The sequence below is a fragment of the Amborella trichopoda genome, chromosome 7 (genome assembly GCF_054954075.1).
Source record: "Amborella trichopoda isolate Santa Cruz 75 chromosome 7, AtrichopodaSantaCruz75HAP2 v2.0, whole genome shotgun sequence".
In the NCBI taxonomy this organism is placed as follows: Eukaryota; Viridiplantae; Streptophyta; class Magnoliopsida; order Amborellales; family Amborellaceae; genus Amborella; species Amborella trichopoda.
In genome coordinates, this window is record NC_142342.1 from 4,125,492 (window position 1) to 4,243,689 (window position 118,198).

General features: G+C 34.3%; 7 protein-coding genes, 1 long non-coding RNA gene and 1 pseudogene across 23 annotated transcripts in view; 7 read left to right on the plus strand and 2 right to left on the minus strand.

Annotated features, from left to right (window-relative positions):
• The window catches only part of LOC18447232 (F-box protein PP2-B11), an 11,971-nt gene extending 7,165 nt beyond the window's left edge, over nt 1–4,806 (plus strand). Inside the window, exon 3 of the mRNA XM_011629840.3 lies at nt 4,155–4,806. Within this exon, the coding sequence (XP_011628142.1) occupies nt 4,155–4,659 (505 nt within the window). The 3' untranslated portion in view covers nt 4,660–4,806. The remainder of the gene's footprint in view (nt 1–4,154) is intronic.
• Nucleotides 4,807–4,926: 120 nt separating this feature from the next.
• Nucleotides 4,927–11,172, plus strand: LOC148781194 (F-box protein At2g02240-like; annotated as a pseudogene).
• A 4,782-nt stretch (nt 11,173–15,954) lies between these two features.
• LOC110008380 (uncharacterized) lies at nt 15,955–18,673 on the plus strand. 2 transcript variants are annotated; one of them, XM_088872381.1, is made up of 2 exons: nt 15,955–17,411; nt 17,547–18,673. In XM_088872381.1, exons 1-2 carry the CDS (start codon nt 17,171–17,173, stop codon nt 18,401–18,403), a joined length of 1,098 nt encoding a protein of 365 aa, XP_088728507.1. In that variant the 5' UTR covers nt 15,955–17,170; the 3' UTR covers nt 18,404–18,673. The 2 variants fall into 2 exon arrangements, with proteins under 2 accessions (XP_088728507.1, XP_020530969.1); XM_020675310.2 differs by having other exon boundaries at nt 16,940–17,411; nt 17,584–18,673.
• A 16,270-nt stretch (nt 18,674–34,943) lies between these two features.
• On the minus strand, nt 34,944–37,758 carry LOC18447234 (uncharacterized). The gene is made up of 3 exons (XM_006857335.4): nt 37,359–37,758; nt 36,360–36,514; nt 34,944–35,249 (listed from the first exon to the last, which is right to left on the minus strand). The coding sequence occupies exons 1-3, from the start codon at nt 37,549–37,551 to the stop codon at nt 35,055–35,057; spliced, it is 543 nt and encodes a 180-aa protein (XP_006857397.1). The 5' UTR covers nt 37,552–37,758; the 3' UTR covers nt 34,944–35,054.
• Nucleotides 37,759–44,883: 7,125 nt separating this feature from the next.
• On the plus strand, nt 44,884–54,686 carry LOC18447235 (pre-mRNA-splicing factor SLU7). Its single transcript, XM_006857336.4, has 11 exons — nt 44,884–45,011; nt 47,715–47,766; nt 48,782–48,945; nt 49,222–49,334; nt 50,473–50,883; nt 51,273–51,408; nt 51,512–51,811; nt 52,115–52,331; nt 52,504–52,607; nt 53,398–53,466; nt 54,345–54,686. The coding sequence occupies exons 2-11, from the start codon at nt 47,751–47,753 to the stop codon at nt 54,420–54,422; spliced, it is 1,608 nt and encodes a 535-aa protein (XP_006857398.1). The 5' UTR covers nt 44,884–45,011; nt 47,715–47,750; the 3' UTR covers nt 54,423–54,686.
• A 3,582-nt stretch (nt 54,687–58,268) lies between these two features.
• On the plus strand, nt 58,269–59,936 carry LOC18447236 (cell number regulator 2). The gene is made up of 4 exons (XM_006857337.4): nt 58,269–58,404; nt 58,692–58,763; nt 58,912–59,121; nt 59,602–59,936. Exons 1-4 carry the CDS (start codon nt 58,332–58,334, stop codon nt 59,664–59,666), a joined length of 420 nt encoding a protein of 139 aa, XP_006857399.1. The 5' UTR covers nt 58,269–58,331; the 3' UTR covers nt 59,667–59,936.
• Nucleotides 59,937–62,747: 2,811 nt separating this feature from the next.
• On the plus strand, nt 62,748–73,872 carry AT-HF (HIS HF). 10 transcript variants are annotated; one of them, XM_006857338.4, is made up of 19 exons: nt 62,748–63,106; nt 63,238–63,320; nt 64,396–64,490; nt 65,922–66,025; nt 68,087–68,256; nt 68,378–68,492; nt 69,082–69,140; nt 69,239–69,277; nt 69,498–69,596; nt 69,788–69,850; nt 69,946–70,008; nt 70,201–70,283; nt 70,482–70,590; nt 70,676–70,729; nt 71,055–71,142; nt 71,658–71,695; nt 72,518–72,623; nt 73,132–73,298; nt 73,606–73,872. In XM_006857338.4, exons 1-19 carry the CDS (start codon nt 62,938–62,940, stop codon nt 73,663–73,665), a joined length of 1,764 nt encoding a protein of 587 aa, XP_006857400.2. In that variant the 5' UTR covers nt 62,748–62,937; the 3' UTR covers nt 73,666–73,872. The 10 variants fall into 10 exon arrangements, 7 of the variants coding, with proteins under 7 accessions (XP_006857400.2, XP_020531052.1, XP_011628143.1 ...); XR_016059527.1 differs by having other exon boundaries at nt 62,760–63,106; nt 69,968–70,008; XM_088872382.1 differs by having other exon boundaries at nt 62,768–62,898.
• Nucleotides 73,873–78,019: 4,147 nt separating this feature from the next.
• LOC148781195 (uncharacterized) lies at nt 78,020–92,394 on the minus strand. Of its 2 annotated transcripts, XR_016059529.1 has the most exons (3): nt 92,312–92,394; nt 81,656–81,707; nt 78,020–78,593 (listed from the first exon to the last, which is right to left on the minus strand). It is a non-coding gene; the product is annotated as an uncharacterized LOC148781195 (long non-coding RNA). The 2 variants fall into 2 exon arrangements; XR_016059528.1 differs by lacking the exon at nt 78,020–78,593 and having other exon boundaries at nt 81,369–81,707.
• Nucleotides 92,395–95,305: 2,911 nt separating this feature from the next.
• On the plus strand, nt 95,306–107,319 carry LOC18447240 (Beta-glucosidase, GBA2 type family protein). Of its 5 annotated transcripts, none has more exons than XM_006857341.4 (18): nt 95,306–95,875; nt 96,996–97,106; nt 97,248–97,304; nt 97,386–97,462; nt 97,685–97,784; nt 98,026–98,099; nt 98,223–98,323; nt 98,457–98,560; nt 99,853–99,906; nt 100,014–100,066; nt 100,169–100,207; nt 100,554–100,695; nt 101,006–101,190; nt 101,438–101,505; nt 101,637–101,709; nt 101,826–101,887; nt 103,912–105,226; nt 106,479–107,319. In XM_006857341.4, the coding sequence occupies exons 1-18, from the start codon at nt 95,795–95,797 to the stop codon at nt 106,735–106,737; spliced, it is 2,955 nt and encodes a 984-aa protein (XP_006857403.1). In that variant the 5' UTR covers nt 95,306–95,794; the 3' UTR covers nt 106,738–107,319. The 5 variants fall into 5 exon arrangements, with proteins under 5 accessions (XP_006857403.1, XP_088728512.1, XP_088728513.1 ...); XM_088872386.1 differs by having other exon boundaries at nt 95,307–95,875; nt 100,169–100,242; nt 100,603–100,695; XM_088872387.1 differs by having other exon boundaries at nt 95,307–95,875; nt 100,169–100,242; nt 100,603–100,695; nt 103,933–105,226.
• Nucleotides 107,320–118,198: the final 10,879 nt, after the last annotated feature.

A 118,198-nucleotide genomic window follows, 5' to 3' on the forward strand; every position in this document is an offset into this window, starting at 1 on the left:
CTGCTTTTTTTTCTTTTTATCTCACACCTCAAACTTTTCTTGGTAGTAAGCCAAAAAAAACAACACATGCTAAAATATTTTTTAGAGAGAGAAAGAGAGATTGGGTTTCTAGAAAAAGAGAGAATGGGTTTCTAGAGAGAGAATGAGATATTGGGTTTTAGAGAGAGAATGAGATATTGGGTTTGTAGAGAGAGCATGAGTTTTTAGAGAGAGAGATTGGGTTTCTAGAGAGAGAGAGATATTGGGTTTTTACAGAGATAAAGAGAGACTACATTTTTAGAGAGAGTGAGACAATGGGTTCTTAGAGACAGCAAGAGAGATTGGGTTTCTATAGAGAGAGAGAAAATGTGTTTCTAGAGAGAGTAAGTTTTTAGAGAGAGAACGAGATTGGGTTTCTAGTGAGATATGGGTTTTTAGAGATAGAAAGAGGATTGGGTTTTTAGAGAGAGAAAGAGAGAGTATGAGTTTTTAGATAGAGAGATTGTGTTTTTAGAAAGAGAATAGGTTTTTAAATAGAGAAAGAGATTGGGTTTCTAGAGAGAGAGACAAATTGGGTTTTTAGAGAGAGAATGGATTTTAAATGTTCTAAAATATATTTTAACATCTATTTATTTATTTATTTATTTATTTTGGCTTACTACAAAAAACGTTTGAAGAGTGAAGATTTATAAAATAAATAAATAAATAAGTGGGCCGGGCCAGGCTTTTACTTTGACTGGGACACAATATGCTTTGGGCTTGTTGGGCCAGCCCAGACCGTTGGGGACATTTTTGGGCTTTTCCATTGGCCCGGCCAGTCAAAGAGTGCTTTGGTTAGTGACCCGGCCCTGTCTGGACCATTAACAGCTGTAATTGTAATGCATTTCAGTCTTGTACTGACAGTTTGTAGGCATGTTAGTGGACAAGGTCTTAGTGCTGCATGCACTTGTTAAAAATATAAAGGAATGAACCCTTTAGAACATAGCATGTTTAGGCCTGAGCCAATGCCCATCAAGTTTTTGAGTCCCCAGGAAAAGGAAAAAGAGTTTTATAAGATATGTATTAACTTTAATGTAAAATCAATGTGAATCCTATGCCGTCCCTCCTATGAATCTAATTTACGGCAAAATCATGTCCTTGAATATGGAATTTGGTTTAGTCCTCATTTGTAGGATTATCAACTATTAAGTTACTTCAGAACATTTGTTCTTTGGGAAACCTCTACATGTGGCTCCACCTGCATGTAGAACATATGTGACTGCTAGTCCTAGCCGTCAGATCTAAATGGATGGCTTGAATAGCTTTAGTTGTAATGTCACACCTAACACAATTTTATTTTTATTTAACTTCATACAAATCATCTTGACATGGAATTTGGAGCATGGCAACTCCTAACAGGGGCATGCCTAACAAATAAAGATAAATATCTTTGGTGCAATAAAATGACCAAACTACCCCTGCAATAAGGGTGAAAGCCGCTCTTACTTCCCATCTTTAGGGATGTAATAAATGTAGATTTTCTTTTCTGAACTTGAGTTGTACAATGTAACTCCGCCATTAGCAGTCCCATGACTGGATGTGAAAGGAGGAGGATTATGGTACTTTGGCAGCCAATGAAGAACTTTTGTCAAATCCCTATCATGAATAAATGATCCCAAAATGTTGGGATAAGATAATGACTATGATGCTGTTCAAATAGAAGGATGTGATTTAAAACCATTATCTGAATATAACATGATACATGTATGAGATCACCCACATCATATGAATGAACATGCTATTTCATTGTGCTTTGTTCAACTTTCAAGACAAGATAAAAACTGTGAAGGTTCCTTAACTTGCCTTTGGTGTATGCATTGGTGGATCCTTGTTAATCAATCTATTATTAGTCTTAATTGGTATTTCTGACCAACTTAATCAGGATTAAGGAGTTTCTGAGCCAACTACAAACATCTTTGATTTTGTGTCTGATTGATGCTATTGCTCAATTGAAGTCCACTCTTGTGTGTGTTTACTTCAGGCCTGTTTTCAAATTGCTTCTATTTAAATTTCAGCCCAAACTCAACCTATAGCAGCTAATAAGGCAAACCTTTTTCTATGGCTTTTGACTGTGGTTAGCAAGTCTGGCTTGTGTTCTGGCCATCATTAAGCTCAACAACTCCCACCTACTTTCATAATGCTCTTTCTCCAAATTTGACATGTGGCTGTCCTTGAACCACTCCTGCTTGCCTGACTGTTTTAATAGTCTGAACCGTAAGTTTTGAGTCTATAAAAACCATATTTTCGGATTGGAAAATAATCAATTTGAAACTCAAAAATAGAGCACACTCTCTCTGTTGTGTTTTTGAGTAGTTATTGTAATTCTGAAATTTCTCTCTATTCTTGCAAATGTTTTCACCAAACTTGTTACACCATGTTTGAGATTGTGAGCTTGTCCTAACACAGTCAAAAGGGAAATTCTGTTTCGACTCTGCGTTTCACAGAAGTTTCTTAGATGTGCAATTCTATTTCACTTGGCTTTGTTGTATAATGGAGGTATGCTTATCTGGACTCGGTAGCTTGTTAGAATTTCTAACTCAAGTGCAATTAATACATTGAAAACAATGAGAACATCTCTTGCCTCGGGATCCACGGAAGAACACCGGTTCCTTTTCGAAATGTTTGAATTCAAAATCCCTGTTCACTGTTTTGGTTTTCCATACCTACTTGAGTTCAGAGATCCAGTGAAGACTGTATTGGAGTAGCCTTTATGAGTGATGTTGATGCTTGGTGATTTTTACTCAGTTGCAAAGCCATTTCTTAATGTGGTCAAGACAAAACTCAATTCTTCAAGCCATAAGGCAGATCTCCAGAAGAGCAAGGAACACGATTCCTGAGGATTTGCAATGGACACAAATTAAAATTTGAGATAAAAATCCATCTGTTCTCTTTGGCCATGGTTTACTGAAATCACTCAGTTTTTTGCCACAGTTAGCCATCTTGTGTTTGGCTGCACTTTAACTGGGATATCAGTCTCTGTCACCAGCAAAATGAGTTCCATTGCTTTCACCTCGAATTCCAAGTATTTCGAACTTTGGCTTCACTTAAGCAGCAGCGCCCTTTTTCTGGGCACAGTTAGCCTGTAACAGCCATTTTTGGCCTCACATGAGTTTGTTTCAGGCAGATTGATACCCAAACGTATATAATTAAAGCTTTAGAGGACATTAAAACCAACATCTATATGCATACCTATTCAATGTACATACTTATTTAATATATATGTATCAGTTCAGGCCAGCAACTTGTCCTTTGCCCTCTTTAGCTATTTAGGTAATTCCTTATGCAGAAACAAGTGAACTAGAAGCTTACCTGATCTTTACGAGGTGATCATAAGAACTTAATTATAGGATTCCTTTTAGTTTTGCATTGGTCTTATAGGTCATGAAGGCTTGTAAGCTACCTTCTATGTATCTATCTAAACTTTCCCTCCATTATGCTTGAATTGCTTAATCCATGGTACTATTTTACAATGTATCTAGGCTCATGAGCTCATCTAAACTGTTTTCCAACCGTTCGCAAGTTTCCTCACTTACTAGTCAGTGGTACCTTTTTTTGGCTTTTGTTATGGGATTTTCAATAATTGTCTTGTTGCTTCTATAATGGAAAAAAAAAGATAACAATGCACTATTTTACAATGTATATAGGCTCATGAGTTCTTCTCAAGTGTTTTCCTACTTGTTGCAAGTTTCCTCGCTTAGTGGTTAATGGTACTCATTTTTTTTTATTCTTTGGTAATGGCATTTTCAATACTTAGTCTTGTTATTTCTATAAAGAAACAAGGAGTGACCATGTGATCGCTTTTCTTTATTTGGTATCTGTGTTATTTCTTTTTGTCATTTTTTGTAACAAGCTTGATTGTTTAGATCACAACTGATCAGCATGAACACCACCTTAGTTATTGTGATAGTTTTGGATGTGACCATTTGATTCGTATTCTAGATTAGTATCATTGTTCTTGTCATTGTTGATGTGGCATTCGGTACACGATACCTGCTTTTGCTTTCTCATCCCAGAAGTGATCATCAAGGCCATCTTTCACACCAAGACTGCACCAAAATGTTCCAGGAGTCACTTGATGATTTGGATTTTATCATATGGCCATGAGTCATAAGCCAACGCCCCTTTTCTCTATGCAGGTTCTCTGAAGTGGCGACACTCAGCTCAGTTTGTTGGCTTGAGATCAATGCTGAACTCAACGCCTCTATGCTATCTCCCAAGACCCAATATGTTGCTGTCTTTGTCATGAAATACACTGAGCACCCATATGGTCTAGGATACCCATTAGCCAAACTCTCACTATGCATGGCCAACCAAGCAAGCCCTTCTACAAAGATGGCATCCCTACTACCCTTAGATAGGAGGGTAAGGCGTTTTTGGAGGAGCCCTCTTCGAGCTTGGAACCTAGGGCCTGTGTTACCTCCAGAACAGCTGGAGACCATACAACTTCCTCGATCCCAAGAACCTGGGGTTGTGCCAAATCCTCGGCCTGAGGGCAATGGGTGGATGGAATTGGAGGTTGGAGAGTTCTTTGTAGATGAAGATAGTGGAAATGTGCAATTCAGTTTGTTGGAGATTGAGGGGGGACATTGGAAGAGTGGGATCATCATCGAAGGGCTCGAAATTCGCCCCAAGGGTTGTTAAGTCGAGTTTGGGGGCTCATTGGCAAGGGGTGTTTTCGAAAATGGACATGATGTAAATATCTTCAATGAGTAGTATTTTGGAAGTTGTGGTGTATAAAGGAACTGTGTTTTCTTCTCAATTTTTAAGATACAGATCATTCATGTTCAAGAGTTGGCTTTTCTCGACTTTTATGGTGCACATTGAGACCTCTTGCATGTTGAATGCTTTAGCTTTACCGCAGGCTGCTATTGTATCCATTCATGTTCACCACTTTTGAACCCTCGGACAATGGAGGTGAAGCCCAATGCTGCAAGTATGCACTTCGGGCTTGGTTATGGACCTGTTCAGTTGCGCCACCATTAAGCGCTTCTTCAAAAGCAACTTCCAAGATATTCTTCCTTGAAAATGAGTCATCTCCAATGATTTCTAATGTTTAACATCCAAATTGAAGGGGGTTCTTCAAAAGCAACTTCCAAGATATTCTTCCTTGAAAATGAGGCCTATCCAATGATTTCTAATGTTTAACATCCGAATTGAAGGGAAAATTTCCTGCGTTTCTGTCTTTACCTTATTTTAGGTGAAAATATAGGCTGAAAATGAATATTTTTTTCCTTTAATGATCTCTACCCTGCAAAGGGCGTGTCCTCTCTCTTTGGTGAAACCTCAATCATCTATCTCTCTTTGCAATTTTCAAGAATTGTTTTTAGAGAGCCAAACATCAGTGATTTCATAATACACCCATTTGTTAGTCCCCCTACAGAGCACTTCGATGGTTTGGGCTTCGGCTTTGGCTTTGGTTTGTTCATCTGCCCTTAAGCCGTTAGACTTAGGCCTTGAATTTCTATTGCTATTAAGCCCGCATAGGCATCTACAACACTATCTAGTAAATAATTAGAAACCTTTTGGTCCTAACCGGGTCAAACACAAGATATTACAGCTACATTTGAGTTTTGAAGCCATTTTCCAAAACTTCGATTTTTATTTAAATTTAGGGAAGTTAACATAAAAATGTTAGCTTTATTTTTTAAATGTAAAAATAGTTAAATATATATCACATTTTATAAGTATATTTAAAAGTATTAGAAAAAAAATTGAAAATAAATAAACTTTTGAATTATCCTTTTAAGATATTTTATATGCGTGTAATGTTGAGAAATATGAACATATCAAATTTAAGCTTAGTCTAAGTTATAGAAAAAAGAGATATTTAAAAAACAATTTGTTGAGAAGTATGAACATATCAAATTTAAGCTTAATCTAAATTATAGAAAAAAGTGATATTTAAAATACAATTTATTGTCTTAGTGGGACTTGAATGCAAAAATATAAGCAATGGACTGTTTTTAAAGTTTGAAAATAAAATAGGATTTTATGTAAATTTTCTTAAATATGTTATAAATAGGAGTTCTTTAAAAGATCTAAATAGAGTTTTGCTATGATTCGTCCTAAGTGTTTTAGAATCCGAACAAGGTGGCTAGATCGACAACTAATTGGATTGATCTAGATTCCCAATTTGGGTCAAATTAGATAGATTTTCCATTCTGGGAATCTCTGGGAATCTGTCCAATATATTAAATAACAGTTTTGAATTCAAAATTTTGAAAAGTTAAAAATAATAAAAAATAAAATGGGTGATAACATAACAATTTACCTAATACGATCGTCCATTTATCTGATAAATTTGTCCAATCCTCTAACAGACAATCGCCTCTAGATCAATCAAATTCCCGATTCCCAATTACTAATCCAAATTTGATCAGTGTTGTTTTAGTAACCCACTGAACCAACTACACTAACCGTCCTTAGCTAGAGCTACCTCTGTGATGACCACTATCGTGAAGGACATGCCACCTTGTATAATAGAACCAACGATTTTGATGCCTCATATTTTCAGACATCTGTTGGATCATCTATTGGAGTCAGTACGGAAGAGTAAACCATGGCAAAAAAAGTGTAATTTTATTTATTTTAGAAAATTTATAAAATACTTATAAAAGACGAGCTATTTACCACACCCTTTAACATTTTACCCATTGTGCAAGTATTCCAACTCATTCTCATGAACCTTTTTTATGGGTATTTTGCAATAAAATCAGAAGATGTATCTTTTTTTATGGGTATTTTGCAATAAAATCAAAAGATATGGATAGAATAGTAAATAGTTCATCTCATATGAGTATTTGGATAAATTTCCCCTTATTTTTATAGGGAAAGGACCTGAGAAACATGGTTTAAGACTCTGGTGTGATTACCGTCAAAGAGCATGAGAACAATAGGTTTAATGCAAATTTTTCTCTTTTATATATATATATATATATATATATATATATATATATATATATATATATATATATATATAAATGGTGAGATTAGCCCACTAACTCATATGAACATATGAGTTCATATGAGCTCAATTGCTTAGATTGAATCTGAATCGATCTGATCGTCACGACCTTATTTTATATTTGAATTTTAATCATTTTTATACAAATCCAAATCACTTGAAATTTTAGGCGTATATTCTTCAAAAATAGGATAATCTAATAAAAATATCAAAAAAATAATTTACTAGAAATAAATTGACCAAAATACCCCTGAAAAGCTTCGGGAGGTATTTTGATCAATTTATTTATTACAAATTATTTTTTAAATATTTTTATTAGATGCGCCTTGATGAGAAAAATAGATGCTTAAAATTACAAATTATTTGAATTTATATAAAATAAATTAAAATTCAAACACGAAATGAGGTCGTAACCGCCAGATTAACCCAGATTCAATCTGGGCTGTTGGGTTTATATATATATATATATATATATATATAGAGAGAGAGAGAGAAATCTTAAGTTAGGCAGGTGTCAATACATGCATAACCCATATAATAGAACTTTAATTTAAAGGTGGCTAAGGCCATGCTTGGATGCATGTGCAAGCGCCACATAATGCATTCTCCTATGTGCACAAGATATAAAACCTTTTTTTAACTAACAGGGTTTGGCTATGCAAATACTTATCTGAAGGTCATACTCTCATTTCAACTATAAGCTCTTATATTTTTTCTCACTACTTCTAGCTATATTTTTTTGGACATACTCCTCTTATCGTTTTTTAGCTTTCCACTTAAAGTAACTCACATGCTCACAGCTACTAACAAATATTGTATTAGATTTAGTCACACATGACTAGCCCACCTAAGTCTATTCTCTCTCATACGATTTTGAAGTTAATATTATATCTATCCTCATTACTCAGTATACTCTCTTAACAAATGTTATATTAGGTCTTTGTCACACATGACCAGCCCACCTAAGTCTATTCTCTCTCATACTATTTGGAATTTAAAATTAGACCCGTCCTCATTACTCAGTACACTCTAGAAATGGGGAGAGCATTGGATGTTCCTACAAGAGAAAAATGTACACACTTGTGTGACCAAAAGATTGAGAACCAACAATTAATAGCAAACGATCCATTCGATGGATGATGAGATCTAAATTTTTTAATGATTTTAAATTGGTTTTTAGATTGTTCATTTAATTAAGGGTGTGGTTTGTATAGAGCCGATGTTCTAAACAATCAAATTAGAGCCCACCTTCAAATAGTGTTGAGAAATATGGTTTCAATACTAGAAATCTTTGACTCACCTTAAAATATATCTTCACCTTTAATTATAAAATTTAAAGCTTCAAAAATAGTGTAGATCGAACAGATCCATGAAAACTTGAATAACTTAAAAATTGATGGTCCAAAAATACGTTACCAGATGCACCATTTTCAAAACTTGAAATTCATTTTTTTCTTAAGTCCATGTATCTTGATATCGAGATGATCAATTTGAAGATATTTGATAATCAACACAACTAGTAAAAATTTTGAGGTAGGCTCTAATTTGATTGTTTAGAGCCTAGGCTCTATATAAACGTTTCCCTTTAATGAATCATATTGTTGAGATGTATACAAAAATAGTCTCCTAAGTAGGTGTTTTGCCTAAAAGATCAAGTGCATATTTTGATCCCACCGGAGCATGCTGTTTGGGCCCTAGGGCAAAGCAAGGGCATTCTCTTGAAAATTTCAGTAGTTTAAGACTATCATGCATAAAAGAAGGAAAAAGTTTATATAAGGGTGACACCCTAAATAATCAAATTAAGACAGCTCAAAAATTCACTAGAAGAGGTTGTTTCGATGTCAAAAATCTTCAAATTGCTCAACCTCAAAATGCATGGACATGAAAAGAATAAGAGATTTCAAGTCTTGAAAATAGTGCATTTTGTAATGTATTTTCGGACAATTAATATTCAAGATTTTCAAGTGTTCATAGATCTGCTTGATCTACAGTATTTTTGAAGTTTTAAATCTCATAATTACATATAAAAATAAATTTTCAGGTCATCACAAAGATTTACAATATTGAAACAACATCTTTCAACACTATTTGAAGGTGCACCTTACTTTGATTGTTTAGGGCCTCGGCCTTATACAAACCAAACCCATAAAGGAAAATTTTTTTGTTTTGAATATTTTGTAAGAAAATCTTATATCCAACCAAATGACAAGAGCCCCTTCTAGTCATCAAATACACACTAGACGCAAAAAAATGTGAATTCAAACTTCAAGTATGCTTAGCATCCTTTTAAATTTTTTTGGGTGTTGTTTCTATAAGGTTGCAATCTTAAACAATCCAATTACGGCATACCTGCAAAATTTATCATAACATATAATTTTGGTGTAAATTTTTTTTAGGATTATCTGAAAATTTATTTTTATATTTAATTATAAAATTTTAAACTCCAAAAATAATTAAAATCAAGTACATCTATAAATATATGAAACTCTTGAAAATGGACGATCTAGATAATATGTTGCAAGATGCACTATTTTTGGGACTCAAAATCTTTTTTTTTTTTTTTCATATTCATACATCTTGATGTCAAGATGATCAATTAGAAGGTTTTTTAACATTAAAACAACCTTTTGTTCTGGAATTTTTAGGTTCATTTGTAATTCTACATATTAAGGTTGCAACCTTATATAAACTTTTTCCTTTTTTTTTTCTCAATCTTCTTGATTTTGAAGAGTCAATTCAATTGAAAAATGGGCCTCAATTGTTCAATTACTGATCCAGTCAAACATGACTGTAATCAAATAAACTTGTGTGTCACGTGAAATGTTAGAAAGTGTGAATGTAATCTTCACGTATCACATCCTTGTTTTGTGTTTTGCTTTCCTTGGTGATGAAGGGTTTGGGATCGTGATGAAGGATCTAGGTCATGGTGGTAGTATTATTTGAGCCCCAACTAAAGTCTAGACTTTTATTATCACTTAATGCATTCAAAGGCCACTAACGGTTTCAAAAAATGAATAAGGGCTCGTCATCCCTACTAAACTACCCAAAAAAAAAAAAAAAGTTTAGTAGATACACTTACCCAAAAGAAAAAACAATTTAGTAGATTAAACTTGAGAGTTCAATAATTGACCTAGTTAAACATAGTTTTGGTCTATGCTCATAAATAATACGCACACCAACCAACACAAACCTACCGCTCTCTCTATCTCTCTCATGTGCACCTCAATATATAGGCCAATTTAGGACCAACAATGTTTGCACTTGTTTATGTAAAGGATTGTTTAGAACCTCGTCATTTATATAAACTTTTTCTTAATTTAAATAAGATTAGTTTTAAAGACTTGACTGAATAAAGGGAATTTATATTTATTATTCTATGACAAAGAATATAATATAACTTTCACCATATTAACTTTCTCATAAAATTCTAATAAATACCCGATAAAAAAGACTGCTGATAATATTTCAATAAAATTTGTCGACGTTAATGTCACGATAATGATAATTGTCACCAAGCTCAAAGAAAACTGTAAATTAGTGCCACCAAACTATACTAATCCATTTTTGCTAGGCTAAGTCTAGTGCACTGTGTGTGGTTACACCACAGGCGCATCTAGGAGGTCAAGGGCGCACATCCTTTTATAGTATCAAGTATCATTTAAAGAAGAAAAAGCACTGGAAGAAAGTTCAGTCCTGAGAGCAATAGTGGATGAGAATGGTTCAGTCCCGAAGTGGCTAAACTCTAGGAAGTCTGTTGGCTCGAGATCTGCGGTCAATTCAATGCCTCTATTCTTTCTCATGAGACCCGATATATCGTTGTCTTGGTCCTGAAGTGCACTAAAAACCATTATGGGCTTGGCAACACGCTAGCCAGGCTCTCACTAAGCACCACCAACCAACCAAGCCCCTCTGTAAAGATGGGGTCCTTGCTACCAATGGAGCATATTCATCGGGCAGAGGCTTAGGAGCAAAAGGTGCCTCCCGATGTTGTTCCTAGTCCATGGATTAGGGACAATTGGTAGATGGAGTTAGAGGTGGGTGAATTCTTTGTTGGGGGTGAAGGTACAGAGGATGTGAGTTTCAGCTTGTTGGATTCAACTAGCAATTGGAAGAGTGGGATCATCATCCATGGTGTCGAGGTACGCCCAAGGTCTTGACACTCACCAGTGAAACATGTATATCTTAGATAAAAGGTACCTCCGTTTTCAATAATCGGTTGCAGGTACAATTGTTGAGGGATAGATTTGGGTTGGTTGGCTTGTTTTCAGTTCTTATGGTGCCTATTGAGAACACTCTTAGTAGTGTATGTTTCATATATTCTGTGTAACTAGAATTTGTGGAGAAGTTGCATATGGTTATGTTAAAATATTGCAAGTTTTCATTGCATGTTATGGCCTTCCTTCCGAAACTCGACATGTGAATGATGTCTGATATTGTAATTCGAACAAACATGAGGTGGGTTTGGAGATTATAATCCATGAAGAAAGTGGTAGAATTTTTGTCCTTTTTTTTTCCTTGCATAAACCCAATTAGCATATACACTGTCCTATATTTTTTTAATGGATATTTTAGACTTTTTTCTAATCATCTAATTTTGTTTGATCATCTATTTCTGCTGATCATATCACCATATTTGATTCCTTGACATATTGATAATATGTTTTATGTTATATGAGATGGACTATGAATGGCGGAATATTAATCATCTAGCATGCGATCCTAAAACATTTCAAGAACTTGTGTAAAATTTTTAGGTGTACTTTAAGACTGATGTTTATTAGGTAACAAAATCAGTCTAGCATTTCTTGAAAACTGTTCAAGAATATTTAGTATTGTCCATGTTTAAAAATTGTGAATTAGTATGTTCATTGTAGCCTTATTTGTAAATCTGTTAAACTAAATGAAACTTTTATTACTAAATGTTACTATCAATAATATGGGTAGATATTCTAGAGGGATGGAGACCGAGAAGATTCTTTTTTCCAAATTTATATATTAAACGCTAGTCTAGCCGATCGATAAAACCATAAACTTCTTGGAGTAACAGATGAAGTAAGGAAATTTGCTAAATCTTGATAGAAATGCCCATTTCGTGCATGCGTGAACATTTGTCACTAAAATAGTATTTGTTTTTGGTTTTATGAACCGTCATTGGTTTATAAAAACTGTGCAATGCAGGTGCTCTTATAAGATTGGTTATATTTTCTTATTACTTCATCTCCACAAATGCTTAAATTTTATTTTACTTGATTTCGAGTAATTACGAAGAATTTCATAGTTGATCTTGAGTACATAGTGGATCTATGATTCATCGGTTGGTAATTAGAGATTCAAGAATCAATTACCATTTCAACAGAGATTCTTGAGGACATTTGAGTGTATTGATGACAGATTCTATCCATTGTCTTTGAATATGATTGTTTTGCTACCATTTCACAAGAAGGAACGGGAAAATACACCAAATATATTAAGGTTTAAAAAGGAAAGGGAGCCCATAATGCAACAGTGGATTGGTCTCATTTCCCTTCATGTAAATATCCACTTAGATGCACAGAGGGTATTTGATGAAAAGGAGAATCGATTTAAGGTAGTGAAAGCATATTTAAATCTGCAAGTTGGAACCTGGCACAACCAAGAACTATCTGTAAAAGAATGTTTCCATTGCAGAAAGTTAAACCGCTCCGACTACATTTGGGCATCACTTTTGATCAGTGATTTATTCATCACTCACGCCATTCCTGAGTCCAGTATAGATAAAAACCAGGAAAACCCGGTGATTCTAGGGTACCTCAAACTGGAATCCACTCATCTGTTATCCAGATTACCCTTATGAATCACTGCTTTATCAACGTTCTCTGTTTTCTTTTTTTTTTAATCTAACTAGATTGCATGAATTAGAACGATAATGAATCTAGCATAGAAAACTCAAGGAATCGACCCCACCTTAGCCAAACTATCAATTATCCCATTTGCCTCCCTATAAATATAATTTATATATAATTATATTTATTTAAATATTACTAAACATTATTAAAATGTTATATATTAAATATTATTTTAATTGTAACATTATTCGGGTCGAGTCTGGGTCCAGGTCGGGTCCACCCAGACTTGAGAAGTGCTCGAGTCCAATATTCGGACTCGGACCCAACCCGCTAGGTCCAATTTTTAGACCCAGAACCAAACCCATGTTGGGTCTTGTGGTCGGGTCTACGTCCATTGCCACCCCTACTTTGTGGAGACACCTAACTTGAACAAAAATAAAAACGTCATCCCACTAATATAAATGAAGATGTTTTAACTCCCTTAATAATTTTGTAAAATTTTATGCACCTCTAGTGATTTTCTCAATATTTTAGGTTCATATAAGGATGATTTTTCATATTAAAAACAACTTAGGAGCATTCAACTTGTAATTAATTTTTTGGGAAAATTATATACATATCCATTATAGTTTCCGTTTCCATCGAATAGTTTTCGTTATTACCATCATGTTCGTTTTTTTCATGTCAAAACTTAGGAGCATTCAACTTGTAATTAATTCTTTGGGAAAATTATATACATTCTATCGAATAGTTTCCGTTATTACCATCGGGTCTATTTTTTTCATGTCAAAATGGAAATTTAAAAGAAAGACAACTTTACCCTTTTTAACAACCGAATTCAAAGTAATTTTAAATTTTTGGTTGTTGAAGAACCGAAAAATGTTTTCTTTGTATTATGGCGTATATTCTCTCCCTCTCTAAAATATAGTTATCCGATAAAATCAACGGGGAACAACTAGTTTGAGTCCCTAAATATAGAAGAAATCTTAAGGCTTATGAGATTAGAAGACTAGGAGAAATCTTGTGGCGTATTCTCTCTCTACCTCTCGCAAGGCTTCTAAGATTTGAAGATTAAGAGAAATCTTGTGGCGTATTCTCTCTCTACCTCTTTGAAGTTATGGTTATCCAATAAAATCAAGGGAACAACAAGTTTGAGCACCTAAATTTAGGATAAATCTCACGGATTTTGAACTTACCCAAAAACAGACGCTCGCTGAAGGTGAGAGAGAATTTTAAAAAAAAAACCATTTTTACCCATGTAATATAGAGAGAGAGGATAAAAAAATTTAGGTTCTTGAAGAACCGAAAATGAGTTATTTAAAAACTGAAATTGGCTCCACAACAATCGAAAATACTTTAAATTCGGTTGTTCAACTACTGAAAAAGGATAAAGTCATTTTTTTAAAAAAAAATTCTTATAAAAAACGAACACGATGGTAATAATCGAAACTATTCGGTAGAGCCGTAATAACAAAAACTATAACAGATATGTATGTAATTTTCCCTAATTCTTTTATTTGGTTCTCCTTATTTTAGCAAGTGGGATTAGAGAGAGATGAAGAAAAGACAAGGAAAAAAGGAAGGGTTGTTAAAGAAAATGGATACCTGAGATTAAGTAGGTAAGCACATGTATTTTCTTGTCTACTTTATGAAAGAGGTGGCTAGTTGGTGCTTATGCCCTTGCCTTCACTACTCCTAAGGCAGGTTTTGTAGAATGCGACCTTGTCTCTTAGCACCATTTCATCTCTCTATATTTTCTCTCTCTACCTTCTTTCTAAATAAAGAAAAAGCCATAATTGGTATCATAGCGATTTTTCAAAAATTAGAAAGATTTATTATGTATAAAAAGAAATCAATAAAAGAAAGAGGCAACATAAGGGAAGGTCATGAGGCCTCCATGGATATACTTTTGCATCTCCACTTAGCAGCATATTTATCACTCTTTAGCCATAAAGTCGTTGTTGCTATCATCATCATCAAGGTTTTTTTTGAACTATTTGAAGTCGGTTACACAAATTCTAATCCATCGTTCTCTTCTATCAAAAGTATCACCCCGTAAAACGTTTGTAGCAATTGTAACATTGCTAAACAACATCCAGTTAGATTGTCCTAAACAGCAGCTAGCCACGCACTCATCAGTGATTGTTTAGAGGCTACTGCATACGACACCATTCAAGGAATTTGGTGACACTGTCAAACAAAGTGCAACTTTCGTCATCCCAAAATTAGGTTAAATCTGATATTAGCGCTTCGTTTGTGTAGGAGTGAACTATCAAAAATTAAAAAAAACTGAATGGAATAATTCAATAGCGGGGGAGAGGAAAATGAATTCGATCGTAATTCAAGGAAGAATATATTAAGTTTTGAACCCTTCTGGACTGCAATTAGGCTTAAATCTCAATGCTAGAAGGAATTTTGGAAAGCAGGTAGAAGATGACAAATTAGCAAAAACAATATTACTTACGTTCATAGAGATAATTTAATTTGGGTATTTGAAGATTGTAAAGCCTCTAAGTTAACAATTGAGGTATTATTAGGAAAGTCTATCAAAAAAACCTTTACAAATGTGGAATTGTATAATACGAGACAATTTATTTTTAGTATAAAGATACCACAATTATTTTTATCCATTGGGTATAAAATACAATAGATAAAAATATGTCACAATATTTAAAAATTTTTACTTCGATCGATGTACCTAATCAATAACACATTCTTTGATTTTAAATCTAACAATAAAAAATAATTATGACCACCTTATATAAAAATAGATAATCTCAATGTGTATAATTCCAAAGTATAATATACGTAAAATGTGAGAAATGAGTTTCTACAAGAGCATGTATCAACTTTACTTGATTAATCCCCCGGCATCCTTTAGACTTTTGCTCATATTAACTCCCATCAATCAAATGTTGCATCCATGCATTCCAAAAGTCCGTAAACTTTTCATACAAAAAGACAAAATCGATGTACGAAGTGATATCTTTTATGATACGCCAAATATAGACGCTTGTATAAATTTCTACCCTACTTGCTGGGTCAAAGACTTATCGTCCGTGACCATCTTAACCTAATGTGCAAATTAGGGAAACAACATGTTGGTTGCATAAACATACTCCAACTTTAGATGATCAAGTTTATCTTCTTTTTTCTTTTGTTTTTTTTTTTTTTTTGGAAATGATCATCTACCCGTAGTAAGTAGAAATGGTACTCAAGAAGTTACATTGTGGCTCCCCACCACCCTGACCACCGAGCACAGTCCTAAATATTCCAATGATCATATTTATTCATTTAAAAACTCTATATCTACCTTTTTTTTCTAAAGAATTATTATGAATTCTACAATGAAAGAATTCCCCAAAAAAAAAAGTTTATATTAGGTGTCAACCTTAAGATACATCTCGAAAACCCATCATGAAAACTTGTTTCTTCACTAGAAAATCCTACAAGTAATTATCTCGACCTCGATATTGTATGGATATATAAGAAAAAATGAATCTTAAGTACTAAAAGTAATTCTTGTAATATATTATCCAAATTGTCCGTTGTCAAAATTTTAAAGTATTTATAGATCTACAATATTTTTGGAGCTTTCAATTTCACAATAGGGTGAAAAATAAATCTTTAGGCCATTACAAGAGTTTGGACAACGTAGATGCATCTTTTAACGAGATTTTCATGTGCACGTTACCATGATTGTTTAGGTTGACCCCTTATGCAAACCTAAATGATCTGTTCTACAAAAAAATAAATGCACAATATGATCCAGCAGGGTCATGGTGTACACAAGGAATTTAAAGCTGAGGAAATGCTGAAACAAGTGAATCGAAACCAGTAGGTTAATCAGAACGAGCAACTGACACTGGCCGCTTAGGGTGCTTAACCGGATTAACCCCTTTTAACTTAAAAAAAAAAATTCTAAAAATCTAAAAAAATAAAAAATTTATTTGTGATAAGTTTCTAAATATTTTATATGGTTTTAGAAAATATTAAGAAGTATTTTACCATAAATAATCATTATTACATTTTTTTTATATTTTTTTGGATTATTTTTAAAATAGTCTTAGGCATAAATTAAATTTTTAACAACCTATTTTTACTACCTTTTTAATCTCTTTTAGATAATTTTGTTGAATTATACTTTCAATACATTTTTTCGTATTTTTTAAAACTTTTGGATATCTTTTTGGATATTTTTAGCCTCGTCTGTACCTATGCAGATCGAGCCGGTCGCGGACCCGTGTTGCGGTACTTTGGATCCGGTTCCGACTCCGGTTCGTCCAAAGGAGCACTGCATACAGAAAAGCCTAGAGAGCGAGAGAGATGAAAAGAGACGCCTGTTTCGTGTTCCAGTTTCCAGATGCTTTTACTGAAGAAAACCCCCTCTCCCCCCTCCCATCCCTTTTTCAGAAAATTCCATCTCTCTCCCTCTTTCACCAAGTCCTCAATTTTTCCTCGAGAGAGAGAAATGGGTTCTCTTTTTGCTCCTCTTCCCGACGAGTTGACGACCACGATCCTTGCACTATTGCCCGTGGATCACTTATTCAGGCTCAAGAGAGTGAATAAATTATGGGAAGAACTGCTCTCCTCTTTCTATTTCGGTAAGATCCTCTCTCTTTCCCTCTCCTTGCCTTCCCATCCTTCTGTTCTCTTTTTGCGACGCCGTGATCGTTGCAGCTCGATGTTCTACGCCACTGCTTTTGATCTTTCCTCCCCTTTCGTATTAAAAAAAACAGAGTTTCAGCTTAATAATATGTCAAGATTTCGCTGCAGTAATGGCCTTGTTTGCTGCCTGGTCAAAAGCCCTCGTGGAAAATTGAGCTTGAATTTGGGAAATCCTTTATCCCCGAGAAGAATGGCCACTCCCCCAAAGCTTAACCAGAGAGTGGCCACTCCCCCATATCTTAAACAGAGAAAAATGGTCACTCTCCCAAAGCATTATTTGGAACTAGTGAGTTTTGGGTTTCATTTCAACCCCATTAGAAAGAATTTCATGATTTTAGCAAATTTTGAATATCCACGTGATGAAACTGCTTTTTGGGTATTCGATTCGGTGTTTGGAAGCTGGAGGTTGCTTGAAAATCAGCCTGAAATTCAATATAAAAACTGGAAGATATCGGATTGTGTTGAGAACAAGTTCTATGTATTTTGTCCAATTATGTGCTATCTAGAAATCTTTGATGTGGAAAGGGAAGAATGGGTTGGTAAGTATCTTCCAAATCTCGATAAGCTAACCCCAATAATGCAAGAGTGGAATGGTAAGCTTTCTCTAGCACATGTAACTGGAGATTTGCAGGCCCATATTTGGGTTTTAGATGAAGCCAAAGATTGGGTGGAGGTGTTCAGACAAGATTTGGGGGAAATGGGGCTTAAAGATCAAGCTATATATGCAAGATTCTTGCTTGGGGGAACATTCTTTCTAAGTGGGAATGATAAGTATGTGACAATTGATGTAGAGACTGGATGCTCAAAAGTGATTCCAGATCATCGTGCCGGGCTTGATTTCAACTTTGTAAGGTACCAACCCACTCTTTGCACTTTCAAGAAGCCGAGCCGGAGAAGAAAGTTGAAGAACAAAGAGAAAACACACTAGTGGTGGATTTTCATTTGTGCTATCTTCTTGTACATAGTTTTTCCCTTGTGCTCTCTGTTTTGTTCTGGTTCATGGTATTTTCTTTTTTTTTTTCTTTGCTTTATTTCTATGATATTGGCCTTTGGGTAAGGCCATAAAAGGAAAGGACCAGCAAGCCTGGGCAATGCTGAGTTTACTAAAGATTGAAAGAAAAATGTATGTTGGATATCAGTTCAGAATTATTAATGTAGACATAACAACATAAATAAAATTTCATCAACTGTTACAGTACTCTGTAATATGTCAAATGGTGTCACAGTGAAGATTATGGCAATCTTTATGGGACAAGATTAGCATTCAATATTATAAATCGATTGAAAATAGACTTGTGCATGAGTTTTCTCTCATTAGATCTAACCTGATGATATAAGTATGGATAGAAATGAGTTTCTCATGTGAATCTATTTGAATCATGCCTTGTTCTTGGATGGTTTTTATTGTATTTAGTTTCATTTTCAAAGAGAAGCATTGAAGTGCTATGTAGTTCGAAACTCTTTTTTGTTTACAAGTCCAAACTTTTTCCTTCCCATTCATTCCTTTCACTCTCTCATTCAAATCTCCAATGGTTAAAATGTAGCTATGTTCTATGTGTTTTATGTTAATCCACCAATCCCACAGCTCTCAGAAAAACAGAGTTCCAGCCAGAGTACATGACAATCTTTCTAGACAGTAATGGCATTGTGTGGTGCAATTACCGCATGAAACATTATATTCCAATTTAGGTGCGGATGATCAACCCGCCAAAAGTTAGTACTGGAATTCTTATATTCGGGTTTCTATGTCATCTTATTCACAATTTTGAAATCTTGCCAAATTCTCATACCCTCCAAAACAGCATTTTCGACCTCTGATTGATCAATTTAGAGTTGAAGGTTACTAAAATATCAGCCAAATATTATATAGAAGTATTGTGTAAATTTACATGTTTCAATAGCATGTTTTCTTCAAAGGGCCCAACCACCTTGGCGGGCATTGTGTGGGGAGAAAGAAAAGGGGAGGGGTAGGAGTTTCAAATTCCCAACCTATTTATTCATCTAGTAACATATGGAATTTCAGGATGTGAAGTTTGTAGAACCTATTTACAAAATCAAAAGTTGGATTTAGTAAGCCAAAGCTAAGGGGTAGATATGTATGGCAAGATTGATGAGGGATCCTATCTTTAGAGGAATTGTAAGGTAGATATGTTGACTATTGGGTATTGTGGTAATTAATGATTGTTGGGTAGTCAAACCGTCAGAACCACCCAGTTAAGGGTTACATCTCTCTACATATTAGTTACTTCCTCACTCTTCAAGGTGGCATTTGATAACTTTCTTTGCAGTTTTTCTGAAAAATCCTTTGGTGCTGACTTTTTTGGATTATGGGAGGAAGATGAAAATTGGTAGCCCGAAAGCTGAGAACCCTGTTTGATAAATTGTGATGCTGGTATTTCGACTTGTTTGGTATGAGGAAAGTTAGAAACTTGCCATCTTACCTGTTCATTATGTATTTAAGTGATTGGGTTTGCAAAATGCATATTTTGAATAAAATTTTATTGCTACAACCCATCTAATGCAGTTTGTATAAAATGTATGGTTGAGATTGAAATTTATTCTTATAGCTATGTAACTTAAGAGTGAAGAATATCCATCAACAATTGCAATTGCAATCACATCAGAACACTAGAAAAGATAAGTACATATCCATATCAAAAGTACCACGACCATCTTATAAAATATTATAAAAAAGACATATGGAACATCAGGCGATAGAGAGTAATACAAAGGGAAAAAGAATGGCTATTAATCCTACAGAAGGTATTAGCAAACTAACATAAATCCAATTGATACAAGAAAGATATGTGTTTCAATCAAGAAATCACAATCATTTAAAATCAAATAACAACTAAATGAATCAAACATGAAGTCTAGTTTCTGCCAATAACTAGTAAACTTTCAGCCAAGCTCATGAAACAGAACTTTGTGCACAAAGTACATACTTTGAACAAGCAGAGGAAAATAACCAGCTCCACTATCAGGTTAAAAAATGAGGTAGACAATGACCCTCCAAAATATTCACTAATGAAGACCTTTTCATTATATCCGCCTAATGGAGGCGGCAAACAATACGATTCACACAGCGTTTGATAAGTGGACATAGGGCTGCCAATGGGCCGGGACGCATGGTAAATCCCAAAACTACTTTGGCCCAGCCCGACCTGGCTTACTACTAACTAGAAGAGTTTGAAGGGTGAAGATACAAATAAAATAAACAAATAGAAAAATTATAAATAAATAAATAAATAAAACAGAGCTGGGGGTCTTCTAAACAAGTCGGGCCGGGCTTTTTTTTGGGACGGGCTTAACGGGCCAGGACAAAAAAAAATTCAAGCATACTGGGGCGAGCGGGCCTTATGGTAAATTTTTGGGCTTTTGGTCCGGCCTGTTAAAGGCCCAACCTGGCCCAGTGACAAGCTTTTTGGCCCAGCCGGGACCGTTGGCAGCCCTAATTTTTACTGTGGACACATCCACCTATAAAATCAGTAATTGATGGATTAATTTTTGGTTCTCAATACCACACTCTAAAGTCTATCCCGTGTTCCACCATTTCTACATCAAATCTCTAAATTCAAACCAGAGAGGGACGTTAAACACAGACACAAAATGGGAAAACCATCTGGGTTTCTTTTCATACCCCATCAAAATACATGAATTAGAAAAGAGCACTTACATGTAAAAAGGAATATGATGCACCATATTCAGCTGGTTTCTTGTAATGTGAACAAAGTTCTAAAGCAGAGCACGTTATTGGACAATATAAATACAAATAAGAAAAATCTTAACTTTTCATCAAATTAAAGAGAGAAATGGCAGCAATTTATTCATGAGATGGGAAAAAATGGACTCTAGAAAATACTTAACATTACAAAAAAGAATATAAAAGAAGGCAGAAAGGGCTAGAAAAAGCACCATCAGTTGAACATGAATGAATAGGTTAAATTTCCAGCTATAAATACTTATCTCTCTAGAAATAATTTCCGACAATATTATTTTCTCTTTTTAAAAATAAAAGACATCTCTAATGCATTGAAGGTTCACTATTTTAGTACATTAGATAGCTAAGACATCATGTGATTGAGAGTTTCGACACTCATTCAAGATAATTTATTGAAGCCCCTTTGCAGGATGTGATATTTGAGGGTTCGTCAATAGGATCTTTGTAGTTCTTTTTATTAATTTTCTTTAGTAAATTTGAGCGTGTTTTTATGGTGAGTGCTTAAGATATTTTTTTGGGACGTATACTATTCTCCTGAGGGAGCATAGTTTATTTCTCTTTCTAACACTTAGATTTCATCGTCTAAAAATCGGAGGGTCTCTATTCAATCTCAAGACATTTTTTTTTCAAGTACATGGAAGGTACAATTATGAATTTTTTTAGGAAAAAGTTTATAAACAGTTGACACCTTAAAATGTAGAATTAAGATACACCTCTAATATCTTTCTAAAAAGATTGTTTTGATGTTGGAAAAATATTTAATTGATCACCTCGTATGAGATGTATAGATATTAGGAGAAAAAGATATTCAAGTCCTAAAAATGGTACATATTGCAGCATATTATTTGGACCGTCCATTTTCAAGATTTTTATATGCCTATAGATCTGATTGATTTGTATTACTTATGAAGTTTAAAATTTTATAATTAAATATAAAAATAGATTCTCACACCATCTTAATAATTTTTTGCACCAAAATTATATTTCAAGATAAAGTTTGAAGGTACACCTTTATTCGATTGTTAAAGGTGCAACCTTATACGTACGAGATTGTTTTATTTATTGAAGTTAATCTATGGGTTGAAGAGGTTACTCTTAGGGTCCTAAAATTAATTCTAGATAGAGTAAATGGACATTCTACTCCCCTAGGAGTCATATATCATCCTAGAATTAATTCTAGATAGAGTAAATGGACATTCTACTCCCCTAGGAGTCATGTATATTTCAATACATTTTTTTGTAAGTACTTAAGATTGTGGAGTTTTCATTTTCATTTCTTTATATATATATATATATATATATATATATATATATATATATATATATATATATATATATATATATATAAAGAAAAAGCTAACACACACCGACAACTATAATGAATAGTAATATAAGTGGAATCACAACCGTCAGATCTTTATCGAGTAGTTCAAAATAATATCATTATTTTAATTTTAATTTTTTTTATAAATTTGATTAATATGAAATTTTGGATGTATATACCTAACACTATTGCGCACCATATAAAATATTTATTTTTAATAATTTAAAATGACCAAATTACCCCCATCATTTTCAAGGGTATTTCGATCATTTTAGATTTTGAGAAATATTATATATATTTTTTAATTTTGCGCCTTATTTTTTAGCACACATGTCTAAAATTCATTATGATCCGATTTCTAGTAAATGTATTAAAATTCATGTAGTGATATGCATTCTGAACCACATGATGAAGATCTGACGGTTGGAATTCCACCTATATTACTATTCATTATAGTTGTCAAAGGCTCACTTATATATATATATATATATATATATATATATTCGAGTCGACCACTTATACTTGGCAATATTGTGAAAGAAAGACCTATGTGATCTTTTGCCGAGGAAATACAATTTTTTTTTGTTATAAAAAATAATCCCCTTATAATTTTGGCAAAAAGATCACTCACAGAAGGTCATATTACAAACAATACAAATTCCAAAAAAACATAAATAACACATCAATCATATAAATCTCAACTACTTGATGTCATTCATACAACCTAATATTGTGCTTGAGAATATAAAATAAAAGAATAAACAAATAAAAGAAAAGATGCTAGAGATTACCTCAACCAGGTTTTTTACACCCCACACCGAGTCACCACATCCAATGGTACGGGATCTGTAGTCTAGCTTCAATCTCAAACCGGGATAGCTGATTTTGGCCAAATTATGTAACCACCCTTAAAATCTCTACTAAATCTTAACCCCCAAAACTAACTTAGGCTTCCCTCTAATTTTTCCAACCCGTGGTTTCTTCTTAGCTCTAAAAAGGAGAGAAAGAGTACTACCTAAGGTTTTGGTGGCTCTAGAGAGGAGAGAGAGAGAGTATTACTTAGGGTTTTGGTGAGAGAAAGTTAGAGAGAGAAATATGGAAAGAGAGTGGGGCGTACTCTTCTAGGAGAGAGAGAGATTGTGTATAGAGATTGGGGGGAGAGCACCCCTATTTATAGTGGATATTTAGGTTTAGGGTTTTTTAGGGTTTTTCCATAGTTTGTCTCTTTCATGAGATTGAATCTAGACCGTTAATCAAGGTGGCTTGTAGGGTGAGAGATCGGAGCCATCAAATCCATAGATGGATCATCAACATTATGAAAGGTGTTTTGACCATTATCCCTCTTTCCTTAAACCATTTTCCCATCAACATATTTAAATAAAATAAATATTATGCATTCCATAAAATTGCATGATCCATATCACATATTCCATAAGGATATGTCAATAATTCTCAAGCAAATAAATACTACCAAATAAAATAAGGTCAATATTTTCCTTCCAAGATTTGACCACATGCCACAAATCAAATTATTATATTTAATAAACTTGAACACAAAGCAACAAGAGAATCCAAGGGGTGGGGCATGCCACCCCTTTGTGGCACACGTGGGCCCCCACCCACATGCCACATGGTGGGCCCATGTGCACTTTGGGTCCCCCATGGAATTTTATAAATAATTTTAAAATTAAACAATTTAATATATGAATTGTTACAATCTTATCAAATCAATAACTGTATATTTATAAGTCCAAAAAACATAAATAAAATATTTAGAGATTCATAAAAATTCAAATAATAAAACTAAAAATATTTCAATAATAAAATGAACACAATTAAATTAATATAATGAGAAAATGATCAATATGGTTTTAGGAATTCAATCTGTAATAATGAGGTACTTCACATTCAACTGTAGATTACAGACCACACTAGCTTTATCGAACCGATCCAGTATTTCCCATGATTTACAGTCCAAGCAGTGGCTCATTAGAGAGTCACCAAAGTCAGGTCGATGAATCAAGGAGTCGCAATCCCAGTCTGTGGATTATAGGTCCTCCCCTAGAGACGAGTCAAGGTCACCACGACCTGATGCGAGCACAGCTCTATGGTGCATAGGGGTATCTCTCGCACATGCATACGCTTCACCCAAAGGTGGATATCTCGCATTCCCGAACGATCTATCGATATACATGCCATGTGATGGAATATGAATGAAGTTTTGGCCCTCATCTCAGTAGGCCTACCATCACACACAAGGGTCACACAATCCCTCAGCTCACTCATCTAGGCATAAGCTTCGACCTCATTAACGGCTAACTCAAAACCCTTATCGGTTTAATCCTTTATGCTCAGCTACCTTGGGTTTTCCAACCGACTCGCCTAGATCGATAAGCATAGTCCGGCATAAGCAAACACAATTTACTTAGTATGGTCCTCGAGAGATCACACTCACACTAAGTTTATGTTTCACTATAATAAAAGTGTTTCAGACTTTCAATACATACTCATCAATCCTTTAAAGGCCACATCAACCCAACATATTGCACAATCGTATCCACTAGATCAAACTAAATAGCCAAAATTGACTTGAATATCCCTATATATATATATATATATATATATATATATATATATTCGAGCCGACCACTTGTACTTGGCAATATTTAATAAAAGGTAGCTTTTGCTTAGATGAGGTCGGGAGTCCCTTGATAATTGAATTGGTACTCAAATTAGTTTGGAGTTTGATCTACTTTTTGAAATTAGAGGAATGTTGATAGATATGTGTTTTGTAAGAAGCATATCTTTTTCAATCTTATGATGAAATCTTTACACTGGGTTCCCAATATTTTTGGTTTGAATTTTATGCACGAATTCCTCGGGCAAATAAATGTGTTGTCCTCCAATTGCTGCAAATTAATGCTCTACCTTCTAAGTTTTGCTTTCAGTTGAGTGAAAATTTATCAATAGTTTATGTCCTAAGCTTATGGCGTTTGCATTTATGCCCTACGAATGCAAATTCTATCAATAGTTTTTGTCCTTATGGCCTTTGTATTTATGCACTATGTACGGCCAATTCGTTGATTTTGTGCTTGCAAAGATCTTTCAGACGTACGCAAGGTCACAAATATATCAAAGAGATATCAATGAATAGCTTGTTAGTTTTGTCAAAATGGTGTTTCAAAATATTGAGGCAGAGAGTGCCCTGCAGATTTGACCACTTCTTCTTCAATGGGAAACTTTTCAATACAAGATGGCTCGTCTTGATGACCACTTTGCAACTCTTACAATAGAAGATGATTTGAGCAGGTGATTTTACCAACGAGCGTGGACTGACCTTGTTTCGAAAGGTCTTTACTTGCTCTAAGCCGACACCGGGTATGGACTCAACTGTCACACAATATTTTAAACCCAGCTCACGTATTGTTTTAATGGGCGAACAACCCAACCCTTGGAACATACTACCACCCTAGGTGACGAAGAGCCGACATTGAGGTGCCAAGCCCGTCTATGTGAACTCTTGAGGAAAATCAACCTGTTCTCCCTACTTTTATCTGTTGAGCGACAGCCCTTTCACTCGGCACCATCCGACCACTAAGGATGACTTTTGTCCCTGCTCCATGGGTGGGTCTTGCAGTCAAGCTCCCTTCTGCCTTTGCACTCGATAGCCAATCTCCATCCGGCCCGAGAAAACCTTTACATGCCTCCGTTATCTTTTGGAGGCCTCAGCCCCATACTTCTTTATCACTCCACGTTTTTAGTTTGAGAGTATATTTATTTCTTTAAGAAATTGCATATTTTATTTCTTTAAGAATTCTCAATTGCTTCACAAATTATGCCTTGAGCTTCACAACTTATGCCTTGCTATATTTAAATATGTTACCAAAAATCTGTTAATGACTGCAACGTCTTTATGAAATACTTAGGCAGTAGCCTGAGAATATGTGAATTTTTTGAAATAGAAAGTCGTATGACTCGGGCCATTAGTAAACTGCCAATATTCAATAGCAGCAAGACATATTTCTTTTTCAATATAGTAACACATTTGATCTAGCGAACTGCAATTCCAAAAAAAAAATTTGTTTGATTTTCCAAGCTCTTCAATTTCAAACACTTTAACATTCAAATATTCCTTGACCCTTGCCTGTGTTTCCATTACACCCATTAAAATCCATTGTAATGCCATTTATTGAATATGTAATAGATAAAAATATAATGTGCATCAATTGTAACATCTGTATAGCCATAAATTCTTTAAATAATGCAACAGAATAATGTGTATCAATTGTAACCTAATTTTTGAAATAACAGCGCTTAATAAAACATACTAGTAGACCAAGATTCGTATAACCGATCTTAGTTAGTTCAGAAAAGACTTTGACGATGATGATGTTTGTAAACATTAGTCCCTTGTTTCATTTCTCTTTTGTGAGCGCTACTTAATTTCAATAAAATCGTGATCTATTGAAAACAAATGTTCGTTACAATTTTATTTGTTAGGAAAGTAATTATTATTTAATTCTTCCATATGAGAACCATTATAACAGCCGTTGCCCTTATATTATGGTGATGGCATTGTCTGCGATACTCAAATTTTGAATCTTCCTCCCATCATTTAAATTAGAAAGAAAATTTCCATCTTCCTGAAACTTTGATGGGGTTTGGCTGAATATCCAATCTTCAAATTTATAAAATGGAGTCATTTTTACCAACCTCTAAGTAGATGAGGAGATAAAAGGGAATAGGTTTCTGTGGTGATCAGAGAATTTTCATTTGTGGATCGCGCTCCCAGAATTCAGGATTTGAGGACCTTATGGTTTAGTGAACAAGATCCACAAATCTATAAGTGGGGATCGATATCCCGGTGCTCATCGGATCAAGAGTCCAAATAAAGGGAGCAAAATCCCACGGAAAACAAAAAAATGTGTACCAGGCGAGATCTTGGCTTCGAATCACAGGATCTGGATTCTAGAGCTGGAACGACTCCCTATAGGGGCGCTCCCCGTAACTATGGTACAAATCATCTTTCTCTCTACAGGAAACAATAGTGATACTGTTTTTCTCCTAAAAATAGCGAGGTGGACGAAACATTGAAATACAATGTAGGGAATTAGCAGTTCACTAAGATTTTATAGAATTTAAGGACATATAAAACATTTGATAATGTAAAGTATCAATTAACATAAACATTACCTGCACTAGCATTGGAGAGAGAAGGGTTGATTTTATAATTCTTGGACAGGGTTAGAGACAAGAAAATTTGATGGCTCCCTAGACAGGGAACTCGAGCCCTGAAATTTACAGCCTCAACACCGCCACATTACACCTCAGGTTGCCGATGTCGGATTAAAAGCAAGGATCCAACATCGGGGATTTTAATTGTCAAAACCATTTATCTTTTGTACATGGAGATCACCATCATTCTTGTTCTTTAAATTTCAATGGGCGATTATAAGAGTGTCATTGAAAAGATACAAATTTCTCATAAGAAATTCTCGAACTTTGTGACTCACTCCAAGCCGTCAAATTTGATATCCAATGAGTCGGAATGATTGTGACACCTATTCTATTATTCTATTACATTAAGATTTTGCCATTCTACTCAACAAGTATGCCTGCGCCGGTGGCCTTATCACGGGCAGTGCACCTTTTCACACATTTTTTCCTATATTTTGTTTATAAATTTTTCTCAATTTTATCTTTTTCTTTTTACATCAGCCCAACAGAAAATTAAATAAATTAATCGCTTCGCAATTATTTGAGCGCTCAAAATGCCCTCGATTTTGACAAGAACTATCAAGTCTACATTTCCAAACAATTTTGAAATTTTGTTTAAAAAACCCAAAATAGATGTAAAGGAATAAGAGCATTTTATTGGAAAGTCTTTCTTGTGACAAAATTATTGGGAGAATTAATAAATAAAAGTTTGAATAAAAAAAAACATAATTTTCACACGACAAAAATGTGGAAAATAAATACGCTTTTTTCTGCTTACAAAATTATTGAAATCTTGAAAATTGAGAGGCAAAAAATGCATTACAAGACATACTATTTCCAAAACTTGAAATCTATTTTTTTTCTCATATCCATGCATCTTGAGGTCGAGATGATCTTTACTAAAAATAAATAGCTTGGTACACAACAAAACTATTTTCTTATGAAGTCATAATCATAAAATCACATAAATATAACCATAAAATGTGGAATTGGGCTGCTGGGACTGTGCCATTGATCTGACTGCACTCAAAATCTGCAAATGTTTTCTTTGAACTTTGTGTTAAAAAATTACTCTTCTAGTCTCCCTATTGCACCCATGATGGCTAGGTGTGGTGGTGGGATGTTTTTCTAGGCACTATTTCGTGCTAAAAATAAACTGTGGAGAGAAAGAGAATCGTACACAAATAATTATATTTCAGGACCCGGTCTTCATGAGTACCCCGACTCATACTATTTTCATGCGGGCTCCATTGAACACCCACAATTTGTATTGATTTTGGATCCAAATTTGGAGTGATCCATGATCTACACTATGATGATCATGAATATAAAAAATAAAATTTAACAAAATAAAATTTTAAAACATTTTTATTATAATATTTTCCTATCCACTGGATAGGAATCTTTAATTGTGGATGTTCATCTTAAAGATGGACGTTTGTGATTGTGCTGACTAGTGAGTCCGCTGACTCACAAAACATTTCTTCATATATTTTAATACTCATTATACACATTATACTCTCTCTTAAGACTCTACTCTACTTTTCTCTCTCCCCACTTCTTTTCACCACTCCCACATCACTCACTTTCTTCACTTCTCTTTCACTCACTTTACAACACTCAAACCTTCTCACATCTCACACACTCACTTTACACCATCACTTCTCTTAACTCACTTTACACAATCACACCACTCAAATCACTCATCTCACAAACTTACTTGCTACCTCACCACCACTCACTCTCACTCTCTCATGCCAGCCACTCCTCTCACTCTCTCTTCCTTCACTTTATCAGACCACACTGCACTTCACCACACTGACCCTATTTATAACCCATGCACCATTATAGTCTCCCCCCCTTTTCAACTTCCACACTTATTTTCAATATTTGAAACTTGAAAGCCACCGAAAATATGGTTGACTTTCACAGTGGTATGTGTCATTTTGTATCATTTATTCTAACAAAAATTTTCAAACTTTTTAATGAAAAATGACATCCTTTTAGGCGCCCTATTTCACCTGTGATAGCTAGCGGTGGGACGTGACATTCCTGTACCATTTTTCTGTAAGTTTTTGTGAAACTATAGCACACCTTTAGCTGCGTAATTTCTCACATATGATGGCTAGAGGTGGGTGTGACCTTCTTGTACCAAAAATAAATAGTCATATAGTATACAATCCAATTACTTACGATACTTGAAGGTAGGAACATGATTTCAATATCTAAAGGTGTAACTCATAAGGTTTTGACACTAGGGCCTGAATATTCAGCTTGAAGAAGACTAATAAATCATTGAGGATCACAACACAATCTCGGAAGGAATAAGACTTGGCTTGACATGCCTTAATAAACCATGGGGATCACAAGATTACATATATGGGATAACGTTTGGCTTGAAAAGTCTTATAATAAACCATGTGGATCCCCCTTTAAGCCTTGTTGAAATACTGAGTGCCTTCTGAGATTGAGCATTGAAAATCCAATGGCTGAATTTCTGATCAAATGGAAGTAGAGGGGGAACACGGATCTTATAGTTACATAAATACATATAGATGTATCAATAGGGTAAGGTGTGAAAATATATGATTCAAAATCTGAGTAATGAGAACCTGAAATGCACAAGGGATCAAAAGCATGAGAGAGAGAGAGGACTTAAGTAAGGATGGGAATCACTCTAGAAGCAATGGGCAACAACAAATCTGCACTTTACAATTGTGTAACTACTGATCAGATGGTCTGAAAACGATTTAGGGAAATAATCATTCTAGTTTGAAAATTAACATTTGATCATAATCCCATTGGCACCACCATGTAATGGGCGGTTAAAAATGCTCAATGTTACTCTCATGGGCTAACCATTTAGCAGTTTGAGATTTGATTACACTGGCTCTGTGCTACCAATTTATTCGAAGCAAACATTTTAGGAAATCGCTACAGTGAGATTGTTACCTTTCATACACAAAGATTACAAATGCCCCCAAGCAGTCAAGCATAAAACAGGATAACCAGGGTGTCATATTTCTCTACACAACGTCAACGGAAAATTAAGCACGATCATGTATAAGTGAGTTGATGGTACTATGTAAGAATTATTAATCTCAGCCTACTAACCTTTCTCCAAGCCAGTGACTAGGATTTGAGTTAGACGCATCACCTATCTGGCTGATTACATACACAAACAAGCACCAAAGGATGATGCCAATCCAATTGAAATCACTAGAGATATGATGTGTTTGATCCCCTCAATCTTAGTCTAAGTCTATAGTTGAGATTTACAAAACCAAAGTGTAAGCCAACCGCTGAGATTTAAAATGTACTTAAGCCACCCAGCATCAGTGTAAGTGTGCAGTCGAGATTTGAGACAATTATCTCAATCTCAGTCTAAAGCTACCATTAAGTCTTAAAACTAAAACATCATCAAGTGATGCAATTTGATTGAGGGAAATTACAAGAAAAAGGAAAGTATACATACAAATCAAAGAAGTTGTTGGCTCCCTCTCGAGACTCATCCTACCCTTTGAAAATGTGCTTCCGCTCCCTCCCCCTCTCTCTTTAAAGCCTCTCTTTCTCACCACATTCAAATGAATGGAAAAAATCAACCTAAAAGTTGGCTCTCAACCTCACCTTTATACTTAAAATTCAAAAGAAATTGTCTCCTAGTAAATATATTAGTTTATACTATAACATATTATATGATATTCTAGAATATTATATTATTCATAGAATAATATAATATTCTATATAATATTAGTAATATAATATAATATAATACAATATAATATATATTATTTTAATTTATAATATTATTAGTAAAATATAACATATAACATTAGTAATATTATATAATATAATATATATATTATATTTATAATATAATATAACATATGTTAGTTTATATGTTATATTGTATTATAGTATATCCTTCTACTCTTTAATTTTTTTTTTTATTCTTTCTCTTCTTCCAGCCCACCCCTCCCTAGACCCTGTTTAGGCGGGATCGGGTTATGGCCCTTTCTTCTCTCTCCTCTTTCCCTTTTATCTCATTTATATCACAAAAATAGCCATTCTCTCTCTATTTCTAAAAGGGCTGCCTGGTAATCTCTCATCTTAACGAGTTCCCCTTTCTAAAATATTTATGTATCTTGATGTTTTAAAATGGTTATGCCTAATGCCTCTATATCACTGGTGTTCTCTCTCCTCTCTCCCCTACATGCTCCTCTCCATTCCAACAGTCTTTTCAACTTATATAGGTATTGGATATCCTCCAACTCTCCTACTTTCACACGATAAAAGGAAAGATGATAGTTTTACTATTAGAGCAGATTATATTGGTAGAGGATAACCTCCATTACTTTGCTATTTCCACTCCAGAAAATGGACAGATGATTTTACAGTTTTACTCTGAGAAGAGAGGAAGATATTGTGGTTTTAGGAGCCATGATTTCTCTGTCTATTTATCATGGGGTCAATGACACTGACTCATGTATACAATAACAAGATTCAACTACGAGATGGTCCAAAGGACTTGGTTGGGCATGAGGAGAGTGTATTCTTAGCCAGGTTCTGATGAGGTGGGACTTTCTTTTTTATTGAATATCTAGGTGGAACTTTTTTCAAATAAGTTTTTTTGCCGTAATTTATTTCCTTAAATAGGAAATGTTTTAGGAAAGAGTGGGCTGAATGGATTCGTGATGTAGGCAATGGTCTTTTGTTTTTGTCAAACTTGGGTTTATTCTTGAGAGTGTTCATGTAAACTCTTTTGCATTTATGGTTCGCTTTTCAAAGACTTCTAATTCTGGAATTAAAATTTACTTTGGGGTAAGATGATTGAATGTTGGTTAGAAATTGGGTTTAAGTGGGTTTCTTGAGGTGGATTTTGGGGTTAGTGCAGTTGGGTTAGGGGGTATCCATTAAGAGTTTGTATGTTTATTTGTTGGGCCCATATTCAATGCTCCACAGGAGTCAATTGTTGTTGGGCAAAAGAAATAAATAGGAGAATATTCTTGATCCAAAATACTGGAATCCACTTATGAATCACCAGATAAGTAACTAGAAGAAATAAAAAAGAGTTCTTGAATGCCTAGATCCGACAGTCTACGTCCTTACAGTGTGATTTTGTATAGGCAATTCTAGAGTGCATATTTACTTATTTCTCTTTTCTTAGAGTTCCGTGTTTAGGTTGAGTAGGATACATACCCATATCTTGGTGTCCTAAAAATAATCCAAGCTAGGAGCTTGCCCAAGGGAGAAAATGTACAATTCATTCCCAGAAAAGCATAGAATCTTCTCAGTTACTTATTTGGTTTTTTCTTTGTGATACTTTTGCTTTTGGGAATGGCTAGAAAGTGATAGGTTTCTTAAGATCTTTTATTTTCTTATCTATGTTTATTCATGTCTTTTTGTATATAATCATGTGGTCGCGTTTTCTTTTTTCATGTTACACAGTTTTTTGCAGGCTTGTCCTCAAATGATTTTCATGGTATTGTTCCATCTTGTCTAGTCATTTTTCCTAACCTACATTTATGCGATTTTCAAAAGGGAATAACCAAATACCCATGAGAGATGCATTACTTAACATTTTATACATTTGTAACTGTTCCTAATCAAGATCACGTGTATTTTGATGGCTATTTTGGAATTAAATCAATCAATATGTGTAAAATGTTAAATTGTTGATCTCTTATAAACTATTCCTAATCATGATCATGTGTATTTTGATGGGTATCTCTGAGGCAGGAATCGAATTTGGATTAATAATCTTCTTCCTGTTCAACCTAAAATTCAAAATAAATTATTGTTTACATCAAGCAGACATCAGCTACTTAAGGCAGTAATTATTCAGAAGACATTAAAGTGATAGTCCGTCACTATCATGTTGAAATCTTGATTTTCTATGGTTTGAAGTTCATTGATTCATTTTGAGAACACCATATTTGTTCATGTGAATAGTTGCTTTGTTTTAGCATATTTATATGGTTATATATTTCAGATACAATGTATCCAGAATTTCATATCACATTACTGTTATAATAACATATGTTCATTGGCAAAATATACATAGATTGGATCTATTTTCTCAATAAAATAAAACCTATAATTTTTTTGGGTAGGGAACCGAATATTGTCTTATGAATACACTTGTATTGTAGATATCCTGCTCCATGCAGCCTTGATCTTGCATAAACTTTTTGTATCAAGCTTTTTAGCAGATAGAAGAGGTTTATTGCTCTAAAGTATTAACATGATTAATGATTGATTCAGATTAAGAATGACATCAAAAAATGGCATGGAGACAAAAAAGGTTTTCTGTAGTTTGCATCAACCTCTAGGAAATCACAGTAGTAAGTCAAAGGTCATACTTTTACTTGTTACAACATCTGCATAAAGTATATGCAGCGCTTTTATTTTCTTGCAACATCAACGACTCAATGTTTCAGTTCAAAACGTTTATTGATGGAACAATACCACATCATAGAACAGTTCAGTCACATGAGCCCATTTACCCATTAAGTGCCCCGAGGATGCCCCCATGGACTGCACCTTTACAAGGAAGTGCTTGTTGCCTTGATCTAGTTGAGCACTTTCTTTACCACAGCTCCATTCAAATATTTTGTTCTCTTCAGGAATGGGCTCGTCGTGCTCAAGATGGCAGAGCCGCTACCTACTATACTTGTTAACATGTCAAAAAAAAAAAGATTCTATTGTCTCTTCCTTTTGCAGCATCTTGAGTACAGTTAGGTAATTCTGAACGTGAAAGTCTCAAGCCTTCCATTTTAAGATCCACAATCACATAATTCTATAACTTGAGGTTTCAAGTAAGCCGTTTCACACCTATACAAACATGCAAGTAAGAGACATGATACTATCAACTTTGCAACAGGTTTGGCACCAATAATACATTATAATATTCTATACTAAACCACTAACCAGCAAAGCAGAATGCTATCAGTATTCACAAAACATCGGGATTCTCTCTACCTTATGAAAGTTCCGTGTCCTCAAAAAACTGAAAAAAACTACAGCATGCTATTTAATAACATCTTCTAGTCCATTTAAAGATTTGCAATATCCTCGTTCTGTAAAAGATTAATTGAATTCTACCTTTTATGTTGATCTTATTCTTACAGGAAGCATGTAAGTAATTTTAATTTTATAAAGCTACAGAACCCAAAGCCCAATCCCAACTTCCACTAATCACGTTGATTTGTAGACAAGGCCCAACTTCATTGCAACAGAAAGCATATTATCAAATTAGAAACTTAATACAAGAAATAGCATACCAGACAAAACATAGAAGCTTAACATAAGATAAAACTAGTCTTGATTGCTCTCATCCTGAGAAGGGTCATCATTAGCAGGACTAGAAGTAGAAGATGAAATTACAGTACTTTCTTTAGAAACTTCTTTGTCGGTGGGTTTGGCAAGGGACTTTGATGCCATTCCACTTTGTTCCATGACTGCACGCGATGATTTCTCCTTGGATTTTCTGGCCCTCTCTAAAACCTCCTCCTGCAAGAGTGCACTCAGATTTGTCATAAAAAAGAGGGTGCATATTGTTGCACATCAAATTGAAATAGCATCCAAAACATGCAACCATGTGAGAGGCACCAAGGCATATTTCTTGCTAATAACTTGTTCTACACAGACAAGTGAAATTCCTTTCTTATTTCACAAACTAAAGAATGGCACTGAACTTTCACAAATGACCAAAATCACATGCCATACCATCTTTGAAGGTAACAAACCACATGAATATTTAGCTATTAGGACAGGAGTATGCAACATTGCATTAGTCATCCTTGGAAATTGTTTGGTGAAGAACCAGACACTTCTAGTGGGAGAGCAAATAATGGTGTATAGAATCTCTGAGCCAGTAGCAATAAATAGAGGATGACTCTCTCATTGATATTTGGTGATTTGCGAATGCATACCTAAGAGGCTTCAAAATGTTTTATACAGGCTTCAAAATGTTCCTAATGGTAGTTGTTACAAATGAAGGCCATGTGACAAGAGAAGCAACCTCTTCAACATGTAAGCCAGCTAACTATGGTATCAATTTTGGGAAAATATAAAAGATCCCTACTTTTCGTCTTACTTCTTGTAAGCAGTACAACAAGAATCCACTGTTTTCTTCATGTTATAAAGTGATTGTCTCATTCTTTTTATAATCTATGCTCATCTATTTTTCTTTTCTTTCAATATCAACATTTCAATAAAAAAACATATTCTTTCATTCCCTTTATTGTTCTTTTTCCTGAGTACTTCAGGAGAAGTATTCAAACCTGGGACCTTGTTTTGCAATGTCAGCACCTTAACTAATCAAGCCCAAGGACAAATACATTTTTCCATTTTTTTTATTTTGCTTTTTGATGGCTAAAAATGTCTTCATTATTTGTGTGGTTGAGTTAATACATCACGCTTCCATGAGTCCCATTCTGGCTCTTCTTAGTTTCTTCTACTTATAAGTTATACTTCCTCTGTTTATTTCTATATAACTGCAAGTGGACTTACCACATACCCAAGAAATGCAAATATCATGAAAGAAATCACGTAATAAGTCACAAACCTATAATCTATAACTAGAAACCATATAATAATTTCCAATTCCATAAATTATACCTGGAAGTCCTGCACTTGCTTTTGTTGTTCCGCTTGCCACCGACCAACCACACTCAAGAATTCCCCAACTGTGGACCCAATTCTCTCATTGAGAGTCTCTGCCAAAGCTTTGCCCACGAAAAAAGCATCCAAAACAGCTTTGCTATCACTTTCACCTGCCCAATAAACATTTATCAAGACCTGAAACGTGAGCAACATGGAGCAGATCCATGATCATTCTAATAGGTTCAAAGTATGATTAGAACACTTCAAAAGAAAAGAGGACACAAGTAATGGAAAATCAGGAAATAATGGACAATAGAAGTTTCAATTATAACATCCATCACCCATGATAAACAAATGGGGGAGAAATCGCCTACTGAAGGTAAAGTTATGGCAAAAAAATGGGGTTTTAACAGAGTTGATTTCTTCCTAACCCATTGGAATTCAATTTCTTATCTTCCTCATTGCTTTTTTTGTTTTTCTTTTCAGTTATAATCATTATTTGAATTGAAATCTCTTCCCAATCCTTTTATTCACCAACCATCCTCTCATATTATTAGTCTTCTGCAATTTAATTCCAACTCTTTAAACTATCCATGGACAAAAACCCATTACTCAATTTTTTGGTAATCAAATTTTAGATTGTAGAAGCAGGCAATCAATGATGAGAGCAAATCAAAGAAACCCATAAACCATAACAAGCAAACTTGATAAGCACACAAAAAAAGGCCCCGATAATAAAGATCCAAACCCATGAGCGAGAAAGAATAAATCAACCTAAATAAAAGAAGTTACGTCAATTTCTTCCAAAACAAAAAAGAACCCGACTTTTAAATCAGAGACAAAACAATGGATTGAAAAAAGGAAAAACCCATCTAATCCAAGAAAAGAAAGAAGCAAAAAACTGCTTAGCGAAAAAAACTGAAAGAACCAAAACCCATGTTTTCTAGCAAGACAAAAAAGAAGAAGGAAGCAAAACCCATGTTTTATATCAAGACAAGAAACGTTGGCCATTACCTGGGCTGGGGTTTGGGGTGCTAGAACACTGAATTCGTACGCCAAGATGCAAACAAGGGGAAAGTTTGGAGGAGAGAGAAAGGATTGAGGAGTGAGAGGATCTGAGGGCCCCATATTTCAAAGATGGGGATATTTGGGTAGAGAGAGAAAGTAAGGAGGTCTGGTATGAAAATGAAAATGCCATGGCTTCCATTTCTTTGGTGATCAGTGATGATGGGTATAAATTGAAGAGCGGGTGTTCATATTGGAGTGTTAGAGCATCCCGTCTGTGTGTTTTTGGGCACGTTTGGCAGGCGTCAAATGGAGCGAGGTATTGTCGGGTCGCGTCGCGTCGCGTCGCGTCGCGTTCGTTAGGTGTCAATCAGTCCTTGTGCATTTTTTTCATACTCAATCAGCAGTCGCTGAAATTACTCCCACATCCAATCATTAGAGGGATTTCTTTTTTTTTTGGGTATGGTTTGTATAGACCCGACGCTCTAAACAATGAAATTAGAACCCACCTTCAAATAATGTCCCAAAAATAAGTTTCAATAATGAAAAGTTTTATGATATTCTTCAAGGGAAAAGGTTATGTGACATTCTTAAAGGGAACAAATTTATATAGAGCCGAGGCTCTAAACAACCAAATAAGAGAGTACCTTAATAATTTCACTATAATAGGTTGTTTTGATGCTCAAATTAATCATCTCAACATCAATATGTATGAATATAGGAAAAAAAAATAGATTTTAAGTTTTCAAAATAGTGTATTTTATAACTCATTTTTAGACCATTAGTTTTCAAGATTTTTAGTTTTTATGGACCTGTCGATCTACACTATTTTTGAAGGTTTAAACTTTGTAAATAGAGATGAAAGCACATTTTAGGGAAAATATCTCCATACGCAGTATTTTTAGGTTTTATTTCACAATAGACCTAAGGTTTTAAAAGATATCTTAAAACACAAAATTGTAAATTTTATTTCTTTTAACCCCTTGAGTTAATGTAAACTTGTTTTTTTAGGCCGAAAAAAATCTAAAAAGACATGCTTCTTCTGAAAGCTATTCTCCCAAACTTCTAGAGAGAGAAGGCTTCATGGAGGTGAGAGGTTATAGGGAGGAGAGAAAAGCGTTTGGAGAAACACGGAAGGAGAGGGAGAGTGAGAGACGCAGGAAGAGAGAGAAATATATAAGTTTGGAGTATATAAGTGAAGAGAAATAATCGATTGGGTTTAGAAAGAGCATCTCTTTTTTATATTTGTTTAAGTTAAAAAATAAGTTTAAAGTAGCGAAGGGATTAGAATATATCTTTTAAAACCTTGGGTTTATCAAGAAATAAAACTTAAAAATAAAGGATAAGGAGATATTTTTCCTATATTTTAAGGTTATCACAAAGATTTCTAGTATTGAAACCACATTTCTCGACACTATTTGAAGGTAGGCTCTAATTTGATTGTTTAGAACCTAGGCTCTATGCAAACTACAACTAATCTTAAATTATATTTCCATTTTTATTTATAAACTTTAAAGCTTCAAAAAATAGTGTAAATCAAAGCATATCTATGAAAACTTGAAAATCTTGAAAATTGACCGTCCAAAAATGCATTACAAGATGCACAATTTCTAAACCTTGAAATCCATTTTTTTCTTATGTCCAAACATCTTGATGTCGAGATGATCAATTTGATGATATTTGGGTATCTAAACAACCTCTTCTAGTGAAAGTTGTGAGGTAGACCCTAATTTGATTGTTTAGAGCCTAGCCTCTGTATAAACGTTTCCATTTTTTTGTATATAGCCGGACCCTAAATAATCAAAGTCAAACGAACTTTCAAATAGTGTTGAGAAATGTGGTTTCAATATTGGAAATCTTTATGATAGCCTTAAAATATATTTTTATTTTTAATTATAAAATTTGAAACTTTAAAAATAGTCCAGATCAAGTAGATTTATAAAAGCTTGAAAATCTTGAAAATTAACAATCTAAAAATGCGTTACAAGATGCACTTTTTGCAAAACTTGAAACCATTTTTTCTCCTATCCATGCATCTAGATGTCGAGATGATGAATTTGAGGATATTTGGGCATCAAAACAACATCTTTTAGTGAAATTTTTTGATGTATGCTCTAATTTGATTCTTTAGAGCATTGGTTCTATATAATTTTTTTTAAGTAAAAATATTTCTCGAAAAGTATTTTCACACTATCCAACATGAAGCCCTGGATTTTATAAAATCAAAACAACACATCACCTTAAATTATGTCTAAAAAAGAACTTTTGGGAATGGAAATCTCTATTACAGCTCTAAAATCAATTTTCAACATAGACAATAAAATTTTGAAAAAAAAAAAAAAGGTACAAATCTTGCGGAATTGTGAACACTTATTTTTAGGGTAAAATGGCCGGTCAAGATATTTTTTTACAATATACACTATTTTAAAGCTTTAAACCTTATTTTTTTTCATAGCAATAATATTCAAGCCGAGATGATCGATGTAAAGTTTTTCCGATACTTGAATTGCAAATTTGATGAATTGGTGAGGATTTACTTATTTTGATAAAGCTGGAGCCTATCAAACCATTTTCCTTTTTTTTCAAGCAAATGTGCTGATTTTGTACATGAATAAAAAGATCTTGTCCTCCCACATGAGCATTCCCTCCATTTGCTAAAAATTAATTTTAAGATGCCCTTATATATATATGGGAAAGTACATGATGAGACCATTTACCTTTGGTACAAGGTGGTCACAATAATTCGTGACCATTGGATGTAAAATTGGGTGGCTCCATTTATTTCATTGAATGTCTAAAATGTGGCTCTTTAGAGAAAAAAAAAATTTTTGACGAAAAAGTGCGAATTGAACTTAAATTACAAAGTCCTGTAAATTTTTTGTAAAATAGAAAAAATTACATTGAGTAGTAAATAATTATTGAAAGTCTATAAAGATCCACAAAAGTAGGTAGAAGATGGATTATTGAAAACTTAAGATTCTTAATAAAAATTTGGACTTTCTAATAATTTTAAGCAAGGGCGAGTTGGCTCCTTGAACTTGCCTCGGCCATAGGCCGAACCCGAGTTAATTGGTTAAGCCCGAGTGGACTTGGCTGAGCACTGAAACACTACTTCTATTTGTCCCCATATAGAGAATTTTATGATGAATTTTTAATCTTTGTTCCTTTGTGGATTTAAATAGTTATAATTAAAACTTTTTTTTGTCCTTGTATAGAGAATTTTATGATGAAATTATAATCTTTTCCACCCTTGTGGGTTCTATAGCTGCGGGGCAATGACATAATGCAAAGTCATGCTGGATAGAACTACGGATGCCTCTCAAAAATCCATCGGAAAAAGTAGTTTAATGTTGAAAAACCCTTTGAATGATCATCTCGACATCGAGATGTATGACTATGAAAAATAAAAAGATTTTAAGTCTCATAAATAGTACATTTTACAACATATTATCTACACCGTCTATTTTCAAGATTTTCATATGTTTATAGATTGAACTATTTTTTAAATTAAAATTTTTATAATTTGATATAAAAATAAATTTTGAGATAATCCTAAGAACATTTTACATCAAAATTATATACCATGATAAAATTTGGAGGTGCACCTTACCTCTCTACACCTACAAATGCATCCATCCATATGCAAATTGCACACATGTTGTAATGGCTAGTCATGTGATGAAGGGTAAATTTTGATATTTCATCTATCTATGTATGGGAAAATATCAATACTATACCTAAAACATGATCTTGCAGAATGTCTAGAACAGCTATCAAGATAATATGTTTTCATATGACCATTTTACTTTTCAAGACATTTATCCAAGTTTTTAAAAATCATAGAACGAGGAGGAAAAAAACTGTTTAAAATTAAGTTTCTCGACAACCTGCATGATCTATTCAGTTCTTTTAGGTACTGACATTTTATTTTACCTTTTGGTATGCTAATCTTTAATGAAATGTTTTTATAGGAATTTATGTATTCGAGAGGACACAACAAAATATCTTTTGAATCTAGATGTGAATTCAACAAGTTATGCCCCAAAAACGCCATCCATGTGAGAGGACTTCTTAGGGTACTTCTCTTAGGTCAAAGTGGGAGAGAGGTTGATGCGGTTATGCACTCTTCGAATAGGAATCAATTTTATAAAATATCTTGGCTTTCGTGCTTTGGTGGGTCGTCCGAGATCCTTTCAATGACCTATGTTGATCCTTTCAATGACCTATGTTGAAAGATTATCTATTGCTCAGGGCAAAACTGAAGGTTGGAATATCTTTTGGATCTTAAATTTTGGAAATGCAGACTCTAGAACCCAAGGACCAACCTCAAAAAAGAAAAAACTCATGTTGCAATTTAAAAAAAAATCAAATATTAAGATTGAACAAGAACCCTCCCATCCTTGGACGGAAGATCTAAATGATCAAGAAGTTGAAATCCAAGTTTTTTCTTTAAAATAATGATCTAGTTATATCTAGCAGGATCCCAATGTTTTGAGTCTAAAAAATTGTCCTAGTTATCTGTGACGCCTGATGGAGTTGTTGTACAGTATGCTCCCACAGGAGCTTTGCTTTATTCGCGGATGAAACTTTAGAAAATGCATATTAGGGTTGGGATTTGTGGATCGAGATTTGGGGAATTGACCTAATATGCAGTTGAAACAAAAAATAGCCTCCATTTTGATATGTTCATAGATTCTGTGAAAGAGTCCGGTGATTTTATCAGGAAATCAAGTTATTTAATTAGCCAAATTTCTAGATTCACGCCCATTTTATTATTCTTATGTTTTATAATTTTCGGTTTTATATATGAAAAAACAGTATCTACAATTTCTTTAAACAAGTTCCACCATATGATCCAACCCAATCCCATCCGATCCAGCCACCGAGGTTTCAAAATATTGCTATCCACCGAAGTTTTAAAATCAGCAAACCGGACTGAAGCCAGCCTGTTTGGATCGAGAATAAGCTTCGATCTGGTTCAACCGATTCTTTGACAAAATTTTGACAAAACTGGCCGATTTGTCAAATAACTTCTCACACTTTATTTTCTAATATTTTTTATTTTTTTAATTTTTTATTCGTATTAGATTGCCGATCCCACGACAGGTTTTACCGAACCCTGTTTTTCAAACCTTGCTAAAAGAGAACATTGAAGAATGCCTGCAAAGGCCACCGATGGACGCATATGTTTGCTTTCCATAGAATAAAAATGAGGGGAGCAGTTGGGAGCACAACCCGCAAGTTCTCTAAGCGCCTCTTGTCGAACCGGGACTAGGCCCAGCATGGCCCTACCCTCGGGCCATAGTTGTCCTTGACTCGGGCCAGGCCCTTGTTTTTAGGGCCGGACTGGGGCACGTGGTTGATTGCAACCCATATTTGCACATTTTGCGGTGTTTATATAAAAAAGTCATAAAACTCAAAATCTATTTTTTATGGACATTGTTTCTATGCAGCCAGCCCGCATATTGTAGAAATGCGGGCTTGACATTAAATATACTTTTTAAATATAATTTGATTCTAATTTTTAAAAAATATATGATCTTTGATATGGACATCATGAATATTAAAAATAAAATTTTTTTGAAAACTATAAATAATAATTATATTAAGAAAACATTTGAACCGTTTGTCACACTTGTTTTCAGATGGACCACCTATTTGCATTCATTTTAAATTGATGATTTATACATGTGGACGGCATATTGTACAAATACGATCCGACCCGCATGAAAATTTTTTCCATTTTTTACAGAGATTGTGTACAATGAGACCATTTACTTTTAGAATAAAGGAGTCACAATTACTTATAACCATCCGATATGAAATATGATAGCATGGATGTGTCACAACGTTCGAGAAAATTTATTTTTAGCCTTGAGCTTGATCAATAAAATAAATGCAACCACCTAATTTCCCACCCAATGGTCAAGATTAATTATGACCACCTCGTAGATAAAGTAAATGGCCTCATTACATTTTTTTTTTTTGATAAATAATCCAAACAATTTTAGAGAAAATATCTCATGCTCCTATTTTTAGGTTTCATTTCACAATAGACCCAAGGTTTTTGAAAATATATTCATACCCCCTATTTTTACAATTCATTTCACAATAGACTCACAGTTTTAAAAGATGGACAAACTTTATATGCTTCTCCTACAACTTATATATTTCCTCTTATCCAACCGTCCATTCTGAATGGAGGGCTAAGATTGCCCTAATCACAATGTCACGTCTCTACATTATTTTATTTTTATTTTTATTTTAGATACTATTTTCACACCAAAATTTGTACGTTCAATCCTCTATTAAACTCGTACTAGCGAAAAATATAAAAACTATATTTTCAAAAAAATAAAATGACCTAATGCTTCTGAAAGTTTCAAGATGTATTTTAGTCATTATATTTTATTGAAAAATTATTTTTAATATTTTTTGATAAGTGCGCCCTAATGAGAAGATGGCACGTACCAAATTTAATATCTATATAATTTGTATAACAAAAATTAAAAATAAAATAATTTGAGACATCAGATCTAAGATCAAACGGTGAGTAGTCCTCTTGATTAAAATTTGACAGCTGGATGGCAGTTGAAGCATAAACCTTTGCCTCAAAAGATATATTGGGGCATAAAAATTGTAAATTTTATTTTTTTTAATCCCTTAAATTAATTTAAACATGTTTTTTAGGCTAAACTAATATAAAAAGATGTATCTTTTCTAAAAATCATCCTCTCAAACTTCTAGAGAGAGAAGATTCATAGAGGTGAGAAGTTACAGGGAGGAAGAAAAATATAGGAGGAGAGAGAAGCGAGAGATACAGGAAGAGAGAGCAAAAGCGAAGTTTGAAGCTATATGAGTGAAGAGAGAAAGAATTGGATTTAGAAAGAGTTTGTTTTCATCACATTTGTTTAAGTTCAAAAATAAGTTTAAAGTGATTGGGATTAAAAAGATATATTTTAAGAGTAATGATCTTATATGATTTTTTTCAACTCATGTGTAGAGGATTCCAAAAGATCTCCATTAAAGTTGACACATAACTCTAAAAAAGTTATCACATAGGTATGAGACTTGATTGTTCTATACATCCGTACCAAATTTAATGGTGATCCTTTGTGGTCATATACACATTGGTCGGAAAAGGTGATATAGGATCATTTGTCATATTTTAAACTATAAGTTTCTCGAGAAAAAGACTTAAAAATAAAAGTAAATTTTTCTTATTTCCTATTTTAACCAAATAATTTATCACCACGAGAGAAAATGGGAAATCTCAAAAATAAGGGTGGAAAGATATCTTTCGAACTTAGGGACCTATTTTAACCTAATAATTTATCACCACGAGAGAAAATGGGAAATCTCAAAAATAAGGGTGGAAAGATATCTTTTGAACGTAGGTTTTTTTCCCTATCTTCTATTCCCTATTAAGTTTGAGTTATTGATGATTTATTACCACGAGAGAAAAATCGGAAATCCCATGCGGAATAAGTAACTGGGGGATCCTTTGATTAAAGAACCCCTCTCTCCCGCAAAAGCCTCCCTCGCCATCGCCACTCTCTCTCAAATCCCTGTCTTCTCTCCCGCAAAGCCTCCCTCGCCACTCTCTCTCAACCCTCTGTGTCCGTTCTCACAGACCCACAAGCTTTCATCTTCTTCAACGAGGTATGCTTTTTTTGGCTTGCGTTGCGTTTATTTATTTATTTTTGCTTGTTTTTAGTATTCTTCACTAATATTTATTTATTTTTGCTTGTTTTTAGTATTCTCCACTAAGGTAGGTTTCCCTCATACAAACTACATACAAAATACCTTATCTTCTTAAACAAGCTTATGGATTTTATTCTTGTGATTTTCCTGGTTTTTCCCTCTAGATGGTGCTGATTTTGTATTTACCAATGCGAACATTCTTTTTCTATGATTTCCGCATGAAAATTTGTTGATTTTCTATTGTTGGCTTAATTTATCGAGTATAGAAGCACAATTTGTAAATTTGTCCTATGGAAAAATGTGGGTATGGGTTTTTATTGTTGTTGTATTTTTGTGTTTTTTATTTTATTTTATTTTATTTTTATTTCTTGCTGGTTTTTTGTTGTTTTCTAGAAGCCATTTTGTGATTTCTACTGTTTGTTGAAATTATTATTATTTTTTCAATTTTGTCCTGAAACTAGAAAGAGCTGAGTCAGATTTACTCTCAAAAGTATCAAATAAGCCTCCAAGTCATTCCAAAATTAAGATAATGGATGGGTACTATCGCTCATAACCCTCTTTCATCGGAAATAATAAACTGTCACAAGTAAGTATTAGATCATAGTGGGGGTTGCAATCTGGGTTGTTTACAAGATCATTGTATTTGGTGCTATTGTGCATAAATCGCTTCAGGTGGTGCTTATCAAGTTTCTGCAAAAATCTTCTCAAGTTCTGTAAAAATTAGGGTTTATTTTGATGTTCCTAGGATTTTGTCTCTCCTGTTAAATATATGTATTTTCATCCCTTTCAATGTTTACCATGTATATTTTCATGTTGCTTTTCTTTAGATATTCATTTAATGATATGATAGAATCCTGGTTTGTGGCATTGTGATAAATTAGGGTTTAGCTTAATGTTGTATTGCTTTCTATACATACATAGTGAAGAGTGTTTCCATCTTTAAATTGTTCTGTTTGGATTTCATATTTTTTCTTGAGCAAATTAGATGGAAGTAGGTTTAGGTTTCTGTGGTTATTCCTGGCATGTATTTTGGGTCTGTTGTTTATGGGTGCTTCTGCAAAAGCATGGTTTCAGGTGATCTTGTCTAGAAAATTAAAGCATGGTTTGAGGTGATCTTAGTTAGGCATTGTTGTGGTTTAGGTATGATTCTCATATGTTTGAATGGTTCTTAACCATGTATTAGAAGAGAATTTACCATTATTTTTATTTCAGAGTGCCATTTTCTGTGAAATATAAGATGTTGGGTTTTATTTAATGTGATTCTGCAAGTTTTTGTGCTTGTTTGTTTATAGTAATTAGACTTTAATGTATTGTATACTACTACAAATCAATTCTTGGGAACTTTGTTTATTTTAATTTGGCCTGAGATTTGATTAACTATCATGCTTTATGCAGTTCGTGGGACAGTTTATCCTAGATGGTGTATCCCACAAAAATGATTTTTTAGAGGCCAGATTACAATATTATAAACAGAGGATTTTAGTAGGATTTTTGAAGGGATTGAGGTTGAACTGTATATATTCAAATTCTTAACCATAATGGAAACTGATTCTTGTTTTTGTTTCTTGTGTATTTCAAGTTTTGGAAGTTAAGACAAGATAGCTGTCTTTAAAGTAGTTGCCTTCCTTCTTTTAGTGTTTTTGTGTTCTCAGAATTTCAAATTTTATGGTTATAGAATGATTGCCTGTTTAATTCCAGTTAGATAATTCCTTAGTTTGTTATTCATTTTGGTTTCAAAGAGCAATAGAATTTTGAATGGTTACTTTCTCCTGAATATCTTAGGATGTTTAGTATTTTCAATTTGAATAAAAAACACAGGGATACTATGGGAATAAATTAATTGAAATATCCATAAACTGTTTTAAAACTATTAAAGGAAATTTCTCAAAAAAATTGTTAAAGGAAATTTCTTATTATTTTGTTATAAAAGAAACTATTTATTGCTTGAATTTATGGAGAAAATCACTATTTCTCTCTAAATTGGCAGAAGAAAGCTATGAAATGCACCGTCCATTACTTTGGATGATGTTTTATATTTTAAGATCCAACTAGTCAGTGTGCCACCTGCAAGAACTTGGTGTAATTGAATTACTATTTGATCAAGTAAACTGTCCTCTCTTTGACGTAAACCTTCTGTCCTTGACTCTCAGCAATGTCTTCTAACCATGTGATTTAACTAACAGTCGTAGAAATAAGGTGGTCCTGTATTATTTTCTGAATTTCTTCAATTTTTGAACTTTGGACTAGATTGTGTATGTTTAGAGAGATTGACAGGAATTAGTATGTCTAATTTTCATACTTAAATATAGCAGAGACAGTAATTTTGTATTAAAAAAAGATGAGTCTTTATTGGTTAGGTGTTAAAAAGATCAGGTGTCATTTAAGGATGCTGATACTTGATCATTCCAGAACTAGTTTGCACCCTGTTTCTTATGTTTATCTAAATCTTCTTTGGTCAACTTTATTTAAAAAAGAAAAAAGAAAAAAGAAAACCTCCAGTGATGCAGCGATCTTAGGAATATTGGATATTGATTTAATGTATTCCTGAATTCAGGCCTTCGGGATTTCAGTTTTCAAAATTATGCTCTTTTGGTTGACCATATGCACTGATTCTCCACTTTTATGACAATGCTTAATGCTGCTGATGCATTTTGGTTTCAGAGAATATTTTGAAGGGATCATTTTCTCGTACAAGCAATGGCTACATCATCGGGTATCTCTTCCTATTGCCGACTTTTGCTGTATTGTTATGTTAACCGGGCGGGGCTTAATCTCCATTTTATTGAATAGAATAACGCTCCAATTGATTTGTTTACCTTGTTTCCTCCTAGACATCCTACAAGTGATCTTCAACTACCAATATTTATATATCAAAATCATAGTTATTTTCTTTCTACTTGTGCTTGGATTATATGATTTGTAGGATTCAGTGATGCATCTGTAATTTTATTAGGACAAGGGTGCAGAATTTTCCTAAAGAAAAGAAAATATGACATTGATGGTGAACAATTTTTAGATTACGCTCTTTTCTTCTGAAGATCAGATTTGGATGTTTGCCTCTACCTGACGTAGACCCTATTCTGATCCTGGTTGACCATTGGACTATTTCTCAGCTTGACGGTTGACTTTTGCACTGGATTAGAAATGGAAACAATCCAGTATGTTAGTCTGGCTGGTTTGACCCTTGGACCCATTAGTTCCTGTAATTGACCCTGAAATGGGTGTTTAAATTATATAATTTAAGAATAGCAGAACATGGTGGGCAACTAGTTGCAATTTCAGCTAGAGACAACTACTTGCAATTACAGCTAGAGAAAACAACTACTGAAGTGGCCAAACTGGCTGTGGTGATCTCGACAAAATTTATATTGGTTCACAGTATTTTTTTAATATTAATTGGTAGACCAGAACTGGCTGATTTGATTGAACTGGAAGTTTTTCTCAGTTTTTTATGGCACTGGGTGCTTCTTGATAATGTAATTGACCAACCCTTTTAAACTTTGCCCAACTCAAATCTGCAAATTCCCTAATTTGGAAGAGGTTCTTATTAACCTGACCTCTTTAGGACTTTGGATTTAAGTATTTTTTTCGAGATATTACTAGAGGAGATAAAGAGTTGTTGTTATCTCTCTTTTTAATCATGGGGTATAAGCTGAAAAAGAAGTACCATTATAATGGACAATTAGTGAGAAGCATAAATTTTAATCTTTTCTTTCGGCATTTTTCAGGGGCATTTAAATCCAGAGAAGACCATCGCAAACAACTAGAGTTGGAAGAGGCAAGAAAAGCAGGGCTTGCTCCTGCAGAAGTTGATGAAGATGGCAAAGAGATCAACCCGCATATTCCACAGTATATGTCATCAGCGCCTTGGTATCTCAATGCTGAAAGACCTGTAAGTCTTCTTATAATTGACCTAGCCCTTTTCTCTATGTATCCATTTACAGTAATTGAGGAGGCCCAAGTGCTACATTTATCTTCTGTTTCTTTCATCAGAGTTCTTTTCTATATGAATCTATTTACAGTAACTGAGGAGGCTTAAGTGCTACATTTAACATGTATCACATGACTTCTGTTTCTTTCATCAGAGTTCTTTTCTATATGTATCTATTTACAGTAACTGAGGACGCTCAAGTGCTACATTTAACATGTATCACATTTCTTTCATCAGAGTTTGAAACATCAAAGGAAATGGAAATCAGACCCAAATTACACCAAGGCATGGTATGATCGAGGTGCCAAAATATTCCATGCAGAAAAGTATAGAAAGGGTGCATGTGAAAAGTAAGTGGAGAATTTTGATTTAATTGTATTAATTTTCTCTAGTTTTTTTATTGCTTTCTTAGAATTGGAGGATAAATTGGAGAGGATAAGATATATTTAACCAGGAGAGGATAAATTCGAGAGGATAAGATATATTTAACCAAGAGTTTTAATGAGAAGGGACCGATATTTAGTCCAACTCAGTCCAAGTCAAGATTGAGCCACTTGTGAGGGATATTCCATTAAAAAACATAAAATTTAAAGAAACTGTAAATTCTAAGAATGGGGAGAATTGATGGCCACTCTCTTTATGTCTCTCTCCTCAAATGGCTGGATCTACATAATTATGCGTGGACTGTAACCAAGAGTTTTAATGAGAAGCAGTCCAAGTCAAAATTGAGCAAGAGTTTTAATGAGAAGTAGTCCAAGTCAAAATTGAGCAACTTGTGAGGGATGTTCCATTAAAAAACATAAAATTTAAAGAATGGGGAGAATAGATGGCTACTCTCTTTAGGTCTCTCCTCAAATGGCATGGCATGTACCTGAAGTTGGTCTTTCACTCCAGAAATTGTCTAAGTGGCTGCTTTCGGATATTCAATATATCTTTCACGTCCAAACGAAGTGACTTCTCTTTTTTTTTTTCTTGAGTGTGGGATGTGCTTGGATATCCAACCTCCAAACCTGTTTCCCACTTCCAAGAAAAAAAAAATCACGTGGCTCTTTTGATAAAAAAAATTGACGAAAAGTGGGAATTGAGCTTAAATTACAAAGTCCCATAATAAAAGTAGAAAAAAAGGTACATTACGTAGTAGATAATTATTGGAAGTCTATAAAGGTCCACAAAAGTATGTAGAAGATGGATTATTAAAAAATTAAGATTCTTAGTAAAAATTGGACTTTTTAATAGTTTTAAACAAGGGCGAGTTGGCTCCTTGAACTTGCTAGGCCGAATCTGAGTTAATTGGTTGAGTCCGAGTGGACTTGACTGAGTACTGAAACACTACTTCTATTTGTCCCTGTATAGAGAATTTTATGATGAAATTTTAATCTTTGTTTCCTTTGTGGATTTAAATAGTTATATAGTTAAAACTTTTTTTGTCCTTGTATAGAGAATTTTATGATGAAATTATAATCTTTTCCACCCTTGTGGGTTCTATAGCTGCGGGGCAATGACCCATGATGCAAAGTCATGCATGGATAGACCTCGGATGTTGGGAGCAAAGTGGACTAGTAAACACATAGCACCTGATGAGAAAGTCGAGGCATTTGAACTCGATTATGATGGGAAACGTGATCGTTGGAATGGTTATGACTCATCTACTTATGCTCGTGTGATTGAAAGATATGAGGCAAGAGATGAGGCAAGAAGAAAGTACCTTAAAGAGCAGCAGCTGAAAAAGCTTGAAGAGAAAAACAATAATCAGAATGGGGATGAGGTTAGTGATGAGGAGGATGATGAAGATGACTTGAAGGTTGATGAAGCCAAGGTTGATGAGAGCAAGCAAATGGATTTTGCGAAGGTAGAAAAACGTGTGCGCACTACAGGAGGTGGAAGCACAGGAAGTGTTAGGTAGGTTTTTTTATGTCTCAGTGTTGAATGCACTTTTTTATTTTATATTTTTGATAAATGCGAGTCTCATTTTTGGCTAATTGTGTGATGAAGGGTAAATTTTGATATTTCACTTATCTATGTATGGAAAATATCAGTACTGTACCTAGAACATTTGCATAGATCTTGCAGATTGTCTAGAGCAAAGATCAAGATAACATGTTTTCATATGGCTATTTTATTTTTCTAAACATCTTATCCAAGTTGTTAAAAATCATAGAACCAGGAGAAAAAAAAAATTGTTTAAAATTAAGTTTCTCGACAACCTTTATGATCTATACAGTTCTTTTAGGTATTGACATTTTATTTTACCTTTTTGTATGCTAATCTTTAATGAAATGTTTTTACAGGAATTTGCGTATTCGAGAGGACACAGCAAAATATCTTTTGAATCTAGATGTGAATTCGGCACATTACGACCCAAAAACGCGATCCATGCGAGAGGATCCTCTACCGGATAGTGATCCAAATGAAAAGTTCTATGGAGTAAGTGTGTTGGACTATATTTGCCCTTACTGGCAGGGCTGAAGGTGTTAATGGCATGCCTTGAGATGTCGCTATATTCTTATGAGTGTGTTGTATTTTTTAGGGTGATAACCAATACAGAGTCAGTGGGCAAGCATTGGAGTTTAAGCAACTTAACATGCATTCCTTGGAGGCTTTTGAAAAAGGACAAGATATTCATATGCAAGCGGCTCCATCTCAGGCTGAGTTGCTCTACAAAGAATTTAAGATCAAAAAAGAAAAATTGAAGTCTCAAGTGAAAGATACCATTATGGAGAAGTATGGAAATGCTGCCTCTCAGGAAGAACTTCCTAGGGAACTTCTCTTAGGTCAAAGTGAGAGAGAGGTTGAATATGATCGTGCCGGAAGGATTATAAAGGGACAGGTGAGTTATTTTGTGTTTTATAATAGGGAACCTGTCAAGTGTTTTCTTTCATAACTGTAGCTTCTTTATTCTACAGTAACTATATGGCATTTTAGTAGTGAAGCTCAATTTTGATTGTCACTTATTTAAAAGAGAAAAGAGAAAAAGATGGATGGAGCTTTTATTGAACTAGATGAGTCTTCATACTTTTGCATCTAATCTATGTTTTTTAGCTTTTGTTCTAACCATGAAATACATCAAGTATTGTTACGCCATTATTTGTTATTTTATTTGCATAGCTCACACTTTGTGGTATATTTATAGGAGAAATCTCTTCCCAAGAGCAAATATGAGGAGAATGTATATACTAATAATCACACAAGTGTATGGGGTTCTTGGTGGAAAGACCATCAATGGGGCTACAAGTGTTGCAAGCAAACAATAAAGAATAGCTACTGCATTGGTTTAGTTGGAATTGAAGCTGCAGAAGGTGCAAATGATCTCATGAAAGAAAACATGGCACGAAAAGAAGCCTTAGAAGGTTTGTGAAATGCTCAATGCTCTCTCTGCTGGTTTGAATCACAGTTTTTAGGCATGTATAATTCTTTTTTGTCAAATAATTTGTATTCCTTGGTTAGGCATGTATAATTCTTGCTTGTCAAATAATTTGTATTCCTTGGTGATAATCTATGATGTTGCAACTTGCTTTACAGAGAAACCTGTACAGACTGAGGAGAAAAATCTTGCTACTTGGGGATCAGATGCACCTAGTGACCTTGTTCTTGACCAGAAACGACTCTCTGAATCACTCAAGAAGGTGAGAATGTGATGCACCTAAAGCACAGCATATGTCATAGGAATAGTTTATAAAATAACAGAAAACGCCGGTTTATGCATGGGATGTGGTACACATCTAGGCATCCACTATTCATGAACAATTGATGTTGGTGATTAAGATGATGGTCATGAGATCCATAATTGATCTCCACCATTCATTGAGTGCACCTTTTATTCCAAGGGGAATGTTTCTATGTGACCCCAACAGCATATAATTTATATATGTGACCCCACTTCATAGCAGTTCGATCTGAATCAAATGGCTACGATTGTTCATACCACAATGTCACGCCAAACACTGTTTTATGTTTCATTTTTTTTTCTGCAAAACATTTTTGGATGAAAATTTGGGCGTCCCATCATAAAATTAGCGTGAACCTGGAAAAAAAAAAATATTTTCTATAAAAATAAATAACCAAAATGCCCCTGAAATTTTCAGGTGTATTCTGGTAAATTTTCATTTCTGGAAATATTTTATTATCATTTTTATCATGTGCGCCTCTGTCAGATTTATGCATGCCCCAAATTTTGTTTCAAAGTTATTTGTACATTAGAAATAAAAAAATAAAAAACTATGAGCCTGACGGTTAAGTGCTCGCTTATGATATTGTGACTCGTGCCATCTCAGCCGTCTACTCAGATCTGATGGCTGAGACCAAGGGTCACATAGAAAGCCCTCCTTTATTCTACACCCCTAGTGTATGATATACTTTGCTAAAAAGAACTCTGGTGTTTGTAAGGTTACTGAGACTGGGTTTGTGCTATGGCAGGAGGAGGAAAGGAGGAGAGAAGAGAAAGATGAGCGAAAGCGCAAATATAATGTGAAATGGAATGATGAGGTATTGTATCTTCTTCTTTGGTTATATTTTTTATTATGTGGAGGGTATAGTGTGAGCCATATGTTCATCATAAATTGCTGACGCCATGGTTATAAGGGTCATGACCGTCCCATCAATGGATTGGATGGTGATAGAGTGTGAGAGCATCCAACTAAACATGCCACTAATTGAAATCATACATCCTACACTCCACCCTCCAATCCATTAATTGGACTGTTATAATCTTTATGACCATATTTTTATCATGAGTTCATGACTACATCATCCACACTGTACTTCTCCTAGGGGTGACAGCGGGTTGAGGCCTGGTCCCGATTGGACCGGACCCAAAAAAAAAAATATATATATATATATTTTAAAATATTTAAATGTTTGTTAAATATATATGTGTATTATTTAAATTTTATAACTAAAAATATATAGTTATATTTATTTAAATAGTAATTAAATAATATTAAAATATAATATATTTAATAATAACACTGTTCATCTCCCAGAACTGGACCCGAATAGTGTTTGGATCCAATATTTGGACATGGATCCGATCCACCAGGTCCAATTCTTGGACCCATACCTGGACCCAAGTCAGGTCCGGGTCCATTGCCAACCCTAACTTTCCCATATTGTAATGCAAGGGATCGTGGTTTACAATGAAATTATATATAGCTTCCATACCTGTTCATTTGCGATCATTTCCCAGAGAGAGTAATTTGAACCAATATTCCGGTACTCTATATGAAATATATCAAACCAAATTGAGGTGAGACAGACCAGAGCAATGTTGTATCAGACTAGCCACATCCTTGTAATTCGTAGATCCAAATCTAAAAAAGCTTGAACTAAGTCCAGCAACTGAACTACTCTTATTGGGATTGCAGGTCACTGCTGAGGATATGGAAGCTTACAGGATGAAGAAAATTCACCACGACGATCCCATGAAAGATTTTTTGCACTAAAGGCTACCTGAAAATAATTAAGCCTGGCAAAGTTATGTGGCTTAGAAAGCAAGCTTCTCCTTGACCTAAAGCTTCAAGGTCCTTGGCTGGAGTCTGGAATTGCAGAGGCTACTCCAAGAGCATTGCAGAGGCTACTCCAAGAGGAAAATGAGATTTAGCATTGGCATGCACACATTGCTAGTGTTGTTTTTTTATACATGCATGTATATATATAACTTCCATTTCTAATTTTTGGGAAAGTTTTTATAGCTGGGTTTGTCTTTATTCAGTGAGTGTTAACTCTTGGGGGTTCCGTATTGCTTTCAGATTTCTCTTTTTATTCGGGGTTTTTAACATAAAATCATTTTTTTTTTTTCTACTACCCTGGGACTACAATGTACATCTACTCCCACCAGTAAAAGCCGACCTAGAATTAAGTTTGGGACCCCAAATTGTGGAAAAGTAACCTCTTCAACCTGGAGATTAACCTCAATAAGAAACTTTTTCTAATTGTACCCTCTTATGCAATTGAAAAAGATCATATCTTAAGATTGAATAGAGGCCATCTAATTCTTAGATAGTGAGATATCGGTGTTAGAAAATTCAAATTTCAATTGTTTTTGTGAATAATCATCATAGTAATTTTCTAGTGATTTTCAAAAATTTAATATTGGAAAAATTCTTCCAAGTTGGTCTTCTGTTTATGATACTTAGATCTACGCTAAAAAAGACTCGCTTCGATCCTTAAATGGCATTATTTATTCAAGTGCACAAAGACGGTCATTTGGATTTGGAATTTTCTTTTTTGAGGTTGTTTTGTGGATTGACGATTTTACATTCTGAAAATTTGGGATCCTAAAATTACTCCTAGATTTCGTTTTACTTGATAGTGTAACATCGGAGGGAGTGTACAATTATTTGGGTTATTTATAAAAAAAAGGATAGTATACAATGAGATTATTTATCTTTTCTATAAGGTGGTCATAATTAATCTTGACCATTGGATGTGAAATTAGGTAGTTACATTTATTTTATTGATCAAGCTTAAAGTTGAAAAGAAATTTTCTCGAATTTTATGATGCATCCAAGCTATCAGATTTCGTATCTGATGGTTATAAGTAATTCTGACCTCCCTATTTCAAAAGTAAATTGTCTCATTGTATATAATCCTTATAAAAACTGGAAAATTATTTCATGTGGGCTGGATTGTATTTTTATAATATGCTGTTCAAAGGTATAAAAGATGGATGCAAATAGGTGGTCCGTCTAAAAACAAGTGTCACCCATGATTCAAAATTTTTTTTAATATAAATATTATTTTTAGTTTTTAATTTTATTTTATTTTTCATATTCATAATCTCCATGTTAAAAATTATATATTATCTAAAAATTAAGATCAAATTATATTTAAAATAAATATTTATTGCCAACCTGCATTTCTACAATATGCCGGCTGGTCGCATAGAAACCGTGTCCATAAAAAATAGAGGTCCAGTTTTATGACTTTTTTTTTATATAAACACCGCTAAATGTGCACATATGGTAGGGCCATGCCGGGCCTAGTCCCGGCTCGGCAAGAGGCGCTTAGAGAACTTGTGGCATGTGCTCCAAACTGTTCCCCTCATTTTTATTCTATGGAAAGCAAACATTTGCGTGCATCAGTGGCCTTTGCAGGCATTCGTCAATGTTTTTTTTCAACGAGGTTTGAAAACCAAGGTTCGGTGACCATAATTGCCCCTATGGAAAACCTGCTGTCGGATCGGCGATGCAACCTAGAGAATTGACAAATAAAAAATTTTAAAAATTTAAAAATATTAAAAAATAAAGTGTAAGTGGTTCTTTGACAAATCGGTTGGGTTTTGTCAAAGAGTTGGTTTATTCATAGGGGAAATTGAACGGTTCTTGATTGACTGATTCTTGATCCAAACAAACCCAGCTTCAATCCGGTTTGCTGATTTTTAAACTTCGGTGGAGAGCAATATTTTTAAACCTCGGTGGCTGGATCGGATGGGACTGGATCATATGGTGGAATTTGTTTAAAGAAATTGTAGATACTATTTTTCATATATAAAAATGAAAATTTTCAAAACTAAAATAATAAAATGGGCGTGAAACTGGAAATTTGGCTAATTAAATCACTTGATTTCCTGATAAAATAGCCCGACTCTTTCACATAGTCTATGAACATATCAAAATGGAGCCTATTTTTTGTTTCCACTAAATATTATGTCAATTCCCCCGATCTCATCCACAAATCCCAATACTAATATGCATTTTCTATAGTTTCATCCGCGTATAAAGCAAAACTCCTGAGCATACTGTACAACAACTCCCTCTGACATAATAGACAACTAGGAGAATTTTTTAGACTAAAAAATTTGGGATCCAGCTAGATATAACTAGATTATTATTTTAAAGAAAAAACATGGATTTCAACTTCTTGAACATTTAGATCTTTCCCTCCAAAGATTAGAGGGTTCTTGTTCAATCTCAATACTGCATTTTTTTTTTAAGCACATCAAGATTGCAACATGATTTTTTTTTTCTTTCTTGAGGTTGGTTACTGGGTTCTAGAGACTGCATCCCTAAAATTTAGGATCCAAAAGATATTCCTACCTTGAGTTTTGCCCGAGGGAGCAATAGACAGTATACTCCAATGGGTGCATGAAATCTTTCCACTTTTCTAAGTCAATAGTTGAGATGGAGGTCGTTTCAGGCAATCTCGGAGCAATTGATCGTTCAATTATGAAAGCATGGAAAGACCGGTCTAAAGGATGCCACCTAGCCCTTGCATTATGATCCTGCCGGAGTAAATTTTTTATTTACTTTTTTTACCAAATTAGAGTAGAATGACGGATTATAATTCATGTAGTTGATCTCAAATAGTTGGACAAAAACTCATAATGATGATAACTCATTTTATCAAACGACCTACTCAAGACTATGGCTTTTTAATATCCTTCAAAATCTTTAGACATGTTTCCTTTATAATTGGTTGCAACTTTAAACAATCAAATTAAGACGTACCTCTAAATTTATCATAACTATAATTTTGGTGTAAAAAGTTTTTAGGATGGCTCGAGAATCTATTAAAATCTCTAATTATAAAATTTTAAACTCTAAAAATGGTTCAAATCAAGTAGATCTATAAATACATGAACATATTGAAAAAATAGGCGGTCAAGATAATGTGTTGCAAGATACACTATTTTTATGACTCGAACTCTCTTTCTCTTTTCGTATTCATACTTGTTGAAGTTGAGATGATCAATTAGAGGGTTTTCCAATATCAAAACAACCTTTTATGATGGATTATTTGATGTGCACCTTAATTCTATATTTTAAGGTTGCAACCTTGTATAAACTCTTTCCATCTCGAAAAAAATCAAAACAATGTAAGCATAGAGTGTGATTTTTTTTTTTTACTGCAATTTAGGAGTGTTTTTAGGTTGAGTAGGCCACATTAAATCTGGGATCTTAAATTGTTCCTAAGCTGGTCCCGCAGGAGCATACGATACGATGTAGAATAAAAAAAAGTATCAAATTAACTTATGGAATATGCTCATAGTTATCATCTCCAAGCTATGAAATGCCAAATGTAGAGTCTATATTGAGATTTGGATAACTAATCCACCAGCTTAAACAAACAAAAAAACAATTAGTTAGCTTAATTTCACAAATCATGTTTACGCGTTTTGGACTAAAGTTTCTTTGTCCATGTGGAACATAACTCCATGGAAACGCCAATCTCATTCTTTTCATACTTCACTATCTTATAATTATTGATTAATCTCTGTTTAACATGAAACTAAAATAAAACAAAATAAAAAACCCATGGCTCCTAGTATATAAGACCATGTTATGCAAGAGATACTCACTAATAATTTTAATTACATAGCCCCTTGATGCCAATCTTCTCATTCACCCACCATGAATGTTGCAAGCTCAAGACCACCTCAGTGGACCACATCTCTCACTGGCTCCTGTGATGATGGAGTCTTATGTATATGAATTCTGTGCATTTGTTAAATTTTCTATCAAAAGTTTTTTCCCCCTCTCAAGTTTCAACACATTTCTAGCTTGTGTTTCAAAAATCGTAATCAGACACTGAGTCGGAAGGCTCCAAGCCCAAGTCCCTGAGTCCGACTTAGGCAAGTCCTAGTTGGACTGAACTATATTTAACCAAAATTTTTGAAAATGCAAAACCAGGCGATTCGATTCCATGGTTTTGCGCCCAGGATCATCAGCCTCCCATTTTGTCTAACATTTCTTGCATGTTCGGTGTCACAGGTTGCATAACATGCGTTCTTCCTTGCATTACTTTTGGGCAAATTGCAGAAGTCCTGGATGAGGGACATACATGTGAGTACAAAAATAAGGACTTCTGTCAAATTTTGAGATTTTAGCAATTTCTTTTCCTTCTCTCTATATTGAGACCCTAGTTTTAGAATGAGTTTTAGCTTTTTTTTTGTTTTTTTTCTTTTCTACTGTTTCATTTTTGGTTGTGCAGCATGTCTTGTCCATGGTTTCATTTATGGATTACTGTGGACTATGGGGTGCCATTGTCTACACTCATGTACATATCGTGGTAGGCTCCGAGAGAAGTATAATCTCCCCGAGGAGCCCTGTAATGATTTTTGTGTCCATTGGTGCTGCGATGCCTGTGCTTTGTGTCAAGAATATGCAGAGCTCAAGAACCGGGGAATAGACGCATCTCAAGGTAATCCTTCCTCCTCTTTTTGCATTTCTTTTATTTAGTTATTGAAAAATAGACGAGCCGACTCATAATCGCTTAAACTAATTCATAAACTATCAATAAGATCAATTTTAACAAGTCAAACACTTGTACTCCTGAAATACCAGAACAAATGAAGAGGATTTTTGGTTCTTACATCAGGAATGCTTTCGAGTTGTCGAGAACCAAGTGGTTTGCTATAGAGAAATTTTGAATTCAAGGGGCTGCTTTTCTCCTTCTTCTTCTTTTCTTTTCTTTTCTCTTTTTTTTTTTTTTTTTTTGAAAATTCCTCCCATTTTACCAAACCCTAAGATTTTTGAAAAATCCATCTTTAAAAAGAATTTTAGAGGGGGGCACACATAACTAAGTGAGTCCACTAACTCACCAAATTATTTTCCTTTATTGAACATCAGCATTGATAATCATGCAATAATTTTTTTATTTTATTTTTTTTTTGAAAATTAGGCTGGAAGGGTCCACCAAATGTCCCACATCCGGTGCCTCCTATGCCTCCTTCGATGTACAGATGAGCCCCCAGTCTTCATGCAATGAGCTTCTCAAATAAATGGGGCATGGCGATAAACCTTGCTTTTGTATTTTGCTTTTGTTTGTAATGTTTGTCGTAGCTCTTGTGATGCTTCTTTTGCTTATTGGTTTTCTTATGTTCCTAATCCCCCTATAGTTTAAAGTTCAAGCATGTACTCGTTAAATATTGTTCCCAAATCTTTTATAATTGGAACTTGGGGGCATAGACTCATTAGAATGTTCAACTGAATTTAATAAGGAAAAAGTTTGTGTAAGTCATCAATCTTATACCTTATACTCTAGAATGAAGGAGCATGTCAAAAATATATTGGTAAAAGTAGTTTATGTGCTAGAAAACCTTTGAATCCACCTTAAAATGTATGGACAGGAATAGAAAATGATTTAAGCCATAAAAAGAGTGCATCTTGTAACATATTATCTGGGCTGTCTATTTTTAAGATTTTTAAATAATTCACATTATTTTTTGAGCTTTCAATTTCATAATTGAATATGAAAATAGATTTTCATATCATCGTAACAAAATTTGACACTACAATTGCATCTTTTGAGAAAGATTAGAGGTGCGCGTTACTGTGATTTTTTGAGGTTGGCAACCTTATGTAACCTTTCAAATAAATTGGAAAAATATCACGGACTACTATAGCGTCCTCCCTCCTTTTTAGGGTAGGGTATTTGTTTCATCCCAAATTTGGCACTCATATCTTCTTGAACGCATGGAAAAAATAAAAAACTACTAAAAAATATGAAGGACGAGGCTTTCGAGGAAAAATAGAAAAAACAATTAAAAAATACCAACGATGCGGTTCTCAAGGGAGACAAAACGCAAGGTGCTTTCCTTGTCATAAACAATTGAAAAAGGCGAGAAAATGCAATGCACTTTTCAATTTAAGAAAGAACCGGAAGTGTTGGATCAAGGCTCTACGGGATTTGTTTGACGCAATTTTTGTATACTGTCTCCCCATAAAAACAATTTAAAATAGAAAATAGAAATTAATTGTGAATTACTAAAGGGTTAGATCTAGCCATAGATGGTCTGCACAACAAGAACTAAAGAGGTCCATTGCTTGTTGGGCCAAGTCCTCAAGGTCCCCTAAGGGGCGAGAACCCTTTATCATAGTTATCTATGTGCGCGTGCATGCATCTGTGTGCGAATCTCATTCTTTGCTAGTGATACAGATTCCGACGCCACATCCACATGAGGGAGGGGGGTGTTTCTACATGGCTATCTCTGTGTTGTGGCCTCCATTAAAGTTCATACTAAAGTTTCCACCAATTTTTCCTCTCTGTCATCTCAAATATTTGATTATTGTACCCTTTGTGACATCCCCCTGATAAGGGGAATGTAGCAAACCAATGTTTCAATCGATTTTGTTATGAAGTTGGTCTCTTTGTCACTTGGTCTTCATTTCTACATCTCTCTCTTCTCTGAGATTCTTGTGCCCATCTCTCTCACACAGGCAAACTTAATGGGTTTAATCTCATGCTTATGATGAAATCTTTGGGCATGTTCAATTAATTAACAAGCATATTTTAGGTTTCCAACAATTTTATAGAACTCTCAGTAACATCAGACATCTTTGAAAAGAAAAAGGTTAAAATAAGGGCTTACCTTTTATGGAAAAAGAAGAAATAAAGACCTCATATCACAAAAATTTTTAGTGATAACATCGGAAAACCTTCAAATCAATCATCTTGATTTTGACCTGAAAAAGATTAGGATTTCAAACTCTAAAAATAATGTATATCATAAAAGATGACGTTTATTTTCAATGTTCAAATATCCGTGAGATCCATATCAATTTTTGAGCTACAAAATTTCATAATCAATAGTGAAAATAGATTTTTGAGCCATCATAAAAGTTTCATGCCCAAACTGTTTTACAAACATATATAGAAAATGCTACGAAACTTCAAGAAACTTAGGGTATGTTTGGATGGCGTATAAGTCTGGGATAATGTGGCTACATACGTGTAGGACCTTTTCCTTGCCGTTTGGTGTGACACATTTATATACAATAAATCCACCAGAGCTGTACATGAAATCCAACAAGCTCGAGATCGAGGTACAAAAACCTAAATACTCTTTTACCATCCCCATCAGTAATAAGAAAGGCAGCCCAGTAGTTATACGTCGATACAAACTGGCCCTAAAAGGTCCCTATATGTGCTTATGTGTGATGCATATATACAAAGGATTGTAAAGAAGATTCATGCCACGGGCTTATGTGCAAACAGTGCCCGTGTCAAGCTCGAAAGTAATGAAATTATCCCTTTTTTCCAACTAGAAGCTCTCAAATTCAGAATTCATTTACAAATTGTTGGATTAATCATGTTTTCATGTGATTGTCGCAATCCTATTTTACATATATTAAACTGCAATTAAGGGTATGATGCATGTTGGTAAGTTAAAATACTTATTTGTTACTTTTGTTTTATTTGTTTTGAAAAAATATACAAAGAGACTATTTACTTTTGGATGTAGTTTATATAAGGTTAAGGCTCTAAACAACCAAAATAAAGCACACGTTCAAATATTATCGAAAGATATTGTTTCAATATCGAAAAGCTGTACAATGGCTTGAAAATTCATTTTCATTTTTAGGTATAAAATTTAAAGCTTCAAAAACAATATAGATAAAAAAATCTATGAACACTTGAAAATTGATGGTATGGACATTATAATACACACTGTTTTCAAAACTTGAAATCCATTTTACTTTAAGGTCTATGTATCTCAAAGTTGAGATGATCGGATTTGAGGGTCTTTGGCATCGAAACAACTGCCACAACTTTATATAAACATGTTTCGTTATTTTTTATATAAGAAGGTGACAATCACACTCGTCCATCAAATTTCAAATTGGGAGTTGTAAGTGTGTTATTGACGAGATTCAAAGTTTGAAAAAAATATTCTCGAATTTTGTGAGGCACCTCAGGCCATAGTATGCAATCCCATTTATTTTTAGCCGAGTATAGCACCCGGCCCAAAAATTAGGGCATGGGTTAAGCCAAGACAGGTATGGACCGGCCGAATTCAACCTGTTCATGCTCTTATTTTTATCATCTTTTTTTGCTTTGTTTTCCTAGAGTTTCACCTGGCCCGTCCCAGTCGAGCCCAAGCCGACCCTTGGCCGATCCCGGGGAAATAGGACTGGACCAGCCCGTGGGCCGCCACATTTTTTTAGTGTTCGTAATTTTTTACATAATGAAGCCCTGGTAAGAAAACATACCCAAAACCCCCTTCTCTCTCTTTCTATGGCTCTGTGCGCAACTATGGAGGCGGCGAACATTTCGAATTCGTGCATTTCCACCTTCCTACCTTCTCAATCCTCTCTCTTCTTTCTCTCTCAACCTTCAGTCCTTTCTTTAAAGAATCATCGTTTCAAGCACACTGTAATTCTCGCTTCCAGAAATGGTGATTCTGGCAAGTGTTTCTTCTTTCAAAATAAACTCTCTCTAAACTTTTTTTTTGGGTGCAGTGGTTACTTCCAAAATAAACTCTCTCTCGCTTTCTCTGTCTCTATCTCTCTCTAAACTTGTTTTTTTTTGGTGCAGTGGTTACTTTACTGGACTATGGTGCTGGCAATGTTAGAAGTGTTCGGAATGCAATCCGTTCTTTGGGATTCGAAATCAAAGACGTGAGTTAATTCTCACCCTTCTTCCACTTGAATCACTTAAAATCTGTAGTTTAGTTGAGATTTCAATTGAACTTTTACTGTATTTTACGGTTTTTGTTCTACTCATATTTAGAAATGGAAAGAGAGATGCTTATAGAATGTTCGTGGGTATTTTTCAAAAGGCCCAAATGCTTAAATGTTTATTGATACAATCAAGCATTACCAAGAAATAATTTCCTTTTCCAGTTCATGTTGGTTTTGATGGCAGACTGGTTAGGAATGGAAGCACTTTGAGAACATGTATTTTTATTTTGAGGGAGTTATCAAAACCATAAATTTCTTTTAATTAGACCACCAATTATTTTATTGGAAACATACATTGCTGTGATGATCTCTTGAAAAAAATGGTTATTATTGATGATGAGAAGAGAAGCAAAGAAAAATAAAAATAAAAATAAAAAATTTGCCGGTGGGTACCTTATGCTGCTTTGGGCACAATGCCTTCAAGGATGTGAATGAGGAAGATTAGAAGAATATTGCACTACAGTAAATTGGTGAAGTTCGGAGATTGGATCTCATTGAGCCAATTGTTCCAAAATCACCCATACCTTAAACCTTTTAGTAAAACATAAAATTGTAGGTTATCGTGAAGAAGGATGCTATTTGGATTTGAAGCCTCTTGCCACGTTGTCACTTATCATTTCTTGACTTATACATTTCTCTTTATTTTGTGATCAAGTTATTATTCATTCAAGCTGATGCTCATGGGAAGTTTAATTTCACTAAAATCTGTAGTGCATATTGCTTTTGTATGCTGGTTTTTGTTTGCTTGATTCCTTCTATCATGTGGTCGAACCCTTCTTTTCTTCATGTAGTATGGCCAAACTGTAGTTATGAAATTAATTCTGAGTTTGGTGATCAATATTTTTGTCTAGGGTAGCCTTCCATTTGTAGATAGAGTTATTCTTTGTAGAAGGTGAGAGGAAATGTAGAGCTTCTTTTTCTGGTTTTTTGCATTTTATTGCTGTAATTTACCCTTGTGAGAAGAAACTTTCTTCATATCATTTCTGTTTTCAATGAACAATGTTTTTGACAGGTACAACAACCAGAAGACATACTTGAAGCAGATCGCCTCATCTTTCCCGGTGTTGGGGCTTTTGCCGCTGCAATGGATGTGCTTACTGAGAGACGGTAGATTCTATGCTTTTAGTAAAGCTTGTTTATATACCAATTTGTGTGCTTATTTGCTTTTCTATATGAAGGAAGATGCTTCACAATAGCATGGAAAATAGAAACTAGCGCTTCACAATAAGCATTATTATTTCTTTAGATCAATAAACCTTTTTTTTCTTGTTTTTTTGATTTCTTGATGGTCTAGTTTTCTTTGGAAGCACTCAATACTAGGTGCTATTACAACTTATCGGTAACAAACCAGTTCCCTTCATCTTGCGAAGCTGCGCATTATGAGTATCCAAGTTTTCTCTTTTACTTTTTTTAAGCTTTCATTCTAATTTTCATTGTCAATATGTGTAAAACAAGTTTTGAAAATACTCCTCAAATCAATGGCTTAACTTTGTCGATCGATAACCTGCCAATCGCAACACATTTTGTATCGTCATAAATGGAGATTGGCAAACTGTTTATTTCACTTGAAACTATACTGTATCCTGCCTGTGCCCCAAAATTTTTTTCCATGGTAACACATGCCTTTTATGGAATTCTTTGGTTCCATTTGGTGTCCCCCAATCTTGTGGCATACTCCTCCAAGGGTACCGAAGCACCCTTTTGGTATCAAAGAGCTGCAATAGTACTTATAAACGAAAAAATAGAGTCGTTGGACAGGTTTTCATACTATCTCATTTTCAGTAATCATGCAGTTTCTAACCATCTCTTCTGCTTTGTTTTTGCTAAAAAGGAAACTATCGCGAATTGAGAGCTGTTTCTGGATTGCCAACCAAACATCATGCTATTATAAACAAGTAAAAAAGAAGTAACTTGATAATATTGACATTGAGTTAATTGCGAAAACCCTGCAAGCCTTGTAGTTTGAAAACCAATCTATCCCCTTATTCCCCTCCAGTTGTAAGATGGTAGTACGGTACCTAGCCTGCTTGTGATGCTCCATGTCTTGTCCTCTATGTCATCATTTTATAGATAGCTTTCAGAGGTGGTATGCAAATTGCTCGACGTACTTCTTTACATCGTTGTTTTGAAATCTTGTGAACTGTATCATGACTCATCATGATCGACTCGGTTCTGGATCCCAATTGTTGAAAATCATTGTGACTCAGGACCTGCTTCCCTCATTCGAGATTGTCTGTGACTCAGCTGGACTAAGTGATGTTTAGATTATGTCTTGTTCACTTGTTTCCTATTGATGCTCAACTATCTGTCCTTGTTAGATATTGTCAGTTTAAGAATGTATAATCCTTTCTTCTAAGGTCTTCCTTAGTCCTTATTCCTGTAGGTGTATTCTCCTATAACTGTCGTTGAGCCACTGATATTTTATTGTGTAGCCTTTTTTTCAATTGCTCCTATGTTTTTGTGGTGTTCTATATTGATGTGCCAATAATGTTCTACAAAGAAAGCTTATAACTCTCAAGGTGATGCTTCTTTATGTAGGATGGCTGAACCACTCTGTACCTATATAAAGAACAACCGCCCTTTTCTTGGCATTTGTCTTGGGCTGCAACTACTTTTTGAGTCTAGCGAGGAGAATGGGCCAGGTGGATTCTTGATGCTTGTATGGTTTCCAGTTCCTTTTACCATTGAGCAGCGTTTTAAAACTCAGTCAGCTCGTGACTCACCAAGAGTCAGACCGGTTTGACTTGAATGAGTCTCAATGGCTCTATGACCAAAACACATGAAAAGGGCTGAAAAGTAATGGACTTGGGTGAGTCTCGTGGTTTAACTATGGGACTTGCCAGGGTCTTGGGGTAAGTCACGAGTCGACGTGTTCAGATTTAAACACTGCTGTTGAGGTATGACCTTGATACTATTTCATGAATGACCTTGATGTCTTTTCTTTTCTTATGTGTGCTTCGATACCTGCCCTGATATTGATACCATTAATGAATACAAAAAATATGATTTTGAAGTTCAAAGGTGGCTTCGTAATTTGTAAGTTAGTCAATTATTTAATGATTCATGTATCTCCATAATTTTTAATTGCTGAATGCTATGGCTTCCACTAGGGATCCCATTTTTCACCTGGAGCTGTCACCAGTTGCTTATTCTCCACAGATGGTTAGGGAAGGGAGGTCCCAGATTCTCTTTCTTTTTTCTTTTTTCTTTTTTGAAAACGAAAAAGGGGGGGGGGGGTAGCATGGGGTAGTGGAGGAGGAATGGGTGGTGGGGGCACTTATATTTCTGTCAAGACATCTCTGAGTCCTACCGTTACAGTGAACTTTCAAAAGTTTTTCAAGTTTGAATTGTTTACTTTCATGGTGTGGCCCCCATAATATGGTTATTTTTAGTTTAATTTCGATCTTTATTGATGGCATTCACTACCTACTTGTAGGAGAAAGTGAAATTTCAGAAAGCAAACTTGAGTAGTGTGGTGGTTAATATTTTCAGCTGGAATTGGTTGTCCAAATTTGCGAACTCTGTAAGTTTTGGCTTTGGTCTGACTCCAAACTGCTGACTTTGAGGAATTGGTTGTCCAAATTTGCCAACTCTGTAAGTTTTGGCTTTGGTCTGACTCCAAACTGCTGACCTTGAGGAATTGGTTGTCCAAATTTGCCAACTCTGTACGTTTTGGCTTTGGTCTGACTCCACACTGCTGACCTTCAGTCTTGGTGTAGCTTTGGCTATAGATGGTTTAAAAACATACGTTTTCTATTGTGATGCTGTTTTTTTTTTTTTATATCATTTACTGTTTGTTTCTTCCATCATTTCTTTGTACTGTATTGAAGCCTTTAGACTAAGATCCCTTTTCCCATACTCGAGCATTTTCATAAAGTAGTAAAGCTGGTCAAGACTTCTACTGAGACAGAAGATAAGCATTACTCCTTTCTTCCCTTCTTTTGAGTTTTCATTTGGAATTTTCTAGAAGAGCCTTTTTGTGTGTGTATGTGTGAAATAAGCATCTGAACTTTGTTTTATGTTATGTCTTATCTTTTAATAGAACTTTTTCCAGTGAAATAAGCATCTGAATTTTTTTCTATTAGGAATAGTCCTCAAATCCCTTTTTAGTCATGCTGTCAATGAAAGAAGATATTGACTAGCATCTTTTGATCGAGGGAGAGTTATATGCATCACTTGATATGAATATTCTAAATTTACCTGTGGCCTAAAGGTTTTAAAATGTGCTGGTATTGTATTACGGAGTTTTGGGCCTGGTACTGCCTAGGCTAGTTATTTGCAGCCACAAAAAGGTCTTGGGCTACTTGATGTTTGGTTTGAATGATGCTGGTCCCTTGATACCTCCATTTGGAGCCAAATGCCTTGGGCAGGTCCAGGTGAGTTAGCCATGGTCCGTGTTATATATTAGGAGTCATGTTTAGAGGCTACTAATGGATCATGTTGATAGTCCTTATATGACATATTTAGTACCTATATAAGATGCATTCTTGAAGCTACCATTTCCTTTATGTTAGATGGTGCTTGTCAACCTTCTTTTATAACTTATCAAATGCTTATGTATAGCAGAAACTGAAATTTTTTATGTATTTATGGGATACTTGGATCCATGACTATTTATCTAGGTTCTTAGTAGGTTTCCAAGTATATTTGTTTGATGTCATTCATTTTATTTGCTTATTTGATGATTTTGGTATGCGTTTCAGTGAAAGGATTAGGCATTATACCTGGTGTGGTTGGGCGTTTTGACTCGTCAAATGGGCTCAGAGTACCCCATATAGGTTGGAATGCTGTGCAAACCACTCAGGACTCAGAAATTTTGGAAGATATTGGAGGGAGGCATGTTTATTTTGTTCACTCCTACCGTGCAATGCCTGTATGCACTCTGTAGTGTTTGTTGACGTTGACTTATATTGGTTGTCTGCAAGTGGTGGTGCTTTTTGTGCATTTTGCTACTTTTAGTTTGATTTAAGTCCTTTATATGGTTTTTGATGCAGTCGGATGCCAACAAGGAATGGATCTCATCAACTTGCACTTATGGTGATGATTTTATAGCTTCTATTAGAAAGGGTAACGTGCATGCAGTCCAGTTTCACCCAGAGAAGAGTGGTGGTAAGTAATTTCCTTTGACCTTTTGAGAGGATTAATTAATTTTATTTGTTTCATTTTTTTTAGTTAGTTGATTGAAGGATATGTGCTTCGATTTCTTACATGTTTTTTTTTTTCTTTTCTGAAAGTTAATTTTCTTACATGTTTATGCTCAGAGCTTTAGCATTGCTTTTTAAGTTTCTGGGAAAAAGAAGATTGCTTGTGCAATTTATGTGGTGATATCCTCTTACATAACTGAATATTGAAGCAATAATTTCTTCCAAAAAAGAATATAAAAAAAATGGAGCAACATGGCCATTACAAAAAATAGGCTGTAGAAAATTTCATTCCTTTTGTTTCTCTACTAGTTTTGACTTTGATTACCTTACTGCTGATTGTGCCACTTTCATTTTTGGCATTGTAATGTAAAATCTGATCAAGTTGATCTTTGCTAGGTTGTGCTTTATATTAAATGTCACAGAATGGAAAGCATTATTCTTAAATTTGGATATTTTTAAGATTTTTGTATGATACCAAAAATATTTACATATTAGTAGCATTTCACCATTTACATCTGCATGACTTTTTGTTTGTCATCACAAATGAGTTACAGATGTCGGGCTTTCCATATTGAGAAGGTTCTTGGGTACAAATACGTCTTATGTAGGAGAGGTAAGCTTTGAGTAATTCAAAGTATGTAGCTGGTGGCTTTCAGTATTTCGTGTATTTTGTGAAATACTTCATGATGGGAAAGTTGATGTAAAATGCAGAAGCAGACTGAACAGAAAGCATCAAAGCTTGCGAAGAGAGTAAGAGATTGAGTCTTGAAATATGTAATTCTTTCATTTAACTTTATTTCATGTTGCCTCCCTTGTTAAAACTTTGTAATTTTTAATATATTTTGGTTATAATCTCATTGCCTTGTGTTGGACTTGGATGTACTATCTGATTGAGTCTGCACGATCAACCTTATTTTCCTGTTACAGAAACTTAGTAGTTGCATTTTTCACTGTTATTTCAATTTTCTAGGTAATTGCTTGCCTTGATGTACGAACAAATGATAGAGGAGACCTTGTTGTCACTAAAGGAGATCAGTACGATGTGAGAGATCACACGAAGGAGCATGAGGTACCCTATGTATACTTGATTTTAAAGTTTTAATTAATTTATTATTTACTGGATTTGCACATTGTACATGCTGCTTTGACAGTTTTTTCATTAAACTATTTTTGCTATGGTATCTCCTTGTGATTTTGTTGCTTCTTCATGAACTTTAATGTCTCCTCTGTTGTGTATTGTTTGAAACCTGAATTTTTAAGGTGAGGAACCTTGGCAAGCCTGTTCAGCTGGCAGGGCAATATTATGTGGATGGTGCTGATGAGGTATGTGTGTATGTTGTCAAATAATGCTAGTATGCATGTAGAGGACCTGTACAAACTGATAGTTTGAGCTCTTAAAAGCAAGGATTGCACTGTAGGTCACTTTTCTTAACATAACAGGCTTCCGTGACTTCCCTCTTGCTGATTTGCCAATGTTGAAGGTAAGGAAGTTAGCTTTTCAGAAAAATGAATGAGATTTATAGGCATATATTCCTTTTAAGTAATAAAAAGAAAAAGGCTTATAGTTCCTGTGATAGATTTCTTAGATTCTCCTTTTTTGGTTCACATTTTTGAGTTGTTTCTCTGTAGAATTTCTCTTTACCCATGTATTCACTATTATATATACATTGCAGGTCTTACGTTATACGTCTGAAAATGTCTTTGTTCCACTAACGGTAGGTGGAGGTATAAGGGACTTCACAGATGCAAATGGGAGGTATGGCTTCACAGTTTCTTCTCATGGAAAACTTCAATCTGTTTCCAGTCAAAGAATCATTTGCATACTTATGGGATTGAGATGTAGCCTTATTCTGATCCATGATGATTCCCGTGATGATTCTCATGTGAATCTCTTATTTTACATGTCTATCGAGCTTAACAAAGACTAATATATTTAATTTCATATTTTGTGTAGGCATTATTCGAGTCTTGAAGTTGCATCAGAATATTTCCGGTCCGGAGCAGATAAGATATCCATCGGAAGTGATGCTGTTTATACAGCTGAAGAATACCGAAGAACGGGTGTAAGCTTATGTTTGTGCATTGCTATGCGTTCTGATCCTGGCCTAAAATCTACTCCTGATTCATTTCCCCGACTGCCTTTTATAGGTAAAAAGTGGGAAAAGTAGCTTAGAACAGATTTCTCGTGTTTATGGAAACCAGGTGAATTTGCTTTCTTGGCTGCTTAATTGTTTTCCTTGTTTGTTTTCTTTCACTCCCTTAGTTCTTATGTGTTGCATGTGCTGTCTATTATAGAATATGATTGCCCAAAGGGATTCATTTTATCATGTGCATGAGATTTCAGTTGCCTTCGTAGCTATAGCATTGCTACTTCTTTTATTCATAAATAGTAACAGTGAATTTTAAATTTCTTTCTTGGCATGGTTTCCAAATCATGGCATTTCATTTCTGGTCCTGTGCTCCTATAACTGATTTTTGGATTCTTATAGCAGCAGCTGAAGATATCTGATGATTTATTTGGTCACAGGCTGTGGTCGTAAGTATAGATCCACGCAGAGTATACCTAAAGAGTCCCAATGATGTCGAGTTCAAGACAATCAGGGTGATGAGTCCAGGTTTATTACCAACTCATTACCAGTGTACATTGTTGAATGGTGCTTTTGGTTTTGGCCTACCTTTGTCTACCTCTGAACCAACCCATATTAATCTGGTCATTTTGGCTTTAAACAATTTGGAAGATTTGGTGCTTCAGTTCATGATCGAGCTGAGCCTTTTCAGTTGATTGTAAAGTAACATTTTCATTTGTTGACTATGGGTGCTAGAGCTATCTCCAGCTAGCTGCAACTATTTAGAATTCCCATTGACTTGAAACTAGTTTTTTTTCCTTTCTGAACCACTGAACCAACGCATTGCTATCACTAAACCAGCCCATATTGATCTTGTCATTTTAGCTTAAAACAATTTGGAAGATTTGGTGCTTCAGTTCTATGATCGAGCTGAGCCTTTTGAGTACATTTTAAAGTAACATTTTCATTTGTTGACAACAGTTGCTAGAGCTATCTCCAGTTAGCTGCAACCATTTAGAATTCCCATTGACTTAAAACTATTTTGTTTTCCTCTCTGATTGCAGGCCCTAACGAAGAAGAATATGCATGGTACCAATGCACGGTAATTCTTGTTTTCCGTCTGATCCCTTGATTATATGCCTAAGATTTAGAACTGCTAGTAATGTTTCTCAGATGCTGTGAATTGTACTGGTACATTAATTATGGCAAAAACATGAAATGTTCTAAAATTTTACCACATCTGCTAATGGAGATATTGTTGTCAAACTCTTGGCATTAAGGTCACTCTCTCTCTCTCTCCAAACTTTGTGGAAGATGCATTGGGGGGGCTTTTGGAGCCTCCCCCTGGAAGAGAGAGAGAGAGAGAGAGAGAGAGAGAGATTGGTGGTCTTCCTTCAATGGGAGTTTCAGATCTTAAAAATGGGTTGGTGGTCTTCCTTCTATGGGAGTTTCAGATCTTAAAAATGGGTTGGTGGTCTTCCTTCTATGGGAGTTTCAGATCTTAAAAATGGGTTGGTGGTCTTCCTTCTATGGGAGTTTCAGATCTTAAAAATGGGTTGGTGGTCTTCCTTCTATGGGAGTTTCAGATCTTAAAAATGGGTTGGTAGTTTTCCTTCTATGGAAGTTTCACAAATCTTTTTTTTTTTTGAGAAAGTTAACCTTAAAGTTTCACAGATCTTAAGAATGGGTTTGGTTGTCTTCCTTCTATGGAAGTTTCAAAGATTTAAAAAATGGGTTTTAAAATTTTAACAGTATTGTTAAGTTATAAACAATTCCCTTATATTTATTCTTGATATTGTGGTGTATGCATAGGGAGGTCTTGTTATTGTACTTTTATGTCTTCACCGTTCTGAACTTTTGTTCTTCATATGTATTTTTCATTTTTGGACCAGTTATATTTTACTGTGTTGTGCTCTTGAAGCAGGTCAATGGTGGTAGGGAGGGCCGACCCATTGGAGCATATGAGCTTGCAAAAGCTGTTGAAGAGCTGGGGGCAGGAGAAATATTGCTCAATTGTATAGATTGTGATGGTAAATATCTTAGAGTTTATCATTTATTACATTTAGAAGCTCCAATAATGGATTCATGTATGAGGAATAACATATAAAATTCCTGTTCAAAGTACCGACCAAGATGCTACACACAAAATTCCTTCTTCAAGGTACTGACCAAGATGTGATAGGTTAGGTCTATTAACTGAAGCAGCAGGTTTCACAAACCTTTGGACGATGACCAGAATAAATTAACTATGGCTCATTGGACTACGGAAACTTTAGCTCATTACGGCCATGATCATCTTTAGAATTTGTGGACAGAGAGAGAGAGGGGGGGAGAGCATGACCCCAATGGTTATACACTCTCTCTCCATCACGGTATCACCATCCACCGTCCATTTATTGCATGGTCATGACCCAATTGGATGGCTGTTTTCTGAAGTTATACTTTCCCTTGAAGCAAGAGATCCAATTTATAGTTATTTTTCTGAAACTTTCCGATTTTATAGTCTGTGAAAATGCTTCAATGCCGGTGTGTTTGTAGGTCAAGGACATGGGTTTGATACAGATTTGATCAAGCTGATTTCAGATGCAGTTAGTATTCCTGTCATTGCAAGCAGTGGGGCTGGTGCAGTTGAACACTTCTCAGAGGTCTTTCAGAAAACAAATGCTTCAGCTGCTCTTGCTGCTGGCATATTTCACCGGAAGGAGGTAATTCTCAAAAAGGCAAAGACCTTAGTGGTTTCAGCATTTAACCAAGGGAAAATATATTATAAAATGGAGTATGAAATAAATTGCTCCAAAAGGGTAAGATATTTCTTTCTCAATGGGCTTTTGTTATTCTCTGGAAACCAAAAGCAATGTGTCTCATTTTCATGGCGACATTAAATCTGCAGTGCTTTTTAATCTATGGTTTTTCTTTACTGTAATTATTTTGGACTCCCTTAAAATGGTGAGTGTTGATTTTCTCAATTCATGAACTAAATTTAGCGTTTTTTTTAATCTTTACTCTTTACAGGTTCCGATTACATCAGTTAAGAAGCATTTGCTGGATAGAGGTATCGAAGTCAGATTATGATGTTTCTTGATATATTTATCGAACTTGCAAAAGTAGCAGCTTCTTGACACAGAGTCTTTTTGCTTGTAAAATGCGTATAAACCATTGAATGGATTGTTCGGATGCTTACACTGTGTTGCGGGGAGATCCCAGCTATCAAATTTTGATGCTAAGTTGGTCGCCCTGAGTTTAATTTGAACTAATTTTGTGTTGATATTTGGATGGAAATTATCTTCTTGATGCTTTGATGGCTTTTTATGTTGATTTGGAATTGAACAAAAATTAGTTAGGATCGACTTAATATGTGCATAACATAAAGCTGCTCTGGAAAATCCAAAAAGTCTTGATATTAACAAAGGGAAACTTGCATGTGGCGCCGCACACATCAAATATATGACTACTATTACTTGCTGTCCGATCTAAATGTGGATGGTTGGGATAATTCTACTCAAAAACTTGGCGTACTTTCTGGCTGAAAGTTTCAGCAGGTTTTTGTGTGAGGTGGAAAGCATCTCTCCATCAATTGCAGAGAGAGAGAGGCTTGTCTGAAGTATGTGATGTTGTTTAGGCAATTTTAAGATACACGAGGCTAGCTTTTGCACAAAATAACTTTTTACCACCGGGTTCTATGCTAGTTTTCATTAGCTCATGTAGGTATAACTATACTACAGTGTAAATTACAGTGGTTGGTGGAAAGAGATATAGAGAACTGGAGGAATTTTCATCCAACTTCCCTTGCCAACAGAGAGAAAGAAGAGAGAGAGACAAGGCACTGTCCATGGTGATGAATTTTTAAGATAGGATAGATTTGATTAATACTAATGCTTTATAAAAGAAAAATTCTTATATAAGTTGTCAATCTTATATTATAGAAATAAGCCACACTTCAAAAACTCACTTGAAACATCTTGACCTCGAGATGTATGTACATGAAAAAGATAGAATTTCAAGTATTCAAAATAGTGCATCTTGTAATATATTATCTGGTTTATCTATTTTCAAATGTTTTTAGATTTGTTCAATCTATAATATTTTTGAAGTTTTAAATTTCATATCTACTTAGTCTACATTTTCGTTGAAGCTTTAAATTTCGTAAATTAGGTATAAATATATATTTGCATATCATTGTAAGGATTATTGGTTCTTGAACCACATCTTTTAGCTTTATTCCATTGTGCACCTTACTTTGATGGTTTAAAGGACGAACCTTATACAAACCTCACCTTTTTAAAAAACTGGATCCTATTCCATACCACATGGTGAATCATTTTGTAGAGAAAAAAAGTGAGCATGTCATTCAATCCTTTTTCCCAGTTAGGCCTTAATTTAGTGAAGTTTAGATCATACTAATGATTTTTGATACGGTAGAGATTGAAAGAGTGAGAATTTCATCCCCTTTACTAATAGAACTTTGGGAGATTATCGTTAATATATCTATATTTTAATAAAATTGAAAAAAAATCTTTTAAATTTTCAAAACCTCGTCTACACTCTTTTTTTCAATTTTTGATTTTTTTTGGATGAAAATACCCTTCACGGTAGTTTTTACCGTAAAGAACATTACGTAATTTAAATACCGTAATAAGTTGAAGGATTACGGTAATTAAAATACCGTAATACCTTAAAGTAGTATTACGGTAATTTAATTACTGTAATAACATTATGATAATTTAAATACCGTAATAAATTGAAGGAGTATTATGGTAATTAAAATACCATAATACCTTAAAGTAATATTATGGTAATTAATGTATTATGGTATTTTAATTACCGTAATATTTCTCCAGCCTTATAACAAAGGATTTTCTACTCTCTCGAGTCTACTATCTATTTACTCCTTCGGCAAAAATCCATGCTAGCTGTATTTTTCAAATATCAAATTTTTAAGATATAATCTCTACTTAATTTTTATATAGTTCTCAAAATTTTAGAACAAAAACACTCTTAAATATGTGTTTTTGAGCGAGGGAGTAGATCCACATCGTACTCCCATGGGAACATGTATGTTTTGAAAAGAGAGAGGGGTAGCCTTGATATTAGTTTCGATTTGAAGCTTTTCAACCAATAAGAGGGTCGAAAGTCTTGACCATAATGTGTGGGAAGTTTTTATGTTATTCTTATTACCGTAATACTTTCCTAGCCACTTCTACCCTCCTATTAGTTGAAAAGCTTGAAACCAAAGCTAATATGAGAGCTGCCCCTCTTTGTTCAAAAAACTATATTCCAATGGGAGCACGATGTGGATCTATTCTCATGCTCAAAAGCACCTATTTAAGAGTGTTTTTGTTCTAAAATTTGGAGAACCATATAAAAATTAAGTAGAGATTATATCTTAAAAATTTGAGATTTGAAAAATACAACTAGTATGGATTTTTATCGAGGGAGTAAATAGATAGTAGACTCGAGACTAACAAATCCTTTGTTTTGAGGGTTGGGCAATATTACGGTAATTAAATTACTTTAATACTACTTTAAGATATTATGGTATTTTAATTACCGTAATACTCCTTTAACTTATTACGGTATTTTAATTACTGTAATACTCCTTCAACTTATTAGGGTATTTAAATTACCGAAATATTCTTTACGGTAAAAAAATAACATGAAGGGTATTTTCATAAAAAAAAAACCAAAAATTGGGAAAAAGGGTGTAGGAGAGGTTTTGGCAAGTTAGAGGTTTTTTTTTTCGATTTTATTAAAATATAGGTATATTAGTGATAATTTCCCTAGAACTTTCAACTTTTTTAATGGAAATTTATTAAACCGTACTCATGTGGGGTTAACTATTTAACCTTGGAAAAATTTTACATAATATGACAAATTTAAATGTAAAAGTAATGTTGCAGTAATCTACACCATGTATTTATTTGGATAATATATTTAAGGGAAAATATCTCCATACCTCTTATTTTTAAGTTTTATATCTCAATAAATCCAAGATTTCAAAACATATATTGGGTCATAAAAATTCAAAGTTTTATATATTTTAACTCCATGAGCTAACTTTATCCCCTTTTAAACTTATTTTTTTGCCCAAACAAATATAAGAAAGACATTATTTTTAAACACCATCTTTTTTAAACATCATCATTTCTCTCTCTTTAAGTGATTTTCTCATAAATCTCTCTCTATCTATTTTCCCACTTTCTCTCCTCCCATGTCTCTCACACTCTCTCCCCGTTAGAGAGATAAAGATGGTGAATATTAGAGAGAGAGAAGTTTGGGAGAATATATCACGTAAAGAGATGGAGGATTTAGAATGAGCATACCTTTTTTATATTTGTTAGGGCTAAAAAACTAGTTAAAAATGGGTAAAGTTAGTCAGGGGATTAGGAGATATATTTTGAATCTTTGGATCTATTGAGACATGAAAACAAAAAATATGGGATACGAGGATATTTCCCCTATATTTCATGTTAACTATTCTTTTCTTTTCTTTTTTCGTTTTTGAATGTTAATAAGATTTGACATTAGCATAATAGACATGCAAGTATCTTAAAAGATATATTTAGTCTACACCATTCAACTAAAATATATGGTGTAAAACATCAAAACGTTATTTCTTTTCAATATTGCCAACTAGGGACTCAGCCATATATGCATCACAATTGCATTACAAAATATTTTTTGTCATAAACCAGCATTGAATGATCTAAGATTCCTAAACTTTTTCAAAACATTTTGAACTTTTATATATTTTATTTATTTATTTATTTTTTATTTTTTATTTGACTAAATCAACTCAACTGAGTTATTAACTCGGCTAGTTCTATATGGGTGACCAATTTGATCTACTAGTAAGATATTAGTGCTCAAAAATATCAATAAAATATTTGGAGTGAGAAATTAGTATTAGAAATATAGCTAAATTATAAAAAAACATGTATTAAAAGATTAACTTTGGTACAAAGAGGCAACCATTATCGTCATTTATTGGATATTATTTTGTTTTGATAGTTCAATGGTCCGATTCAAACTTGATTGCTAATTCCTTGTCTGTTGCATAAAAAATTAGGCTGCTTGAAGTATCCTACTTTTTAAACTTTATGATACACTCTTTTGAAGTATCCAACTTTTTAAACTTTATGATAAACTCCAAGCCTCTAAGCTGTTGGACTTCATGAGCATAAAATATTGTAACTCCATTTAACAAAAACAAATAGTCATATAGAATAGTGATGAAATAGTATTTTAACGATTAAAAAAAAAAAAGTGGAATGGTGATTAAATATTGTTTTAAGGATAAAAATAAATCATATAGCATATTATTCCTATACTATGATCATGATTTTTTTATGAAATTTTCCTTCATTGTTTAGAATAATATTTTCCTTTATTGTTTAGAATAATAAAAAAAACAAAAGCAAGAGCCGATCTGCATACACCGTCATCACCCAAGCCTAGAACAATAAAATCCCAACTCCCCAACAAATCAAAACCCACATGTGAAAACGGAAAATAATTTTTTTTGTAACCTTGCATAACCCCAAATCCAAATCCATGGCCTCTACCCATCTCATAAAAGCTGGAAAAGCATATAGAGCCATAAGAGATGCAAGTTCATGGCATATAGAGCCATCAGAGGTGCAAGTTTATGGTTGCCCCCAACAAATTTACAGCACATCAAAACGTTACTGGAGATCTGCAAGTCCAATCACCAATGAGAGTAGAGCGAGCCCATGAAATTTTCAGAGCTATTAGACACATGTAAGCCTGATACCATAACATCCTTGCATAAATGGCAGTTAGGTTTTGAGAGAGATGGCGGAGTTGGGTCTCTCTCATTCTCTCTACATACAATATTTTGCTCAAGGACTTTTTAAGAACTGGTCAGATGACCTCAGTATGGTCTTTTTCATAGAGATGAAAAAGAGGGCCTCTGCACCTGATGCTACAAAATGCACCACTCTGATGCATGGTTTTGGAAGGGCTGGGGACATAGACAAGGCCTGCAAATATTTGAAGGAATGAGAGAAAAAGGGTGTCTGCCCAATGTGGCAACATACAATGCCATGATAATGGTGTAATGCAAGAAAGGGTCCCTAGAAAGGGCAAAATTGGTATTTTTAAAAATGAAAAACAAGGGCTATGAACTCAATTTGACAACCGATAATGTCCTCACAAGGGCTTTGTGCCATGATATGAGGGACCTGGAAGGGACTTTAAAGCTTTTAGAGAGGTTGAGAGGGAAAGGTTGCAACCAAAGTTAGGGATTGGAATGGGTTGGATGGAGTCCGCATCTACCGGGATTCAGATTTGGATCCGAAAAGTATGTATAGGATTTGGATTTTGATCCAAAATATTTGAAGTTAGATTCGGATCCAAAAGTATATATGGAATATGGATCTAGATCCCTATTTGATCGATCAAATTTTTTTTATATTTATAAAATAATAGGGTGCAGTTTATATAGAGCCTAGGTTCTAAACAATCAAATTAGAGCCTACCTTCAAATAGTTTCGAGAAATGTGGTTTCAATATCGTAAATCTTTGTGATAGACCTAAAATATATTTTTATATTTATTTCTAAAATTTAAAGCGTAAAAAATAATGGAGATCGATAGATCTATGAAAACTTGAAAATCTTGAAAATTGACGGTCCAAAAATGCATTCCAAAATACACTATTTCCAAAACTTAAAATCCATTTTTTTTCATGTGCATACATCTTGATGTCAAGATGATCATTTTGAAAATATTTGGGTATCAAAACAACCTCTTCTAGTGAATTTTTTTTGGTAGGCTCAAATTTGATTGTTTAGAGCCTCGGCTCTATATAAACTTTTCCCAAAATAATATATTTAATAACTAGGTCGAATCCAGATTGGATCCACTTGTACCTGGATCCGATTCAAAATATTATCCATATCCAATCTTATATGTCAGATCCAAATCTTAGATCCATACCTTGATCCCGATAAGATCCAAAATTCAAGTTTCGAATGCAAATTGGGTAAATCCTCGACACTACCCCAGCCTAGCATTTTTTATCAAGAGCTTTTGTAGTGAGGCTGAGAAGGGCTTTTGAGGTATGAGAAAGAATGGAGGGGGAGGGGTGTTTTGGTAATTTGGGCTCCCACAATGCATTGTGTGAGAACAAGAGGAGAGAGGTGTGTGAGAATTTTGAGGTCCGGGGAAAATGGTGGTGGTGGTGGTGATGGTAAGGTCTCAACGGCTAGTTTTCACACGTGCCGAATGGGCTTCTCTCTTTTGGTTGTTTTTCATAATATCAAAGAGACCTTCCAAATTTTTATTTATTCTAAATTGGAGCAATGATATCATGCAACCGTTGTATAGTAATATGATGCAACAATATTAAAAATTCATTTTATGGTCATTTATTTGATCCAAAATTTGAAATATACACTCTTTTCATTCTAATGAACAATCACAAAAAAAGAAAAAATTGAAAACACCACCTAAAAAGTCTTTTTTTAGCCCAATTAACATAGGTCATTCATTTTGGTGAGACTTTTAGATCTAGGTCTTAGAAGGATTTTTTCATTTCCAATTTGTTTGGATGGTTTTATTATCATTAGATGAACAATGTAAAAAAGAAAAAAATGATTTTGAGTTTATAAAGGTTAAGATCTTGAAATTCACAAAATGAATGGTCTAGAATCGTTTTTGGAGATGACTCATTTTTACCATATCTAGAGTTCAAATTGAACTTTTGTTTTTTTGAGGGATTGATTATTGAGATGAAGAGAGTGTGTGTACAAATTTGAAGTCATATAAATACCACAAACATGATTTTCTAAAAGTACCGTTGCATTATACTATGATACAACTGTTGCATTGGATCATTGCTCTCTAAGTTGGGTTTATAGAATGAAAAGTGAGAATTTTTTAGCCAAGGAAAACTGGTATCTCATGTTTTAAGGGTGAGAGGTTACTCATGTGACATGGAGACACGTGTCTATAGTTTGCACGTGTTGATATAGACATATGTCTATAAGTTGCACGTGTTAATGTACCAAAGATGTGATCCCCTCGCATGACACCCTTAAGAACTTCACATTCTTTATTTTCTTTTTGCTCTCTTTTTCATTTTGAATTATTATTTTTAGTGTCTATCCATCTTGAAATGTTACTATAAATACACCAGTGTCAACTAAAGTAACATTTTTCTTTTTAAATGATAGACGGACATATCATGTTTGAAAAAAAATAATTATTTAGGGCTCATATATATAACATTAAACATTGATACACATTCATTTCTTCATCACAATCTCTCATAATGACTCAAACCACAATTTGAACTTCCTTGAATGGGATGGGAAGTGACAAAGGGAGGAGGCGTAAACTATAGCGTACTTAAAATTTGGTACTTTGCTAATGTGTAAAATACTTCAATTTTGCTGGTGCATATAACCCTCTCTCTTTATAACATATAGTTTGGCAATCTAGATTGCGAGGCAAAACAATTTGTCTCAAGTAATGAGATAGAGAAGCACTAGTAGAATTCATGTGCCTTTGCACTCTTATCAAATATAGAATATTTAATTAAATTAATATAATATATAAAAACAAGTATATATTATATTATTAAGCCAAAATTAAAATATGGACACATGTTGTAAGAAGAGGAAGTGACCTCAATATTAGAGAGATTATAGGATAGGCAACTCTATCATTTATGACACATTCTGAACAAGTGGATAAGTGCGAAAAATATTTAAGATAGACCAGGGAATTTTACGGATAGAGAAGGCAAGAAGATTTGAGAAAATTGGAAAAGGATTGTTTAATTTTTATAAAGAAAGTGAAATTATAGAAGGAGACTTGATAGAAAAGAACATAGATATTTTTCGTTCTAAAAATTGAACATACAACACAAGGAGTAAGATTGTCCATCCTTTTTACAAAACATTGATGTTTTTTGTTCGAACATTGAACCGGGATAAAAATTGTCCATCCCTTAGACAAAACAAGGCCTATAAAGTAAGCTTCTATATTTTGACTTTCATTTGTACCTCGACCAATTAGTAACAGTAAATATGTATTACCTTAGTAAGGCCCATAGACTCAGCATCTACATTTTGCCTTTCATTTGTACCTCTAAAAATTAATAACAAAAAACATGAATTAGCTCCTTAAAATTCTCATCGACCAATTAGTAACAATAAACATGGACTAGGTCCTTAAGATTCTCTCACAACAATTATCTAATATGCTTCAAATTTCTCCTCTTACAAGTTGAACAAGTCATTCTACGATGGTTTCATTATGTTTTAAAAAAATATTTATAATGCAAATGTAGGCTAAACATGTACAAATCACCTCTCTTCTATCGTTTAGTCTCACAAGGTTAAACATAAATGGTATGACACATACAATCTATATAATTATTAAATTCTAAGGAATGGTCCTTCTATACAAAGCAATAATCTACTTCTCGAAAAAAATGTTATACATGTAATTAGGAGACTTCCTCAAACGCTAAGATGCAACGACAAATAGGGCATATAAATTTAATAAATTTCATTAAACATATATACAATCTCCAAGATAAACAATAAACATACACATATACCAACCTAATCTCCAAGATAAACAATAAACATACACATATATTAACCTACAGGCACAGACAGATAAATTTGATAATATTTTTAGAATCCCCAAAAAGGCTAAAATTGGACTCCAAATAAAATTAAAATATACATCTTATTAATTTCTAAAAAAATTAATTATTGATTTCTCTTTTAATATACATCTTGAGTGACTCTAAATTCTTTCAACCAATGGAAATAAAAAAAAATTTAAAAACACCATTCAATGAGAAATTAAACACCATAATAAAAACTATACAATCAAGTCACAAAAAGAGATTAATAAAAAATACTTATTTGGTCTCCTCCAATACCCCAAATTATTTTTTCATATCCTCCAATGCCACAAATTATTTTATTATCTTCTCATTTACAAAACAAACTTCTACCAACTTTTATAGTTTTTTTATTTGGTCTTCTAAATTAGCTAGAATTGATGTAGAGAGATATTTGAAAGGGTTTTATAAGACAAATATCACAATAGAAGCATGTTAACACTATGTTTTGTCATGTTGGAGGCATGTGAGTCAGAGTCAAATGCACACAAAATTTATGACCAGTTGTAGGCACCAATCCCAAATTAATTTTTTTTAAATTATTAATTTTTGGAACACACTATCCCAATATATTATTGGACACACTTAACCATAATCCACACTCAAACTATAGTCCACCCCTAAAATATTCTTGAAATATTCCACACATCCCAAAATCCCATTTAAGAAACCATAGATTTTAAATATTCGCTTCTAAGAGACCATATATCCTCATAGTTGAATTTACGAAACCCAAAACTTCAAAAAAAATCTAAAAAAATCCTGAACATCTTATTTTAGAAGCCCAATATTCCCAGAAACCCACATCAATATCTCATAATCTTCTATTAAAGAAATCACTTTTCTGTAACCTAAAAAGGTGCAAATGTGTGTGGCAACACCCTCCAAAGATCTTGAAATTCGATCACACTATCACTATTAGACTCAGCTGGACATTCTGATCACAATTGTTAAGGTTTGGAGTGTATTTCTCTTATACATACACCTTTGTAAACCTAGAGATCTGGAATTTATTGCAGTTTTTATTGATGAGAGGATATTAAAAAAATTAGATTTTGATTTCATAATCCATCCATGGTAAGTCTAATGAGATAGATGACATAGATTACATATATTTTATTTGTAAGCTAGATCTCTCTCTCTCAACATCTCCCTTCACAAATGGGGTTGGGCAGCAAATAACTAATAAATAAGCAGCAAAACTAATCAACATGGATCCGAGCATTTATTAGGCCTATGCAAAATGGAAATGGTTTCCACCTTTGGCTCATAACAGATTGCCCTACCCACAAAAACCAAAGCTACATCATCAAAAAATAGATGAAATATACAAGGAAACATAGTCCAATAAAACTGTTCACTTTTTAGGGAAATCTACGAGAGATAATTAATTTAACTTTTTCCCCATATATTTTTTAATTCCAAAATACCTTTCAAAAATGTACATGATCATGAGTTAGAGCAGCTGCAGAGAAATAAAATACTAAATAATACATCTCTCATGCGTATTTTGATAAATTTCTTTGGTTTTTTTTTGGGGGGAAAGATGCAGTACGATTTCATACACAACATAATGCAAATATGGAGTTGCATGAATATGAAAAAGAAATAGCAAAAATGAAACAAACAATAATAGCACAAGGTCACGATGCAAAAGATAGCATAAACATATGGAATTTTCTTTTTGGGGAATAGTGCATGTGTGTGTGAGTGCAAGATCAAATTATGCAAATTAAAAAATTGAAAAGAAAACAAAGTGCATTTCTTCTTAGCCGTGTAACAGTAGTTGAAACTATGATGAACTATTATAAACTTATAATCGTTAAATAAAAATCAACAGTTCGCAGAGGGAGTAAATTTGGTTAGGGTTTGGTACGAGGGAGAGATGAGGGAGGGAGGAGAGATGAGGGAGGGAGGGAGGGAGGAGAGAAGAGAGAGAGTAGGATAAAGGTTTGGAGGACGAGAGAAGAGAGAAGAAAAGAAATGGGGGAGGGCTACATACGAGCCATGTGCCCACGCAAAACAAAGTGGAGATCATGATGATCTCCACTTTGATCCCCCGCCTCGAACTTGCGGTACCCCATTTTATAGGGAACCGAAATTTCGATAAAGTGAATTTCACTATAGCCATCCATAATGGCAAACTCCGACCTGCAACAGTGCCCAGGAGAATTCAACTTCAAAAATCGAAATCTCTTGTTGCCAAGCAAACCCTTAACTAAAACTTGCTCTCAATTTTGTGCTTCCAATACTTTCAAAGATGAGGCGAGATCTTGAGGAGCAATGCCCAGTGATCTCTTTAATGGTTGAGAAGCTCATCGATCATCGAAGCACTGAGTTTGGTGCTTTAGTCGAGGTCAAAAGTAGCTTTCTGAGCCTTAGCCGACAAATAACTCAAAATAAAGGAAGATTCACTCGTGTCATTTATGTGGATGTAGCCTTTTATGGTGAATTACGTAAAATTTTGGTGTTTTTTTTACGTTATTTTATTTTTACTTTATATTTTTTTTATTTGTTATTTGTTTGTTTCGAATTTTATTTTTCTCGCTTTTTATTTACCAAAATCAACTTATAGGGTTTTAAAGCTTCCATGCACAACAAATGGTATCAAAGTTTGATTTGGGATTTGTCGATATGGAGGTAAACATTTCGAATGCGAAGTTTAAGGTGGAGAAATTTGATGATAAAAACAATCTTTTTAAATAAGAACTGTAAAAAATTTATTTAGCAAAAAGAAATATTCCATAAAGATGTCCAATGATGTTGGTATCAAGGTGGAGATTGTTGGATATAGTGATATCCAAAATCACCTCCATAAAGAAATCCTATGCTACTAAGATTGAGATTGATATTGATGAGTTTTCATATTTATTGGAATTTCTATTTTATAGAATGTGAAATCTCTTGCTTTTAAGAAACTAAACCGTACAAGATGTATTTTCGAATGGGATAAGGATTTATATTGGTTACATGATTTCTGACATTATAGAAATCTTGTGTCCTATTTGAGTCACCTCATGGGGAATGCATAAGTCTCTCCAAAGAGACAAGGGCCTCCTACGCAGAGAAGGATGAGCCTTTAAAGGAGCCTCAAGAGAGAGAAACGAGCTTTTAAGAGGAAAAACTGTTTGTTTATGCCTCATATAGAAAGAGATGTTTGTTTCTCTTTATAAAAAGCAGTTCTCATGAAGATTTTGAGTAGTATCCCTTTTGCAAAAAGAAAGTCTGTTTGCCATTGTTTTTGCATCTCTATCTGGTGTGTTGGTAATAGTTGTAAGAATTTAAGAGAAGAAAGAATGGCAAGTGATCTCGGGAGAGTGGTTTCAATGGTTGTTCGACTAGGTATTGTCAATAGTTTGTAAGATACTTTTTATATCCCAAAATCTACGATGTACTCTCACCGATATAGTGGATTTCAGTTTGTCATGCCAGTAGATGTATCCTTTTGGGATGAGCCACGTAAAATTTTGGTTTTTGTTATGTGTTATTTCATTGCTGCTTTATTTTTTTTGCTTGTTACTTGCATATTACATGTTATACTTTTCTCGCTTTTTATTTGTCAAAAATCAACCCATCGGTTTTAGAGCTTCCATGTGCAAGCTTTTTGAATGGTTGTGAAGCTTGTCCATGATCGAAGCACTGAGTTTTGTGCTTTAGTCAGGGATAAAAGTAGGTTTTTGAGCCTTAGCCAGCAAATTACTCAAAATAAAGGAAGAATGCATTATCAAGTAATAGATTCACTCATGCCAACTTTGATCATAAGAATAAAGGAAAATTACAAAAAAATCCCAAGACCACACTTTCTATACAACTTACCCCCAACGTAATTTTTGTTTCACTTTTTTCTCCGAAACAAACTTTCTATGCAAATTCCCCCAAGGGGAAAAGTTCATTTTTTTTTAGACGGAAATACCATTCTCATAAACAAAAATCATACCGAAATGCCATTCTCGTAACAAAACTCATTTTAACCAGATTTGATGTTGATTTTTGGACCCCAATAGCACATTGCGAGAGAGCATCATCACATCGTCAGAGCGCATAAGTGTCGGATAACTACCGGACTGAAACTGAGTACTACCAAACTGCCCTTTAATAGTACCAGAGTCCTGAAATCCAATAACATCTACTGCTGGACTGTCCTTTGCAACTGCCGGACTACACTTCACACAGTGTCGGAGCCCTACTGCCGGACTGCACTTTACACAGTGTTGGAGCCCTACTGCCTTATCGCACTTTACATAGTGCCCGGGACCCTACCACTGGACCCCGCCTCTATTTTGGTGGGATAGAGGAGAGAGATGTGGGTAAAGTAAAAGTAAGGGATTGTAGTTTAGGCATTTTTTTTATTTTTTATTTGGTTGGGGTATTTGCATAAAAAGTGTATTTTGGAGAAAAAAGTGAGAAAAAAAGTTAGGTTGGGGGTAAATTGCAAAGAAAGTACAGCGTCAAGGTTTTTTTTGTAATTTTTCCAAAAAAATAAACATTGAAGAATTGATAACCGGAGTTGCAACAAGATTTTCTCTACAAAACAATGAAAATAAATAGGTTAAAAAAATCTTGATTTTTGAAAGCAGTTTGGTTACGTCTCGACTGGATCCAGAGTCATAGGATGATCCTGTTGGCTTCGAAATATCAGACAGCCTCATCAAAGAATCTATATGTAATTCAATTGAATTTTCAGCGAATATACTCTTAGGATAAAAATGAGCCAAATAAAACATTCACTAACGCATCTCTTAGAGTTGCACTCTCTTTAGAGTCTTATGGGAGCCCAAGATAGATCTATCTTATTGGCTGAATTTTGATCGCAAATGACAAAGAATGAAGTATTAAGCGATCACAATTTTATCAGGTGACCGCAATCAAAACTTGCTGGAGCAAAGTTTTAGCGTTTTGCTGAAAATTATCTGAAAATTTAATCCAAAAATGGGGATTTTATAAAGGCAAAAATCAAATTTTCTTCTACTGCAGATACAATGGAGAAGATAGGACAACATATGTTGAAATCTGGTAGATCGAAAGTATAACGTCGGTAAGGTTAGGGGCATAATTGTGGTGGAGACTAAGACTCCCCTATCAGAAATGCAAAATTGTAGGGAATGTTTTTGTTCTTTTATTGTGCCAAGAGAGTTTAAGGCACAAGTATTCCTTTTTTTTTTTTTTTTACAGGGTAATTTAGTGCCGACGACAGGTTCCTATTTATTTTTCTTAGATACATTCGGGAGTTAGCTTTTTTTTGAAGGTATCAAGGGGCAAGATTGAAAACCACAATGTGGTAATTAGCTATGAGGGTGCTACCAACCCCTTTCTTAAACCAGAAGTTTTCAATTCAAATAAGTTTGAAAACTATCCTAATTCACTAATAGTCAAAGTAACAGATCCAATATGAGTTTTTTTTTTTTTTTTATCAGGCACATAAAATCCACAATTCTTTGCATTTTGAACCTAAACTATTATTTTTTGCCACTCATAAATTTTGTTACCACTAGTATTCCAAAACCCCACAATTTTTTATATGAATCGCGGATCCTAATAGAAATCGATCGTGACCAAATCTCCCAATCCCATTCTTTTTATTAAGTTTATCTAATATTTTATTAGATCCTTTTTTAATCCCAACCCCGTAAACCTTTATTCAAATTTTTATTTTTTATTTATGTTTAAAATATTTTTCTGAACTATCAATTGGTATCGATCCAAACTCAATCCAACTCAACAATCCAACGATCCAAGATCTATTTGTCGGCAAACGATCCCCCCCACCGATTCAGATTTTGATCCAGATTTTGCGTTTACTTGATTAGGAATGGAGAAAAAGTGGGTGAGGTGCTGCTGTCGGTGAATCCTAAAGACGACAGAGAAAAATGAGGTCAAAGGTTAACGGTCACGATTAAGTGTAGAATTTGTAGACGCAAACACACCATCAAATCTGAGCTGACAATTTAGACCGGTCAAAAATATGAAACCATCAAAGGACATTGACTCCAATTTGGAGGCACCTGCTCTTAACCACACAAGTTGGAAGCTTCTAATCTCACTTTACGAACGCTAAATTTTCTCAAAAAAAATATAAGCAAGAAAAAAAAGAAAAGAAAAATTAACGATAACAAGTAAATCCACATCTTTTGGACCTCCAACTTTTATGATAAGGTGTTATTTTGGTATAAAATATTTTAGAATTATCTGAAAATCTATTTTCATAGGATTTTAAATTTCAAAAATGGTTAAAATAAAGTAGATCTATGAACATATGAAAATCTTGAAAATGGACGGTCTAGATAATGTGTTGTAAGATGTATTATTTTTAGAACTCAAAATGTTTTTTTTTTAAAAAAGAAATTGAACATAGCGATGTTGAGATGATCAATTAGAGGGTTTTTCAAAGTTAAAACAATATTTTTTGGTGGATTTTTTAGGTGTATATGTAATTCTACATTTTAATTTACAACTTTATATAAGTTTTTTCTTTTAAATAAAAGCAAAGGATTGTATATTAGGTCACAAATGCTTCTAGTCATTGGATGTCAAATTGAATGGCTTGGGGTGAATCATGAAGTTGAAAAAAAGAAAAAATTTAACTTTAAATTTAGTTAATGACCCGCTCACAACCACCCAATTTGAATCTAAAATACTGAAGTGATGGTGTACGAAAAGTAAGCTGTCTCTTTATATACGAAAGAAAAGTCTCTAAAGGTCTCTTTATATACGAAAGAAAAGTCTCTAAAGGTCTCTTTAGAGACAATCTGATGCGTCGGCAACTCATAGAAACCTTGTCCGTTTTAAATTCTAAAAGTGACACTCGTGAAACAGATTATGTGTAGGGTAAGGTTTGCATAGAGCCTAGGCTCTAAACAATCAAATTAGAGCCTACCTTCAAATAGTATTGAGAAATGTGGTTATAATACTTAGAAATCTTTTTGACAGCTTTAAAATATATTTTTATCTTTATTTATAAAATTTAAAGTTTTAAAAATAATGTAGATCGAGAGATCTATAAAAACTTGAAAATCTTGAAAATTGACGATCCAAAAATGCATTACAAAATACACTATTTCCAAAATATGAAATCTATTTTTTTCTCATGTCCTTACATCTTGATGTCGAGATGATCAATTTGCAGATACAACTTCTTCTAGTGAAATTTTTGAGGTAGGCTCTAGTTTGTTTGATTGGAGCCTCGGCTCTATATAAACTTTTCCCGCACTTTCAAATAATTGGAGATTCATTTTTTTTTTTTGATAGAGTACCGATAAAATCATAATAATGATAAAGGGATCCTTGCAGTGTGGCACATGTCGGGAATTTGATCGTGAGATTATCACCGTTCAATTGATGGGTTGGATGGCGAAAGATCAATCGACTTTCCTGCACTCCCATTCTCGGTGGGACCCACTCCCAAAGCACAAGTTTTATGATATGGTGATGGCTCGACGCGGCCACATTATGTCCAAAGTCATAATATTTTGCCCTGGCATAAAACCCCCTTAAAATAGTTGAATTCCCAAATGTATGATCAGATTTTTTTTTGGGGGGGAACTATTTATCCCCAATATCAATTATAATTAAAAAAAGGAAATTTAAACGAATACACCTAAATTCAAACTACTTAACATTTCACCTAGGTGAATTCTAATAGGTTTTAAATCTTTTTTATGATAAATGTATTCTAATAAGTTTTAATTCTTTTTTTTTTTTTTTATGATGTGTTCACGGTGGGAATGAAGAGTAGTACCCTAGACCCGACGACCATATCTGACCCAAGTACAGGTATGGTTAGAAAAATTGGACCTGATGGCTAGGGTCCAGTGCCAAATATTGGATCCGAACCAATCCGAATAGTATTATTATTTAAATAATATTAAAAATATAAAATATTTAAACAATATTTAAATAAATATAACTATATATTTTTAGTTATAATATTTAAATAATACATGTATATTTTAACATAATATTTACATATATTTATTCTTTTTTTTTCATTTTTGGGTTGGGTCCAGTCGGGTCCAGGCCCAGTCAAGTTTGGGTCTGGGTCCAATAACTTCAGGTCCGGGCATGTTGCCACTATATATCTACCTCCTAAATACCGATGCCCCAATTCCATTCCCTAAGTTTCGAAATCTATTTTGATGTGTTATTTGATGGGCTGATCGAAATTTGATTAAACAGGACACGGTTTCTATGAGTGCATGAAGAACTGAGCCACCTCTTAAAATTCTATTTTGAGATGGATTGTTTGACTTAATTGTTAAGAATATGTAATCTCTAAAGTGAAGATTATGAATAGGAAAAAATAAATAAATTTTAAATATTAGAAATAATAATTCTATTAAAAAAATATTTGGGCCCTCATGAATGTTTTATAGTATTTGAAACTTGAACAAAAATATAGTATTTGAAACTTGAACAAAAAAAATGCAAATAGCTGATATGAGAGGTATAAGTTGATAAATTTTCAAAAAACACTAGGAAAAGTTCCTCCTTATAAAACGACTCTAAGCCTCCATTTGAGGGACCATACATCTTCGGTTTTAAAGACTTAGAAACTTTTTCCTTATTCAGAATCGTTAATCAAGTATGATCTAGTAATTGTGAGATAAAATTGATCTTCATCGCTAAATTAGGTGATTGGGCGAGACCATACTATGCTTCTGCAAAATTAGTATGATCGGTAGATGCTATGCCAAATTTATTAGTTAATATAACCGATATATGGATGGTGATGAAAAGAGAGAGATGAACACACTAAAACAAAATGTAACCCTTGGGTCTCATTCCCCCCCCACAGGCGTTCATCGATTCAAATTAATAGTGATGACTCGAAGGACTCTGATTTTTCGTAGTATTCAATCTAGCAGTGGAATTTAAAAGGTCTCACATGATTTTCTTGAATGGAAAGCCCAAATAAAATTCAGGGAATTTATCAACACTACCTATTTCAAATGAAGTATTTAACATTTTGCCTATTTGGAGCTATTCCAACTCAAATACCCATGGAAAAAGTTCCATGAGTATTTTGCAAATAAATTAAAATATTTGGCCAAAGCATTAAATTGGCAATTTTGATAAATTTCCCTAAATTTGAGGTGGATCAACCATAATACCCCAATCAATTCTTTTAATAACGGCAACCTCTATTCTTGTCTAATTTAAGCATAATTAGAATCTTATATCCATAACTTTTAATAACTTACTAAATTAAGTCCTCCCCATTATGAATCTGAATTTGGAGATCATTATTTCTAATAAACCTAATAACAATTTGGGTCATGGCTTTTTGCAATTCTAAATTCGGACTTTTTTAAGGATGCTTTTAAAGTTTTAACTTTGTTGGTAAGAGAACATCATTTGAGAAATTTTTCATGCTTACAAGCATTGAAATTTATTGTTATTATGACTTTTTAAGGATGCTTCTCAAGTTTTAACTTTGTTGGTAAGAGAACATCATTTGAGAAATTTTTCATGCTTACAAGCATTGAAATTTATTGTTATTATGACTTTTTAAGGATGCTTCTCAAGTTTTAACTTTGTTGGTAAGAGAACATCATTTGATAAACTTTACATGCTTACAAGCATTGAAATATTATAGAACACCAATTTCTCTCCTTATGAAGTAACTTGATAACATAGATTTAGTGAAATTAAAGCAAATGCTAGTTAGCAATCATTAGAGCTAGAAATAAGGATATGAAGTATAAACTAAGGTTCACCTTCTTAAGCAATTGGTTGAGTAAATCTTCTTCCATTTGGTTTTGTGGAATTGACATAGTTCTAGGTTCACACCTTAAAATAGGTCATGCAGTAGCCCAAATGAAACAAACATTATCTAGGTTCTTAATTTCATGAACAAGAGAAGATCCATTCCAAACAAATATGCTCTTGGTCCCAAAGTGAGATCTAATGTATTTTATTGAGGGCAAAAGATCACACATAGTTGAAATATCTAGGTAAAATTGGTATTGCCTGCAAAAATTAGACTAACAATCTAACCAAACAAATATGCTTACAAAGATTTTGACATGTTGAATAAGGAGAGGGTTTTAGAGGATACCTTGAGATATGTTTGGATCTTGGGTTTTATACAATCAGGTTTCCTCCAACACATTCCATTGTACAGGCCCTAATATGTGCACTGTCCAACCATTGGATGATGTAAATACCCCGAAAATCAAATGTCTTAATTCTCAAATCCAATCTGCATCGTCAAATGTATCCAATTACATAGGATTGCTGATTGTAGAGCCCACACCAAATTTGATTATTAGGACCGGTATTGAAACTGTGTCCTTTTTCAAAACTTGGATTTTTTATAAAAACAACCATTGGCATCTGGCCAACAAAATGTTGCAAGAGCCATGCCTTTGGACCCAATTTTGTTCTTTCTCTTTGTTCTTTGTATATTCTAGAGTTGAGACACTCATTTTAAATATGTCGCGGTATCTCAACACTCTTAATATCAATCTTGAATTCAAATAAAAAAAGAAAAAGAAAAAAGGTGAAATAGTTGGATTTATTTATGATGGAAAGAGAATTAGTGAATTTGCTTGGATTCTTAGTTTACCAAAATTTGGAAGGATTGAAACTAGCGGACTGATTACGACAATACAAGAGCACCTTTTCATTGTATCACAAGATTTGTCCTTAATGCGTCACAAGGTATATTTCCTTAATATTTTTTTTAACATATTAAATACATTGCATTAACATATTATATGCAGAGCATGTATAGCATCTTCTTGCAGGCGCAAACTATACACTTACTCCTTCAGGTAAAAGAAGGATTTTCTCGACTTGAGATAAGGAATTTAATCATTAAGTGAACATTCTTAAGGAAAATAAATTAGATTTTGAGGTCTTAAACACTTAGATTTTGACTGTCCAAAATTTAAATGATCTTTGTTCCTTATTACAAGTTTTTTTTTTTTTTCTTTTTTTTTTACGCACAGATTTTGACTGTTCAAAATTTAAATGATCTTTGTTCGTTCTTATGAGTTTATTTTAGGCACAAATATAGTTATTTTGAAGTTAGTGTCCAGGTTGAGGAGGCAACATCCCTAAAATTTGAGGTCCTAAAAATACTCAAATAAGGTTTTTGCTTGAGTGCAGTGCATCGACATATTATCTTGATTATTGATTTTATGTTTTTAACAAACAAGCAGCTAAAATGGTTCTGTCAATGTTTTCTCAAATCTCGATCATTCATTGAGCACAATTTAGAGTTGAGACTTCATTTGAGATACTATTTTATACTGAATGAAATGCTGTACAATTTGAGTTGACAATCTGAAACAATTGACAAATCCAATCCCAATGTCTTAATTTAGAGTGGCAATACATCGCAGATCCATATATACATCGTTAGCTAATACGTGGCTAATTAATGTTTGGATAAAAAAAAATTTCCTTTGCCTCAACCTAATTTCGAGGATTCACGGATATACCTCGTTATGTTTCGATACTATCAGTACATATACGATTAGTACATGTACAATTTAGAATTAAGACCTATACTTAAGGTACCATTTGTTTACTGCATTTCATGGTTCCCAGACCTAGCATGGTTTATCACTACTTACATGGGTTGAATAGGCTAGGACCCAAACCGGCTCAACTTGTTCTTTTGATTCACACTGTTCGGCCGCTTCGGTGGACCCAGTTGAGTCCAATTGCGACTTGTTTGAGCCGGCTGGATCTTGCTGGGTTCATTTGTTGTTTTCCCCTAAATAGAGAAAATCACACAAACTTTATATAGAGAATCACAATATACAATGAATAAGAAAACATACATGAGCTATGATGCATAACACTTCTAAGATTTCGTTTGGGAGATTGTAGATGTGATTCTACAATTGTGGTCAAAATTAAAATTAAATGTATGAAATTATCTTTCTTGTATTGAATCTTTTTTATTTTATCTTAATGGAAACATTAGTATTTAAATATAAAAATATAGGAAGAAAAATAAGAGTCCTATATTTAAAAAACCATGGTCGATGTCTTGTGACTAACCGAATCCGGTGTTCGGATCCGAGTTTGGACCTTTCATTACTTTACAAAAGACAAGGGCCCATAGACAAAGTGCTTATGATATGGTCAGGGATTTATAAAGAGGGTGGTACAGATTTTATTGTCCCTCACCTTGGACATTGAGGGGATATATTATATAATTGAATCATTTTATGATTTACAATAACATGGATTTCTCCTAAAATGAAAAGGTTTAGTAGTCCTTTAACGTTGGCAAAGTAGGAATGCTACCGAATAAGTATGATGTTTGGTTTAATCAAAACCGTTTTGAAAATCGATCGAGCTGGCTGAATAATATTTAAAATAAAAATATAAAATTATAAAATATAAAATTATAAAATATCTCAAAATTTTGACCAATTTTGTTTAGCCGGTTTCATCGCTCAAAATTGATTGGTTTGACTAACCTAAATTGGCTAGACATTCATTTTGGCCAATTTTCGACTAAATCCATTTCTTGCTTTAAAGCACACATACCAATGTGCTAGCCGATGGCTGGACCACTAATTCCGTTGTAGACATATGGTTTGGACATAGTCTTCTTTTTTCAATAATTATTTTCCAAACGATTAGGGGTGGCAACGGTAGCGAACCTAAATTCCTCGGACCCATATCCGAAAATATAGTATGGGGCCATTAACCAGAACTGGATTTGACCCAAAAATTAAAATATCTATATATTTAAATATGTTTTATATATTAGGACCCGAAAAATATAACCTTAACTCGGACCCAATCTCAAATAGTATTCGGGTCCTAGATTTGGACCCAGACCCGATCTATAAGGTCCAAGTTTTTGACTCGTACCCGGACCTGGATCGGATCTACCCTCAGGTCCCGGGTGGTCCATTGCAACCCTTGGACTGATATTAGTCAAATGAGTGCTGAAATGAACAGCATGCCCCCCGAAATCTTCTGGCATTTTAAATCCAAAATAAAATTATGTCATCTTGTTAAATGATTGGGAGTGAAAGGGTCATTTGTAAATTATGAATCCTGCTTTGCGCTCCCACTAAACAATTCTCGAACCATATAGTTACAAGTGTCATTTATGGAAGCACCAAATTCAGTAAATGAAACGGGCGTCAGCTCGTAATTCTTCCACGCAATTCAAACCCTAATTTTTCCCTCACTAAACTCTCGCTCTTTGTCTTTCTTTTCAGTCACTACAGTGTTTCTCTCTCTCTAAATTCAATTCGGATCTCCATCATATGCCCTCGACTTGAGACGGAGTGGCAAACAAAATAAAAAAGCTTTTTGCTCTTCTAAAATCTGATAAATTGAAGGTTTAAATATCGGAATTTCTCTTCTGATCGATATCATATGGTTTTGTCTGTCTCAATAGATATGAAAATTACTCGGTAACATTTATATTCACGGAGAAACCCTAGATTTTGTTCAAAAGGAGTTAAAAATTGCAGAGTTTTGATTCTGATCGAAAATTCTAGGATTGGGAGACCTGGTACTTCTCGAAAGGGATTGCAAAATTTAGAATTATCAGTAGAAAATGGTTAGTGGACACCTTTTCCATTGTACAAAGCACTCATGGCCAGCTGAGGAGTATGTCCCTCGGCCAACATTACAGCTGGTGAGTTTTCCATTACTAACCATGTAAATGTCTTCTATTTTGAGAGAATTAGATTAAATCTAGGATTTTTGAACAATTATTTATTGAGAAATTGGCTCTTGTCTTGAAAAGATTTTGTGAATTTTCAATTTTAAAAAGTGGGATTTTCTACTTTCGTTCTTAAATTTTGGTGTTTATAATCTGGAAGTATTTTAAGTTTTTGATATCTGAATTAGAGAATCACTTGCATTTTCCTTTTTGGCATGTGAAGATCTAAATTCGGGATAAATATAAAATAAGAGTCTCCAATGTAATTGCCCGTGGGTGTAAAATTCTATTTAATTTCTGTGAAAAGCTGCTGATGTATGAGACTGGAAGCCCTTACTGGGATTTACGGGGACACTGATATTTGTATCATGTATCACATTTTTTGGACAGTGAACTTTTAGCTTTTTAAAAGTCTGTGCATTTTTATTTATGGATTGGAACATTCAGTTTGGCCTTCTTCATTGTATCTTTGATCGATTTTGTTTCTTTTTGTAAATTGTATCTTTTGAAGGTTGAAATTTTTACTTTTTAGGAGATGTTTTAGCTCAAATGTATCTTTTGATATGCTTTTAGGACAAAAACAGTTAGGATGACCTTTCAGGGAGTTCTCAGGCTTTTGATGGTCGAAATACAAGCCAATTCAATTTTCTCAAACCACAAGCCAAATTTTCTGCATGAATTATGGTAATTCTAGGTTGTGCTTGAGTTTGATTGGCCAAAACTTGAAGTTTAGCTTTTTTTTTTTTTTTTTTTTTTTTTTTTTTGGGGAAAGATCAAATTCTGCTTTTCCTGGAATTATATATTGTATTTTTATTTAATTTAATGTGAATTAAGTTGTTGTTTACTGGATTGTCTTCTATGGTCACATCATATGTTTGATCTTTTTGCTAATTTAAAGGGTTTATATTTAATGGTGTTCTTTGATCACCTTTTCGGTGAGTTCCTCCAAATTAAATAGTTCTAGATTTCGTTTATCTGAATGAGTAATGTGTGTTACCAATTAAAAATTAAAAAGTTTAATGGGGAGTATCCTCAGTTGCAGTAATTATAATTGTTCTCATGCTCTCTGTTCTCCTTCGATACCATTTTGCAGTTAGAATCTGATTATGCTGCTCCACCTAGATATGCTTGGCGGAGAAGACTCAACAGCCATGCAAATTTGTTGAAAGAGTTTAGTGTTACATTTATGGAAGCTTTGAAAATGGTATGGGTGCTCTACTGATAAACATGCACATGTAAATATTTGTATATGTATTGTGCAACATACCATCGTGAATTTATGATCAACACATTATGTTTACCTAATATTCCTCTAACCCAGTTTGCAAAATGAGAATTGGTACAGATTCGACTTGGTGTGCGACTATGGAGCTATGTAAGAGAAGAAGCTTCTCATGGAAGAGTATGTAACAGTCCTATCTTGCATCCCTTTAACATATGCTATTATAGTTTAAGCTCCGACTGATAGTGTTATTAATGGCAGAAAGCACCCATTGATCCATTTACTCGAGAAAGTTGCAAACCTTCGGCATCTCTAGGGGTTCCACTTGGAGGAATGGGGTATGCTGTTTTCTATAATTTGTATGAAACTTTTTTCTTTTCTATTGGTTTTGGAAGTTTGTTACATTGTTTTGATGTGTCTATATCTTGGGTAGACTGAGAATTGAGTACTCTAATTCGGTTCGCATGTTGTGAGATTGCATCTTTTAATAAGCTAAAAATTCCACTTCTCTAGTTTTGAACTTAAGTGTGCTACTACAAATACTTTGGTGTAAAGTGCAGAAGTGGCAGCATATCTAGAGGCTTTAGGGGGGAATTCAGACATTGGCAGATAAGTCCTGGTTTGCATGAACCATCTCCAGTCATGGCGAATCAGTTTTCAGTAAATTTCTACACATTGCCTCTTTTCTTTTTATAAATATTTGTATCTTTTGGCTTGTAATGTGTTGGTTCAATGAGTTTACAATATGTGCCTTATTACATGGTGCTTATACATCTTTTCCTGGTTTCCATTTTAGGTTGGGGTTACATTTTAAGTTGTCCTTTTCCTTTAGTAGATTTCAATTTATCAAAGAACCAAAAACTTGCTCTTTCTTAGTCTTCATACATTTACATAATTGCAGATCTTCATTTCTCGAGATGGTGGAAATAAGAAGTATGCTTCTGTCCTATCACCTGGAGAACATGAGGGGATTGGGTAAGCACAGTTCTTTATTGGTCCATTCATTTTGTAGGTTGTTAAACTTTAAATGACCGGATTGTTAGAAGCGTTGGTTATGGGACCACTTGAAAGTAGATATATATTGCTTCTTTTTGGCAGGAAACTGGGTGATCAGGGCATATCATCATGGGGATGGAATTTGAGTGGTCAACATTCAACATATCATGCATTATTTCCCAGAGCATGGACAATATATGATGGTATGTTATCTGATCTTCTTAGTTGCTACAATGTTTATTACTATGATGGTAATAGCTGCATTGTGATTCAAATAGAAAATGGTAATATCTGCATTGTGATTCAAATATTCTATTTGTATTATCTATCTTTCAGGAGAACCTGATCCAGAGCTGAAAATTTCTTGTCGCCAAATCTCACCATTCATACCCAGAAACTACCAAGAAAGCAGTCTTCCTACTTCTGTTTTTGTATATACTGTAAGAAAACTACTCAATACCTCAGGTAGTATTAGGTAGGAACTCAATATGTAGATACTAAAAGGGAAGATATCCTCTGAAGAAATTGCTACTTGAACTGTATTTTTTGTGGTTGCACCAAACAATATGGGAGGAAATTCTAGCCTTATGGTGTTTTTAATAACCCCCCCATGTTTTGGTTGGTTACAGCAAACACATGGATGCAATCCTCCTCCGCTAACTACAATGGAAGTTTTATGTTTTTGCATCTTATGAAACGGGTTGTGTGGCTTTCAATGTGGTCTTTTTTGTGGGCAAAGTGTATTCTTGTGCCCCTTAGTTGCTTTAAGCCAAACTCATACTACCAACCATCTGTTATGTAGTGGTATTTTCTACTCTGTCTACTGCCTGCTTATCTTTCTGTAAACAAATTTTTTGCCAAGATATTGTTATCTTGATTGGTGATATAACATTTTAGCTTTTCTTCAAGGATGGCCGAGCGATAAGGTGTTCAATAGGCTTTGATGTTTTTCTTGGAAATGCCTTGCATGATTTTAAAATCACTCTTTTATGAAAGACTATTAAAGGGAATTTATTATTATTGGATGAGATTATGCCTTCCTGCGGCAGCAAATTGGACATTTTCTCCCTGGATAGGAGTATATTTAGGAGTATATTTTTTACCCCAAATTTTGGGATGTAACCTAGTCGACCTAGAGATCGACCAAAACGAGAAAGGAATGCACACTCTTGAAGTGGCTGAAAAAATAATGCCTTACAATTGCACACAGATGGTTCATTTTTTGGATGGTCAAATCTAGGTGCTCAACAGCTCTAGGTGCTCAACAGCTCAAATCTCTCTCTCTCTCTCTCTCTCTCTCTCTCTCTCTCTCTCTCTCTCTCTCTCTCTCTCTCTCTCTCTCTCTCTCTCTCTGTATGTGTGGTGAAATTACTCATGTGGTGAGTCTTGAGGTCGTTAGTGGGTCTATCAAAAAGTTCTCGTTAGTGGGTCTATCAAAAAGTTCTCCTGAGTGGGTCTTTCGCCTGAGGGAGGTAGTCCACAGTTTGTTCCTATGAACGCATAGCAGACAAGCCATATTATCACCACCATAATCATCATCATGATCATCATCATTGTTATTATTTGGAAAATTGTACTTTAAGAGGTTATCAATCTCTCAGCTGTTAATGTCAGTTATCAACCCTTATGTGAAAAAAAGAGCAAAAGGTTGTATGGTGTCTGTCATGCTTCATTGTTTCCTCATGTTTGGTGTTCTCTGATGTAATTACTGAATGTTTTTCTCTTATTGTAGTTGGTTAATACTGGGAAGGAGAGGGCAAAAGTCAGCCTGCTTTTTACTTGGGCGGTAACATTCAGACCTATGGCTTCATTTTAGCAATTTAACAAGAAATATGTATGCCCAGTTTTCTTGCAATTGTTACATTTTGCCCTTCTGGTTTGTGTATTGCACAGAACTCTATTGGTATCCCGAATCTCTCAGGGGGTCATGTCAATGAACCATTTACGTGAGTATTGGATAACTTATTTGATTTCTATGAGTGATATATAACTAATTTATGGCTTGTTGTTAAATATTATTGAATGTTTCCTCTATTTCTCTTCTGTAGAAGCGATGATGGAGTGTCCGGAGTACTGCTACATCACAAGCAAGTTGTCAACCCTTGATTGCTCTAATATGACGGTTGGTTTGCAGATTTCCCTTAGGTCTTGTCTTGAGACGCCGGAAACTGCCAACCCAATTCTTTCTACATTTACCGATTCCAAAGGGTTTTGCAAGTGTAGAATTATGAATTTTTGGGTGTTGGAATTCTCTTTCTGGCTATTAGAAACTGTGTTTAGGATTGTCGGAAGTTGCTTGGTGTTATTATAGCTTTCTGTTCTTAAAAATTTTTCAAGATCATTTTATTTTTCCATCACAAAATGATGTTAGTTAAGGACGCATCAATTTTTTGTATTCTTGTGGTTGTTGCTAATAATGCCAGATATACACAGAACGGCAAAGGATAATCCTCCTGTTACTTTTGCCATTGCTGCTTGTCAGACCCAGAATGTCAATGTAACTGTTTTACCATCCTTTGGGATCTCTGATGGAGGTTGCATATCTGCTAAGGAAACGTGGGGAACCATGATGCAGGTAGCTGCAGCCTTGGCCATAATCACTATTCCATGTGATATTTCTATTCTACTAAAATTCCATTATACATATTTGTGAGGGAAACCATCTTAAAATCTCAGTGATTTTGTGTCTTCTCCTAATGTGTTATATATGTCAAATTATCTTGGTTGTGTTCTTAATGGGCTAGTTATTGTTTCTGTTAAAAGACATCCTTAAGGGAGGCTTCTTGTTTATATAAGCATTTTGTTATTCTATACTGTTAGACATTCATAAGTCTCACATTCTTTGGCCATTTTTGTACACTTATATTCATGTTTCTTATGTTAAGGAAGGAAGTTTTGATGAAGGAAATTTCAGTTCTGGCCCTAGCATGCCTTCTCTACCTGGAGAGACCGTTTGTGCTGCAGTTTCTGCCTCTGCCTGGGTGGAACCTCATGGAAAGTGCACTGTGGCTTTTGGGCTAGCATGGACGTCTCCATTTGTTAAGTTTCTCAAAGGGAGTACATATCGCAGGTAATGCATTCTCTTAATGCCTGCCATCGCCTGCTTAGATTCAGTTTGTTTTTTGAATCTGAGGGAATATATAATCTTGTTTTAATTATTTTATAACATTCATTTTTCTTTTCATTTGATTGGTTTAAATGACCTATATGAACATGTTGATGGTATTTTAAGCCCATGTTAAAGATTTACTTTTCAATTGAAGGAATGCCCTTGAAAATATTAATGTCTTATGTCTGTTTAATTGCCTCCATTTCAGGAGGTACACTAAGTTCTATGGCACTTCTGAGAGATCAGCAGTAAAATTGGTGCATGATGCTTTGATGAGTATGTACATTGGCTTGTTGCTTCTTTTGGGGACTCAGAGGCTGTTATTTGTTTATGATTGTCATGATTTTGCTGGTTTATCAGATTACGTGAATCTTTGATACTTACCCATCTTGCTGATATGCTTGCAGATTATAATCTGTGGGAGGAGGAAATTGAAAAATGGCAAAATCCTATTCTCAGGGATGAAAGACTTCCAGAATGGTAATTATTTCACTGGACTTTATTTCTTTGTCAACTAGGATAGAGTGGTTCAATAACTATCTTCAGAAGTTCGAACATTCATGAGGTTGAAATAATCTGATTTTTTTTTTTCTCAGGTACAAATTCACTTTATTTAATGAGCTGTATTTTCTTGTTGCCGGTGGGCCAGTTTGGATAGGTGCACATCTTTTCATATGCTATTCTCTTTTCTTCTTTTTTTTATATTCATGAAATCCAAAATCTTCTTCTTCTAGAATAGGCTTTTGTTTTATATGATGAGCCATTTCTTTAACTTGTTCTTAAAAATTGTATACGATGTGCCTTTTGTGTGTGATAGAAAGATGCAATCATGAGTTTTTTCTAGTGCTTTTTGTAAAAACAGTAGGCTATTATTACATACGAGGTTCATCATTGATGATCACGTTAGCCAGCTCACTATTCAGGATTTTGTAGCTGGGAATTATTAAGGAATGTACTATTATTTGTTTGAAACAATAGACCCATAGAATGAGTGTAGCGAAGATGAAGATGTTGAGATAGATGAGTGGCAAGACAAGAAGGGATAGAATTCGTAATGAATCCATTCCAGAGAATTTAGACGTGGCACCAAATGGCGATAAAATGAGAGAGAGTAGACTTAGGTAGGCTGGCCATGAATGGCGCTGACCAAGTACAACACTTGCTAGGATGTGCAAATTAGTTCAAGTAGAGGGACTGAAAAGGATAAGGGGTAAGCCCAAAAAGACGTGGTTGGAAGTAGTCCGAAAAGATATGGAGACTTATGGCCTCATGGAGGATATGGCCTTCAATAGAGCAGAATGGAGAACCATGATTCATGTAGCCGATCCCAATTAATTGGGAAGAAGCTAAAATGATGATGATGATGATTATTGTTATTATTATTTGTTTGAAAAATAGTTTTGGCTAGCTGGCTTAGCCTTAACTTCTACTTGCCCCACATTACTGTCGTTCTCTGATTTCTGGTGTCCAAACATTGCTACTTCTTTGGGTGTCAACGAGTTGAAAAGTAGATCAGTTATGGCAGGTTATTTGTTGGTAACGAGTCATATTTAGTGCGGATACTTTGGGGTGCTTCAGCTAAAACTTCATCTGCTCATTTACATGCAAATAATTTTTACTAAATTTGGAGACTGTTAATTGCCTATCTAGGAAGTATCAGGGTAACTTTCTATTGAGTGATGGTTCTTGCAAACTTTAACCTTCTGATGTACATTGAAAGAGTCACGTCTAAGTTGTAGCTAGGGAACTAGGGATAAAATTTAATTGTGGTTTATTTTGTCCTTGCATACATTTTTATGCCTATCATTAAGAAAGTCTTTGAGGTTCATCATGGGTTTGCTTCGATTATTATGCCTTGTAAAGAGACGATTTTGGAGTTTAGATTGCTTTGAGGAAGGGGCAGTGGAATTTTTGAGTGAAATAGAATTCAAAAATAAAAATAAATATTTTGGAAAGGAGAACATTTATAAAAAATAAAAAATTGAAAGAAATTTGTAATGTTCTCACATGCAATTGTTGACTTATCCACTCACATTTCATGCAATATACTTGTGCGATCCATGTTGATTGCTTACATGATTCTGTAAAAAATATAAAAAAAGGTTATCAAATTATTCACAAGAACCATAAATAGAAAGATATTCACGACCATTTCACATGAACCTTTGAAAATATAAACTTAACCATTCATCCTTGATACGGGCAAAGTAAAGATCTTACAACTTCAAGCAGTTAAGCTACCTTAGATTTTTTATTTTTTTTCCCTTTTGATTTGATCCAGCTCATCTCAATTCCTCCTCTAGAACCCATGGCATCACCTCAAGAAATTGACTATTCCTTCCACGAACGGCTGACTAGTAAAATCAGTTGGATACCATATGTTATATACTTCCTGTTTTATTCTTGAGTATTTTGTGAGCATATTTACTTGGATGATAAATGCAGGCATGCAATTTGTATTTCTCTCTTTAGAATGTGTTACTTGGTGAAAAAAAAGAAGCAGCAGCATGTGTTAGTGCATATTGTCAATATGGGGTGGTGTGCATTACCTAATCTTTCTTTGATGTGATGTCCTTAAAATCCTGTGAGAGGTCTTTTGTTTTTTCCGAATATGTTAGTAGCATTTGATTTCTTATTAGTCCTTATAAGTGTTCTGTAACCATTGTTACTTAATGTCCTCAGATACTGATTATATACCTTCAGATGATAAGTCGAACACCTGTTCTTCTGCTGAAAAACCTAGAACAGAGATCAAGGGTGTGACTGTGAAAGTTGCCACAGAAAATGGGGAACCAACTCCTGCAGTTGAAGTTCATAGTGACAGCCAGAGCAATTTTATGGACATAAATAAACCCATTGACAGTTCAGTCGATGGTGGAGAAGTTAAAGTGAGCGGACCGTTGGACAATCATGGTTCATCCACTCAGGAAGGCAAAACTAATCATGGTCATGGATATAATTCACAGAATCCTCATTTGCAAAATTCAGACGATAATGTTGGGCGTTTTCTATACTTAGAAGGAATAGAGTACATCATGTGGTGCACGTATGATGTGCACTTCTATGCCTCAATTGCTCTCTTGGATCTTTTCCCTAAGATTGAGTTGAGTATACAACGAGACTTCGCAAGGGCTGTTTTAAGTGAGGATAGAAGAAAAGTAAAATTTCTTGCTGAGGGAAACTGGGGGATCCGCAAAATCAGAGGTGCAGTTCCTCATGATTTGGGCACCCATGACCCTTGGCATGAGATGAATGCATATAATATACATGACACTAGTAAATGGAAGGATCTTAACCCAAAGTTTGTTCTTCAAGTATATAGAGATCTTGCTGCAACTGGTGATATGGCCTTCGCAAGAGATGTATGGCCAGCAGTATGTGCTGCAATGGAATATATGGAGCAGTTTGATAGAGACGGAGATGGCCTAATCGAGAATGATGGGTTCCCAGATCAAACCTATGATACTTGGACAGTTCATGGTGTCAGTGCATATTGTGGATGCCTATGGCTTGCTGCCCTTCAAGCTGCAGCTGCGATGGCGGTTCGTCTTGGCTGCAGGGCCTATGCTGAGAAGTACAAAAACCAACTGCATAGGGCTAAAACTGCTTTTGAAGCAAAATTGTGGAATGGATCATACTTCAATTATGATACTGGGTCGAGTAGCAATGGCAAGTCCATACAGGCTGATCAATTGGCTGGACAATGGTATACTTTCGGATCGGGTTTGCCTTGCCTCTTTGATGAAGCCAAGATTAGAAGCGCTCTCCAAAAAATATATGATTACAATGTGATGAGAGTTAAAGGAGGGCGAATGGGTGCGGTCAATGGGATGAGCCCAGATGGAAAGGTTGATGTTACTTGCATGCAGTCTCGTGAGATATGGACCGGAGTCACATATAGTGTTGCAGCAACTATGATCCATGCTGGATTGGAACACCAGGGCTTCACTACTGCAGAGGGTATATTTCGTGCAGGATGGTCTGAGGATGGATACGGGTGAGTTCCTTAACCCATAGTTTCTTTTCTAGAATTAGTTTCTTTTTCTGGGATGTTTCTTTATTCCTTTCTCAGTCTCTCACACGCGCACACGTGTGTCCAAGCACACGTGCGAGCGTGCCCCACGCACACTCACACACATAACACATGACACGCACATGCGAGCGTGCCCCACGCACGCTCACACACACACGTAACACATGACACACGCACGTGCGAGAGTGCCCCCTCACACAATCACACACGTGCGAGAGTGCCCCCTCACACACTCACACACGCACACGTATGTCCGAGCACACGTGCAAGCGTGCCCCCGCACACACTCACACGCGCACACGTGTGTCCGAGCACACGTGCGAGCGTGCCCCACGCACACTCACACACATAACACATGACACGCACATGCGAGCGTGCCCCACGCACGCTCACACACACACGTAACACATGACACACGCACGTGCGAGAGTGCCCCTTCACACACTCACACACGCACACGTGTGTCTGAGCGCACGTGCGAGCTGCCCCACGCGCACTCACACGCGTGTTCGAGCGCACGTGCAAGCGTGCCCCCTCGCACACTCACACGCTGATCACTGGAACTGGCCACTAACCACACATGGATTTGACTTGGTGATCTGGAATAGCAATTGATTTCATTGTTACGTGATTTGCCTTTGTTCTTGTACCAGTCTCTGAGGAACTATCCACTAAATTTATAAATGGCGTTGCAAATGGACTTTGATTAAAAAAAATTTAAGTGTTAGTCAATTAGGCTGTTCCTTAATAGTGTCTTCTATTGTTTCAAATGATTGTTAATTCTATTGATTTAGGGAAGATGCACGTCATGCAAGGTGTACATCTTTCCCCTTCATCTGAAATATATGTTGTGTTGCTTTTTCTGGGATTCCATGTATCCAGGTTCAGTCTGGTTGAATTCCACTCTAAAACTGGGAATATGTTCATTTACTGAAATATTTGAATGTAGACTATGGATTAGTACATGGTTAAGCTCATTAATTAGAGTGGAATAATTTAATATCAAATTTACTGCTGCACCTAATGTGTGCTTTTGTTTCCATTTCTTGTTCCTTTTTAGTAATTACATATTCAATTTACTAATCGTTTTTGGGTTGCATGTTATTAGCTACTGTCTTAACTGAAAATTATTTTGTTTCCATGTAATTAAATTCCTAATTATATCCACTTTTTTATTTCTGATTTACTATTCCATTTTGGTTTCCAATGTCATTAGTTACTGGTTCCAAACCCCAGAAGCGTGGACAATTGATGGTCACTATCGATCAGTCATTTACATGCGTCCCCTTGCCATATGGGCTATGCAGTGGGCTCTATCTTCACCAAGAGCAATATTGGAAGCCCCGAAATTGAACTTGATGGATCGAATCCTCATCTCTCCTTATAGTATCAAACCTCCTACCGATTCACGTGTGCATAAGAAATCAACCGGGCGCCGGTGGTTTGGCAAGACCATCTTCCATTGCGAGTGTTGAATTGAGTAAGAAAATTTTGCACCTCTCTCTCTCTCTCTCATTCTCATTAGGGAGTGCATAAGAAAGCACCTTATCCAAATGCAAGTGTTGAATCTGTTTCTGTATAATTCTTTCACAATCCTCTCCCCATGATATCTTTCACTCTCTGGCGCAACCCCCCTGCCCCCCCCCCCCCGGTCCCCCCTCACCACTGCATGAATATCATGTCCATGGAGGGAATAATGCGCTCGTAATTTAGTAAGCACCCCCAGCAATGAGGATGCTTGGGTTCTGAGTAAATTTGGATGCTGAAAGGAATAAATGTTCCGGAATTGTTTAGCCCATCATTTGAGTATGAGAATGTGCCTTTGTGGGATTCCCCTTCATAATGGCTTCTTAACTTTATGTGTATCTTAGTCCTTAATTCAATTTAGGTCAGCAGCTACAAGTGGCTTCTTTCTCCTGTTTTATTTGTCCTCCTCCTTTATAAGGGCTGATACCAAATAATTTTGGGCAGAACACTTAAAACTGTCAAGGGATGTTGTAAAGATATGTTTTTGATCCTTTGGCTGAGTTAATTGTTGAAATTTGTTGTTCAGAAAATCTTATCAAGTTCGTTAAAACTCTTATCAATTGGATTATTCTGTTGAATTTTGGCTCCAAAGGTACCTTTTTCTTTTCTTTGGAGAGAGAGCTTCTGCTGTGAGATGAATGGTGCATCTCTAAAATTCATGATCACTTGAACGATTAATACATGCTGTACTCATCCTGGTTTAGAAAGATATAGTCATATGAGTGTTATCAAAATATTGAAGCAGTCGATGCACCATTACGGGTGACAAGTGTTATCAGTTAGCGTCCACTTTGGCCGAAGAGGCCAAAATCGGCTTCAACCTCCATACTGAAGGACATCCTTCTTATGCGATATTAAAAATATCTTAGATGTTTTCCAGATAATGGTGATTCTTCGAGAAAATCACATTTCTATGTTATGTTTCTAAATGTTATTCTAAGTTCTTAAAAGGAATACCAGGAGGCTTCTTTCTTTTGCAGATGCTTTTCCTTTCCTAAACCAAACGGAAGCAGGTTTTGTTGCTGATCTAATTTGCGTTGGTTTGGTTTGGATGACCACTTAGATGGTAATGCTAGCCTGTATTTTCATCTATTTTTTCTAAGCCGTAAGAATATGGTGGTTGGTTGGTTGAAGAGAGAGCCACCTTTTCCACCAACTTCAGAAGCTGCTTCCATGGAGTCGCATGGAAGCTGTGACTTCATTGTATTTGTGCTATTTTGGAAGCTGCAGTTTTCAAAATAGCCCAAGTGCGTAACACTTCTTCCAAAACAGCATAACACTAGAACCATAGTATTGGAAGCTGTGGCACCAAACATCCTGGGGTTCAAGAATGTGATTTCAGGAATCTAATCCTACTTATGGGAAGAAAGCTTCTATTGGCGGTATCGATAATGAAAAATAAAATAAAAGAGCCGCTTGCCAAAAGCTTGGATATTGTTCAGATATCCAATGTTTTGTAGTATTGTTAAGATAAATAAATGGGATTCTATATTATGATATAAGACTATTCACTTTTGGTATAAAGAGGTCATAGCTATTGCATGTGAAATCTATAGTGTTAAATATTCGAGAAATTTTATATTGGACTTTGTATTCAATCAATGATACATTCTTAATCAGCCGATTCCAAATGTAGCAGTCAATAATAATTATGCCTTTGTTGTATGAAAAATAAATGGTCTTATTGTATATATTTTTTAAAAAAGTATTATTGTTTTGTTTCTGTTCATTAGTAGGATGGAGCAGTCCCCCATAACTCAGTACGGCTTGCGTTAGCAAACATCCCTGAATTTTATTATTTAACGAAGGTAGTCGATTTTATTATTTTATATAAGTGGGCAAAAGCAGTATTACGATCAATATGACCGAAACCATGCAGTCATGGTTGTGCTAATCAAGATGATGTGACCTCTTAATCGTGAATCCAACTCTCATTCGATCTCTGTTAACTTGTTGGATGGAAGTTGAAGAAATTTACTCCATTGCCGTTGCCAGATTAAGCCAACCTGAGAGAATACAGTGGTGCATGGGTCTTGTGGTTGCAGATATGCGTCCCTTCTTTATGATTTATTTTTCAAATGGATTTTGGACCTCATATTTTAAATACGGTTGAGCTTTCGTATAAGGTGTCCAATTTATACCATATAAGTGAGGTGCATTTCTAAATTTTTCCTGAAGATGCAGCTCTAGTGTGATGGCTTGGAAATTTATGTTCAATTTTAATCATAAAATTTCAAATTTCAAAATTGATGCAGATATCTATTACCAATTGAAGATTTTGAAAATAAATGGAGCAAATAATTTGTATTATTTTTAGGATTTGAAATTCTTTTTTTCTTTATATTTGTATAAGTCGTCGAGATGAAAAGCTTTTTTGACTTCTCTTTTCACCTTACTTTTATGGTATTGGGTTGCACCTTATATAAATTTTTTCCATATGTAATCTTTGACATGGAGATCACGTGTGTAAAAATAAAAGAATTTTAAAATCTAAAAAAATTTGAAGGAAATTTTTAAACCGTTAATTTTGCCCTTTATTGCAGCGATTATAACTCCACGACCATCTTTAAAGATTGATTTGTGATGTCTTAGGACACAAATGTGGTTATGCATCCCCTGACACAAACTACTTTTGCATCACTAAAAAAGTAAAATCTAAAGGGTGTGGTTTCTATAAGGTGGCAACCTTAAACAATCCAATTAAGGCGCGCTTTCAAATTTTATTATAATATATAAATATGATGTAAAAAATTTTTAGGATTATCTGAAAATCTATTTTCATATCTAATTATAAAATTTTAAACTTCAAAAATAGTTAAAATCAACGAGATTATAAACATATGAAAATCTTGAAAATGAACTGTCCAAGTAATAATGTGTTGCAAGATGCACTATTTTTAAAACTTAATTTTTTTTTATTGTTTCTTTTTTCATATTCATATATCTCAATGTCGATATGATAATGAGAGGGTTTTTCAACATTAAGACAATCCTTTCCAATGGATTTTTTAGGCGCATCTGTAATTCTACATTTGCAACCTTATATAAAAATTTTCGAAGTTTACTTTTAAGTTCAAGCTTCTCTTAATTATGCGAAAAGATTTCATGCTCCTGAGGGAGCATACTATCTATTTAACCTTTGGTAAAACCCAAATTACAAGTATTTCTAGGATCCGAAATTTTAGGGATGCAATAGTTCTATACTCAATAAACTCATGTTCTATACTAAAATAGAAATAATTTCTAACTTGCATTGTCTGTGGGCTTGGGATGTTTATATAAGGCGCCCTCCTTGTAATAGTAAGGCGTACTTTTGAATTTTGTCTTGGGGATGTAGTTTCACGTCCGAAACTTATGATCGCTTGAAAATGTATTTTCTTCGTGGTTATGAAATTTAAAAGTTAAAAAAAGTTACATATAAAGCAGATTTGTAAACACTTAAAAATGGATAGTCCAAATAACTTGTTACAAGAATTATTATTATTTAAAATTCTTTTTTTCTTCATAACCATAGATCTCAAGATCAAGATGAATGATCAGAGGGTTTTCTAATGTTGAAACACTCTTTTCTAGAGGATTTTTTAGATGCATCTTATTTTTAAATTTTTTTTCAAAAAAACAATGCATCAAGATTGAATAGAAACCATCTAATTTTTGAAGGGTGAGATCTAAGAGTTAGAAAATCCAATATTCAAATTTTCTTCTTTTGAATATAATCATGTTGTGAGAATAGTGTTAGGGTTGAGGTGGTTGTACCATTTGAGCCCCAGTTAAAAGTCATAACCTCTATTTTCACTAGTACTTTCAAAAACTTGACTCGTTCCAAATTGTGTAGGGGACTGCAATCTTCACTGATCTAGCCAAATAATAATAACAATAACAATAATAATAATACTACTAATAATAATAATCTTGTAATTTTTAGGTGGTTCAATATTGTAAAAAAAGAAAAATATTTTTAGGTGATTCCCAAAAAGTTCAAATAAAAAAAAAGGGATTACATACAATAAGACCATGTACCTTTGATGCAAGAAAGACACAACTACTTGTAACCATCCGATGTGAAATCTGATAGCTTAAGTATATCACAAAGTTTGAAATAATTTATTTTGATCAATAGAATAGATACAACCACCCAAATTTACATCCAATGATCAACATCAATTGTGACCATCTTCCCTAGTTAAATAAGTGTACCATATACTTACACATGAATATAATATACATGCTCATTTACTATGGTCGTCAGTCAGGATTAAAAAGCTTCCAGTCTTGGCCCATTTTAGGTCCAAACTTCCTGTAAAGGCTCCCATAGGAAACCACATTTGATTGTATAGATGCGTCGTTGGCTCACACCATAGTACCTTCTTCTTCTTTTCTTTTCTTTTCTTTTTTTTTTTTTTTTTTTTTTTTTGTTATTTAGTAGAGACATACCTCTACGTTTCAAATAATTTTAAGAGTTAGGTTTTTTAAGGTGCTAGTGAAGTGGTGTCAGTGGAATGAAAACTACAACGTAGATTTTTTGCCCAGGCGAATTGTATTTTTTATTAGATGCACCCACACCAAAATACAAAGATGCCCTGACAATTCTATACCCGACTTTTTCTTCTTTCATTTTCCTCTTTTATCTTCTCCTTCTACTTTACATATGTATTGACGGGGTCACTTCTACTTTACATATGTGTTGAAAGGGTGCAGTTTGCATACGGATGCATCCGTAGATGTAGAGCTAAGGTGCACCTTCAAATTTTATTATGGTATATAATTTTGGTGTAATTTTTTTTTTTAGATTATCTCAAAATATATATCTAATTATAAAATTTTAAATTTCAAAAATGGTTAAAATCAAGTAGATATATAAACATATGAAAATCTTGAAAATGGACGGTGTAGATAATATGTTGTAAAATGCACTATTTCTGAGACTTAAAATCTTTTTATTTTTCATAGTCATACATCTTGATGTCGATATGATCAATCAAAAGGTTTTTCAACATTAAAACTACCTTTTCCGATGGATTTTTGAGAGACATCCGTAGTTCTACATTATAAGGTAACATCCTCATATAAACTATTTTCGTATTGAAAATGATGTAAATGATCATTAATAAAAAAGGGTGGCAACCGGCAAGGCATAGGCCCCTTAGCCTACCCCTAGTCCTCATAGGGGTTGCTTAGGCCTGCCCCGGCCCTAACAGGGCCAAAGAGGCCGGTTTGACCCTTCCCTTGCCAAGGAAGGGCCGGGCTAATGAGGGCCAAATAAAATAAAATAAAAAGGAAACATAAAGAAAAAGAGGCTCGGGCGGGATATGGCCGAGACCAAGCCCAACACTACCTTCAAACTACATTTGCCCGGCCCTTGAGCCACATATCATGTCCCAAGCCCTAGTTTTTTAAGGTTGGGTTGACTGGGCCGGGTCAGGCCACCAGGCCCATTGCCAACCCTATAACTAGATTAAGCATAAATCATTTTAGCCTTAGCCAACCAGTTTTGAAAGTGTTAAAAAAAATGTAGTCAGGTCCTACTTGCTAGGATATGATCCCAAGTATCCATATCTGACTCATGCAAGTCCAAGTTGGGCTAGTTTAATAAGAAAAATTGAGATCACATGAAAATATAGGTGTGACTCGAATGATTCTTGGGTTTTTTTTTTACTTGATCATCTCACTTCTTACTTTCAGCGAACTCAAAATATCCCAATATGTTTTGATTCACTCTTTCGTTTTGGAGAGACATAATGGTGCTATAATTTGGAGCAAGGTTTGGAAAATCAGATTGGATTTAGTCCTACTTGATTCGGATCTTGTAATATATTGGGATTCGGCTGGTCCCAGAACTAAGGGTTTGGAACCGATTATGCCATAAGGAATGGGACTCAACCGGTTCTTATACTTTCAATTTTAAAATTTTTATGCTTTCAATTTTTAAATTTGTAATTTCTAAATTTAACTAAGGGGTCCTGAAATATATCGGGATTTGGTTGATCCCAGAACTAGGGGGTTTGGAATCGGTTAGGGGATTTGGAACCGGTTATGTCAGAAAGAACAGGACTGGACCGGTTCTTATGCTTTCAATTTTTAAATTTTTATGCTTTCAACCGGTTCTTATGCTTTCAATTTTTTAATTTTTATGCTTTCAATTTTTAAATGTGCAATTTCTAAATTTAACTAGGGGGTTTGGAACCAGTTATGTCACCGGTTCTTATGCTTTCAATTTTCAAATTTGCAATTTCTAACTATAACTAGGGGGTTTGGAACGGGACTCAACCGGTTCTTATGCTTTCAATTTTTAAATTTAACTAGGGGGTTTGGAACCGGTTATGTCACTGGTTCTTATGCTTTCAATTTTTAAATTTGCAATGTCACCGGTTCGGTGATCCACCAAAAAGCAACTCTCATTGTAAATGTCAAACCTCCTATGTGGTCCTTGGCTTCACAACGGCACACCAATTCCAAAATGGTCGATTTAGGTCCTTTTAAATGGGCATATGCTTTTACATTTTTTCGATGCGGGACAATTCTCCTTTTTAGACAAGCTCAACCTTCACTACCATTTTCTTTTTTACATGTCTTCCTTTTAACATCCAAACTTTTGTATCAACATGTTCCATAGCATAGCATTTATTCCACCATCTTTATATGTCTGTACTTGCACAATTATTGAGATGTATTTACTTAACACCTTCTAAAATTTAATTATTGTTAAAGTTTTGCCTCGCTTCTACTTTTGAAGGGGAAATTTTGGGTTTGCCCCAATGACTTGTGTAACAATTCTTCGTTTGTCGAACATGTCATTGCGTTGGGGTGAATGAACTTCGTCTAATAAACAAGTGAATAATATTAGGCTATTATCTCAGAAGGGTTAAAAGGAAAAATATAATATTAGTTCATGGGATATTAAACCAATATTAATACTAGTTTATTGAATTTTTTTTTTTAAAAAATACTAGCTTATAAGACATTTTTTTAAAAAAATAACACTAGCTCATACCACTTTAGAATCTATTTTCAAATTGTTTTATCAATTATTCTATATTGCACGTATGAATTTATTATTTATTTTTCTAATTTTATTAAAACATGATTGCAAATTTATGTTTCTAAATTCTATATTTTTGTCTATACTAATTATTATACATTAGATTTATTTAGTTATGAGGGTCATACCCCTGTTATCTCTCTATTAAATTAAACGGAAAGCTTTCTATGCTTCCCCTACAACATAAAACTTATATACTTCCCCTTATCCATCCGTCCATTCTAAATGGAGGGCTAAGATTGCCCCAATCACAATGTCACGTCTCTACACTATTTTATTTTTAAATTTTTTTTCTATAAACTATTTTGATACCAAATTTTGGACGTTCAATCCTCTATTAAACTCGCACTAACAAAAAATATTTTCAATAAAATAAAATGACCAAAATACCCTTGAAATTTTCAAGGGGTATTTTGGTCATTATATTTTATCAAAAAAATATTTTAATATTTTTTATAGGTGTGCCCCATGAGAAAATGGCATGTACCAAATTTCATATTCATACAATTTGTATAAAAAAACTAAAAACAAAATACTTTGAGACGTCGGATCTAAGATCAAATGGTGAGTGGCTCTCTTGATCAAAATTTGATGGCTGGATGGTAGAGGGAGCATAAATCTTCTATGTTGTAGGGGAAGTATAGAAACCTTCCCTTAAATTAAAAGGTCCAAAACTATTATACATTTCCTCTCTTTTTCACTATGCATTTGAGTTAGAGAGATCCATTCTTTTACGGTGATTTGCATTTAAAATTTCATTTAACTATGAATTAAATATCTATATCTATACTACATTATAAAGCCAGAATTAAGGGGTTTGCTAAAAAAAATGTAGAAATGGGTGACATTGAAATAGGGGTATAGAGAGAATTTATAGTATTGAGGATAAGTCTATGTAGATATATTTCTATTTTATGTATCTATGTGAGCTCCTATTTAACCTAAAAGATATGGTCAGATGGTCTATGTTACAGATCCTCAATTATCTCCACCTAATCTTCTCAAACAGTTTCCTAAAATTTCTCTTACCCTAAATTTGGAAAAATAGACATGTCCCCCATTAATTTTCATCAATTATCACCACATAACTCTCTTGATATTTGATGCCGACCCCATTTTTGGGATAGATGATCCGGGTCACCTGTCCAGTTTTTCAAACTTTGTTTGGGAGGAAAAGTGTTTTGCATGAGGGGATGCAGGTCCACATATGTGTCCTTGCTGCATCAAACATCTATCCCACAAATGGATGAGGAAAAAGGTGGTACCAACTTAAAATGAATGCTATACAAAATAGGTGAAAAATATATATTAATTTTTAGATTTAAAAATTATTATCTCTCCTTATATTCATGCTCACCATTGTGGAGATTCAACCTCTAAATGTTTTTAATCCAAAATCCATCTCTATCAGCAGTTTTGAATAAATCATATACATAGATGAATTGAGAATCACGAAAACCTCATCCCATTTTTGAAAGAAGAAAGCTTATATAGAACTGAGGCTATAAACAATCAAATTAGAACCTACCTTAAAAATTGACTAGAAGAGGTTGTTTTGATGCCGAAATATCCTCAAATTGATCATTTCGACATTAAGATGCATGGACATGAGAAAATATGGATTTCAAGTTTTAGAAATAATACATCTTATAACGTATTTTTGTACCGTCAGTTTTTAAGATTTTCAATTTTTTATAGATCTGCTTGATCTATTCTATTATTTAAGCTTTAAATTTTACAATTTAAAAAAAATATTTTAAGGCTATTGCAAAGATTTTCGGTATTGAAACAACACTACTCAACACTTGAAAGAGCGCTTTACTTTGATTGTTTAGAGCCTTGGCTCTACGCAAACCACACCCTTTCTCAAAACCCATGGCAATGTCAGTCCATATATTACCCCATTAACTACTAGAATTCCATTTCATTAACTCAGAACCAACAAAATTAAAAAAAATGTACTTTTTATGTGATTAAAAAGGCAACATTTCAATATTTAACAGAGACTTTGGAGGATATAAGAGTTGAAGAACTTAAAGTCCTTTTTTTTTAATTGCTAAAATAGTCATCTTCTAATTATATGGTGGATCCTAAAATTTCACATAAAAAAGTCATTCCAAGTAGCTCTTTCACCTGAGGGACTAAGTGTATAATATGCTCCACAGGAGTGTGGTTACTTTCTGCAATTTTGGTTGAGTAACCATCTTTGTTACCGCTGATTGAGATGGGCAGCTGTTCTTGCTTCAATGTTGTCGGTTTCCACTGTTATCATTTATTTCCTTCTGCTTAATTTGGCCAAATATCCTTCTCCATATTTCATCTATTTCTCCTTTCCTCCTTGTTGCTTTTCTCTTTCCAAAAGGTTTTATCTTTTGACCAATGAAACAAGTACGTCGAGAGGCTTATCTTGGGTTTTTTTTTTTTTTTTAATTAAAAATAAGAAAATAAAAAAGGGCTCAGTCCTTTCAATTTGTCTTGATGATTATTTCTTATGGTTAAATTACTTATGAAATAAAAATGTGGACAACCCAAGTTTCATTTCACTAGAGAAGAAAAGGAATATGTTTACATCCATTGAAAAAAATGAATTTTTTTTCCCCTTCAATATGGAATGTTTAGATGTCTACAAAGAGCATTTATATATGAATGGGAATTAATCTACGATGAAAAAGAGCCTGTTGTCAATTCAAAGTGTATACTAGTTGTTCCAATGACCAAAATACTCTTGAACCTTGCCCGAGGCGAGTAACTCGACACATAAGTTCCAACTTTCAAAGTAATTTATCTGAGGGTATATCGGTCTTAAGGGTGGTGGCCTCTTAAGGGTTTAATCTTCTTCAAAGCCAACTAACACCATTTTTTAAAGTCAAGAGAGAGACCAAATACAAATCCTCCACGGCTGCGAAAGAGTCTAAAAAGTAATGGTTTGAGCAAAAGTTGACAAAAGTGGGCCTCTTAATTATATTTTAAAGAACAATGGTTTCATGCAACAGTTATATAGCAACATGATGCAATAATCTTAAAAAACCATTTTATGGCCATTAGTTTGATCCAAATTTTGACATATATATTCGTTTCATTCTAATGAACAATTGAAAAAAAAAATAAATTTGAAAACAAAACCTAGAAATTATTTTTTTAGACTAATTAACATAGATCATTCATTTTGGTGAGATACTTAGATCTAAGCTTTAGAAGGATTTTTTTCATCTTCAAATTTTTTATATGGTTTTATTATCATTGAACAATGTTAAAAAAGAAAAAAAAAATGATTTTGACTTTATAAAGGTTGAGATCTTGAAATTCACAAAATAAATGGTCTAGATTCGTTGTTGGAGGGGACTCATTTTGACCATATCTAGGGTTCAAATTGAACTCTTTTTTTTTTTGTAGATTGATTGTTAAGATGAAAAGAGTGTGTGTGTAAATTTTAAAATCATACAAATATCACAAACAAAATTTTCTAAAAATGTAAGATACAACCGTTGCATTAGATCATTGCTATATTTTAAATGACATGATATTGTCATCATTTCGTCTTAATTACATTTTAAATGACAAGACATTGTTATCATACCGTCTTAATTATATTTCGAATGACAATATATAGCTATCATGTCGTATATAGCAATTCCAATTCACCAGCCTTTGACCTGTACTTTTCTACAGAACATTTTAAACGATTCTTGAACTTTGCTTTCTTCATCATACATTTGAACTTTTGTTTGCCCTTCTATGACCTTCATGGTGAAAATATGTTAGGAAACGGTAAAGAAAATAAAATAAAATAATTAACAAATTATAGTTATTTCTAGGCACAATTATCAAGACCGGAACGAACCAATAGTATGGTAGTTCGATCGGTCAACGGTTTGGTCCAAAGTAATCGGGTTTGGTTGAAAATCAATAAAAAATCTATATTTGACTGGTTGGACTAGACAATTCGAATTGTTCGACCAATTAAATGATGTTGGGTAGATTTTTAATTTCATTTTATATTTTTAAACTACTAGTTCTATTTTTTTTTCCCTTATTTCTAAGATCTGGTTTAACTGATTTAATCAATTACTAAACCAATGGACCAAATCCTTCACTTGTTTGGTGACGGGCCAATCTCAATAGTTGTGTTTCTAAATCCTAATTTGGTCAGCTTAACTAAAAACCCATCCCCAACGTGCTTTATTTTGAACATGTTGATATTGAGACCATATGGTGTCAATCAAATGAATAAACATGTTGCTCACAGTGTTGCCTTGTGTTTGTGTGCTCCAAATATTTTTTGAACCTGGTATGAGACTTAATGTTACATCATTTAAAACTAAAAAATTGGTTAATTATCAATACAAAACATAAAAATTTAATAGCATTTT

Coding starts and splice junctions, on each gene's coding strand:
- AT-HF (XM_006857338.4), top strand. CDS start 62,938: ATGGCTCTGTGCGCAACTATGGAGGCGGCGAACATTTCGAATTCGTGC. Junction 63,107..63,237: donor TTCCAGAAATGGTGATTCTG/GCAAGTGTTTCT, acceptor TTTTTGGTGCAG/TGGTTACTTTACTGGACTAT. Junction 69,851..69,945: donor ATGTGGATGGTGCTGATGAG/GTATGTGTGTAT, acceptor ATTGCACTGTAG/GTCACTTTTCTTAACATAAC.
- LOC110008380 (XM_088872381.1), top strand. CDS start 17,171: ATGCTTTTACTGAAGAAAACCCCCTCTCCCCCCTCCCATCCCTTTTTC. Junction 17,412..17,546: donor GCTCTCCTCTTTCTATTTCG/GTAAGATCCTCT, acceptor TAAAAAAAACAG/AGTTTCAGCTTAATAATATG.
- LOC18447235 (XM_006857336.4), top strand. Junction 51,812..52,114: donor GAAGGATTATAAAGGGACAG/GTGAGTTATTTT, acceptor GTATATTTATAG/GAGAAATCTCTTCCCAAGAG. Junction 52,608..53,397: donor TCTCTGAATCACTCAAGAAG/GTGAGAATGTGA, acceptor GTGCTATGGCAG/GAGGAGGAAAGGAGGAGAGA.
- LOC18447234 (XM_006857335.4), bottom strand. CDS start 37,551: ATGGAAGCCATGGCATTTTCATTTTCATACCAGACCTCCTTACTTTCT. Junction 36,515..37,358: donor CACCCCAAACCCCAGCCCAG/GTAATGGCCAAC, acceptor TTTATTGGGCAG/GTGAAAGTGATAGCAAAGCT. Junction 35,250..36,359: donor AGCAAGTGCAGGACTTCCAG/GTATAATTTATG, acceptor GCACTCTTGCAG/GAGGAGGTTTTAGAGAGGGC.
- LOC18447236 (XM_006857337.4), top strand. CDS start 58,332: ATGAATGTTGCAAGCTCAAGACCACCTCAGTGGACCACATCTCTCACT. Junction 58,764..58,911: donor CCTGGATGAGGGACATACAT/GTGAGTACAAAA, acceptor TTGGTTGTGCAG/CATGTCTTGTCCATGGTTTC. Junction 59,122..59,601: donor GGGAATAGACGCATCTCAAG/GTAATCCTTCCT, acceptor TTTGAAAATTAG/GCTGGAAGGGTCCACCAAAT.
- LOC18447240 (XM_006857341.4), top strand. CDS start 95,795: ATGGTTAGTGGACACCTTTTCCATTGTACAAAGCACTCATGGCCAGCT. Junction 95,876..96,995: donor CTCGGCCAACATTACAGCTG/GTGAGTTTTCCA, acceptor ACCATTTTGCAG/TTAGAATCTGATTATGCTGC. Junction 100,208..100,553: donor GGAGTACTGCTACATCACAA/GCAAGTTGTCAA, acceptor AGATATACACAG/AACGGCAAAGGATAATCCTC.